Source organism: Struthio camelus, chromosome 11 (assembly GCF_040807025.1).
Source record: "Struthio camelus isolate bStrCam1 chromosome 11, bStrCam1.hap1, whole genome shotgun sequence".
NCBI classification, from domain to species: Eukaryota; Metazoa; Chordata; class Aves; order Struthioniformes; family Struthionidae; genus Struthio; species Struthio camelus.
In genome coordinates, this window is record NC_090952.1 from 26,833,056 (window position 1) to 26,959,099 (window position 126,044).

General features: G+C 43.0%; 3 protein-coding genes and 1 long non-coding RNA gene across 5 annotated transcripts in view; 3 read left to right on the forward strand and 1 right to left on the reverse strand.

Moving 5' to 3' along the window:
* Window positions 1-4,571, forward strand: part of HMGN5 (high mobility group nucleosome binding domain 5) — a 9,424-nt gene extending 4,853 nt beyond the window's left edge. The window contains exons 5-6 of the mRNA XM_068956692.1: window positions 2,554-2,697; window positions 4,001-4,571. Coding sequence (XP_068812793.1) covers window positions 2,554-2,697; window positions 4,001-4,048 — 192 coding nt within the window. The 3' untranslated portion in view covers window positions 4,049-4,571. The remainder of the gene's footprint in view (window positions 1-2,553; window positions 2,698-4,000) is intronic.
* Window positions 4,572-25,234: 20,663 nt separating this feature from the next.
* LOC138068704 (uncharacterized) lies at window positions 25,235-40,348 on the reverse strand. The gene is made up of 2 exons (XR_011143398.1): window positions 39,774-40,348; window positions 25,235-26,167 (listed from the first exon to the last, which is right to left on the reverse strand). It is a non-coding gene; the product is annotated as an uncharacterized lncRNA (long non-coding RNA).
* BRWD3 (bromodomain and WD repeat domain containing 3) lies at window positions 39,340-104,560 on the forward strand. Of its 2 annotated transcripts, none has more exons than XM_068956688.1 (40): window positions 39,340-39,626; window positions 39,763-39,821; window positions 39,979-40,008; window positions 40,403-40,462; window positions 49,591-49,741; window positions 52,228-52,326; window positions 59,560-59,720; window positions 60,875-61,096; window positions 62,732-62,832; window positions 63,538-63,608; window positions 65,024-65,124; window positions 66,898-66,938; window positions 70,104-70,208; window positions 71,726-71,879; window positions 72,411-72,545; window positions 73,392-73,520; window positions 73,933-74,158; window positions 74,827-74,997; window positions 77,501-77,684; window positions 78,210-78,303; window positions 78,951-79,100; window positions 79,937-80,013; window positions 81,050-81,227; window positions 81,813-81,929; window positions 82,381-82,488; window positions 84,033-84,157; window positions 84,395-84,477; window positions 85,269-85,380; window positions 85,789-85,850; window positions 85,940-86,095; window positions 86,830-86,950; window positions 87,456-87,581; window positions 87,673-87,754; window positions 90,751-90,807; window positions 91,327-91,467; window positions 91,748-91,900; window positions 94,444-94,607; window positions 95,186-95,283; window positions 95,787-95,945; window positions 97,060-104,560. In XM_068956688.1, the coding sequence occupies exons 1-40, from the start codon at window positions 39,590-39,592 to the stop codon at window positions 97,836-97,838; spliced, it is 5,379 nt and encodes a 1,792-aa protein (XP_068812789.1). In that variant the 5' UTR covers window positions 39,340-39,589; the 3' UTR covers window positions 97,839-104,560. The 2 variants fall into 2 exon arrangements, with proteins under 2 accessions (XP_068812789.1, XP_068812790.1); XM_068956689.1 differs by having other exon boundaries at window positions 95,793-95,945.
* A 4,056-nt stretch (window positions 104,561-108,616) lies between these two features.
* Window positions 108,617-112,326, forward strand: LOC104152374 (syntaxin-3-like). The gene is made up of 2 exons (XM_009687686.2): window positions 108,617-109,414; window positions 109,982-112,326. Exons 1-2 carry the CDS (start codon window positions 109,272-109,274, stop codon window positions 110,898-110,900), a joined length of 1,062 nt encoding a protein of 353 aa, XP_009685981.2. The 5' UTR covers window positions 108,617-109,271; the 3' UTR covers window positions 110,901-112,326.
* The last annotated feature ends 13,718 nt before the right edge of the window (window positions 112,327-126,044 follow it).

Consider the following 126,044-nt stretch of genomic DNA (forward strand, 5'->3'; position numbering starts at 1 on the left):
AGCAAAAAAGTCATGAGAGATGGGCAAGAAGGAGAACCCAGCTTTCCATTCTGGGGACCCCGCATCTCAGCTATGTAATCGCAGTGGTGTTCGGATGCAAGTTTTTCACATCTGTGTCTTAGCTGCACAGCCTAATTGCTAGAGCCCACTCCAGAGCGGTAGGGGAACCTAGGAATCCTGCTGCTCAGCATTCTTGTGGTGTAAGCTGCTGGCAAAGTGTGTATTGTATCTCCCTCTAGTGGCTGGTCCCCCTAGAAGATGGGAGCCTGCTGCTGATAGTTGCTCTTTTAGCCCAAGTGGTAGAGAGCTGGCTTGGGGATCAAAAAGTCCTGAGTTCAACCTCTGCTGATGACCCATGCAGAGGTCAGTGCAGTTGCATATGATGCACTTTGTTGGATTTTTTTTTTTTCAAGTTTGCTTTTTTTATTTTTATGGGACCATCTCAGGGATTGTGCACGAAACCTATGTTAAGAGAATTTTAAAGTTGCAAAAGTAAGCGTTCAAAAGTTAAGGACTGTAAGTAACTGTCAAAACTTAGTTCGGTCCCTTACTGCAGAAGCTGTATGATGCAGTCTCCCTCTGGGATCCTATGCTATTTAGTTCTCCTGGAATGATGCCTTGCTCATTGCACAGCACAGGGGGGAGTGGGGCCTGGAAGGAATTTCTTCTCATGTATTTCAGGTGCTAATTTGAAGCCAGGATACGTGAGCTGCAGTTTTGGCTCCCTGAAACTCCTGTCTGATACTGGATCAATATCTGTGCAAAAGGGGATGTAATAGGAACTGTGAAGGCATCTTTAATTGTTATTTCCCCCAAATGCTTAACTTTGCAACCTTCAGGTTCTTTGAATGTTTCTTCTGTATAACAGTAGATTTCATCCTCTTAAACTTATCTGTATTGAAAAAAAACAGAGTTGGAAAAAATGAAATACTGTATAAAATGCATGACGTTATTGCTGAATTGATGTTGCCCTCTGTATGGAAAAATTGTTCTCGAAAAATTAATCAAACGGTATTGGCTTGGTGAGATCTCTCAGAACTAGGTAAGAGGAGGGAAGAAGCTTGAGAATTGAAAAATAACAGTATCTCCTTGGGTATGTTTTACCTGGGCTCATTTGGTTTTGGAAGGAGGCTTCATCCCTTACAGAACAGCCATTAGGTTTGTCCCCAAAAGCCAGGGATTGTGCAGAACGGAGCAGAGATCCTGGAGTCCTCCCTGCCAGCTGTGTGTTGCAGGAAGCCTTCTCTCCGTTCAGTCCTCTCAGGGAAGCCACTTTCTGTCAGCTCTTCTGGAATCCTTTGTAAAGAGGGGCTCTACCAGCCAAGAGTGAGCTACAGAAAATGACAATTTTATTTCTATGAATACTTTGTTGTCTTTTTTAATGAGATGAGGGAAAAGATACCCTTCTTGAAGCAGTCCCAAGTCTTTAGAACTCCTTTATTGGTTGTGTTGGAAGAGCAAGTGACTAACACACCAGTGCTCGTCAATCTGGAGCATACCGGTGCTGCTAGAGGAACTCTTCGCAGTGGACAACTTGGGTGTGCTTGTTGAGGTTCTGTTCAGGTGACAGAGCAAGCCAGTACCATAGCAGCATCGCAACTCCGGGTCTTCACGCTGCCGAACAGTACCAGGATAGGTACTGTTAGGTGCCAGTATTACTGTGATATCTATCTTTCCGGGCCTTTTACTTTTTTTAAGTGTTTTCATAACTTCTAGTCGTTAGGGCAACTCCATCTCCAGAGAATATGTATATAATTTAGTAACTACCTGTTATCTTTGCTTACTTGTGAGTAGTACTTGCAGATATTTATGGTTCCTTTATTGGGGCTAGGTTAACCGTGCAAGGAGGTGAGCTAGTTTGCTTAGTGCAGTCACTGGCAGCAAGAAGCAGCTCCTCAGAAGTAAAACTAATGAGAGTTTTGATTGTTGCTGTAGTGGGATCAGGATTTGACCCCCACCATATAGAAAACAAAAGCTGCAGCATCAAGTTTTGTTTTGATTTAGCCTGATCAGCCATAAAAGAAACTGCACTTAAATAATAACTGCAAAGTTTCCTTTGTTATTGAAGTGATGCTGTTGAGCCCCAACTTGTGTACCATGCACATCGTTTATTATTGTAAGGAATATTTCTGGCAGGGGAGGGGAAAGTCCTTCAGCTTTGTTACGGTATTCTAAATCGGCATTAATAGCACATCTGAAGTGTTCTGGCATTTTCACTGGTTGTACACGGTCTTTTTGTTCTGTGGTATGCCTTTCAGCAGCACAGCAGAAATACAGGCCAGTTCAACTCTGACATTTTTTAGCTCATTTAATTGAAAGCCTATTTAAAATGGAAATGCTTTTAACCCTAGTCATGACTGCTATTATGTACTTCCTAGTAACACATTCAGGACAGAATAGAAGGGAAAGTACTTCTCCATAGAAACTCTCATCTCATCTCTGTCAGTGGGAAGTTCAGCGAGTAGACAGACAACTTTAGAGTTGCGAATGTGCATATGCAGATGTAAAAGGTGGAAATCATATTTACCGTGTCATGGTCTGTTTTCTTAACAGAAAGAAAAGGCAGCAAATGATAAAAAGGAGGACAAAAAAGCAGCAACAAAAGGGAAGAAAGGAGCCAAAGGCAAAGATGAAACTAAACAGGAGGATGCTAAAGAAGAAAACCACTCTGAAAATGGAGATACCAAAACTAATGAGGTACTTTAGCTACAGTAAACGTGGGAGTAAACACAGATGTGTAATACATCTGCAGGAACTAATGATTGGGCCTCCTGTCAGAAGGTGGTGTGTTTCACTGCCTTCCTGTAAAGACAGATCAGCTGCAGTATCTGCGCAGGGCAACTCTCAAAGGGAGCCTGAAAGAATAGCATTCTCCTTCAAACACATCCCTGCTATGTGGTAGAGCCCTTCCACAGGTGGTCTGTGATATCCTAGTGTCCTTGTCTGGGTTGGCACAAGAGCAAAGCAGGATATTTGGGGAACAATAGAGCTCAGTAAGATTGCTATCCAGCCCTGAGCTGACTTTGCATATCCTCTCTGGACTGCTGGATTGCCTCTTCTGCTCAGCACGGGCTGGTACTGTGCCAGAAATCTGGTTTTAAGTTTTACACAATTCTTTAAAACAATTCTTCGCATCAGAACAATTCAACAAAAGTTCTGCAAAATAAAACTTGGTCTTGTCTCTTCATCTACAAGCCTCTTTCTTACAGGTTCTCACTACATCAGCTACTTACCTAAGAGCTACTGTTTTCTAGGACTAGCCACAAACTTCAGTCATCTGCTTATGGCCATTTCCTAGCAGATTTCTTGCTAATGGTAGAAGTGTAATGTTTGCTCCAGGCCCTCATTGCTGTTTTGAGCGATAGACTAGCCTGTTGCATTCTCTGTTGCTTTTGATTAAGAGTGATCTGTCCTCATGTGTTGAGTATCATTATACGTTAATGGGTAATTTTTTCTTTCATTCTTAAAACTAATTCAAAAGTTTCTCTGCTGAAAAAGTAATATGGGGCTAAGGTACTTCAAAGTATCTTTGACAGGAGCTTTGCAGTTTTGATGAGTTGACTTAAAAGCTAATACCAGATGGTCTTATAGAAAACGGAGGTGAGAACCGTTTTCCTTGAAGTTTGGACAATAGACAAGTATCACAGTTTTACATGTAGTTCTTATACATCCCTGTGACTTATGGAGATAAGGACTTCAACTTTGCCTAGCATATGATTGGTCTGAATCTAATCTATGTTCCAAACTTCTGCCTCTTTGTTTTTTAACATTCCAGTATTAACTTGATCATCGATTAATACTCTTTTGTGTTTAATTTCAAGAATTGTCAGCCAGCATTTTGTTTTACTAGTATTTTCTATAGTAGATGTGCGTTCTTGTCTATCTACATAAAATGTTTGTCCGTGTGTGCTTACAAACTAGTCTCTCTTTGATGACTGTTAGAATGGAATCCGATTAGAATTAGAAATAATATATCTATTCTTCCCAAACACTTTTGTAGGCACCAGCTGCTGAAGCATCTGATGATAAGGAAGCCAAGTCCGAGTAATGTTAACCCTGCCCTATATCTCCATCATTTGGTATCCGTACCTCCATGCTGTATTGTTAACAGAGAGGAATATTTTTATCAACTATTTTATAAATGCAGGTTTTTTTAGCATGAATTTAATTATGGAACATCTTCATCTCGGTTACTTGGGAATTAAATCCCTAACAAACAAAACAAAACAAAAAAAAATCATTGTTTTTAAATTTTGTGATTGTAATAGTTTGTATGGTACATGGAAAGAATAAGTGGTGGTAGCTTTTGACTTCTGTCAGTGTGTCCCTTTTTGTGTAAGTCATGCTTACAGACTTCAGATTTTAATTTTACCCTTGTATGTGTTGTATGGTTTCTTAAAGTGGGGAGGTCTCAAAACAAATAACTGTGTTAAACATTCCAGTGGTTCTGTGGGTTGCTTTTATAAAGAAGGTGAGATATTTTCATGAAAAACCTAAGAGCTGGAAATCTGTTGTTTCCCAAATGTAATTTTATTTTGTCAGTTTTGAAAAATAAATAAATAAAAGTGTAATCATGTTTTTAAATGAAATACAAACATTTCTTTTAAAAGGGCAGGTTGGTTGTATGTACCCACTGTTAGGAATTTTGCTGGATTTATCTTAATAAAAAAGACTCCTCAAAAGCTGATTGTGGTTTGTTGCTTGTGCTGCAAACATGTACTGCTGGAAAGCTGTCAAATTCCCGAAGAGTAGTACAGGGCTTCAGGTTGAGAGAACCGGTGCAGCTAGAAAGCTTTGAGGCCATAGCATGTGCTTGAGCCTCTGCTTTCTTCAGTTATGTAAACAAATACCACTGTATGGCTAGCCTCCCTGCAGATGAAATGGGAATAGGTTGACTTCAGGGGAAATGTGCTAACTTACACCAGCTGGGAATTTCAGCCAGTGTTTTCAGACAAAGGCTTAACTGGTAAAATGTGTTACTTACTCGAGTAAAGGTGGGATACGTGGTATTGTCAAATATGTCGTTTAAGCATTACCGATGTTATTATAAATTATAGATGGTATGGTCTAGTTTTCTTTCATGTGCCTATTAATTGAATAGGACGTGGGTGGGAGTTCCTCTTAGAAATATTGCACAAGCTACCTCGCAGAAGCTTAGAGGCTATCGTGCTTGCATCAAACCCTTAACAGTGTAAGCTAGTTTCCTGGTATGCTGTGGGAATGCTCATAGGACTGGTTAAAGTGCATGCTTCCGTAACTTCCACAACTAGTTTATAGTTTTCTTATTTGAAAATGTGTTACTTAGCAAATGATTTCTTGGACTCATTTAGCATCCCCTAGCGAGATGCAAGTAGGTGTACAGAAGTGCTTTACATTAATGCAATGAGCTTCCCAATTAGTGAAAGCTTCATTATTTTGGGAAATGACAGCTACGCTCAGAGACAGTATTTAAGTGGAGTTTTAATAGTGCTTTTTACCTAATCTTATTTTGGCACTACAGCTATTCCATGTAACTTTGTCAAGGATGCTTCAGATCTTCCTCTGAAAGCCTACCTTTATATAAAGTCTCTTCACATTGATGACCAAATACATCACATATTTAATAGGAAGAAAAATGTCTGCAATGCAGAAGCCTTATCTTTTGCATAAGATTGTTTCACAACCCAGAAATGTGAAATACCAAGAGCTTGCATGTTTTATCTCAAACCCAAAATCTCACTCAGCGTCTTGGTGCATAGTGTCTTACTCTGAGTGTATCAAATGTGTGCTCCAGGGTCAGTACCCCAGGGCACTGGCTACTGCATGATGTTTAATGTGCATTTAATCTTCAAGGCCTAAAGCACTGGGGATTTTTATTGCTGCTGTGTCTTTCATTCTGTAGAGCTGCTGTATAAATTCATCAGGGTTAACTGAAGTAGATCTTCCTCAGCAGAAAAGGTGAGAGAGCATTTAGGGGCCTTTTCCTGTGCAGTGTATTCCCTTCATCCACTGCAACCTAGATACAGTGACTTTCAGGCATACCCTGTAGTGTCTCTCCTGGAGTGAGAACTGATGGAGAGACGTAGCTAGAATCCCGGTCCGATGGCAACGTGGGCGTTTCACATGCTGTGGAGCTGAGAGCTGGTGATGAGGTGCGAGGAGGTGAACGGGGAAGCTGAATGTTGCTACCTCTTGTCAATGTATGTGGTTGCTGTGGTACTAGGATTTTTAATATGTGTCACGGACGTCTTTCTGTAGCTTTTTGCTGGAAATGTGATAAAATAGTATTGTAGGGCGTAGGGCAGGTGGGCTAAGGTACATGTGTTTTGTTGTCTCTCTTCCCTCCTAGGGTTGTCTCCTGTGCCATGCATAGATCAGACAGAGTCTGAAAAATGTAGGATAACAGTAAAACCAGGGAGCTTCTCAATGTTCCCAGTCTGGAGAGGATCTAGGGGTACTTCAGATGTCATCCCGAAATTCTTATACACAAAAAATTCTTTACTGAGTTTAGCCAGCTTTTGAATGCTAAAAGATCACTAGCGAGCACAGCAGTGTCCTTTGGACGCATCATGCAGTCAGTTGGGAGGTCTGACTGAATGCTGCTTGAAGGCGGTAAGAAATACCAGTGGGCCTATACTTCTTCAAGGAGAAAATGCATAATGGAACAATATGTTTTATACATGCAATATCCACCTCCCACCCTGCCCAATGGTTTCTCTAAAAGGGCTTTAAAATAGCAAATCTGGTTCAGTAAGGAAGGTGAGCTCATTCTCCAAACCTCAGTAACAGTGAACCATTTCTCTTCACTTTTAGCCTCTAGTCACTTAGTGTTTCAAGCGTTGTAATTTAAATACTAGCAGACACTATGAATATGACAGACATTTTCTTCTTAGCAAAGGGCTCGTCCATATACCAAGGTATAATCAGCCCGTCATACCCTAATCTAGGTTGTTCTGTATGTCAGGTCATGTTTCTCCATTTTCGTATCCAGATTGTTAAACAGAAACATATAATTGAGCGGTTGGTTTTGTTCATTTCTTCCTCTTTTAGTGCCAATGTGAGAGTTGTTCTTAATTCTTTAACTATAGTTACAATCAGATAGCTCTTTCAAGTAAGTACAGAGAGGATTGTTTGATAACTTTCAGACAAACCTACTTGCTCCTGTTCAGAACTTTTCTGAGCAGTGGGTGAGCTGCACAACTGAAGAGGTTACCTTCCTTCTACCGAATCCTCCTCATCCGTTGGTCCTGATGTCTGGACACTGAATCAAAAGCTGACTTTGCTTCCGCTCGCAGGCTTTGGTCAGCTTGTGGTTAATTGGAAGGGGGAGGTTTCAAAGAGAAAAAAGTCTTCCAATGGCCAGTCAGTTGGGTGTAGCTGATTTTCTGGTTCATTTGGAGTACACGAAGAAACTCTACCTTCCTGGAGATCCCCGGCAGCCTGATCAGCAGTGCTCGAGGCACAAGAATGATACATTTGCCTGTTTTGATGCTGGTTTTGAAAGTTTCATTGAATTGCTAGAAGAAATTGACTGTGGCAGTTTGGTTATCAATAATAGCGATTAAAACCTTAGAAAATACGCTGTGGTGAACGGATTCAGGAGTCTAAAGACAGTGATGGCTCTGAAGTGGTGCACCAATGTTTTTAGCTAGGGGAATAGATTTGAAGTGGGTTGGCAACAACTTGCAATGGTAAAATGTCAGTATAGCTCATGACTTAATGGACAGGATATATGTAGAAGTATGGACTTGCATTTTAAATCGAAACCTGGTGCGAACAGGCAGTGTAGCTGGTTGGAATATTTTAGATACTTGTTGTAGTTTGAGGTACTATCTGATAAACCTTACTTCCTGCTCAACAAGCAGGCTGTGAGTACTCCTGATGCTGTTAACAAACAGGAAACCTGCAAATCATTGAATCTCACATGCGAAGAAGAGCTCTGCGTTAGATAGTGCCGGCGTGTGCGGCACATCTTGCCAAGTTTGGTGCATTAATATGATTCTTGACATAACTTCTGCTGTAGTCTCCTTGCGCAGCATGGGCTTGAGTTTGCTTCAGGATATCTATCGAGTTTCAGCGAAAGTACTGAGAATTCCCATTCCTCGTAATAATGGGAATGGCATGTTCCTGCACTGTCTTCAACAGAAGGTGGAAAAGTGTTTGCTTTATTGCTTTGTCAGAAAAATGAAAGGCCTAGAACAATGCTCCTCAGCATCCTGGAAAGTGGGGGCTTGAAAGCAAGAGGAAGAGCCTTTCCACTTCTTCTGGTGTCCATCAGGGCAACGTGTTGGAGCAGCATGAAGGGAATAACGGGAGAGAAGTGTCAAGGCTGCCATAAACAAGCAGAAAATGAAATCCACAGTGAAGTCCTTGTGATAAGAAAGAGGGTAAATAACCTGTTAAAATGGGGAAAAGAAGCAGAAAGAAAATGGAATCCCCTGGCTAGAAACTGATGGCTCTTCTTTCTGGTTGCCCCAGTGGTGCCGTTCCTGCCCCCCGCTGCTGGCCTGGGAGACTCTGCTTGAAACCTGATCCATGGGACGGACCCGGAGAGCTGAGAACAGCCCTCGGGCCACCGCGATACGGCTGCCAAGGAGCCACTCTCAGTTGGAGAGAACAACATTGAAGTGGCCAGAGGCTGCCCCAGTGCCCTGAGCAGAGGGGAGCTGGTCCCAAGAGGGTGTGAAGGCAGGTGGCAGAGTCCCCGGCTCTGCCACAGTCCCCTGCTCTTTGTGGTGAGGGTGGGTGGCAGCCGGGCTTGCGACATCTCAAGGAAGGAGGCAGGAGAGGGGCAAGGTGCTGCTCCCGCCACCTCTGCCGGCCCCTCTCCAGCCCCCTCTGCCGATGCGGGTGGGAGAGGGCAGCGAGGGGCCCGTGGGGCGGGATCGCGCAGAAGCAAAACGCCACTGCTTTCATGTATGCCGCAAGTGAAGGAATTGCTGGAAACGGGTCCTGTGGAAATGCATGAGGGATGCCTAAATGCATTAGAATGGACTTAAGATGCAGGCAACACCTGAAATAAGTGAAATGAAGTAAACGTTTTTGTGATTTAAAATGAATAAAATCACAAATTAGAAAGCTCTGTTTCTAAAAGAGAAGAAATCAAACTGGCATCGTAAAGCTCTCAAAGGCACTTCTAACTCAACTGGACACATCTTAAACATTTCCAGACGTTCCTAAAGAAGGGGGTGGGGGCAGTGTAAACCCAGACAAAAATGCAGTATTGAAGCCTAAAAATAGAGCGGTAAGGCAAGATTTAAACCAGGTGCGTCTCACTGGAAGTGGTGACATGTCTTACATGATGCTCCTCAGGAGCGGGAAGAAGGGTTTGGCCCCAGCGGTCGTTGCTGGAGAACGGAAACGGCGCTGGTGGGCGAGCTCCCGGCTGCCAATGCCGAGGGCTTCTCCCAGCGGCTGCTTTCCCGGGCGCCCTTGGAGCACCTGCCCCAGCGCACAGGAGAGGGCTTCCTCAAGTCGCAGCCCCTGCTAGGCCAGCGCCCTTTAGTCCTCGCGATCACTGGAGTCAAATGTACATGGGGCAAGGAAATGTTTCCCCCCAGCCAGCTCGTCCTTCCTGCCTCTGGTAGACCAGGATTTGAGTCCCTGCTTTTTATCAGAGCTTCGTTTGGCTCCTTGCCTTGGGGACAGGCCAGGTTCAGTCTTGTTGGCGTGGAGTTATCGCTTGCATTTGCCAATTGGCTTTAATAAATCAGGTGATATGAGTGTGGGTGGGTGGGTGGGTGGGTGTTGGTGTGTGTGTGTGTTGGTGCGTGTGTGCGCATAACGTGTGTGCCATCCCTGCACCTCAGTGCGGTGGTGAGCACCAAGAGCTGGACTTGAAATACTTCTCAACCTTGGACTCCACCAAGCAGAGCGGATGATGGCGACGCTGGTCGTCCTCCCCGAGAGAGCGGTGCTTTGCTTGCTCCTTGGTGAGGCTCCCCCGGAAGCAGAATTTCCTCTTGGACAGATGCAACGACTGTACCACCACGGCAAGGGCGCGCTCAGGCAGAGCATGTCTGGAGGAAAATTCCCGAAGAAGCCTCAGAATCGCCCCCAGGTCTGAAACATGTCCCAGGTATGGGCACAAACCGCCTCTTCCTCCTAGTGCCCGTGTATCCAGGCTGCTTGATGCGGGTACCTCACACCTATCCTGAGGGCAGGACTTCTTATTTACCCTTTCAAAACATCTCCTTCCAGCGAGGGGTGGAGGGCGGTGTTCATTAGGGAAGAAGGTTAGTGCCTGCCTGGGATGCTGGGTGAAAGCTGCTTGTCGGTTGTCAACGCACTGAACCCCAGAAAGTCGCTGGGCTTTTTGTTTGTTTGGGGTGGAGGGTGGGGGGGTGGAAGTACATACCTTGGAGCTAAAGCCAGATGTGAAACATCTTGGCCACAAAGCTTCCTGGTCTCTTCTGCTTGTTTTCCCCCGGTCGGATGAAAGAGACGGCAGTGAAGGTTTAGGTTGCAACAACAGTCAGATTTCACCCTTACTGCAAGGTTTGGCAGAGGCTTCTCTGCGAGAGCACACCAGCCTCTTTAGACAAATGACCCTTCTGGCTTTACTAATATGGAGGCTGCTGGTCCCCTCGGCACAGGTCTTGTTATAGTTAGTTAAGAGTAGGTCCTAGCTAATCCTAGGACTAAGTTATGTCTTTCCAGCCAGGGCTGAATGTTTGCTTGAATTGATTTCTTCCTTAGGACAACCTTATTCACCTTCCCAGAGGTGCTGGCCACAACTCCACAGTCGAGGCTCGCTTCCCTTTTGCACAGAAAGCGGCATCTTTGCTAGCTGGAGAAAGCAGAGCTGAGCTTCTTGGCGCCTCCGTAGGCCTGTTGCTGGGAAATCCTGCGAGAGCTGCCTTTCCCCGAGCCCCCTCTCATCCATCTTTCCCTGCTGCAAACAGAAAATTGCAAATCCGGGCCAGGCTTTCCCTGCTCCGCTTTCCCCACCCCGGTGCCATAGCCTGGTTACGCTGCGAGCGGGGCGAACGCTAGCTCTTGGGAGTAGGCGCTGCCTTTTCTGCCTGCACGTAGCCCGCTGAGGTCCTCATGTATACCTGGGCCATTACCCTAGGAGTAATTAAAGCAATTAACAAGTGTAATTAACTCTTAAAGGGGAGAGTTATCAGCAGCAATTAAATAAATGACCCTTTTAGTCTTGGAAAGAATTGACTGACAAGGGGGAAGGGGAGGAGGGAGATGCAGGGCCTCATGCAGCCGCAAGGAGAAAGCGAATAGGGGCCGGTGGCTCTTGTGTGGGAAGACAAAGCAAACAAAGAGGTACCAAGTGAAACCACCAAGCGGCAGATGCAAAACGAATATATCTCACACAATGTGTAATTAAGCTGGGGAACTCATTGCCTAAATGGAGCCCAAAAATTGTAATGGTTTAATAAGTGATTAGGCAACTTCTTCTTGGAAGACAACTCTGTTGGACTATGGAATACAGAGACGCTCCCCCCCACCAGGGCAGGAAGTGCCAAAATCATAAACTGCTGGAGGCTGTGAGAGCATCTGGAGACATCCTCCGGCTCTGGCCTCCCACCTTTCTCTAGTTGTCCGCTGTTTGTAGCTGGACGAAACAGGAGACTGGGTTATATGGATGTTGGTTTGACCCAGACTGGCCACTCTTATGTCACCAAAGAGCAGAGAAAAACTTGGGAACTTCAAATGCTGCATGTTTCTCTGACCATCAGTGGGGACAGCTGCCCAGCGGTAACCGAACTGGCCCCAGACTGGCTAGCTCTAGGACAAGGTCCTGCTGATCCTCTGCTTGATTCCTCAGCAGCCTGGCAGGCACCTTCAGGCCAGGTCAAGGACTGCAGCAACTGCCCACATCCCTCAGCACCACCTTGGCCAACGTAGCCTTCGAGAGGGTTTCCTCTGGTACCCAGGACCCTGATACTCAACTGGAGTTGAATAATGTACTCCTCTTCACATCTCTCCATGCAAGGAAGGATGTCCAGGAGGAAAAGGACACCATGTTCTTGTGCCCTTTGCAGAACTCCTTCTCTAAATGCATACTTCTAGGCTGCTTGCTTTACTTAGTTTTGCCTTTGGCTGATATCGCATTAGCTGAAGGTAAGATGGGGGCCACCACTGGTTTGGAGAAAGGTGGTGCAGCTACTCAGCTCATATTCTCACTCTATGTGGGCTAAGGAAATATTTCTAACCCCCTGTTTGGCCCACCTTGACTTTGACTATACATCTTTGTAGCTTCATTTAGTGGTCTTGCCTCTAGGTGGTGTTCATGTCTGAATATTCTTGTATAACTGCCTTGCAAACATAACTTGATAATCAAGGAGGACCCCTGAGTACAAGGTTAATTGTGGGGGCTGACAACGCAGCTTGGTCAGCCTTGGCTTGAAGCTCTTCGGCACTAAATGGCAATGGTTATTATTCATAACAACAACCATGGAAAAAAAGGGGCCAATTTATGTGAAATACCGTACTAACAGAATCGTTCTTACCAGAACTAATTTAAAACAATGAACTGGATGCAGAAGCTGTATGTCTGTCTGTATCAGGTGTATGGAAGGTCTTTTCACCGTAGTTTGCACCTCTGCCCAGACTGTGCGCTGTTGCTGTTGTCACCCATGGATGATACTGAAATTAAAGGATAGCAAAGCCCTTCTGGGGCCCTTCTCTTCTTCCAGAGGTTTTAAACTCAGCACCTATAACTTGCTATAACTTGAAATTTAAGTAGCATCATATAAGATCATCCTATATCTACCATTTCTGCTTCAAACACATCAGTCTGGTTCAGCTGCCTTTTTTAGACTAAAATCCAATAGCTCGTATATGGCCCATGTCTCATAAATGGATTTTTTTAAAATATCTTTCGTGGACTTTTCAGTGCATGAGCAGCTGGAATTGACAGCGTCAGGGCAGAAAACCTGCTCCTGCCCTGAAGACCTTTGGCTGATTCAGCTTCTGTAACGTCATGGCTTCTGCTGTTGCTGGGGCTCTGGCTACAGAGCCATCGAGTCACGCATTATCATACGGCCATTATAACACTTCCTGACTTATATTTATTTAGTGTTTCTCACTGTTATCTTCTAGAACTTGCGTAAAAGAAATTTCCCATCCACAGCATGGCCGTGGCTGTAGGGTGGGCGCCTTGTGGATGTAGGTGGCCCCGTCCCGGTCCAGTGGCAGCCAACTTTTGGGAAGTTTTGGGGCAACTGTACCCTGCTTTTTACTGTGTGTTTGGCACATTGTGAGCCAAACAGGGCAGCTTTAGGCCTCCTAGTGCAGAGCTGGGACGCCTCGGCTGCCGGGGCTGCTCTCCCGGAGAGGCTGGCGGGGCGGACGAGCAGCGGCTCTCGCTGCTCCTCCTGGTGCTAAAGCCCAGCAGTTTCCATCCCCTAAGTGTTGCATAAACATTAAGCAACAAATTCCCCCGGGGAGCCCTTGCAGCTGAGCGTCATTGTCCCGATTTCACAGAGGACGACCCGTGGACAAGACACAGTTTTTCAGAAGAACCAGCTGAAAGGTCGCGGTTCCTGCTGCTGTTGGTGAACGAGGCCGAAGGTGCCCTTTGCCGGGGGCAGCACTCGTGGGAGAGGATGTCCTCAGCATGCCCCAAACCCCCGGGCGTCTCCTTGGTGTAGATCCTGGGTCCAGAGCAGGGAGCGGGTATAAAACGCCCACATTAGGTCCACAACCAACAACTGGGCTCTTCTGAGCCAACAAAAGGACCCAAGAGCCGGCCTGGAGCGGCAGCGCGGCACGCACGATGCCTATGCAACCTCACCGCGGCGTGTGTCACCGGCAAGTCCACGTTACCAAGCGCAAACGGTGTCATGATCATCAAAAGAAGAGAATAGGATAGTTTGGAATAGCTTTTCCTTAGGGGTTTTAAGATCCTTAACTTGGCCTTAAATGAACTGCAGGTGCAAAATCAGGGAGCTGTGCTTTGATCTTGCGGGTCAACTTTGTCCTATTTTCTCCAGAAGTGGCCTCTGGTTTCGAGTCCACAGTTAACAGTAGGTGCACGCAAAGGCCTTTGGGCACTCAGCGACGTAATTCGAGATGTGCAGTCTGGGATCTGAGCATTTAAGGCTGTAATTAACGGGGATAAGGGAGCCGCGTCTTGCATCGAGAAGAGCCGGGTGTTATGTAAAACGGGCTGGAAATGATCTGTACTGGAAAACCGTGAGAAAAAGGTCCTGCAAGAATAGCCTAATGCAACCCAGACCAGGCAGCGCTGGGACTTCCAGTGCTGCTGGCCACGAGAAACCGAACTAAAACAGCCGTCTGTCTTTCATAACTACAGCCTGGCATGCAGCAGCGAGCAACGGCTTCGGGAGGGAGGGCACGGCGCCGGCGCGCCGCAGGCAGCGAGGCCCGGCGGGGCTGCCCTTCCGCTGCGCTCGGGAAGCCGCGGCTGCGCGAGCTGCCTCACGGCGGAGCAACCCTTTCCAAGGCGCGTGGACGGCCGCGTCGTTCTCCGTGCTCGCCGAACGGGCCGCGGCGGGAGTCCCCGAGAAGCGTTCGCGTGCCGGGCTCGACGCCCGCGGACGCCCGGGATGCGAGCGGTACCCATCGGGCCGCTGAGGACTCTCTGACAAATTAAGATGGGTCTAAGCAGGCATCGGACCAGCACGTTCTCTGAAAGCCAAACACATTTTGCGTAGTAGATGGTAAGCGCTTACAACCCACGGGGTGAGCTACGGTCCAAACACGTGCTTGGACAGCCAGCGGTGCAGCTCGGCCTCCAGGCACCCCCGTGCGCAGGGTACTGCCCGCACCGAGGAACAAATCTAGCGGTGAGAAGCACCAGGTTTTGCCTTGACGATACCTGAGCTGCTGCAGCGCAGCGGTCGCGCGCGGGCTCCGCCGGCGCCCGGCTCCCCGCTGGCCTCCGCCAACGGGGACGCGCAGCAAATGCCTGCCGTCGATAACGTTTACGGCTCCTCCGACCACACCGTCCCGGCCAGCCGCTCCGTCGCCTCTTGGGAGAGGCGGCTTCAAACCGCGGCGGGCGCCCGCGAGGCTCGCGCCTCCTCCCGGGCGGCTGCTCGACTCGGGGCGGGCGGGCAACTCTCCATAGAACTTGTTTGGGCAGAAAACTGGATTTTTTTTTTTTCTTTTTCTTGTTTTTTCCCCCCCTCTACTGAACATTTTTTTGGGGGGGAAAAAAAGCAAATCTTGCCAACGAACCACTTTCTGGATGTTTTGTCGGGGGAGGCGGTGGCACCTTGCGGCCCCGCTCTGCGGCGGCGGAGACGCTCCCGACGGGAGGCGGCCGGACCGGGCACCGCCGCCGGGGCGCTTCGGGCCGTCCCCGGCCGTTTCCGCCCGGAGGGAGGAAACAGATTTCTGTCGCTTTCTTCCAATTGCTGGAAAACCGTTCGCTCCAAGGCTTGAGCGGCGCGCTGCTGTTCCCATCACGCCTTCCTTTTTTTTTTTCCCCCCTAAAAATTTCCTTCCCCAAGACCTCGGCGGGGTGGGGGGAACCAGCGCGCCCGGTTGCAGCGGCCCGGTGCCCCCGTCGCTCCTCCGCGGCGCTTTCTGCGCCTCGGGGGCTTTTTCCATCCGGCTCCCTCGTTTCGCCGGGAAGGAAGCGCTTGGCTTTCCCGGCTGCGGAAGGGAGCGCGGCGCTCCCGCAAAGCGAGCTTCTTCTAAAGCGTGACCGTAGCGCTGCGAAAAAGATACCTCCAGCTCGTCGTAAAAGCGCACGCGAGGAGAAACCCTGGCTGTTACCGACCGCGATTCTCGCGCCTCGTCTCCAGGCCAGCGCTCGAGGCGCTGCGCGAATACACGGGAAGACAGAGGCAGCCGGCCGGGGCTGGCCTAAACCCTTATATCCCCGTGGGTGGATAGTGAAAGCACCCGCAGCCGCCAGCGGACGCGGGAAGCGGGGCCGCCCCGGGGTGGTGCGCTCCGGCGACGGCTGAAGACCATCTCCCCCCGCTGGTCCAATACTCGGGCGTCACTGGTAGCCTGTGGGATGAGGAAGGATGCTTTCTGCCGGGCTGCGAGAGGTGGCCCAAACCGCTGACCCGGCCCAGGGATCCCAGCAGATTTGATTTTTCTTCTTCTCGCTGCTCGTCCCCTCCGCCTGAACGGTGCCTGACCCCTGCCCGGGCCGGCATGAGACGGTAGAGACGGCCAACGCGGGGACGTTCCCGTGTCGCACCAGCGGCCGCGGTTCCGGCCCTCTCGCCTCGCCGCAGCGTTTCGGCCCTTAGACAGCCCGCGGTGCCGGCTCGCCGACGCCTGCCAAAGCCGGGGGAACGCTGCCGGGTTCCCGCTCCCGTTCGGAAGAGACCAAATGCGTATAGACCTCTTGGCTCCAGTGGCAACTCTGACAACGGAGCACACCCCAAGCTCGGGAAGCAAATAAACAAGGGAATCTGCCATTGATTATTTTTTCAAAGTAGGGCTTAACATTCCTGGTGGGAGTGAAATCATAATTTGCAATTTGGATGAGGTCGGCAATGCTTAGATGCATACAAACACACACGCCGTGGGCGCTCAGCCGTCTCCCCGTGCCGTAGAAACACAGCTTGCTTTCTCATTTCAAACAACCCCAAGAAAACGTTGAGACTTAGCAGTCGTGGTGCTTGGCTTTTAACCCCAGGGCATTCTGGTGGAGGGGAAATTCAGCAGTTAAGCAAGTGCAGTTTGCGGGGCGCACTTATTTCTGCTGCTTGGACCTGGGGGGGTCATGCACCCAGGCATGGCCAGCAGCAGCGCCGCCGCGCAACGACAATTCCTCCCTAACTGCTGCCGTCCATCTTCCTTTTGGGAGTCCTCAAGCCTGGAAAAAGATTCCTTCGCTACAGAAATTATTACTATGCTTTGAAAATGGAGTAGTTACTGGGGAATAGAGTCTTTTCTATCCCAGAATAAAAGCGAGACTTGCAGTAGAAGAGTCAAAGAAGAAGTTATTTCGCAGCAGCTCGGCAGCCCCTATCTCTGGTGCCAGCGACCATACCATCAGTCGGACCAGTTCAGAGAGCTGGGTCTGCCCTATAAGTCACATAAGCTTTTTTTGAAAATGCCTTTCACGGGCCTATGCCACGCGTGGCCAAGGAAGCAGGGAGCCAGCGCGGGGCGATGCTGGTGACCCACCAGCACCTCAACCTCAAGGTGCACCTCAACCTCGTACCCCGCGGCGGACCAGAGCTCGCCCTGAAACGCCTGAGCGCAGCCACACAGATGTCTCTAAGCTATAAGAGAGTTAATTTTTCTTGACCTGGAGGGAAAGGGAAAAGAGGCAACTGCCTATTTGTCCTGAGGATAGACTGAAGGAACAGAACTTGTTTTTGCCGTGTAAAAATTTCTACATATCCTTGGTTAACAGACCTGGTCTTTGAACATGCTATAAAAAACCAGCTTGAAAGAAGGAAAAAAAAAGAAAAAAACCCATAGCTTTAAATGTAAACAAATGGCCACAACTGAGAGATTCCAGCTGAAGCAGCCAGGTTTTGCAGGCAGCCCTCTGGGCGGGTGCTCTGCAGAGCATCCTTCCCACATTTTTATGGTAGCTAGCTTTGAAGTACCACAAAGCTGCATCAGATCATTCGTCTTTGTGACCTTTCCCTAGCTTTGGCACTGAACTTAACGGAGGAGAAAAACCAAAGAACTTGCTTCATCGACCTAAATCCTGAATGCTGAAGTTGCAACCAACTGTTAGAAAGGCCAATGTCCCCGGGGATGAACCTCAGCCAGTCCTGGGAGCCGTCGCTGGCCGCCGGCCCTCTGGCTCTCTGCAGGGCGGGCAGAGCACCCTCGCTGCAGGGCTTTGAGGAGCGTCTACAGGATCTCAGCTCCTGCCACGCGAGGAGACAGTCCTGCCACCACGACTGCCTCTCCAGCCTCAACACGGAAAGGCCGAGCCGGGAAAAAGCCTGCAGCTCTGTTTTCTCTTGGTTTAGTCCTGGTTCCCCCACTGTTGCTACCTGAAAAATATGATATGAATTCCTCAGGCATCCCTTCTCCAGGTTTCAAAGTGTTTGGCCGCACGAGCTTTTTGGCCTGAAATATGCTCGTCAGGACTCCAGCAGGAGAGATTTTAAGGAGAGCAGAAAAGCTCATGGGTGTTAACGGTACTCGCGCCTCGGCCGAGGCAGAGGGCTAAGCCCTGCTGACCCCGCTTTCATCCAAAGCAGCCATTCCCTTCGACACGTTGCTTGAGAAATGGCTGTCAGGTAGAGGAGCTGCAAGGACACATTTCCACACAGGTGGGAAAGGAGGAAATTCAGGTGACTGCAATGAATTCGGAGGATCGCGTCAAGGTCTGCAAAAAGAGATGGATTTACTGTAGCGGATGGGGAGGAGAGGGATAGAAAAGGGTAAGATCAATCTCTCTTTGGGAAGGGAAGAATGATTGCAGGAATCCCTTCTCTAATCTCCTCCGGGGATTGCTGAGCAAAGCAGCAGAACGTGGAGGAAGCACTTCATTATTTTTTAAACGTATTTATTTTTGCAGCAGCATGTCACTGCAGAAAATAGAAGTCCAGACTTACATAACTACATCTGCTGGAAATTCCTGCTGGGGTTTACTGTGGCTTCCTTGGCGTGACGGCGCAGTTTTTACGAGGCACTGAACGGGCTGAACTTTTGCAAGCAAATGGGAAAAATCGTGGGTCTCTGGAGCCTCCGGCACCTATTTATGCTTTTGCGCTCTGACGTTCTATATCCAACAAACACAAAATGGTTGTTTTTTACATAACACTGCCTGGCCTTTCGCTTGGCTTAAATTCATTCTGGCTCTGGATCTCTTTACATCCACTACTGCACTATGTGCATGTCTCGATCTTAATCGTTATCAAAGTCTCCGAGGATAAATATTTTCAGAACAATTTAGGGCGTCTTGCAGCATATCAGTGCGATGATCACAAAATCGAACAGGAGCAGTTCTCTCCTTCCCGGCTGAAACACCTGGCAATTTTGGTTTCTCTTCTGAAAGCACGAGCCGCCCCGATGCGCGGAGGACCCAAGGTTGACTGCGGAGCAGCAGCGGGAATGCTGTGCTTTCCCATTTCCACACCGCGTCCCTCTCCTCATATTTCACCCCAGGGATGCTGTTGCTCTTGCGAATTAGGAGAGTAGGCAGGCAGGAGAACTGCTCTTCTTGCAACGGTTTTAGCCCGTGCTGCTGCCGGCTGCGTCCGTCGGGCCGGGGACGGAGCGGTCTGGACGCCGGGCACGCGGCCGCGTTCGAGCAAAAACCGGCAACGCTTTGGTGAGGCCGAGTCGCGCGCTCCAGATGTGCAAGGGGATCAGAGAAACGTCTCCTACATCAGGTCTCTAATGTAAAGATCACGGTTACATGCTCCAACCTAGAACACGGCCAGGACTATGATAAACCATAGGAGCTTCTACCTGGCAGTTCCCGGAGGAACCGCTGTGGCCCCAGCGCGGCTGAGGGGTTCGCTGCCTTTCGATGACCCCCAGAGAGTCCAGCGCTTCGCGGCTGAGTCACGGGGGTTTTGCCCACCAGTCCTGCCCATCTCTTTCAGGCAGAAAGAGCAGCAAAGGGAAGGTGGCTGGGGAGAGCAAACAGGGAGCAGCAAGGGTCCGGGACCTTCTGCAAAAGCGGCACATTCTGCCCATCTGCAATATTTAGCAATACTTACGCCCCTCTTATGAGCCTGAACTTCAGATGTCAGGCTGCCTTGTCTGTCAGAAATACTCTGGTTTTTAGTTATCAGTAACCGTAGAACGTTCCTGTTCTCCTGTAACAAATGCATATTAAATCCTGTCTTGAGCGGTATTTATAAGTTCTTCTTAAAAGAGAATAAAGACAAAACGGACAAGAGGTAAGAGGCGCCTATGCTAGTATAGCGGCAGGGAGTGAATGCAGCACGGCAGATGGAAAGGGAGTGAGTGGTTGGTATCGGTAAAGCAGCCTGCATCTGCTGCTAATGATGTTTTTAATAGCCTGGTTTATTTCAGTTGCTAAAGTAGGGAATCTTAGTAAATTATGTCAGATGAGTGGACTCTTTCTTTTTCTGAAAAATAAGACCTAAAAAAGAGGTGGGGGGGGGGAGAGAAGGGGGGCTGATTGGCACCACAGCACTAAGCCTATTTAGTACACAAAAGGGATTTAGCTCAAGATTTCGAGTGCAATTTAAGGCTAATGCTAAACACGAAAATGGGAAAATGGTGCTAACATCACGCTACTAAGGAACGGCTGTAAAATGTATTGGAAGTCTAAGTTGCTGATTTCTTTTCCCTTCTTACACAAAAAACCAGCCTGTAATTGTAATGTGTGTGAGGTTATTGTTTTTAATCCAAACAAATAAAACCCCAGAAAACGGAGGTACAGCTCCAGCTGTCAGCCGTCAGCATTGTCCTCGGAGATCAGATTAGGTATACTCCACGATGAAGACAGGCAGAATCCATTACATGAAATATCCATTAAAGAGAAAAAAATTTAAGTGACCACCCGCCTGGGAGGCCTGGTACGCTGCTGTACGGCGAGGACAGCCCAAGTTAGTAACTAGCATGAAGCATGCTAGTGCTTCATGTTTCCTTGGTGTTGCATCAGTGAAGCTGTGATAGGACCACTATCTTACTTGTTCCATGTTGGGGTCTGGAGTTCAGAGTTAGTTCCCCAGCACGTTTCTCGACCATGATACTTCTACCACTCTTCTTTCCTTTAGGAAAAGCATAAAACTGCAATTGAATTTTTCTGGAACCAGATAGCCACGTTAATGAGCGCTGCACCGCGTTCAGGCTCCCTCAGGGAGAGCCCCTCTCTGCCTCTCCAGAAAGCTGCAGAAGAAAGACAGAGCTGCAGAACTGCACGTAGAAATGCCTTTAAAGAAAGCATTGGCTAGAAAAGAGAGTTTTAGCAGAGAAACTATCCACTGCTATTCATCTCTTACCAAGGACTTCAAATACATGACCTCATGCAATCCTGCTAACTGACAGTGCAACATCTGGCTCTAGTCCCACTTTCTCCCTTTAATGAAAAAGCCTTCAAGACTTGATTGCTCACATCAAAAAGGGGATAAAACTGGTGGCTGTGCAAGAATGCAGTTCCCAAGGGAGAACTGTTGATCTGCTTGTCCTACAGAGGCAACCCGGAGCGCTTGCAGGCATAAAAATGACCTGAAGGATTGAAGTAATATAGGAGAAAAAAAAAAAAAGCACTGGCTACTTTTCAAGAGGAATGAAGAGGGAGTTTTCCCAAGAAGAGAAGGGAGATGTCCTGCAAGGGAGATTGAAATCTCAGCTGCAGTTGAAACTGTTAAAGATCAGGGTACATTGGTAAGCCCATCTGCAACACCTCCAACTTAAATGGCAAGGTGGCTGGACGAAGTGCCCAGCAACCTAGCTAAATGCAGAAAGTTTTCGACAAAATAGAGGAGGCCAAGAAACTTGTACAGGACTTGGCACTTGCTAAGAAAGAAGAGCTGCTGACATGACCTCAGGAGCAGGTAGGGAGCAGGTGGGAAGGAAACCAAAGGGCTTGCAGACCACAGCACAAGCACGGCAGGGAGCCAGCCAGGAAACGCGACGTGTCCAGCAATTTCTAACCTGTTTCCAACTCCCAGAGGCCCAGAGGAAAAAGATGGGGCTGCTTTCACTTACCAGCCTTTAGGAGAAAACTCCTATGGAGCCACAACTGGCTCTTCTCACCTTGGCCCCATAGCATGAAAATGAGGAATAAAAACCAGAGGAAGAATTTTAGGGCTTAAGTGCTGGCCAAAAGGAAACAGCCCTTTCCTGGTAGATACCAGGTGTGGCCCAGGAAACAGGTTGTGAAATAAGCAGGTAGGATCATTGCAGAGAAACAGCTGACCATCATCAGAGGATCAAAGCGAGTGGTGACACAGGTTAAACAGCGTCTTTTTCAGATCACCTCCAGTCTGTGTCCAGGAGCAGGGCAAAGATGGGTTACTATGTGGAATAATAGCTAGCTGTAAACTAGAAGAGGGGCAGTACCCGAGCCTGACCCGTAGCCTGCCATCAGATTAGCAATCACAACCCTAGAGACCTGTCAGCCTGTTATATTCACACTTATATATCCCCAAACCTGTTCTCTCGTCGCTCTTAAGGCCCAAGTATCCCTTGCGTGCATGACCTCCCTCCAAAGTCAGCTGCTTCAAAGGCGCGTGAAACAGCTATATCGGCATGAATCATCTTCTGCCTGTATGTATAGCTATATCCGTAATAGCCTCTGAACTATGGGTGATTATCCTTGCTAACCCGTAGACGATAGGGCAGGTCCCAGAGGCCTGAGAAGGGTGAGCACAGTACCTGTTTTTAAGGAGGAGGGGTAGGGAATCACAGAGCAGTCAGCCTAACTCTGATATCTGGAAAGATAGTGGAACAAATTACTAAACAGCCAACTTACAGAGAACCTGGAGATTAATAAGATGATAAAAAACCCAGCCAATATGGATTTGTCAAGAACAAATAATGTCAAACCAAACTAATCTATTTTTGACAGGGTAGTTGGCCAAGTAGTTAAGGGAGAAGCAGTAAACATACAACATCTTTGGAAAGGTTTCTGAGAGTGTTATACACAGCATTGTTATGGGCAAACTAAGGAGACAGTCTGGATGAAAGAGCTGTAAGAACATTTTAAGTGACGTCCCACAAAGGTATTTTCACTAATGATCTGGACAATGAAATATAAAGTGCTGGGAAGTCAAGAAGGTAAATTCACCCAATAATGCAACGTGCTCCTCTGTGGGAAGAGAAATGAGATGCTCAAATACTAAAAATGGACTAGCCTGACCCGCTGCAGCAATATTGGAACAGAGGAGCACAAAGTGCAAGAATTGGGGAGACAATGTTTAGGCAAATGTGGAAAATCTGGTCCCATGACGTACCTGCAGCAGCAGGTAAGTCAGACGGGAGAGGTCAGGAGCCTCGTGCTTGCGAGGTCTGAGCTGAGCCATTACAGTTTCATCTAGTTTTGCACATCAGACTTGAGCTGGAGAAGGTCCATGGAGAACAACTAGAAAAGGAAGAGATTTGGAAAACGTTATGGAGAAGGAAAAGTTCAAGAGATAGGACTTGTTCCTACTAGGAAAGAAAAGGCAGAAGTGAGACAGGATATTCTTCCAGTGCATTGAACAGGGGAATTTAAAAGGGTCAAGAAGTAATTGGATTAATTTACAGCAAAGAAGATTTAGATACGAAGAAAATTCCCAACTAGAAAGATAGATAAGCATTGGTAGAGGCTTTGCTGGGGCTGAGGAATTTCCTTTTGGTTTTTAATACAGGGTAGATCAATGTCTGCCACTGACTGCGCAAATGTTTTCCTCCTGTCTGGGGGGGGGCAAAGCCCTGAGACTCTTGCCAAGTTGGCATGTCTGTGGTTTCTAGAAAATGAAGATATCTGTTCTCGGTATGGCTACAGAGGGAAAAAACATACCTCTTGGTCATATTCTGGGTCGAGAAACCCTGCTTTTGCAGTGCACTCACAAAAAACCTCACATCTGTTCTTTTTTATTCCCGTGCTTATCATGTACCTTTGGCAAGTTGGCTTTGTACAACATGCTTTATACAAGCAAAATCAGCCTGTTCCAAGCCATCCCCGTACCAAATCACTACCATATGCTGAAAACTGCAACACATGGGAACAAAAGCAAGCCGTCCCTCCTTGAACGTGACAGGCTGTGCTGCGTGAGGCACAGCCCCAGCCGAGGAAGAGCAAAACCACGGGCACAGGCGCGAGGGAGGCTCTAGCCGGAGCCCTTTGCGCGCACAGCTAACATTAAAATATCCACATCTGAAGGGTGCAACGCACTGCCGGGAAATAAACGCTAGCATAATCCTTGCCTCCTCTGCGAGGGGTGACTCAGGACGACAAATCCGAACTAGGCACAAAAGCAGAGAGAAACACTCCTGTCCACTTCAGAGTCGAGGTAACATAATGAGGTGACAAAGCTAAGCAAGGCCGTGAGTTTGTGCATCTACTAAATAAAGGGAAAAGTGATTTCTCACTGTGCAAAATGTCCATCTCCCAGTCTCATCCTCCTTTTTAATTATGGCTCTCACTGTGAATGCTCAGATACTCACATTTTGGGTCGCTGCCTACAATAATTATAGCCGTTGCACTTAGCGTATGTGTCCGTATTTCCTCTCTTCCTTTATGAAAATCTCCTCTCCTCTTGAGAAGCGGGTCTTGTGGACAGACAGCGCTTAACTCAGAAGGGTAGTCCCAGCAGCACAAGCTCTCTACTGCGCAATGATCTCTAAAGATCCAGCACTTCTTAAAGGCAGGGTCCGTTTCTGCTCTAAGGATAGTCAAACTGGCCCCAGAATGCTAAAGATAAATGATTTTTACATTTTAATTGGGGAAATACTACGGAAGGCTTGAGAGAAAGTTGCACTAGCTTTACGGATGTTACAATTCATTAACATTAGCATTAGGTACTACTTAGCTTAAACACCGAGCAGACATGTAAATTGCAACTTAATCATTTGGAAAAGTTGTGGTTTGAGCTAGGAGGTGGCATATGCCGCTGTTCTGCTGGCAAAAATGCAAATACAGCAGCAGATTGCAGCAAAGAGAGAAACGGGCATGACGTGGACATTAGGATTTTTTCTCCTTGGCTGTCTAGGCACCCACTTTTTTTGAATTAACTTACAACTTGCTCAGCTGGTGAAAAGGAGGCGAGGAACAATGGCAGTTCTGCTGTCATCCCCGAGCTGAACACCAGCCACGTTTCCTTACTGGGTGTACGGCACTGTTGTGTTGATGAGTCTTGGTATCGTGTGAGTGATAGGGATGGTTTTGAGACGTTTTAACTCTACTGAGGAAAAGATGGGCCTTAACTGCGTTGCACATGCCATTATTAAAATTGTCCTTGGCAGTAACGGGATTGTTTCATGACTTTCCATATGCTACATTGAATCTACTGAAATTAAATGCTAAACGATAGAAACTTCATTTGATTTTGGCTTTCTTCCTAATTGGAGAAGTTTATTGCAAAATGCAAGCTTGCTTTGTCTATCTGATGCTCTTCTAAGTCAAACACTTTCTGCAGACGATCAGTGGGAGACTACGGTTCAGTACATATACACCACCAGCACAAGGACGTTTCTGAGAGTGGGCTCGTGCCTTTTCTCTCCCACCCCTTGCAGGACCTCGGGGTCAGCTCGGCTCCACAAAGGAGACATGCAGGGGACACGGCCAATACTCCGCAGGAGATTTCTTCCACTGCAGGTGTGACACAGGTGGCCACTTTCTTATCTCCTTAAAATCTCAGGTGAGGAATGTGCAGTGGTCCTTCATGACCATCTTTACTAGACAGATGTTACGCTTCCCCATATGCAAACAAACGGGTTTTCATTTATTTAAGGACAACAGAGGAAGAGAAGGAAAACACAGATATGAAATAGCCATGAAAGAGAGAAGGAAATGGTCTCATCTTGCACATAATGACCGCTGTTTCATTCTAGATCAACTCATGGCAAGGGTCGCTGCTCCTCTTTTCTCGGGTCCTGGCCTTCACAGTCTCTAGTTAAGAGGAGTGGCCTTCTCTAGGTAAACCCACCCACACCTCTCCCTGCAGGCAAGAGCCTTTCAGCAATAACGGTCCGGGGAGTGGCAAGGAGCCTTGGAAAAGCCTCGTGCAGACGAGTAGCCTCTCTCACGCACAAAGATCCATACTGAGCAACAAGCGATGGTTTGGGGAAGGGCCTTCGCACTGAACATTTGGAGCGAAACAATATCATGCCAATCAAGGGTCCCATTTCCAGACCTCCTTCGTGCCTGCTGGGTATGTCCCCAACTCCCGCGGGTGCGGAGCGAGCCCCGGTGTGTTACAGCAGTCCTGACGGGTGACACGGCCGGCGCGTGCGGAGAGCCAGCGCGGGACGCTGCCGGGAACAGCCGCGGCAGAAGAGGCTGCAAAGAGCCGCCGACGCCACGCTGCAGGGGCCCGGGAACCGGCCACGCTGCCAAGACGTAGGAGCCCCGCACGGTTCGCCGAAGCTGCTGTCCTGCATTCAAATCCACCGCTTTGCCCAGCTGCTGGAGAAATAAAGATTTCCTTCGTTTCGTCTCAGTTGAAAACCATCAGCTTCAGGAAGTGAGCGAATCATCTAGGCCGACTTGTCCTTTGCTCGTTCTTACCCTCGCCTTTCCAGCCTTCCCTTCGAGCCTCTTTGTTTCGCTGACGCCTGAGGATTTTGGCACGTGACCATCCTTTTTGAGAATTTGTCCTACTGGTGCAGATTTGCTTGTGTTCAGTTTATGCTTCATCTGTGATAGAAATCGAAATTTTTTTTATCAGCATTAGCATCTCGTAATAGTTTAAGTGTTTATGACTCTTAGGAAAAGAGAGGTTTTATTTATTTATGTATTTGTGGTTCCCTGAACATGTAGCGTTGCTTTCTAAAGCACGTTTCATTTGGAAGTAAGTTATTTTGTTGCCATAGTAATATTTTTCAGGTTTGGAAATGTTGCCGCTTTGGTTTTCTTTTAGGCTACACTTGTCATAAACGGTCAGTATCCCAAGTCACTCCTGGAGAGCGGTTTTAAATAGCGTTGCAAAATACCTAGAAACTTCAGTCTGAATCTGCATGACAAAGTGTCATGTATCTCTGATGCAGCGCAGAGGAAACGAGATCCTCACAGCCAGACAGTGTTAGAGGGACGAGCCGCGGTGATGCTTGGGGAGAAGGCAAAATCCAGAATAAAAAAGTGTTTTGCTGCGCTCTTACACGTCTGCGGAGCAATGCTGCTCCAGCAGCCGAGCCAGGATCTCTGCTCTGCTGCACCTTTGCTTTCCGAAAGGATGATTTTTATCAATGGTTCCGAGCACTTAAAAATGTCCTGTCGTACCCTTTCTCCCCAGACTTTGCAATAAGACTTTGAAACAGCTCAAGGTCAAAGATAACCCAGTGGCTTTCCTAATTAACACTTATTAACAACAATTATCTTTGTCTCGGAGCTGCGCTCAGAGGTCTTCCCCCGGGCGCCGACGTGGTATGCAGTCTGCACGCGTACAATAGCCAAAAGGGTGTTTGCCCCAAAGAGCTTAAAATCTCTAGAAATCCTATTTGCTACCACACAGGTGTCTCAGTTCTGTATCCCCGTGACTCCTAAGCTTAATGAATTTATTTTATCATGAAGAAAACTGTACTCAGATAAAGACTTTTGAATACTTCAGGACGGGTTTTAGAAGGGAGGGTCTGTAACAGGGTTGTGAAAGATGCAAGGAAAAAGGATTCCCTGGGAAGGAAATATCTCTGTAGTCATTTAGGTGAAAAGTGTTCTGTAAACACATCGGACATTAATATTTAATTTTATATATTTATATAATAAATATTTAAACTAATCATGTAATTAAAATATTTACATTTAAGTTTGAAAGAGTTTTTTGCTATAATTCATCTAATTAATTAAAGGAGCCACAGTATGCCACACATTAACCTAAAACCTATTACATGGATGCCCTACCATATATATGACTGTGTGCTTGGGCTGCCGTTCCGCTGCCCGCTCAGAATCAATTCAAGTAAATCGGTTTTAAAGGTTTTTTTTTTCTTTTTTTCTTTTAATTTTGAATAAACCATCTTCAGATTAACAAATCATGGCTATGTGCACGCAGAAGACCTGAGATCCCCGTAAGCCTTCCAGATATGCGGGCATCTGGATAAAGCCGGCATAGATTAAGCAAGTCTGACTGCAAAGCTTTCATTACACAAACTCTCGCTGCAATGAGCAGGATGCTGGCGACACGGCTGTCACCGGAAAATTACGTGGTCGGCAATACCAGACAGCAAATAATGAGCACCAAAATAACGCACAGCAATCCGGTGGTGGATATCAATTCGGTGTCAAGGTAATGGTGCTGGGCTGTAAACAGTTACATTACGTTTCTTTTTATGCTGGGGGAATTACACAGCCATAGCCATTACGTTAACATTAAAGCCACTGCAGTTTACGTGGTACATAAGATTACCCACAGTTCTTGAGCTCCCTGATAGAAAGCTGTATAAAACAAAACGCTGTGCCTAAACACAGCAGAAGTCTAGAATAAAGCAGCAGCCTTAACAATGCGTTTCTTTGTCTTTACAGTTTTTTTGTGAAAGCCATTGTATTATTTTAACAGCCTTTTTTGTATTTAGATTTTGAATATCTTTGATTGGGGGAAGGGTGGAAGGGGCAACCAATTTAATTCTATAATCCCCCTAAGCCTTGCTTAATGCAGTCATTCTATTTTGTGTCTGTGAATTTTATAATGGTATTTTGGGTGGTTGCAGCATTGCACTGGAAAACGTCCCATCATTTATTTTGCAGCCATTCGAGGGAAATGGTTTAGAGCGCTAAGCAGCCTATTCATTAAATTCATATTGTCAAACTAAACAAACTCTGTCGCCCCAGATGTGGCTGGATCTCAGGGCTGCAGTAACGATTTGTGGCTAAGGTAGCTCAGAATCTGTACAAATCTGTACAAATTGTCAGAATGAATATTATATCATATGCAGGGGACTTTCTCAGCATGAAAAAATCCCATGTTTTGCTGAGGAACCTTGGTGAGGATACTGGTGCGTAACAAGGAACAAAGAAAACTACCCAGCTCTGGGAAGACTTCGTTACCTCCAAGAGCTTACTTCCTCATTGTGATGGTGCTGAAGCTACAGGATTTATCCTGGTGGGTCACCAAAGATGAAGGCAGATCAAGCTGTTTGCCCTCAGGATGGATGGGGTGAAATTGCTACAAGAAGAAAGCTCCAACAAGAGGTTTTTTCCATTGCTCTCTTCTCCTGGCAGGCAGAGTGGCTTTTCACATGCTCGTAAGCAACAGAAGATGAAATTCTTAAAAAGCATCCAAGGAACTGAGGAGAACTTGTCCTGCAGGAAAATGAATATAAATGTGTTTTCTCCGAATCATAGAGCAGCTTCAGTTGGAAAGGACCTCTGGATCCCTGCAGTTCTGCTGAGACTTTCTTGTTTAAGTAAGGAAACAATTCCCCAGTTAGCAAACTACTTTGCAGATAATCCTGATTAACTCAAAGCATTGTCTATTGGACAGCTTGGACACTGCATCAAAGTAAGAAGATGCAGCATGCCATAAATACTGCAGCCTGTTTTACACCACGCAGAGCTTCTACTGTGCTTCAGTTCCATGGCCAGAGCCCAGCTCCCGGCACCTCTGATCTTCACATGGACCTGGTGCAGTGATCCAGCCGCGTTCAGCCACCACTGAATGAAAACGTCTGCTAAGAGCTAGTGTCACTATTGATGGGACTTCCTGATGTCCCTCTGAGGGCACTGTATCGCACATGGAAGTATTACTTAGCCATTTTAGAAGCACTCCAGAAAAAGTTGTAGCAAAGACAAAAAATGCAAATATAAGGGCATGGAGGACTGACAAAGTTGATAAGCAGTAGCAACAAAGTCCAGATGGAAGGAAGAGTTTGGAAGAAAGGTCGAGGGCTGGGAGATGCAACAAATTAATTCACTTGAAAAGGAGGAAGGAACAAAAAATGGAAACAATTAAGAGACTGAGATCTGCCAGGCTGCCACAGAATTGGAAGAAAGAAGGGTAGCCTAAGAGACATGGAAAATCACACAGAAGTAAGAAGAGAACCCCAAGAGGAAAATGGCAGGAAAATAAGTGAAAAAAAGAAAAAAAGACTGACTGCATTGCAGGTGGAAGAGAAGAACAGAAGACAGGAAAGAGGTACTGAGATCCAGCTAGGAAGACAGTATATGAAGTCTCGGTAAGAGAGGTTCAGGGAGCGATGGGGGAAGAGGCCAGACTGGAATTCAACAGCAAAATGGGCCTGGACAAAAGGACCTTGAGTTCCTGGCTTTGGAGGGGATTCCTTGAGACTTCGTGAACTGCCTGAGAATGTGCAGATTAAAAAGGAGATGCTTTTTTCACCTATACAGTTTGTGCAATTGCCTTCCACATTTATCTTATTATAATCTAGCAATAGGAAGGCAATGCCTTGTGAAAGCAAGACCCCTGCCTAGAATTCTGTCTTTAAGGTCACCATTTACCTTTCACATCTTAACCTCACATATATTGGCCTCCTGTGTTATTTTTCATTAAATACCAGACTAGTACTCAGCCATACAGGACTCTTGTATCTCATAAACTCTGAAGAAAAGCTGTCTTTATTGGTGTAAAAGAAAAGGAACAGTCAAAAGGCCAAAGTAGTTGCAGGTGTTGGAAAATACTTTGCCAGAGATTAAATTAAATTATACCTTCTATCAAAAAAAGGCCTTAAGGGACCCTCCCTTCCCCCCTATATTAGCAGAGTTATGTAGCAGATTAAAAGAGACTGTATAAAAGTAAAGAATAAAGTAAAAGCAAAGTGAGAGTAAAGACTATAAGAAAAGTGAAGGGGACTATATAAAAGTAAAGCCATCCTTTAAAAAATGTGAAACCTATCCAAATGAAGATGACAGACAAAACATATTCTGGCAAGCTGTATCTAAAGCCCTAACAAGTTAAATTTTTTGTTGAAAAGCAAACTTCTGAGGATATTAAAAAAATAACTTTCCCAAATACAGGAAACTGGATGGCTATAGAAGAATGTATATGGACACTAAATGAAAGAAGTACAAAACCAAAACTAATTATGTGGGTCACTATTCACTACAGAGGAATTCAGGGAGGTTATCACATTAAAGTCTTTCTTTATGGGAAATGAGTTGGAGAAATCACCCCAAACTGCAGATCAGTGGAAGAGGCTATAAACTGAATAAAATTAATACCAGCAAAATTCCCGCATAGGACAGCTTCTACCAAGGGTTCAATGACAGTAATCAAATATGAAATTACCTGATTATTGAACTCTGATTCGTAACCTATTGTCTAAATCAGACCTGCTATTAAAGGAATAGACTGACAAATGAAATTTATACTGATAAACGCAAAATGATGCAAATGGGGGGGGGGGGAGGAGCAAGGGATAGGGGAACAATCCTGAACTACACATATAGAGGGATGGTCTCTGGTCACCCAGTAAGGAGATCTTGGCATCACTGAGCTGACATTTTCATAGAGCTATGCACAATGCTCAAAGGCAGTCAAAAGGCAAACAGACCGTGAAGAATTATTAGGGAGGAAACGGAAAACCCATAAAAAAGAAGCGTTATTATGCCACTATACAAGTCCATGGTGTACCCGCTTGAACACTTTTGTGCATTTTCAGGCCTCTCATCTCGCAGTTGGTACAGCAGAACTAGAAAAGGTACAGAAAAGACAACGGGAAGGATTAGTAGTATGCAAAAGTTTCCGTATGAGGTTGGATTAGATAGGGTAGGACTCTTATTTGGAAGAGATGACTGAAAGAGAATATAATACAGGTATACATCAATAGCATAGTGAAGAGGGAATGACTGTTCCTCATAGCATAGACTCTAGGGGGCATTGAATGAAATTATCAGGGAACGGATTTAAAATGCCCAAAGGAAGTACTTCATGATGCCAGCTATAATTAACTTTGGGAACTTGCTGATGTGGGTTCAAAAAGCATTTAGAAATGGAAGATTGATCTGCTGAAGGCTTTTAAACCTAGAGGTGAGCATGCAGCCTCTGGCCTGGGAAATCCTGACAGCGGCTCTTTGCTGCAGGCTGCAAGGGGGAACCCCGGGATGATCGCTCACATACGCTTGGCCTCTGTAAGAAGCAGAACTGAGGGTTGGAGGGATTTTTGAGCTGCCCTGGCTCAGCGCTGTTACATGTTAGAGAAAGCACTGTTTAGTTTATGTAACTCCTTCCCTGCTGGAAGTATCTGGAATAGAAGCGGACCTACTTGGTGTGACCGCACTGACGCACGGCTGGGATGAACAGGGCCTCCAGGGTAGAGAAGCCACCGCTCAGAGTTCCCTTTCATTTTATTCACATTTTAGGGAGTGTGGATTACTCTCCTCGCCTTCCCTCTTCCCCACCTTCCAGGACAACCAACATATGTAATTTGTTTTGGTTTCATCATGCTGGTGCTGTTGAGTGACCCATAGAACCCATTTGTTTTTCCAGCTATCAAACTGGAGCATTAGGTCTTTAGCGACTTGGAAAAGTGATTATAAACTCATATTCCTTTGGGCAAGCTTATATGACAGTCTTCTAGTCCACGAATTCATGTAGTAATATATTTACTTTCTATTTTTTACAAGACCATATCTCCCCAAAGTATTAGAGCTTATTTACCACAATTACATGATATGGATATCAATAAATAGAATAAACACTCCAAAATACTTTTATACTCATTTTTATTTCAATAAATAAAGGTAACACTTCTAAAAACTGTTATGAGGCCTGTGGGCACCTTAACAAAAGTAGCTAGCATTTTTGAAAAACTGACATACAAAATTAAACCATTCAAAATCCTCACAACTTAGCAGAGAAAATGTATAGAATACATTCTATTTAAATTACTTATTTAGCTGATAGAGTTGCAGTAAAATTCGGGTACCCAGCTATGCTGTGACAAACGTGATGAATTCCAAGTCACATAGTCAGACACAGCACGCCCAGGTAGGGAAGCTACGCTCCTGTGCGCTCGTACAAGTTGAAAATGCAGGACTGAGCCCTACAGAAAAAAATATTCCTTTAAAAAATTTAGTAAGATTTGAAGTTGCTGAATTAGCTCATCCAGCAAATATCAGGTACTATTTCTAGCGGAGAGAGCCCTTTTGTGCCTCATTAAACCCTCAGAATGGGAACTGGAACGAAAGCAGTAGCTATTTGCATGAGAGCGAATGTATGAAGCAGCTGGGGAGTACTGGACACAGAGGGCTTGATCCAAGCACGGAGACTCCTGATGACTTCAGGTGACAGAGGATCAGAATTAGGCCCTTAGACATGGATGTAGAGGAGTGCCATTGTAATACCAACAATAGTGAAAACTGCCTTGTCACTCACAACTACTATTAATTTTCCTACTTAGGAAACTTGATGAGTTACACACTATTATTTCAGGTATAGCGTTGAGATTCAGGGATGTCATGACAGATTTTACCAGAATAGTAACGTTACTTACCTGGTTATTCCATTTATAGACCTATGAGTATACAGGTACACAGATTACTGTTGCCTGTTTTTATATACATTTCATTCATATTTGAAAATTTGCATTTAGCTATATGGAAAATAAATACATACCTAAATGCTTATGTAATATTCACAGAGAATTAATCTGAGAACTATGCAAATAAAAGTTACCGCAACTGCATCATTGACGTACATACCGTCTAGCAGATCAACAGCTAACACCAGTTAATGGCTGCCATAAGAAATATGAGATATGGATCGGTCCACAGAGTAACAGATGATACTATTCCAGACGGGTGGCATTTTATGTCCTAGTGAATGGATTTTAAGACTTGCAAAGGAGGAAACACTACATTCACATTATACAGAACAAGCAATCTATGCACTTAGATGAACTACTATAAGATAGAATTTGGAAACAAAGGAGAGTGTCGTCCTGACTGTTTCTCAATAGCCTTTCATATGGGATAGTGTTACGCGCAACTCTTGATAATGGAGCACCATCTAGAGGAAAGATTGCTATGATGCAGCAGTGAAATTAAATTGTATCAAAAATTTAAAAATAGCAAAAAAGCTAGACCAGATCATGTATAATATCTAATAGCTATTTGACTATTATTTAACAGCTGTTAACAGGGGAAAAAAAAAACTGTTAAAAGGTGGGGAAATTTTGAAATTTCTCCCACAAGACAGGATGTTGACCTACATATGGGACCTCTGCACTCATCAAAACCCATGACCTTGACTATTTTGTTAATTATTTTGCACCTCACATTTACTTACAGTAAATGAGCTATGCTATCAAAATTGAATTTGGAGATCATCTTAAAGTAAACTTTGACTTTTCAGTATCCATATCTGGCTAGAACTGTATGGCACAAAGCACCAACAGCATTTGGCTGAAAACAAATTAACAAATTCTGCTTTCATTTAGCTCACAGAAAACTCAGAACTACTTTATTGAATTTTGTGAAGATACTTTGGATCTGTGTTTAAGTGAAATGTAGCAGCCTCCTGGCTATAAACCATATTAAATCAATCTAAACTATCCCTCACACTACTCCTTCCTGTCCAACACCAACACTATCCACCAGCCTACTAACAACCAACCCTGCATACTGGATCCTCGAGTCCTCCTTTCTTCCCGTCTTCTCTACCAGAAACACGCTCAAGAGGCTGTATGTCTCCACACGGTTTCTGCAAAAGTAGGTCTTTCCAAATGTAAAAGAATCTATACCATTTACCAAGCCCCGCTTCCTCCATGACTACACCTCCTCCACTGTGCATGCTTTCTGCTTTCCAAGAGGAGCACTGACTCATCTGTCTCTGATAGCACTGACTTTTTGTGAAAAAAATACTGCAGCCAGGAACCTAAGCAACTTTAAAGAATAAAATATAATGAGGTTGAGTCAGTGTAGCTCTGTCCATCAGAGTGCTGTAGTAACATGGCATGGTCTATAATGCTGCAAAGAAGTGCCGTTTGTCACAGGTGTACCTCTAATAGTGTCTTTCTGTTGGCTGCTCACACAACATATTCCAGTGGAACAGAGAAGAGATTTTCTCATTTTCTGTTCACTGCCACTTTTGCTTGTCCCAACTTTTTCCAGCTCCTATCCCTTCTCCTTGCAGTGTTCTCTCATATTCTATCACAGCCCTCTGGCTCTAGCAACTTTTGTTTGTTGGTTTGTATGGTAGAGAACTTGTGTCACTGCCTTTTCTGATTTTTTCAGGTGTGTGTTTTCACGCTCAGCTGTGAAAACTGGATGGGTATGGAATACACATCTAAATATACCTTTTACGGCCTTAAATTCTCACTTTCGACTCCAGATAGAGCACTAAGTAACATACCACCTCACCGAAGAGGTAGAGACTGCTAACAGTTAAAGTATGAAAAGGACCCTGAATGCAAGCACAAGCACTGGCTACATCAAAAAGAGGCTAAAAGCTGAGAAATGGCTCACTGTTAAGTGCGGAGAGGCTTCCAGTGTACAAAATGGGTAGAAGAGATGGGCATTTGAATATTACTGGAGAGAGCTGTCAGAACTGAGTTTTTCAGATGGATAAGGTGCATTAGGTTAATCACAAGGGAGTTTCTTAAAGTCAAAAATGGTTTAAATAAGTAAATGGTGCAATGACATAATTATGAGGCAGTTTTTCTGGGGGCTTTTTCCATGCAAGTTTTTACTTGGATCAACATTTACATACAGAAATGTTTGTTGGGGAACCATGCATAATCATCAGAGACCAGAGATATCAATATGAAGGTAGAAAAGCATGCAGAATTAAATAAGCCCATGGAGATATGAAAAGACGCATATAAATGCATCAAATGACGTCTCGTAAATCAACCTCATATAATCATGACCTGTATCAATAACCTCAACAAGATCTCCTTAACAGTGATATTCTCCCAGTACCTGTTCAGCATTTGCTACCCACCCTTTCAAGCTTTCTACGGATCAGGGAGGTTTTTGATAAAGAGTCTGCACTCTGCCTTGCCAGGAGGTGTAGGGAAGAGGCAGGTGTTTCTGCCGTGCTTCAAACGTTTGGCTGTGGTAGAACGGGATTGGTCCTACTTTGTGGGACAGTGTGTGAACATGTAGGCAAGAGAGAACAATCACGTGTGAATGGAAAATACTCTTTAAATACTGTGCAGGGAATTTGTAAAGGGAGATAGGGATACTGGGTAGACCTCAGAGCTTTCATAGTTAAGGTATAGAGAGATGCAAATATTCAAAAGATATATATTAATATATAATAATTATATGATATAATTATAAATATATATATTAAATATATATTAATATATAATATATATTAATATATGAATATATGAATATATTCATATATGAATATATGAAAGTATTTTATCTAAATATTTCCACTCCTAAAATCCTTCAAAGGCTTTCCTTTTATTGGCTTTTTTTTTTTTTTTTAAAGAAAAAGGAAGTATGGAAAGGAACTGCTGCAATCCAGCTTCTTCCTTAAAGCATCTCTGCTTCTGAATATCTCTGTTGTTCACTAGCAAACATTATCATGTCACTTGATGTGTTTTTCTTCACTATTCATTATCACTGCTTCTGTTAGCATTTACATAACAGAATTCTGCTTTGGGGAGATACGAATAAGCACTAACATCAAATGTTGCTTTCACAAGATTTACTATCATTCCCCAAAATGCTGCTTCTTGGATGCGGAGGATCCAGAAAGAGATGAGTCATGGAGCTGCAAGTAAGATCTGTGAGTGGCTGCAGTGCGCTCTGGAAATGAGTTCTTGGGGAACGAAAGCTAAACTTGAAGATGGGCATTACTCACCAGAGAAAGATTACTCCTCAAGGGGAGAACCCTGGAGAAGCCTGAAGACATATCGATCACAGCCCTTCTAGAAAACTTAGGGGAGAACAGGACAACTGACAGAACGTTAACACTATGAAGGTGTGCTGCCACAGAACCAGCGACATGGAAAAAGGACCGGAGGACACTGCAGAGTAGTAAACCACAGCCGTCATCTCGGAAGAGTTATGCAACAGCTGTTACGGGCATGACTAATACTCTGTATTTGATCTGAATGCAGAAAGCCATATCCTGTATACCTGTATTCTGCAACGAATACATAATGAATAGTTATATGATTATTAACGTGCTACTTTTATGCTGATGCATCATGCAATGTGAGCTATAATGAGGCTGTAGCATTTGCAAGGTGGAGTGCTTCTGAGTTTTAAGTTAGGGGGTCCTGTATTTATATGAACCTAAGAAAAGAGCATTTGGCAAGACTTCCATTCTGAATGGTGTAGGAAGGACACAAGCCAAGGGCAAATGAGCTTACTTTACGAATATTTTCTATCACAGGCTTTCAATCTGAGAGCCCATTGAAATTACTGTAGAATTCCCCTTGGCTCTGGATGGGCCCTAAAAGAACAATCCTGCCTACTGTGGTGGTACAGCCTCCTGTGGTGCTACCTCCAAGCTCAAATAAAAGGAAGTCAGGAGCAGAGATGTACTATAAGACACCAACCAAAAGGTGCCAAGGAAACATGTCATATTAAGAAGAAATGTATCAGGTAACTGTTACCACAGGACTATGCCAAGATATGATGCTATATAATATTAATAGTGCAGTGTTTCACTTGACACAGAATTATATTTATCTCAGAAAAACTGATAGGTACTTTCAATAATATAAAATACCATCTATGTTTTTTGTTTGTATTCCTGGCATGCATAAAAAGATGAGCTTTCAATGAGCAGTCTGAGGACAGGAGGGAGAAATATTACCTCTCTAAGGATTGAGAATATCACAACGTTCTTTTACCAACCGGAAATTTGTTCTCAGAACTTCAGTTGTACACCGGATCTCTCACAGGAAGTGCCAGTACTGTAACTCCACAGGCTCCTGTGTAATTCTGGGAAGGCAGAAGTGTTGTTACAATTGGAAAGCCACTAGAGCTGAGGCTTACACCTTGACAAGGTGGCACCTTGCATCTCTCTTGACTGAAGATCCTGTCTTAAAAAAAGATTCTGAGCATCAAGACGGTAAGCTGTTTTTTTGGCTATTTAAATTCTCATTAATAGAGTGAGAACTTGAGAAGACAAAGAAGTAGTGAAATCTAGCAGTCAGTAAATCGGAGCTCCTGCCACAAAACAAACAACTGCTACACCAATATTAAAATACCGGTGAATTGTGCAGATCAACTGAATGTCATATATCTGACTCCTCCTCAAGAGACTAATGAAACTTGGTCTTGGTATCTTGAAGCATCCTGAAAACAGGTGACAGTAGGAAGGACTGTATCCTCACAGTAATAGCAGGAAGAACTCCGAAACTGCACTTCACAAAAAGTCTAGTCATGCATATATGCTATAAAACTACACTAAAAATGAATCTAGTCTTAATGTTCCAACTGCATCGATTTACTGTGATTCAGCATTCGGTATGCAAAGCATGAAGACGAGTTGTCTTGTTTTATTTTCCAGTGATGACAGCACTTGCGACACTGCCAAGGCCAACTCACAGAACATTTTTCAAGAAATTCTAATATGGAATGCCAGATATTTATGGTGGCAAAATAGAGTTTTACATTAAAGAACACTGTCAACTCACTTAACACATTTTAGCGACCTATTGCTGAAGTAAAATAAATTTCTCGCGCTCTAACAAGGTACTTCCTGTGGAAAAATTACGTGTTACCCTTAAGAGTATCTACAGTGATTGATAGCGCACCCTTTTTTTTCTTTGAAGGGAACAGGTGCCTATCAATCACATTTTTCATTTCCTGGACACTGGGGCAAACAAATTTAATTTGGGTCCTAAAGCCATCCTACGTTGTACATTCTGGAGCCTTAACGGGACTGTGCCCTTTGGGGTGTATCATTGACTTTTATGCGCTGGGGCAATGACACACACACTGGTAGCAACAGGTATCAGATATTGATTACTGAGCACTGGCAGTTCCCATTCACTTTAACGCGAGATGCAGGTGCTTAGTACCTCTAAATAGCAGGACACTCGTTAAGTCGCCAAAGACCAGGCATCCACATTCTGACATTGTGTCTTGAGCCTACTACCTACATTCATAGGGGATTAAAAAGATTCTTTTTCTTATAAAACAGTTTCATGAGCAGAACTCAAGAACATTATTTTCCGGAACCTTTTGTCCTACCACCATAAAAATGCTCCGTACCTAATAAAATGCCACTTTGACTTTTTCCCTACAGTTAGGTCTTCCGTAACGGACGTCAGCACGGGCTGACAGGTATCTAACTTCAGCTTTCCATCAGCACTCACTCAGTCTTCTACTGCCTGCCTACCTTCGGAAACGGCCCGAGAACTTAACGTGTTTTTAGGCTGTGGTCATATTTGACTGCAATGAATCTGCAGAGTCTAAAATTCCTGCAGTTTCTTTGGAAAGAAAAAATAAAAAAAGAAGAAGGCTGATTCTGAACGTCTGAATCGATTTTAAGTCCTGAATACAGGTATGGGACGAACGGCTGCGCCGGGGCTCTGCTGCCGTGACAGAGGAGCGGCACGGCGGGGCCAAGCGCTGCGGCCTCGCCCGGCCCCGCCGGCCGGGGCTGCTGAACAGCGCTCCCGCCTCCCACAGCGGACGACGCTGGAGCTTCGCAAACTCTCGACTCACCGGGCGAGGCCCCGAGGCCTCCCGGCCACCACGGCAAACGGCGGCGGCGGCGGCCGCCCCCGCCCGCCGCGTCATGGCGGCCCCGGCCGGGAGGGGAGGGGAGGGCGCGCGAGCCGCCTGCCGGGCCGCCCGCCACCGCCGCCGCCGCACCACCGAGCTCCCGGCCGGAAGTGGCAAGTGGCGCTAGAGCGTCGCCGCCGCGTCACCCTCCTTCCCTTCCGCTCCGGCGTTTCCTTTCCCTCGGCGGCCCGGGGCGCCGCTTCCCGCTGGCGCCAGCCCGCGCATCGCCCCCGCGCGGCGGGCGGCGCGCGCTGCACCGCGCTCGGCTCCTGCCTCTCGGGCCGGGATATCTATGGGGCGAACGGCGATGCCATGAAACCGGGCGGGCGCCGGAGCGGGGCCAGCGCCGCGCACACGTACCGCGGCGGCGGCGGCTCTTCCAGGGGGGCTCGGCCGCAGTAAGGGCGGCTTCGCCCCGGGGCGCCATCCGCCACCTCCCCCTCCCCCTCGGGCCTCCTGAGGAGGATGGCGACAGCGGCCGCCCCGACCCAGCTCGAAGCCGGTGGGTATGGCTGGCGGCGGGGGCTGCCCCCCTCCCCTCCCTCCCTCCTTCCTTCGCTCCCTCCCTCGCCGCCGGGCCGCCCCTCTTGTAACCGTGTGCCCTTCTCCCCCCCCCCCCCCCACCGCCCTCCCCGCAGAGCTCTACTACCTGATCGCCAGGTTCCTGCAGTCCGGACCGTGCAAGAAATCCGCCCAGGTGAGCCGGGGGCTCCGGCCGGGCCGAGCCGACAGGCAGACGGGCGGGCGGGCGGCGAAGGGACGGGGCAGGACGGCGGAGGGTGGGGGAAGGAGGCAGCTGCGCTGCGGGAGCCGGGCTCACGTCCTTTGTGTGCGCGCTGTGCCTCTCTCCCCAGGTGCTGGTGGAGGAGCTGGAGGAGCACCAGGTAAGGCGCTGCCCGGGCACGGCTGGGGAAGCCCTTAGGGACGGGGGGGAGTCGCGGCGGCGGCGAGCCGAGGGGACCGGGGATGGGGTGCTGGTGGTGGGGAGGGGGGGGGGATATCACCCTGCCCCGTTTAACCCAACCGCGGGTCCCGCCGCTCTGGGGAGACCCCGCGGATGCCCCGAGTGCGGGAGGCGGGCGGAGGGGCCGGCGGCGGCTCGGGCCGGGGGTGCTCTGGCTGGGGGGGGGGTAGGGGGCGAGCGACCGGGTGTCCGGTGTGCCCCCCCCCCGCCGGGCAGGGCTCGGTGCGCACGGAGCCGGCCGGGGTCTGAGCGTTGTCTCCAACCCCCCCCCCCCCCCCGCTCCCTCCTCTCCCCTCCCCGTCTGCCTCCCGCAGCTGATCCCCCGGCGCCTGGACTGGCAGGGCAAGGAGCACCGCCGCAGCTTCGAGGACCTGGTGAGCCGCCTCTCGCTCCCGACTCCCTCACCGAGTCGTGTGTGTGTGTCTCCCCCCCCCCCCCCCACGGCCCCGGTTGCACCCCACTCCGTCCCCGTCCCTCCTTCCCTCACAGGGCCGCGGACTGCGCCCCGCCGAGGCCGCGTCTAGCGGGGTGGTGAGAGGGGTAATAGCAGGGGGGGGGATAATGGCGGGGGGGGGGGGGACGCGGCCCGGCCGCTGAGGCGGTGGGTGGGGGGGGCGCTGCTTGGTGCCGACTGCGCCGCGCCTATTGTGGGGGAGCGGGAGGGTTATCTGAGGGCACGTACCGGGGGCTGGAGCCCCAGCGAATGGCGCCGCGCCTAACAAGCGGCCGAGCGGCGGGCGGCGATAGAAGGCGGCGGCTGATTGGCTGCCGCTGCAGCACAGGAACTGGCGCCGCGGCCGCGCCGGGAGCGCTGCGCTGAGGCAGCCGCGGGCGCCGCCCGCGCCGCCGCCGCTCCTCGGCCGGGCTGGCGGCCGCTCTCCCGCAGCCCCGGGGGTGCTGACAGCGCTTCGGCAGGCGCTTAGCGAAATCGGGGCCCGTGGAAATGTCTCCTCTTTTCCTCCTCCCCCCCCCCCCCCGTGGAAGTGTCCCCTCTGTCCCTGCCGGGAACTGTCAGTAAACAAAACCGACGCAGGCTCCGTGTTTCCTGCTCTCCCCGCTGAGAGGAAACGCCAGCGCCGCCTGAACGCAGCGGTTCTCGGGCGTTAATAGGCCGCAGGAAGCAGTTCGGCATGTGGGGAGTCATTTGCCTTTTTCTTTTTTCCTTTTTTTCCTGTCTCCCCCCGCTCCCGGGGGTCTGCGGGACGTGTGGCGGCCCTGTCCCCTGGCTGCAGACGGGGAAGCGGGGCAGGAGGGCGAAGCGTTTACGTGCCACCCGGCAAGTCCCTGGGCAGAGCCGGTGGTATGATTCAGGGATTCCTGGCTTGCGGTCACAGCCTGTGCCGAACCCATTGCACCACACTGGCCTCTCTTTAAGGGGGTCGGAGGGAAGGGATTTTTAAAATTTAATGTTAAAAGGCTATGAAATATACGGACGCTGCTTGGAACAGTTGGTTACCTGTCATTGAGAAAGGTCGGCTTTCTGCTGCACTGAGGCAACGCGCAGCCAGGACAACTCCTGATCCCGCGTGTCTTGTTTTTTTGGGGAACAGTCATTTCCCATTTCTGCTAGGAAAATCAGTGCCCACGGCTGTGAGATGCACCTATTCTTAGTGACGTCTACGTGAAAGCAGCAAAGCTGAAAAGTGATTTTCGTTGTTTCTGAAGGATACAGATTGTTTTTATTACTAGAAGCCATGGGTGACAATGTAGGACTCTGATATAACGCTTGCAATGCTGTAAGCTCACTAAGAGTTTTTACAATACTGATATAATATACTGCATCCATGTGATCATCACCTTCTCCGCACCTGGAAGGAATTGAAAATACCCCACTCTCTTTCCTCTCCCATCTCGCGGTGAAATGGTGACGTGGGATTTTGACACGGCTGTTGCTCAAACTTCTGTGTAGCTTGCTCAATAGTTTGTTTTCCATTTTAGCAGTGTTTTAGAAGTTCAGATGCAATGGGAGAGCTGCTTGTGTTGAGTCGAGATATTTCTAGCCAATGAGACGTTTGTAACCCTTTCCTAAGTGTATTAAGAATTGAACACTGTGCTTCATCTTACCTTTTTCTGGATAATTCCAGGACTGTATATTGAATAGACAGAAGTGGAATAACTACAGCTTTCAATAAATTTTAACGCTGTGTGGCTTTCCTAGCGAACCTAAAATTGAAATTTGAGCTACTTCGCATTTAGCTTTTGACTGCGCCTGGTACCTGGGAGGAATGTTAACAGTGGGAATAATGGAGTTTGATTTCAGACATACAATTTTTGCTTTATCAGTTACATTGATGTCTGCATTTTTTTCCTTTCATACTACGGAGCCTGACTAGGAAAGCCTTAAAAACGTTTTTGGATATTAGGTGGCAGTGTTGAAGCTATGTACTTTTCTTTAAAAATTCAGAAGCAAGAAACAACTGGCAGGAAGTGAGACTTGGAATTAGCTGGAAATTGCTCTTGGTTTGTAGAATTATCAAAATTAATTATAAGATTATTTTCTCCTATCTTGAAGTAATTAACATTAATTTATAGTAAGGAACAGGACTGTACCTGAATCATTACGGCGAGATGGGTTGACGCTAGATTAGATGAAGTGAGCTTCTTTCTATTAATCCTCAAAATGATGCTTTCATTGTTTAGCACGTTGAAGGAAAATCTTTCTTCCTGATGTTGCTCAGGTTTTGATGTAGTTGGAATTTGGACCTTTAAATGCATATGACTGTATATTACTTGGACTACTTATCTGACTTCAGATGCTACAGAGAGCTAGCTAGATGTTTGAATGTAATGTTTAGACCAAAGCCGGGGCTGTAAAGTACACAAATAACTCTGAACTTGTTTGTGATTAACTCGATCACGTAATAAAGCAAAAATAATTACAGATGCTAGTAACTGGGGATGAAGTTTTTCCTACCCAGTCCTCCTTTTTGACTGCTTAGAAGCAGAAAAACAAATTCAGCTAAAATCTTTGCCAAATTTTGCAACTACCCTGGTCAGACAGGCCTGAGGATAATTGAACTGAGTAGGAATTCACAAATTCAGAGAAGTCAGATTTTTTGTTTTGTTTTGTTTCTTTGCCCAGTGTTCTGCTCCTGCAAATCTGACTAAATATTTCTTGTTCTAAGTGCTGAAGTTTCAACTTTTCTTTCTTTGCTTTCTATTCTGAATGTGACTGTTTAGTGTCTATATTTTTCAGAAAATATGCAGATGCTCATGCCACTGAGTACATTGCTATTAGTCTTAGAGCATTTGGAAACTGATAAAGATATAACAGCATATTTGTCAACGAATCTGCTTTTGTCAGGTAACGTTTATTCCCACTTTACTGAGATTGAAAAATCTGAAATCTATCCGCTGAGATTTCTTTTTTATTTTACCTTGATCTTTTATTTTAGATGTTGTGTACCACAAGGCATAGAAGTTATTTAAGATACACTAATAAGAATTGTATCTAGTGAGCGAAACCACACAGAGAATATTGGCTTAATAAGCATTTGTGTTCCCTTTGTCTTTTCTGCCCACTTTTGAGTACTTTTTATGTGCAACATATGGCTGCCTGTAATCATGCAGGTGTACTCTAAAGGTCTGTATTCTTGAAGCTTTTTTACTTCGTAATTGACTGCTGGTGGTCTTGAGTTGTAAAACATTTGTCAAGGAGAAGGTCCTCGCTATCCTTTTGAAGGTCTTAAATAAAACTGCACTCAATTAGTAATCCTATTTTTATTTAGCCTTAGCAGTCTAACGTAGAGTCAGCTGTTGTACAGACAAGTCAAACTGAATTAATTTACACTATCAGCACAGTCTTCAGTGGAGTGTTAGAAATTAGCTTTGTTTTTTCCTGATAGAAATGACTGGCTGTGGTCTGGTTTTCAAGAACTTTTTGATGGGCTCTCTCTTCTGGCTAACTCTGTTTTAGTCTTTGTGCTGAAATTGCGTGTAAATTTAGAAAAAATGGAAAACCAGCCATTGTTGGACAGTGATCCTCAGTGTATTCAAGTAGAGAATTTGTATCCATGAACAGCCGTGCTAGCATGGAACAGCTTATAGGATTTGGCTTTGAGTTTCTGCCTTGTCCGTCTGCACTGATTTAAAACTAGCTTTGAGGCGGAGGTGCTGTTATTTATAGATATTGCCAATCCCAGTATTAGCAGCAGAAAGATATTACAGTTTTGTCACTTTGGGAAAATGTGATCCGGTAGTATGCTAGATCCAACCCTGGAGAAACTGAGTGGATAACAGCTTTTAAAATTCATATACTTTTGCAAATCACTGATGTCTTGTGCAAGTCTAATATTTGGGCTTCCTTTTGTGCTGAGATTCCATATTTAAGGTCTCGAGTAATTTCCTGCTTGCTCAGCCATTTTGGGCCTCTTGGTCTTCTCTGTTACTTTTTGAGACAGTTGTCGATTGACTGCTGTTTTGGCAACTGAAGGCAGTGTCATCAGGCTGCCTAGAGGTTAGAAATCTGCTGCTGGTGCACAACTAACTGCCTGTCCGCAGAGAACTTGGTGTGAAGGATTCTTCGAAAATCCGTGCTGCTGTCTGCATTACTTCCATTACGTAGCTCTTGCAGCAAACTTCATCTGTGCTCTGCAGGAATGTTTGACTGGCTTTCCCAAAAGGGATTTTTCAGAGCTATCTGCTTATAATCCATGGCAAAACAAACGTTTTGTGATAAGTAATAATCACAAAGAGTTGGTTTGTTTGTTTCCTGTTTATTGAAACATTCCTTGGAGGAGAATTTGTCAGCAATAATACCGGGGGGGGGGGGGGGGGTGGGTTGGTTTGCTACAGGGACCTGTTGGTTCCTTGCCATTCTTAGATGTATAGTGATGACCCCTTGCTTTACTAGTCTTTCCAGTCGTACTGTAACGCTTCCAACGACAGAAACAAACAGGTCTAGGGGTATAGCTTTCTTCTAGCACTGACTTCAGAAACAGTTCCTCATTACTAGCAGCTGCTTATTGGTGTAGCAACTTATTTGCATACTAGTTAATGCAGGCATGGTTGTGTTACGTTCACCCGTGATTCTTTATGTAGATTTTTAAAAGGATACATTTACTTTACCTAATTCTTGGTAAGTTTTAGACACGTAAAGCTCTGTGCAATTTCTATATTACAAAAGTAATAAGCATCTGAAGTATCTTTAAGTATCTGAAGGGGGAGTGTCAAGAGGATGAGGCCAGCCTCTTCTCCGTGGTGCCCAGCAACAGGGCAAGAGGCAACGGGCAGAAACTGAACCACAGGAAGTTCCGTCTGAACCTGAGAAAAAACTTCTTCACTGTGAGGGTGACAGAGCACTGGAACAGGTTGCCCAGAGAGGTGGTGGAGTCTCCTTCGCTGGAGATATTCAAAACCCGTCTGGGTGTGATCCTGGGCAATATGCTCTAGAGGACCCTGCTGGAGCAGGGAGGTTGGACTAGATGATCTCCAGAGGTCCCTTCCAACCTAAACGACTCTGTGATTCTGTGAAAAACTCTTCCGTGGTACTGTGGGATTCTTGTTCTCTGACTTTTTCAACCTTCACAGGGGTCTTTGACCTCTTGAGGCAAAAGAACATTTTTCTCTTTGTAATTTATCCCAGTATGGAGACCTTGCTCTCACTTAGTGTGTTTTCAGCTCATCTATGTTAACTTAAAATACCTTTGGAAATGGCATTCTCTTTCAAAACTTCTTTACTGAGCATATTTTGTGCCTGTATTACCGTTTTCTAATATATTTGAGGAGGTGATAATGTTTTTACTGTTGTTTATTTTTGCAATAAAGGATTTGGACTAAAACAGAGTAGCAGAGGTGGTTGTAACTGATTGTAGGCTTCGCCTTTTTCCATCTTTCTTTTAATGAAAATTGGATTAGTGAGACTTTGTTGCCCTTGGCTGCATGTTTGTAGCTTCATGTTTTGGAGAGATTCTTAAAAAACCCATATACAGCTGTGCCATGCAAATGTGAAAGGAATGATTTTTGTTTCAAGTCCTTTTGGGGACCTGAGAAGACAACCTGGTTTGTTTTGCTCTGGGCTTCACTTTAAGCATTTTATCTGGAAGTTATTATGGAAAAACTCTAGGACAATTTGCTTCTATTCCTGTCTGCCTATGCAGCTGTTTGGTAATAAGAAGCATGTTAATATTCAGATTAAGGGCCACTTATTTGGACTGTTTGGCTTGTAGAAACATGTAAATGTACAGGGAAAGATGAATCATACAGCTTTACTTCAGTATGATACGGTTCTAACTGCAGGTGTCAAATCTGATGAGTAGGGTATATTAAGTAAGTGGTCACTTCAGTATGTGCCTAGTCTGTGCAACATGCTCCATATTAAGTGTCATTTAGACAAATTTACATGTATGCCAGTAAAACGGAGCGCTAAAATCTAGATGCTGCAGCAGCTCACTTGTGCTGATTAACTTTGGCTGCATGATGGATTTGCCAACTTTCCTGGTCTGGGCAGTGATTGACCAGATGTCTGGTATTCTGAGCTGCTTAATGTCTGGATATCCTAGACGAATTACCACCAGGCACGTATAGATAACCGTCACATGCTCAGCGAGCCTGACATATCCCGCTTTCATCTTTGAATGTTGGCAGGTCTGCGTATGTGTAGATGTTCACTCCCTTTACTGTTCTGTGTAAAGCTGTGGCCTAATCCGCAAATACCTATGCAACAAGGTACCGTCCCATGTCAGAAGAACATACTGAATTAATGTATTGAGGACTCCTTTTTGAATAGCTTGTGCTTTTGTGTAAGTAGACCCGTGCCCTGTCTCCATAGGAGGATACTGCTTCCAGGCTTAATTCAGCACTTCTCTTTAGAGATTAGAATAGCAGTGATACTTAAAAAAAAACCAGTGTGTTCCTGAGTGAAAAGGGAAGTGTTTTATTGCATTATACTAGAAGAATGACCTTGATTTTCTGTGAAATTTTGTATTTCCGGAGAGTATATGTTTTTCCCGTGCTAAAAGTAAAATGGGAAATTACACCATTTCTGGAGTGGCTACTCTTTTAATTTTAAGCTTAGCAAATTGCTAGAACTGGCAATTGTTGACCAAGAAGCATGTTACTAATTATCAGAGAGGTGAAAGAGAATTTCATATCCTGATTTTATTATTAAACTGCAGATTCTCTCTTTAGCATTGCCTTTGTTTGTTTCAGATGCTCCCTTCGGTAATGAAAAGAGCCTAGCTCAGGATAACAAAATATGTTGTGATGTTAGCACATGTATAATATTTCAGGAATGAGGTAAGAATGACAGGCAACTGCAGAAGTTCACATAACCCTTGTGTCTCGTTTTGACTTCTGTTATATCATGTAATTTACAATTAAAGAAAATTCATACTTAGAGTCAGTTAAGTGTACAACTGGGAAGGTAATAATGTAAGTTTAGAACTGTATGTTTTTGAAAAAAGTGAGTTAGAAGAATGGCACCTATTTCAGTTGGAGAAACCAGGCAGCATAAGGGAGCATTTGTTAGACAGGGTTGGTCGTTCCTCAGTGCTTACAGTATGAAATTCATGGAATAGGGCAGTGTGGTAATGCGGTCAGCACACTTATCTTGCCTGCAAAGGTGCAGTTCTTCCATTTCCATCCAAAGCCCGGCACTTTGGAAGAGCTCAGCATTCATGTCGTTTGCTGTTACTTATCTACCTTTAGCAGGTAGGGTAGAGAATTCTGACTCTCTTCTGTGGTTTCCACTCAGTGTGGAAGAGTTCTGGTTGCTTTTAGTTAAATGATAACTTGTGTGTGTCTTTAGAAAAGCCTTTGTTTTCACTGGTTAAAATCTTATTTGTGGATTTGTGGGACAGTGTCGATTCTGCTTGTGATGCAGGTTGCTGTATTATAAAAAATGATTCACTCCATTGAGCCACAGTAGCACCACTGCTATTTCCCAATTGGAATGAATGATTTCTCAATTACATAGTGTAATAATCTGTTTGATGACATAGTTTAATGAACAATTTTTTGGCAGCACTTCTGGATTAGGTAGGTACCTTCTCTTCCTTGCTGCTGCTTCCCTTCCTCCCAGCTTTGTGCTGCTGCCTTAGATAGACTTGTGCAAGAACTAGATGTATCCCTGGGAGCCTGGGTAGACAATATAGCTGGACCAATCTGATGGCACTCTGCTGTTAAAAGAGATGGTCCTGTTCCTTCCTCTGTACCAGCTCTGACAGTTCTCTGAATACACAGTCAGCTTTGCTAAACCTAGGAGAAACCCTTTTCCTCTTTTTGTCGGGTTACTGCTCTCTCGGACGGAAGAGCTGAAATGGCTCGCTCTGCAGTAGATGAACACCAGAGCTGGTGCAGAGGGAAACTTGGTCATGTTTTCAGTCAGATTGGGCAATCAGTCTGGCTCGCTGCAGCCACACACAAACTGGTACTACTCTGACAGACGGTAAGCACTTATAGCCCTGTCATCCATACTGGTGTGTGACCGGACGCACTCCAAGTGGTTATACAGGAGAGAGAGAGGTGTGAACCGGCGCAAGCCTGCAATTGTTTCTTTACGATGAACACAGTTCTGACCCTTGCAGATCTTTAGTATTAGCTGGCATTAGTTTATAGCTTGTAAAAAACAAAAAACTGTTTTATGATCATCTGTTTATTCATAATATTGCAACAGACAGGCAGTAGTTGTAAATAGTTCTAATACAAGTATTTTTTCTGTCATCAGTCACAGATATGTAAGAACGGAATGACCTGTGTTGTTGATCTTTAAAAAGGAGATGAATGTGGCCATATGCGCTGTGTTGAAGGATCTGTATAAGCTAAATGTTTAATGTGGAGTTTCTGCTGCCAGCTAGTAGATACGTTAGACGTCAGGCAGGTGCAGGACGTTCTGCCTAATCAGACACAACTTATTTGCCATTTGAACAGCCTAACGGAGAAACTATTGTTCTCTTAGTAGAAAACAAGCAGTCTCTGTCCAAAGAGGAAAAGAAAGAATGTTTTCTTGGCGTGACAAATTAGCATCCTATGCATGTGAGTCTTAAAAAATACCTATTCCTAGTAGCTAAACACTGGACACTGGGCTCTGCTCTTAGGAGCAGATGCTTAGATTTTTTTAGGTTTTTGCACATGTGCTTCTTGCAATAATATGAATGTCTGGCCAGCGTGTCTCAGCTGAACAAGAAATACTGTATGTTAAAAGAATGAATTGAAGGATAAAACAGATTTTTGGAAAAGGTCCCCAGGCAGTACTTTGTTTGCTCAGAGCATTGCACTGAGAACTCTAGGTTTCAGGGGTTTTTGTTTGTTCTTAAAGGGTAGCCTACTACAATTGTAGCTGTTGCAGCCTTGAATTACTGGTCTGGCTCTTTCAGTGCACTATGACACTTGAAAAGACATCTTAGGTATATCTAATTTTGAGGGTTTTTCCCCCACCTTTGTTTTAGACTTTACTTCAGTAACTTCATTGAACTCTCCTATTTTGATATGTACCAAACAAATAAATACCAGCAGAAGCAAGAGTAAAACAATTTTTGAACATGTATGTTCTTTGTATGTTTAGGTGGCTGTCAATGCACACATCCCTCCGGATTATCTTCTTAGGATCTGTGAAAGACTTGGACCCCTTTTAGACAAGGAAATCCCGCAGAGTGTTCTAGGTGTCCAGACATTGCTAGGGGTTGGGCGGCAGTCTCTATTAAGGGCAGCAAAAGGTAAGATTGTGTGCGATTACATTTTCTTTTAAGAAGCAAAAATTTTTTCTTTTGATTTGTATTGTGATATCTGTGTGAAACCCAGTTTATCTCATATGCTTGTCAGTTCCTGCTTTCTTGTTGCAGTCTTGCTAAAATACTGCTGCTGTTGACCCTGTCACATATACGTTTTTCTTGTTAAAGTGCCATCTTAAGCAGCTCTGGTCTACAATTGCCTGTTTTTTCTGCTTCCTCCCAGTGCCCAGCATGTTGGATTGGTATTTGTGTGAGCAATGTGATGAACTGGATTAGCGATCTGATCCAGCAGAAAAATAGCTATTTTTTTCATGTATGTGAAAAATATATGTACATGTGTATATGTCTAAAATAACCGAGCAGTGTCTGTGTTTGGCTGGGCTATTTTTCAGGCTGATTTGTTCCATTATTTGATTCACTGGCCATGCAGACAGGTGTGTCAGCTTGAAGAACAGGGTAGCATTTAGAGGGTGGGAGAACGTGGGACTGCTTCTTCAGTGATAATTCTTACTATTCTTTGCTTAAAAGTTAATTTGATGACTCCCCCAGTTCCTTTCATCCTTTCATGAATAGAATAGCAGTCATAGTCCTTTTGAAAAATTGCCCTGCTTGAGATAATGATCCTGAAAGCACAGTTTTTGTGTTAACAGCTGAATGGATCTGAGGGCCATCTGGTATTGAGAGTGGTTCCTCACCTCTCTCCTTACTGTGTGCCCCTGCTCCTCTCCCTCTGCAGCAACCAGAGCTTATTTGATCCTATGATGAGCTGATTTAGAGAGCTAAACTATTGCAAAATTTGTTATTGCTGTTTTAGTGAATTAAGTTAGCTCATGGAAGGTTCAGAGTGCTGGAGGTTACGCCAATAGCAGAAGCATCGTTCTGAGAGCGGAGCAGGGATCGGGGAGCAGGACCTTCCTGTTTCAGTGGCAGCAGAGCACTTAATTTACTGCATCCTATGAGGTGACGCTGATGCTAAAAAGGGCAGTAGTGTTCTGCTGATCCACTGGATATCACCTGAAGGACGTGCTGATTGCAAACCTTTTTCCTTACCTAAGGTTTTGGGGCTCAGTCTTGTTTTGCCTATGCTTTATTGTAGTTGGGTGGAACCTTTCCAGCTTGTAGGGAGACCTCAACCTTCAAGAGAAACTCTTCTTCATTTACACTCAGCTTCTGTCTTGGAAGAAAATAAAAACAGAAGTGCAAAAAGAAAATAAACATGATTATGCAGGGAAACGAAAATTTCTTGGGTGAATTAGGGGACAGAGGTTAGATGAGTCACCGAAAGGTGTGGCACTCAGTAAGCCATGTGACAAACTTATCGCAAAGAGATTTCTACTAGATTTATGGGTATTTTTTTTCTGCGGGAAATGTGGCCTTGTGCTGTTTACTGTGTAAACAACACTTGCTGATATGGAGTAGCAGACCTTTTTCAAAGTTGATGTACATGGATAATTTTCCCCCAAGTTGTGCTTTAATATGAAGCTTCCATTTCCTGTTAGTATTTACACCTATTTTGGTCTGTTTTAGAAAGCATGAGTGCAGTTTTTAATGTATTTCATTTTAATACTCTGTGGTACAGCTTGGGTTTTAGTAAGAAGGCGCTCCCAGGAATCTGCCTTTGAGTCACAAAAACTTGTGCACTTCATGCGCGCAGATCTAAATGGTGATATACAGGTCCACCGATCTGTGGCGCCGTCCTTCTGTTCCAGCTCTCATTCATCCTACAAGTTCGTTTCTCTCCTTCCAGATGGCCAGAAATGGAAGTAGTCCAGGTCTATTTTCTGAGGCTCTCTGAACAGTCTCAGAAAAATCACTATTGTTCTAGAAAGAAGGCTCTTGGAGGCCAGTTGGCAGCAGATAGCTGGAGAGCCTTTAAATAAAACAGTCTTCATTTTAAAAACAATGTTTTTTTGGGGTGGGGGGGTGCAGACGAGAATCTGAAGGGAGGGCATATTGCCACCAATTGCACAGAAACAGATTTACTGAAAAAAAACTTCCCTTCTCCCCGTTTCAGGGAGAAATATTCATATATGTGTGTATATATATTCTCAAGTGTACAGTTCCTGAGGAAGGGTCTTGTATGTATTGGGACTGCAGGAGGACTAAAACCATACCAAAGTTCAGTGTTGCCTGAACTCCAAGCCTGCCTACTTTTTTCATTCTCTTTCAATTTGATTTAAACTCCTTACTCACCAAAAACAAAGCAAAAATAAGCTGAAAACATTTACAGTCATACTGCACAGGAACTAGAAATCAGAGCATCAACCTCCTTTAAGCATTAAATTTACAAAAACTATTTGAAATGGCAAATCTTAATTTTTCCAAGAGAACAGTTGCACCTGGAGGCCGAGGCATGACACGCAAGGATATTGGGAGTGGTTCTTGATGCTATTTGTTCTAGGAAGAATAGGTCAGTTGGACCCAGTTTGGCTGATAGTTTCACTAACCAGCTGTTTATCTTGCCAATACAGACTTCAGACATACACTATGGAAAGGATCTGCATTTGCAGCTCTTCACAGAGGCCGGCCTCCAGAACTGCCTGTAAATTATGGGAAACCACCAAACGTGGGTGAGTTTGGAAACATAAATAAAATGTATTTTTCTTCCGTGTGTCTTTGTCAATGTTCCAGCCGAAAGTTACTCTTACTGACTGAAAGACTACTGTGAATTTTCATTAATGACTTTTTGATGTTTCACCATGAGCTAATTGAAGAAGATTCTCACTGGCAATAGAATAACCGTTTTTTGCATTATATGAACTTAAAACTTCCGTAGTGTTTGTACGCATGGTAAACTGCTGTGGCCACTTTGAAAAGCTTTGCATGTCAACTTTCTTTTTGCAGAGCAATAAGCTTAAATATTTTTTTTATGATACACCTACATATTATGAGCATATACGATTGAGTAGGAATGGTTGCAGGAGCATGTAGACAGTGTTTTCCTGCAGGAATCTTATCCAAAACAGTGCCTGGCTCCCAGAGAACTTTTTGTGTCTCAAGAATTCTGTTTAGTGTGATTATGACAGAAAGCAGACTGCTTGCAGCATCCTTCTCCAAAAAGGAAATAATCACCAACCTAGCATTTGTATTACTTCTGTTTCAGTAGTCTACACAGTTAGAAAAAGAACTTGTGTAAAACAAATATATATGTAGGCATTTAGCTGTCTAAGAGCTTCTGTATTTTGCTTAAACTGAAACGCGTTTCCCTTGTAAAGTCCGAACTTCCATTAGCCATTGTTACGGCAAGCAAATTTAATTCTTTCAGGAGTAACTGTAAGTCCAATCTATCATGATGTGTGTGTGGTGTTTTTTTTTTTTTTTTGTTAGGTCATTTTAGCTTTATTTACTGCATAGACATTTGGGCAAATGCACAGGCTTTTCCTGTTTTGTTAGGGCATCCTTTCAGTTGTGTTTCTTTATTAAATGGAAAGATTTCAGAATGTAATGAGAAGTCTTTCTCTTGAACTCCATCCAACTGTCATTATTAATTTAACTTAAAAATCAGAATGTTGAAAATAATTAGGATAATTTTCTTACAGACTGCAATCCTTGCCTTATCATTTCTGGAAATAGTTTCTCTTAAGTAAATTCCATACTCCCAACTAGGAGCTTCTCCTTTGAAGATGCAAGGATCGTGATGACCATCTTCTACCATATATATTCCACTGTTTGTGTTTCTGTGCTCTTTCTCTCTCTTTTACTAAAAATTAATCTTTGTCAAAAATGAAAGTGGCAAAGCCTAGTGTGCTTGTGGTTGAAAATAGTATCACACTTTGCATAAGGTCTGCGGTGTATGACAGAAAAACAATATTAATGTGGGTCTTCTGTGTGGAAAAAAATGGATGTTTGCATAGAACTAGTGCATATGCAACTATTACATTAGTAATTTTTCTGCTTTTGTCAGTTTGAGTTATAATGTAAATACTAAAAAAGAAAGAACTATTCCCTTGTATTAGTTTGGCTTCCTCTTTGTATTTCTGTGTATTCTTTTAGGCTGGTTCTGAAGTTACTTTAGTATTAGCAGTTGGGTTGATGGATTGTTAAGAGGCTAGATTATAGAGTTATTGCACACATTCAACTCCTACAGAAGTTGTATTTCTGAAAGGGCTCCTGGATCAAATCTTTCGTAAGAAGAGATTTAGACCATACGTTTTTGGAAGTGGTTTTATTGATATTATTAATGAACCATCGTAGCAGATCAGACTTCAGCATTTGTCATGCTGTCGTGACTGAGGTCTGTGCTGTTAGCACAGTATTCGTGTTTATAATGACTTAGAGAGCAGAATGAATTGTTGCTATTTTCCCATTAATTGCTATTTAAGACATACAAAACTCTTATATGGAAACTTGTCTTTTACACTCAGGAATTTATTTTCGTAAATATCAATTCCTGGAGGAAGACAGGTCCCCTAAGTGCATGTATGTAAATTATTAGTAAGAGAGAAAATATATGTAAAGATTAAAATACTGAAAATTGACTATACACAAGCTATACATGTGGAAGGGGCTTATTTTTGGAATTCCCAACTGTTTTTCCTGAACTGGAAGTCAAAAAATCTTTTCTGCACATTTGTGTTATGTATAGTAGGTTATAAAGCTAAAGCGTGTGCTAGATAATGGTAAAGTCATAAAGTAGCATCTAAATGTGCAGTACTATAATGAGGGCATCTGTTATTACATGACACAGTTAACTATGTTGCTGGTAAAGGGTAAGCTTGTATCAGGCTTTCGTACTTTGCTTTACAGAATTGCTTGAATTCTATGAGCATGCTGAACTGGTGCTTTTTCTGGTGAGCAGGGACAGCCACAGATGCAGCAGTGTATGTGCTTCTTTTTAAAATACAAAATGAAGAAGTATGCCCCATCTCCTTAAGAGTCCAGTATGACTGTGAATTGCCATAGTGTGCTGGCTTAGTCAGGCTGAGACAGCTGTGAGTTTTCTGGAATAACTTGCTCAAGTAGTTGATCTCAGGTAACGTACACCCATAATAATGTGTAGTCATGAGTGAAATGAAATGATTGCATAATTTCCTGTGTAGTCAGGTAAATAAGGTGCAGGAATAGCAGGCAAAAATGTTCTCATATCATTTCCCTTTGAGCGATAATGATTTAAGCTTGCCGCCATGTGTGTTTTTTCTGCTGTGAAAGATGAGATTGCTTATGGTTACCCCCTCAGCTCTAAGAGTCTGCAGCTGCAGTGTCTTGCCTTTCCATCTGCGCTAGCTGATTTTATGTCTGCATGGGGGTGGGATGGGACTTTGAGAGTAGTGATCTTGTATCCCTCCATACTCCAAAATAAAATGTGAGGCACGGTGGAATTGGACGGGGGGAAAGAAATGTTCCCTCTTCCCAGCATACTTAGGCAGAGTAGGAGAATATCTGAGATAGCACCACCCCATGAAAGTAATTTGCAGGAGCATGTCATCTGTGTGCAGAGTCTGAGAGATCTCTGCTGATCTGTTGGGAAAAAGAAAGAGGAAATGCTGTCATAACTTTCTGCTGTATGTATGTAACAGGTAACATGGTGAATATCTGTGAGGACAGTCTGTTAGCCTATTTCTTTGACTTTTGCATACTGAAATGTTTTAATTCTTTCTAAAGTTGTAACTTAACTTTGAAAATCCTGGTGTCTGATCCCCCCCCCCCCCCCGTGGATTTTTTTGTTTTATTCTTCCTACATCAGTGTTCTTATAAGTGTTTTTATATGGGAGTTATCATCTCTAGTAGCATGGATGCCAATTTAAGAATTACTGTTGTACAATGTATGTGACTCCCCTGCGCAACCACGCACCTACTTGCGCTAAGAACTCTAATTTTTCAGAAAGTGTATATGTTTGAGGAACAAGGGCTGTGAGAAAGAAACCGAAAAATGAATGTATTTTACCATGTCACCCTAAGTTAGTACTACTACTCGGTAGCTTGAGGAGGCATTAATGTGAGCCGGAGTTTTTTCAGCACGTTGGCACATTGGGGACCTGGTGATGCTGATGCTCGGGGAGAGGCCAAGGTGCTTATTGCAGATCCTGAGGAAGAGAAAACCCAACTCTCACCCCATGAAGCCAGGAGTCTGGGTTCCCCAGAGCTTATTATAAGAAAAATCCAACACCCTAGAATCTTTTTTGAGGTCAGAAGTCTCCCCTTCCTGAAGGGAGAATAAGACAAGTTATATGTGGCAGTAGTTGATATTTTGGAGACCACGAGGCTTATGAGTAAAGAATATCTTGGCTGGTAGAGGCCCTTAATAGGAACAAGATTCTCTGGCATCTCTGCATCTACGTAGTAATCCTTTAAGCAGCTAGTAGTGAAGAACTCTTTATCTGAGAAGACCCTTCTGTTTACAGACAAAACTTGCTTGTTTTAAAAAAAAAAAAAAAAAAAAAAAAAAAAAGAAGAGGTTACTGGATATGCTCTCTTTCTGGGTTAAATAATGTCAGTACAGTTGGAAAAAGGTTTTCATAGCAGAAAATAGTGAGGAGGGTAGACTTGGAGGCTTTTATGCCTAGTGTAGTATGAAGTAGAGCAACTAATTAGATAGGTTGCTAGAAGTTTTTAGGGCTACTATGTTGCTAATTCTCTGTGTGGGAACAGGAATTTTCCTTTCAGAAGGCTTTTAGGCTTTGTGAGTACAATAACATCATTGTACTAAAGAAAGCAAACTTTTAATCTTGTGTGTGTGTATGTAATTCTCTATTTAGATATTCTGTGTGTTAATCTTCTACCAAATGATGTAAGAACTGAAATTGTATAGTTTTTTGTTTTGAAGGCACTGATAAACTGATAGTTTATAAAGTATGAGAAGACAAAAAGCCACACACACACACAGCTGTGTGGGTAAGGCATAGGGTTTTGGTAAACCCTGTGTATTTTTACGATGGGAATGTGATACATTGAATACTTACTGTTTGTTCACAGATGCTATTGCTTTGGTAAAGACAATACTCCCCATGGCCCAACAGTAGTCCTGTATTTCTCTGAAAGCTCTCGATCAAAGCATTTCGTAAGCAGCGTGCTTTATTTCTTGATTCTCCATTGGAGATTGAGAAGTCTTGCCTCCATTGCACAAACAGGGAAGCAGGTGCAGAAAAAATGGAAGTAGCTTTCATTTTCTCTGAGGCTGAATCGATGACAAATCTAGGAATCAACTGGAAAAGATAGGTGCTGAGCGCCAATTGGATGGCTGAGTCTGTAGGGACCTGACTGTTCTTCATACCTTCTAGGATTTCCTTCATGTGATTTATGACAAATAGTGGTGGAAGGATCACAATGATTTGTGCTCCAGAATCATAGAAGCACTCTTCAAAAATACCTCTTCCTTCGATTTTTATAAAATATGGTGTGGATATGGTGTTTTTTTTTTTTTTTTTTTTTTTTAAGTAATAGTGATCTTGAGAAAGGGCATGGGAGCACCGTAGTATGGGGAGGTACTGCGGTTATTGAGAGTATTTTGAAAGGTGAGTATACCTTTTGGTTCACACAACTCTTTGTGTAGTTTAACAAAAAAGATTCAAAGCCATTTGAAATTGTTTAAAGGCAGACACACTGTTGTTATGTATTTAAATGATTTAAGCACTAAAAGGCACAGCAGAATTACCCTATTTTGAAATGACTAAATCCCTTGTGCTGGCATGACAGTGTCCACAGTGTGATGGAAAGGCAGATGTAATATTTTTAAAAAGTTAGCTTCTAAACTGCTACAATTAAAGCAAGCCAAAACTAACGTATAAGCTAACCTGGAGGTACTGGATCTAACGCAACAGGATCTGTGTGGTCTCCAGTAAGAGGTGGACAAGAGGGTTAAAGATTTCATTTTTGTGTTGCTAGGGGAGGCAATTTCGATTTAACAGCAATCGGTTGAATAGCAGGTAGATAGTAGATTAAGTTGGTTCGGTGCATTTTGCTTCTTTAGTGCTGCTGAATATGTATTTTTACATGAGAAAACAAATATTGACTGAAGATAAGGTCATGGTATGAGTCTGTCTGTCTGTCTGTCTACTTGTGTGCAAGTGCCTCAGTCTCATAGATGAGACAGAAATGCCTTGCCAGTTAGGAACCATTTGAAATGACACTTCTTGACTTTGTAGTTTTTTAAACATCTTCTGACATCTCTTTTGTGTAGACAGGCAATGATATGATGATTCAATTAAGAAAAGGGGTCAAATATTTCTCTGTAATATTAAACTGAAGGATTGCAAGGCGTGAAGGAGTTTAAGAGCAGCCCCTGTGAAGCTCAGATAAGGCATATCTTCAGGGAGCCTGCTATTGCCGGTACTCACCAAAACCCACCTATAGGCGGATGCTAGGTCTTGAACTATTATTAAAAACAAATTCTCAAAACTTTGAAATCCAAAGTTCTAGTGCCATAAATTAGGGCAGATAAAACTAAATACCTAAAGCAATTATCAAATTATGCCTCAAATCAGAGATTAGAATCAGGATATGAATCTTTCTACTAGACAAGAAAAGGAGATTCATAGTTATCTTCATTGAATTGGCTAATAGTGCTTTTTCACTTGATGTCTTTGTGTATTTAGGTTATAGGCCGTTTTTGAAGTAATTTTTATTTTTTTGCAATTTTGTTTTGTGGCTGCCACTCCTGATCAGGGGTCTTTCCCTTGGTGCCACAAGCTTCTTATTCCTCAATTCCACCGTCATAAATATGAAATGATGTTGGAGCTACTGCTTATAGTGATAGAGGTTTTGTGGGGAACATACGTGGAGGGCCATTGGCACTTACATATGATCTGGAACCCACTCTGAAGAAAGATTTTTATCATAACAAAAAGAGCACGCAAAATTTTACTTTTATCATTCAAAAATAAAAATATCTTAATAGGTACAAAGAAATTATACATTACTAATATCAGGTTTTAATAATTATCTGCTACTAAAAATTATTGTATTCCCTATGAGACAAATACATCTATTGGCAGTTTATGGCCAAGCAGACTCCCTGAGCATGGCTTATGGAAATCACTGATCGATGCTTATGAATCTTCTTATTTCTATCATTTTCTGGTCGTCTTATTTCCTAATAGTGCAAATAAAGCTGAGTTGAGCTTCAGCCTGTTATATGTTTAAATAGTATTTATTGAAAATACTCCTTAAAATCTTCCTTAGTTTTGTAGCAAGTTTCTCTATGTATCAGAGTCCATTCCTTGAGTTACTTTCGTGAGATGTGCAGTAAGTGTACTTCAGTGCAAATGCATGTTTGCAGATACATTTAAATGTATATAAATGTATATAAAAGCATATAGTATTTGCATATGTATAACATTGTGTGTGTGTGTATATATGTTTATGCTACATACATTTTTTTTTTAACCAGGACAAAAGTTCTTGTAGCTAAAGAATGGGTAATAATTATATTTATGTATAAAATTCATATGTATTTGTGTGTGTGTGTGTGTATATGTATGTATGTATGTATATGTAAAAGTTAAAGTTGAAAAACCCTCTCTCTGAGTTCTGAGGTTTTTTAGCTTTAGGATTACTCATCCTGCTCCTGAATTGAGCACTTGTGGCAGGAAATCTTTATGTTTGTCCTTTACTCCTTTTGTCTTAATTTTTGTCAAGAAGGTAGCTGTTTTGTGATAGGTATTGAAAGCCGTCGTCCGGATTGGGCTTACCTCTTACAAGAGAGCATACCAAGTGGTCTAAGAAGACTAAGGAGGTTCAGATTTATGAATTAAAATAATAAAGCTGTTAAATGACATTATCAAATATTATGTTTGATTTAATGGTAATTTACTTTGAGTTCTGGAGAAAATCAACATCTTCGTTTTCTTTTCATTTTGTTTTGGCAGTAAATATCATTTCTGCCAGGCAATTAACTGGATGTGGACGTTTCAGCCACTTGTTCCCAACATCCACCTATCAACACATGAAGATGCACAAGAGGATTTTGGGGCATCTATCATCTGTTTACTGTATAGCCTTTGATCGCAGTGGAAGAAGAATTTTTACAGTAAGTTTAAAAATCATTGTGCTTTTCTAGGAAGATTGGTTTGCTTGGTTTGGCTTCTTTCTCCAAGACCTTCAATAGCCTTTTAATTGCTCATGAGATGCAGACGCAGCCTCCAGAAAAGAAGGGAAGAAAAATTTTGAAATGTTAGGGGAAAATAGTCTCTTTCCGGATGAGTTTTCACTTTTCAATTGACTTATTTTTTTTTAAATTGCTCATGACTCCAGTAAACTGTGTCTTAGCTAGCTATTTGCTTCCGCATTTAGAACCTTACAAAAAGGTTGTTTCAATCCAGAGCTTGTCACCTTCCCTTGAAACGTGTGCTCATTTTTCTATATTTATTGACTTTCTTACTGAATGGCAGTGCGATAGTCCGGGATTTGGAATTGTCTTGATTGCTGAGTTAAGTCCAATACTTTGATTTAAAACTAAATTTTACCTTTTGTAACTTTGGAATTGCTGGCAACCCTTCCCTTGCATTTCAGTAAATACTTGATGACAAATAAAAGACCTCATTACTTCATCTGTTATTTACAACTCTACAAAATTTACCTGATATAATTTGTAATACGTTAGTGAATAAATGAATGTTATTTTAAGTTTTTCTCTAGAATATATTACATACATTTCAGTGATACTACCCTTGCTTTTTATTAAGTGTCTTTGTTATTTGTGAACCTTGTGGTACAGCTGACTTGCGACTAGATCGTGGCTGAGGTTCTGAAATGCCTGATGATTAAATGCTCTTTTGCTTAGAGCTTAAGTCTTATGATCAGTCTGATTTTACTACTGAATGGAGATTGCTTACACAGATAAATGCGTCTTTTGTAGTGTGTGATGAAACTTTTTATCTTCTTAAATTTGCCTTACTTATTACTGAACCATACTGGGAGGAGTTTTATTTGCGGCAGTAATTTTATCTTAGCATGAAATATAAAACTGATTTTTGCTGTGTGGATATCTAAATCCTGGACCCCACAAAACAAGCCCCAAACTCAGATAGTTGTGCCTCTCAGGAATCCCGCCAAAGTTGTCCTTCTGGCAGGTTCATGGCCCGGTGGTGCTTTAGCTACTTACGTGTCTACAGTGTGTATTCTGCACACAGAACATCTGTATGTTATTTTATATAATCTTTGGAAATTTCTGTGTGGCATTAGGGGTCAGATGATTGTTTGGTCAAAATCTGGGCTACAGATGATGGGCGCCTGCTTTCAACGTTGCGAGGACACTCGGCCGAGATTTCTGACATGGCTGTTAACTACGAGAACACGCTGCTTGCTGCAGGCAGCTGTGATAAAGTAGTCAGAGTCTGGTGTCTTCGAACCTGTGCCCCACTTGCAGTGCTGCAGGGCCATTCAGCTTCCATTACTTCCATACAGGTAAGCAATAACATTTTCCTAGATCTGTGAATTAAAATGGTACTAAGAGATGTGGATTAGCAATAGGGGCTGAACTTTTTGTCTGTGTTTGGCAGTGTAGATTTGCCTCAGCTTGAGGGTGGTGTTTGCTAGTGAACTCCGCAGCGGCCAACTGCTGCCTGAATGAGTGATCCTTCTTCCAGCTACATTTAACTGTGTGGTCGCACTGCTTCCTTCTTTTCAGAGCTAGCAAAAGCACAGTCGCTGAGTGTGTCGAATCAGCTAGCTGATCCAGTGAAAAAAGGCTGGCGTCTTTGATAGTAGTCCTTGCACAGAGACCTAACGAATGTTTCTGCAGTCCCGCAAACGGTTTATTTTTCAGAGAAATGCTGCCTGCTGAGAACCCTCATTGCACGTAGCTTCTTCGCTTGGAATGTATCTTAGTCTGTACTGTAAGGAACCGTCCTGGATATTGCAGCATACAAAGATGTTGAAGCTGCCACAGTACAGCACAGCTCGGGGTTTGTTGAGAATCTGCACTTGTGCCTGTGCAGTTTCAGTTGTTACGTGGCAACTGCCCAGTGAGCAGCGGCAGAGCAGTAAAAAATAACTGAACTGCCAATATTAGCTTCTCTAGAGATGGAGCAGTCTGTGATGGCTGGTAATTTGCAGTTTATTAGTTAAAACAAAACAAAAACCCAGCTAGATGAGAACATCCAACAAAATAAAATTCCAGAATAAAGACAAGACAATCTTTGCATTTTGGCAGGTTGTGCACATAGGGGGGAGATGTGCAGGGATGTTTGTCTCAGAATCTCTCCTTCAGCAGTTTTTATGCTTTGGATTCGTCAGTCTTCTCCAGCATCCCTATAGTCTCTGTGATTTCTCTTCCTCTTGCCTGCACTTCCGATTTTGTCTGATCTTAATAAGCTGCAGCTTATTTACTTTACGGTGATGTTTTGGACGTTTATATTTTACAACCTGCTTTTGCATTCTGTGTATTTTTTGTTTATATATCCTCCCCACGTTTTTACAGAACTCCGGTATTATAGAAAATAATCAAAATCGGAACAAAACACCAGAACTAGTCATTGCTTTTAATGTAAACATTGCTCGATTCATTTATCCAGTAGCCAGAAGATTAAAGTTACTGCTGCAATTATGAAATCAAAGTGAAAGACTTTAGCTTCAGGATGAAAAGCTTCCCAACCCAGAAGGAGGCAGAGAAGAGTTTCTGGAAGAAGGAGGGAGCAGTGATCTTATGGTGCAGCTGCTCTTTGTTGGGCTCGAATATAGGAATCATTTTTGTCTATGTTACCGAGTTTGATCCAGTTCTGCTCCTAAGCAATAAACTGAGCGAATACTTCCTCTTAAGTAAGAGGATCTAGGCTTCTGTGGCATTTCTCCATTTCACTAAGTTTTGTGTGGTAAAAACAAAGACTTGCTCATCAAAATGTAGGTATCTTCCATTTTCACATCTTTATTTTTATGGAAGTTCAGATTCTGCAGTTATTCCTGGTACAGGTCCTTGCTTCTGGGGGGAAACTAATATGTTCATCATGAAACATTAAACTCCTGTTCGATCCACTTACAAGTTTCCAGCATGTAAAGGAGGAAGGAAGTTCGCTGATTTAACTGTTACAATTTTATTTTTAGTTCTCTCCAGCAAGAAAAGGAACAACACGATACCTCACTTCTACTGGTGCTGACGGAACAATCTGTTTCTGGCAGTGGCATGCTAACACAGTGAAGTTTAAGTAAGCCTGTTTAGATAATTATAATTATTTTAAATAAAAGGCCAACTTCTTTGGAGTTTTAGAGTGGAGGGGAGTATTAGGATAGTTAAATAAGGGCATGTTCCTTTTCAATGAGCAAATATCCTGAGGATATATTCTCCTATAGGATGTGCTGGTGGACCACTGTGCAATGATTGCCATAGCAGTGTGGGGAGAGGTCTACTCTCGTGTGTTGCAAAGTCTGTACTGTTCCATCCCAGAAGGGAGACAGAGGTCTGGCTTGCAAAGGACAGAAATAAGAGCCCAGTGCTGTGGAAGAACTTTCGGCTTTTATGTTTAGGACCACATTCTTCTCTAAAACATGCAGGCAAAGAAGTTTGACTGCTTTCAGTCAGAAGAACACCCATCTGCAGCTGTCATCAAACCCACACTTATTACAGAGTCAATGGTAGTAGACCAGTGGCTCCCCAGCTCCTATTCTAAATAAATTTGAATTGGTGAGTGTAATGATAAATAAGTTAAATAGTCTTTTCAATTTAGAAAATGGTGGTTTTCTTATTTAATAAGTTAATAAGTGATAGATAGCACACTTGGGTATGAATTCTGAAATAAAGGATTTTAGGATGGACATGTTGACCTTGCTGACTAAGTTGCTGTGCACTATTCTGGTGGTATGGTATTGGATTGAACTAACGAAAAGTGAAAATGTTGTGTTTTTGCAAATAGGGATCGCCCTGTAAAATTTGCAGAGAGGTCCAGGCCTGGTGTTCAGATATCTTGTTCATCTTTCAGTTCTGGTATGTATGCATTATAAAGTAGTGGAAAGTATTTTATGAAAAATAATTCATTTGATGACAGGACTTTTGGGTTGTTTTAAATACAAATGGCATTAAACTCCTCTTCAGTTAATTGCAACATTGTCAAATTGTGATTGTTTGAACTGAAATTTTCCATGCTAAGTATCTGCTTCATGCTGATTAATTTATTCTTTTTTAATGTAAGCTAAAATATCTTGACCATTTCAGAGGAAGGCTAAAGCCTTCAATCTGTTATTTTGCCTGTTAGAGCTTTCTCTTTGTGAAGTTCTAGTCTCTTGGAATGAAAAGCTCTTGAAATCTGGCAGACAGGTGGCCTCTGCTTAGAAGATTACACTTCTGCTAATCTTCCAGAATTTGGCTAAATTCTAGGAGGATCAATTCTCCTTTGACGTCTTTGGCCTTCAGTAATTCTCGGTGTTTCCCACTGAGCAGTCTCTGTCTCCCCTCTCTCCTCTTGCTAACTAGGCTGCACGTGGAGCTTCTTGACAGAATAATCGAGCCTGTACCTGCCTGGGAGCGTAGAGGCGAGACTGGAGTATCTCTTTAGTAAACAGCTATTCAGTAACCTATTTAGTGCTTTTTGTTTTATAATTTCTTGTTCAGTGTAAAGAATCTATTGAATGACCAGTAAATAACCAAGTTCTTACTGTGAATTGGATGTTTTTGAAAATGTCAGCTTCACTGGCATCTTTTGTTCCAGTTTGAATTCAAAGAAATAGAGTGATGTTACAGGGCCAAATTACATGACTTCCTATTAATTTTTGTTTTCTGAAATAGAGAGCTGTTGTATAGCCATATGATCCTTATCCACATTCGTTTTTTTAAAACGAGGATTTCTGAACTTGCGAAAACCGTGTCAGTGGTTTTACACAATAGAGCCCCTTTTGTGCAATATTATAAACAGAAAACAAATGAAAAATTAACGGAAAACAGTTTAATCTTTGACTCCTGATTAAGCAATTCTTCTTTTGATGCACTTCAAATAAGTATTGAAAATTCATTTAAATATTTTGCCTGATATTGACCAGTGAGGATTTTAAACTATTTCCTGTCTACTTTCTGCACAGGCTGAAAGCACCACGGTAGTTTGAGGAAAAGCAGAATAATTTGTTGGATGAATGTTGTAACTTGGAATAATATCTTTCTATGGTCACAAAGGTTTATTCTTGGAAAATACTGTAGAGCTCATATTCGTGTTAAAGCTAATATGGTCTGAGAAAGTACAGATCAAAGAAAAATTGTCCATGTTAACTTCTTTCAGGATATACATATTTTTTATTCTACGGAAATTTTCCGTTTCAAACTTAATGTGCTGCTTTGACAATTACGCAGTGATTAAAATTTGTAGTTCCTTGAGTGGCTTTTCCTCTCATAGAAAACACTGTCTTTCTTAGGTGGCATGTTCATTGCAACAGGTAGTACTGACCACGTGATAAGAATATATTATTTGGGCTCGGAATCTCCAGAGAAAATTGCTGAGTTGGAATCTCATACGGTAAGAGAAGAATCAGAAAGCAGATCTCTTCTTTCTCCCCTTCACCTTATTTCAAGAAGTTAGGTTGGATTTGTACATGCACATTGAACTTGTTTTCTGTCTTTAGAATTCAGCTGGCTCTCAACACTGTGGTATTTAAGCGCCTTGAAATTTGTAGTATGTTTATTTTTAAATTCCTTTGAGGCAGATGTCTGCAAAGTGTGTGTTTTATGTAGTTTACCCTCCCAGGGAAACCTTTATTCCCCCAGGAAGTCACAGGAGTAAGTGATTTTGTCGTATTCTTGAAGAAAGTCTGTGATGCAATGAGGGACTGAAGTAGGTCTTCAGGATTAGCAGTTTTCATGCAAGACATCATTTTTCCTATGAAATTTAATGTTGAGTCTTGACTTTAGTCTTGACCAAAAGTCTTTGTAATGAGAAAAAACAAAGTTCTTCTGATTTTAGAATATGCAGTCAAATTTGGAACGTGAGAGTTTTGGAAAATAAAAAGAAACTTAAGCATAGCCTTTTGCATGGAGTGCAGAAGGATTCTTGTAAAATTCTATTTTAAATGTGTATGATGACCTTAAGTGCTAATTTTTTAGGTTTTTGAGTCTTGATAGCTTTTGTTGAAACTACTGAATGTCTAAAAATAATTTAAATAAAACCTGATAATAAGAAAGTGTCACTAACATAGTATCAAATCTTTCTTCATGTCTTAGTTGATACTGAGAGCAGGTCATGATCATACTATTTATTAAGTTTACCATGGTAAACAATACATCTGACAACTCGCTTATAGCAATACTGATAGGGCTGTCACTTGTGAGGAGTTTGGAGCATTTATCTTTGAACCTTAATAGCCCTGCTGCCCACTTCAACAATAGGCTGAAGCCTAAATTAATTCAGTGAACTTCAATGGGAGTGGCGGGTCTGGCATTTAAGTCTTTTAGAGCTCTGAGCCAACAAATCTAAGAGGTATTTAACCCATAACAAAGCTTCTGTTTTCTGTATTTGGCAGTTTAAGTGTGGAATAATTCCACACTTAAGTGTAATTCCTTTAATTTTTGAAAGTCTGCTCTTCCTAATAGCACAGATTGCAGTCAGCCCACCCTTGAAGGAAATCTAAAATTGGACACTTAGTTTTCAGAAGCTAGAAACATCAGTGGTAGTAAAGAATAGCAAATGCGTACGGTCAACACAAGTATGCAGCAAAAAAAAAAAAAAAGCAGCAAAACTATATCTAAAACTTAATACTTGTTTCTGAGCAATTAATGTAGAAATAAAGCCAAAGTTTACAAATTGTTTTTTCCAACAAAATATTTCAATATGATTTCATGCTATATGGGTTTAAAGGTTGCCAGTCTGTTGTGATTGCCTTTTTAGCCGAGTCACTCATTTTCTCTCTTGCTGGGTGTACCTGCTAGGTACTCTTGCTAGCTCAGAGCGCGTCTTACTCCTGTTAACTGTGTGGAGTGTAAGAGAGAGAGTTTCCCAGGTAGAGCTTACACTGGGTTGTAAATGGTGCGGTGACTGACTCAAAAATCACTTGTGCCTCAGGAGCAACACAAATTCACTGCCTTTCTGGATTTTCTATTTTAATGACTATCACCATATGACTGTTTGGGGAAATTTTGACTTCAAATGTGACCTTTCTAGTCATAAATTTCTAAGACAGTATGTTGTAAGAGATGTGTGGGAAGATGTGATCTGCTTGTTTGAAATTCATCATTAAGATCTTTCTGCATGAGCTTTTCAGCTTACAAAGCACTCTACTTTTTTTCCTCCACTTAGGACAAAGTAGTTGCAGTCCAGTTCTGTAACAATGGGGACAGGTAAGTGGGCGTCCTGGGATTTTTTTCATGTGAAGTGTGGTATTTATTTTTCCAAATAACTTTTCAGAGAAAATCTGGTATAGCAGCAAAAGTGTTCTGTGACCGCACATTTACTTTGGTTGTTTTTTGTTTTTTTTGTTTTTTTGTTTTTTTTTTAAGACTGAGCAAATTGCGAACAGATTCTGTAGCGTTTCTCTGTAAGTGTATTGCTTCACAGGTAGCCTTGTTAAGTACAGAGAGGGCTACTTCTGGAGTAAGACGCTGTATGACACAAGTGAGCATTATAATAAATATAGTTCTAGGCAAAAGTTAGAACTTCTTTGAGTGCACAGATGGGGACTAAAAAGCAACCATGACTAGCATAATTTTAAAACATTTTCCTCAGAATATGACATTGCTGATCTGTTGCTGAAAAACAAGGTCGTCCACCATTCGCTCTTTGTCTGATCTAATTCCTTGGTGACTGATTTCTTCTGTCTGCTGCCTTTGAACAATGGTTTGAGTAAGAAAGTTGTCCTTCCTAATGCTCAGAGTTCCAAGAAACGTGGGGAAAAAAATTTTTTTTTTTTAATGAACACACTCTTAATTCAGAAGATCGCAGCTTTTGTGAGGTTCTATAGAGAGAAACATGGTATAAGGAGCAGCCAGGCCCTCTTCTTATATTTTTAACTCTAAAATTACAAAAAAACCCAAGATTTATTCCTAAAGGGGAGTACGCACAGAACAACACTCTTCAAAGGGACATAAAGGTACAGTTGATTCTCACATCCCAAATTTGGATCCAGCCTCGTTAGTAGATGAAAATGCCTTGTTAAATGCATTGGCGTTAAATACGTTAAAACTTTTGTTTGCATGCATTCTTCGCATTACAGTTCATTTTTTTTCACAAGGATTTAGATGCTTTGCGTAATACTTCCGTAGTGCCTTACCATATTTTTGTGCTGTCCTCACTGAGTCACCTGTGTGTCTAGATAGTACATCGCTAGATGTGATATTAAACGTGGTAATCTTAACATTTCGTGAACTGAAGATTGTGTGAGTCTGTGGTTTTTTTTTTTTTTAATGTGGCTAATGATGAGCTAGAGTACTTACTTTCACCTGTTTCTGGATCCATGGGGTAACGTATGGGGCAGATACACAATACATGCATGCCACACTCTCTAAATTCCCGTGCTCCTTTTGGTTCCCCTTCTGCAGAACCAGCTGCAGAAGCACATAGTCCTAAGGCCTTTGGGTCTTGATGATCATGTTGTTGATCTGCTTTATTATTCATATTAATTTATTTACCTCCGGCAACATGCCTGGCTAATATATGATTTTCTAGGCCAATATGTGAATTTCCAATTAATTAGCTTAGATGATAACGGCAATCCTGTGGTCTTAAAATTTATAAATGAACTATTCATACTTGCAGAGCTTTCAATTTTTAAAATACTGTTAAGACGAGATGTTGTTTCCAAACATAGGGATTAAAATCAAAATGTTCATGATGAATTTTGTAGAGGTGCCTATAGGCAGGTGCGTGTGTTGAACGCAGCTGTATTGGACAGTAGTAGGATGAGCCACAGTTAGTGATCAGCAATGTTGTGTGCAGTGATCAGCATCATAATATAGGTATAACTGTGCCAGCTTTTGCTTGAATTCCTTATTTTGTGTGGTAGAAGGTGTAAGGGATATGTGCAAGAAGGAGCGATCCAAGCAAAACTGTAGGTCAGCCAGCATATCTGCGCTGGTAGTAAAACTTCTTTGTCGTGTAAAACTATATGGGAATAAACTTGAGTATATTGATATAATTACACTAACAGTTCCTTCCAAATGATGTGAAAACACAAGTCACACTGGAAGTTTTAAATCATATAGTCACTGAAAATTATACTCATCTGCTACTGTCATGCTTTTAAAGAAGTGACAACTTCCTATTTATTTTAATATAACGAAACAGAGAGTTGAAAGTAAATAAAACAGGAACTTAGCACAAGCATTTGTTTTTTTAACGCTTCGTCATGTTGGAAGAATTCAGATCGGGGAAAATGTGAAGCAATCGCTTATTAATATAAAATTGTGTAAACTTGCATTTTTTTCATGTAATGTTATATATGTGTAATATATTTCTAAAGGCATATATTTCACAGGGCCGTCCTGTGAACGCACATTACTTGAGAAGCTTTTTTGTAAATTCTCAACAAAAAATAATTTCTGTAACATCAATAGTCAAAGCAGTATGATGTAATTATAAGTATTTGCTAGATGCTTAATTTCTTAAACAAGAAGGACTTTTAAAAGGAAAATGCTTGTATTCAGCTTCACATACAGGGCTACATACTTTTGTTCCACTGGGGTGTTTCCCTTCTCTCTCTTCACCCACTCCCTAAGTAAATGTATTATAATTTATGCCAGACTTCTGGCACGTATTTTCTTTTTCTTTTCTGCCACTATGAACTTCTCAAGGGATTTGCTGATGTCATTAAAAAGGGAATGTGCAGCTTGTATGAATTACAACATTGAAGTCATTCCAAGGCCATCTGCTAGCTGTAACCGAACATAATTAATGTTGTGGGATATGAACTGCTTTGTGCTGTACCATATCTGATATGAAAATTGTAACCTCACTGTCTTTTAATTACACTCTCTAGATCAGAGATGTACAAACAATGTAAAGAATAAGTGTTGAGAAAAGATTAAATATTTTCTAGCTTCTGTGCTTTTTCGAGTGGGTATGCTCTTGGCTCGCCAAAATTTTCTAGCTGCCTGTTTCCTGTAGCAGTAAATCATGAATATTTTATGACTGCTTAAATACACCTCTGTTTGGGCATATAGGGTAAAACAAGTGTGCGTGTGTATACATATATGTACACATATACATATATATGTACATGTGTATATATGTATGCACGTGTGCGTGTATGTTTGCTGCAGAGTAACCTAAAAACTTGTAGAGACCTTCTATGAGGTGAATGACAGTCCTCTGCCAAGCTCTTAAATATTCTTGCCATAGCATTTAGCGTGTCCCAAAATAGTGCATTCTTGCTGAGGACAGAAAACTACATAGGGAAGCTACTGAACAGTGGGAAAATAAGATCATAAGTTGGGCATATGGGTGTTTGACCAAAAGCAGCAATGATTTATCCTTCAGAGTTTCATAACTTTTTTTTTTTTTTTCCGTAGCTTAAGATTTGTCAGTGGAAGCAGAGATGGAACAGCAAGAATATGGCAGTATGAGCAGCAGGAATGGAAGAGCATAGTCCTGGATATGGCTACAAAAATGACAGGGTAAAACAAAACATAACACAGTTTGTAGCATCACTTACGTGCAAGACAAAATCTTCAATCGTATTTAAACCTATTTATTTGCTTCCATTTTGAGTTAATTTTAGTGCACGTTTTGTGTGAAAATGCAATGTCTCTGTGTGTTAAGCGATACAATTAATTAGTCTTGACAAGCAAATATTAATAGCTCAGTATGTCCTTACTCTAATGGTTGGTGAATACTTGATTTTTTTACATAGGAAGTAAAAAAGTCAAAGAGTTCATATTGCCAAGAAGTTTTAGTAGTGCCTCATTGATCATATGCTGACCTGCACATTTTTTAAAATGTGCAAAACAATTATTGTTTTATGTCAACTCTCAGCAAAATTATAGTAGGCAACTACCAGAATCAGTCTCCTCAGGTTATCAGTATTTCTTTATTTGATTTTATAACATATGCTGTGCTATATTAATTTTTGTGCTGTGGAATACAGTTAAAGTGATAACGAATAATAAAATTAAAATAGAGAAAAATCTTGAGCAAAATATATGATGTGAATGCAAATATGAACAAATTCAAGAGTTTCTAAAGTGTTAAACAGTCACTGGTATAGGTATATATGCCCCTTCATGTGCCTTCTATAATTTCAGATACTATTCCAGTGAGTAAGTTTAGTAAAAAAGCATATGTTGCCCATTAAAGGTAATTTTACACATCCCGAAGACAAATAGCAGTAACCAGAAAGTTACTGAGAGATGTAAAATGGATTCCTTTCTCTAACAGTGTTCTTTCCAAAATACTTTTTTGGGTTTCTTATTTCACTCCAAGGCGTGGCTTGCTTGGTGGAATTTCTTGTAAATGTATATCCAGAAAGTTTCTTGGCATTGTATTTTGTCCTTAAATTTTCAGATAAGAAGTGAGATATGTTGGTTCGGTTCTCAGTTCACTTAGGATTTTGGCTTTGGGGTTTTTCTTTTTGTGGTCCTCGAGTGGCTTCTGTAAGTGGGCTTGTAATTGAATTTGCACAGTCTCAAAAAGCAGAGATCGAGAAATCCATTAGAAAGTTTTTGTCATTTTACTTATGCTTTTGCAGAATGTGTATTTCATGTGGTTACATTTTTAATAAGCTAGTGGGCAAAGTATGATTTGGATTTATTTAGCAAATTTTTACTCATTACAGAGTTTACTTTAGGACGTCATATTGATGACTGATGAGAAAAATGCCCTTAGGAAAAAGACTTAATAGAACTGACTAGTTTGAAAGAAAGAATTTGGATGGGCTAGGATGATCCTTTAAGAAGAACAGAAGAAAAACTGTTTTTAAGGAAATAAAACTCTCTACATGCATCTTAGTGACACAGAATGTTTTCTGTACCTGTTTTTATCACTGCAGTACCCATGCTCAGTTCTCCTTCATTAGCCGGTAGTCACAGCAGTGGCGGCCATACTCTCACTAATTTCAAACTGATTTGCTGCTGTTAAATGTTACTGTATACATAGTTGCTGATTTATTTATTTTTTAAATTTTGAATTTCCTTAGAAACAATGTAGCATCTGGGGAGGACAAGGTTACTAAACTGAAGGTTACTATGGTGGCTTGGGATAGACACGATGCCTCCGTCATCACTGCAGTCAACAATTTCCTTCTGAAAGTGTGGAACTCGTCCACAGGGCAGCTTCTTCATAGCTTATCTGTGAGTAAAATTCCAGTAAATAATCCCAAGTTGTTATACCTGAACTCCAAAAATGATTTGAGGCTAAACTGCATCCTCATTCCTCTTGGTGAGGAGTGTTTTGTTCTGAAGTACACCAGCTGCCTTGTGCTTGCTGGGAGGAGTATGTCTCATGGGGAAAGGAGCTGATGACCACAGCGCTGCTAGACCCTGAAGATTGCTGTCTGACAAGGGAGCCCTTTGGAGGCCACTGCCTGTGCCCAGATTAGAGGGCTGCAGCTGTCCTCCCCACTGATTTCTCCTTCCTCCCCCTCCCACTGCATCTCGACTGTGCTGAGCCACGGTTTGAGGTATTTATAAAGCAGGCAGTAATAAGGCCAAGCCTCTGACAGAAAAGTGGACTGAGTACAGACATGGTTCTAGTCTAAGATCCAGGAGACTGAGCTGCTGTAGAAGGCTACCTGTCCTAAGACATCCTCACACTAAATGCTAGCATGTTTGGTGATATTACATGAAGAAACATTTTCCTTTTTCATGCTGTTTTCATTGCAGGGTCATGATGATGAAGTTTTTGTTCTGGAAGCCCATCCGTTTGACCAAAGGATCATACTTTCAGCAGGTCATGATGGAAATATTTTTATCTGGGATATAGACAAAGGAACAAAAATTCGCAATTACTTTAACATGGTAAGAATGATCAGGGAAACATTTTTTTCCACGTTTGTGCAGAACTGGACACAAGGCACAAGCAGATTTCCCGATATGCCCGTAGTGACCAATGTTGCGACAGGATTAGGGAGAACTCCCGCATGTTACAATGAAACTCCTATACTGCTCAATGAGCAACGCCAAAGTATGTTTTTGCATCCTGTGAGTGTAATAATAGGTCTTTTATAGCGTGTGTTACATATGAAAATTATTCACCTGTATTGGTATGGTTGCATCATGCAAAAGATGGAGCAATGTAAACCAGTAAGTCTATATGTTATAACACAAAGCTGTGGTCTGGGAACTTGGTTCCTAAAGCCAGCTTGGTTGGCTTTGTGCTGCATCTGTCTTAATATGCCCAGTGTCAGATTTGTTGCTTTGATCCTAGTGTTTAGCAAATGCAGCTGCACTGCTTCTGGACCTGAGCTAGCTTAAGTTTTCTTAGCTGAAATTCCTAGCACTTGGGTTTGTGAAACCTGCTTGTATGGAGCTAATAAGTCTCTTATGATTTTTGGTGTGGGCTTGCCCTATATCTTTCGCTAACATAAAATGGAGACTTCTCAGTGGTTTTTTTTTTCAGAACTTACCTTAAAAGTTGTACTGAAACTTCAGAAAATGAGAAAATGCAAGGTTTTCAACTTTTATTGTTCAGTGAAGCTTTAATAGTCAAGCGGAAAAAATATAAGTGTAAATCAGTCTTGGGTAAGATGAGAATTTATACTGAATTAGGATTTAATATTTGAGGGAGCGCAGGTGAAGTTTTCTTACTAATGCTTGTATAGAGATTGCATGATTTTAAAAGAGATGCTTTATGCTTGGATACAGATTGAGGGCCAAGGCCATGGAGCTGTTTTTGATTGCAAGTTCTCACCAGATGGACAGCATTTTGCCTGCACAGACTCTCATGGACATCTGCTATTATTTGGTTTTGGATGCAATAAATATTATGAAAAGGTGGGTTGAATGAAGTTTAAAATCATCCATGTCTTGACTTGATTTTGTGGTAGAAGTATTTGTGTTACAGTTTATTCCCCCACCCTGCCCCAGACTAAGTGGTAATTAGATAATGGAACAGTTGCTATTTATCTAAGTCAAAAAGATTCAGGTAAGAGTCCTTTTAGTCAGGGAAGCAAAGCATTAACTTTAGTCTTCACCTCCGCTGCTGTATTATACTACTGAATTCTGATCTTTGCTTCAGGCTTAGGTAATAAAGCACATTTGCGGTACGTATCTGTTCTCTGCCATGACATTTCTTCTGCTGATCTTAAGTGTATGAGTTGTGGTATGTGGGTATGGGAGCCATTCCAAAGCAGCGAGACAGCTGCAACTGGCCATTTATTTATTTACTAAATTGCTTTTCTTGCAGATTCCAGATCAGATGTTCTTCCATACGGATTACCGACCACTGATCCGTGATGCAAATAACTATGTTCTGGATGAACAGACTCAACAGGCTCCACATCTTATGCCTCCCCCATTCCTGGTGGATGTTGATGGAAATCCTCATCCCACAAGATACCAGAGGCTCGTACCAGGGAGAGAAAACTGCAAGGATGAACAACTTATCCCTCAACTGGGATATGTGGCTAATGGTATGCTATCTGAAATTCATATGTAATACGTATATTGCACCATATCGAGTACCAATTCAGTAGGCTGTTACTATAAGGATTTGTTTATTTCAGTTCTTCTGAAACTGGTGGTTTAAATTCAGTATAGAGGTAGAAGACAAGATGGGGTGGCTTTATGGCATAAAGGAAGTTTATGGAATCAACTTCTCTGGAGATATAATGAAGGGGCTGTGTTATTCCCTTATCTGTGGACTTCTCTCAGGTATACAGCAACAGTGACATTAACCTCAACGTAACCATACATGTGACTAAGGAATGAGAAAGGTAATACATTGAAAAGATAGCTTTTGTCTTTTAAAACAGGCATTTTTTATAAACTTTGTATAAACTTTGTAACTTGCTGATCTCCATAGGAGATATTCCACCTACTGAAGCACCTTTTCTTTTTGCTCCTTCTAAGGAATCATGTTTGTAGTTTTTATGCATAGTCTGAAATTTTAGGTTTTTATTGTGACTTCCCTTTTAAACTTTGTCTCCTTTTATTACATGAGAGCAGAAGGATAGTTGGTGATCAGATGTTGTTCAGATCAGATGAATAAATTGTGCACAATTTTGAATTTGTTTCTACGGTGTTTAGTTAAACGGAAATTAATCATTTTATAAGCAGTTATGACTGTGTTCTTGTCAAGGTGATGGCGAAGTTGTTGAACAAGTCATTGGGCAGCAAACTAATGACCAGGATGAGAGTATTCTTGATGGAATGATTAGAGAGCTGCAGAGGGAACAGGATCTCAGGCTAATTAATGAGGGAGAAACTCTTCCAAACCCTCCGCTCAATAGATCCCACTCTATTAATGGAGGTAAGTGGACCTTCTTTACCTCTATTAGTCATTTGTTTTGGTAAAGCATGGTAAAGTACTAAAGCGAGTTAAATTTACTGCATGTTCCAGGACTATGTCATTGAGAATGGTTTCTTCTGTGGTTCGGATAAATGTTGACCTGTATGGAGCACTTGAGCATTCTGCTAGCGCTAGCAGAGGAATTAAAAGTTTAGGGTGCAGCTGAGGATACACAGTGGTCTTAACTGGGCTGTATCTGATTACTTAGAATTATTAGAGTGTAATTAATTGTATTATAAACCTTTTCTAAAAATAAATATAAATTTTACTGTATTATCTTGGTGTCACTTAATCACTGCAGAGATGATGCTTTCCAATTTAATAATGTCAAGAAAACAGTACATAATTAGAGAATGTCAATGGAATACAATATTGTGACAGACTAACGGCTTCCTGTTGCAGCATAAATGCTAAAGCTGAGCCACCAGCATTTATAAAATAAACCTATCTGCTTCATCTTAGTGTTTCCGTACAAAGTGTGAGATTATTCTGCTATTAGTGTTCAGCTATTGTGACTTTATTTTTAAAGTGCACAGTGATTAAAAATTAAAAGCAAACTCAGTCAGATATGAGCCACTGCCTGTGAAGCAGCTGACTGTCTGCCCTTTGTGTAACAGAACAGTTGCTGTGGACTTGCGCTGCACGTCATCCTGAGCTTTTAAAAAATTTACATCTGCTAGTAAGTTAGTTCTAGGTTAAATGACTGATTACACACATCTGAATTAGATCTCCATGGCAAAACTTACTAGGATTACTAGATTTGGAGTTGCTTGCCTTTAAATTGAACAAGGAGGCAGTAAAATATTAGCAAAAAATGCCAAAAATACACTTTTACTTTCATCTAAATTGTTAGTGTCATGTAGGTGGTCTAGCAGCCAGCTTCAGTTTACAGGAAGTCCTTTCTGCTTCTTATGACTGGTTAATCTATTACTCAATCCCAATCTTCAATGGGATTCAAATATATTTGTATGCCCTGTGTTTTTATGTGAAAGAGCATTTTTAAATGAGTGGTATATAAGTTAATGTGCTGTTATGTTCCAGAACTGGCTTTCAGTGGCTTTTCCACAGAAACTACCTCCATTTATGACAGTTAGGTACTTTATACATAGTCTGATTGATATTTTAATAGCTAAAAATTTTTGTCTATTTGTACAGCTGTGAATGTAGTTTATGCATGCCGAAATTGTGTTGTTGTGTTCCCAAATGACAAGAGAAATTGAGGCAACAATTAGGCCCTGATCCTAATATTTATTAGCCTTTTTGTCTCACTTTGTTACCTGAAGACTCAGTCTCTGTATTTTCTCCTAAGTATGTAGCATCATTTTATGGTGCCACCTGAGGAAAAGTCTAGAGAAGGAGCATTGCCTCTTGCACATTACAAATACAGAACAAATTGAGTTGCTACAGAAATGTCAAAACTTGCAGCAATCTATTACTTTAGGTGGCAGTCTCATCTCTTGTTGTAATATAGTATTTCAACAACAATCAACAGGACTGTGGTTTGTAGGCCACCTTAAAACTTTCCTCATAGATTATATTCTTTGCTTGCACAGACATCTCAAAGATAACAAGTCACAGTATTTATGAACCCGTGAAGTGGTATGTCATGTTACAGTACCATACACATCTCCAGTAGGCCAAACACCAGTACATAAAAATCTGCTTCATCAGAAGTGAATGGCAAAACCACTTAATGCAGAATAAGTGTTGTGCATCCAATGGGTTTGATGACATAGGAGGTTGTGCTCCTTTTATGATGGTTGTCAATGAATGTCTTTTGCTAGAAAAAGAGAGCTGGATTTTGTTCTTTGGTATCAGCTACTTTCATGTCCCATCCATTTTCCCTCAAGCTAAATAAATCCGTATAATCTTCCAGCATTTCTTCTCTTGATAAACGGGAGGAAAAGTGAGCCCTAATATGTGGATATTTTAGATCCATGATAGAAGTAGCCCTAAACTGGAACTTCACCTTTAATCTTTGTTCAATACTTAGACAGAGATGTGTAAGGGAGATTTTTTCCAAGACATATAAGGGGAAATAAGGGAGAAGACAAGACTGAGAGGTGATCTGATCAACGTGTATAAGTATCTGAAGGGGGAGTGTCAAGAGGATGAGGCCAGCCTCTTCTCCAGAAACTGAACCACAGGAAGTTCCGTCTGAACCTGAGAAAAAACTTCTTGACTGTGAGGGTGACAGAGCATTGGAACAGGTTGCCCAGAGAGGTGGTGGAGTCTCCTTCGCTGGAGATATTCAAAACCCGTCTGGATGTGATCCTGGGCAGTGTGCTCTAGAGGACCCTGCTTGAACAGGGAGGTTGGACTAGATGATCTCCAGAGGTCCCTTCCAACCTCAACCATTCTGTGATTCTGTATCAAAAGGAAACTCTGCACAACGCTTAAGTGCTAAATTTTGGTTTCTATTGATGGCTCACAGAAAATGAAGAAAAATCTTTTTCTTCTGTAGCTCTTCGAAGCCCAGGTTTGGATGTAACATCTCCACCAAACGTTGGTCTCCGGAGAAGCGGTCAGATTGAAGGGGTCCGGCAAATGCATCACAACGCTCCTCGAAGCCAAATGGCAACCGAGAGAGATCTTATGGCATGGAGCAGAAGAGTTGTGGTGAATGAGCTCTCTCCAGGCGTCAGCAAGTAAGATGCTACTTGCGCTGGGAAAAAAAGATTAAATTGTGTAATATTTAATGTTTCTTTCATACAGCTCGTTCTACAAAATGATTTTTCAGAAATGGATTGAGTTTTCTTTGAGATTCAGGTTGTAGAATTAGAGTGCTAGTCCGTTCTGGAGGTTTAAGAATAGTAATTCCTTATCTTCACAACTGAATTGTTCTTCTTCAGTGTTTCAGTTACTACATTTTTCTTTTTCTTTTTAATGTGAGGTTTTTGATTCTGCACTCTTCCCAAAGCTTTATTTTTTTTTTAAATTTGATTTTTAATACATTTTAATTTCCTTAAAAATAGTGTGCTCAACTAACAGGTCTGTTCGTTTAACTTGGGACTGAATTCTAGGAGTGAAGTATGTGTGAATGCTTCTAGGAGGACTTTTATGCAGGTTTCTATAGCAAGGGAATGAGCAGTATTTTAATGTGTGTTTTACTGAGAGTGTCAGTTAATGTGATGATGTAGTGAATAAAATGGATGTTTCCTATGTGTAATTAGGGTACAGGAAGAATGTCGAGCTGCCAAAGGTGAAATAGAAATTAATCTATACACTGTTGAAAAGAAGAGAAAGCCATCCCACACCTTACAACGGGTGAGTTAATTCAGCAGAAGAGGGAACCTCGATGTGAAGCAATTCTGAGCACTAAGTAAAAAAACAAAAACCAAAAAACCCCAGAAAACTAACTTCAAGAAATGATTCAGAAGATAAATAGTACTGTTATTCTGTCTCTCTAACTTTCATCTGTAATTGTAATTTTTCTGTTTTTATATTGTAATATGCAAATAGCAGTGATAAATCACTATCCCTAAGGCTTCAACGGTAGGAAAATACTGGAGAATGGGGAGAGCAGAGCCACAGTTGGACGTTCAGTTCACGGAAACTAGGAGAAATATTAGAGGTGCCGCACTTCTTTAAATGGCTAGTTTTTAATCTTATCCAGAGACTACAGATATTTGTTAGAAAAAAGGGATTTCTCCATAATTTACTTTCCAAGAAGGATTGCTACTTAAAAAAGTAGAGCGGATATTGAATCAAAATGCATATGCATGCGCACCCATACAAACACTCACAAGTATGTATAAATGATATCTTTTCAATTCTAATTCTAAATTTCCTAGTTGTCATTTATAACTGGGATATAATGTACAGTCATTCTAATGAGTCATCTTTTACGCAACATGGCTCGTTATTAAATATCTAATCTTTTTCTTTTTGCTCCTGCTGTCCTGTGACAAAAGAATGATTATCAGCCAGGCAGTGGAAGGTCCTTGAGAAGAAACCAGCGCAAACGCCAGCATGCCTACCAGACACGCTCCACGATAGAACACAATCATCAAGGAGCAAGTCAAAATGCACGTGCACGGGAAGAATCAGACAGCTCCTCTGAGGTCTGTGATACTAAGTGATTATTTTAATGTGTACCCTGTTCACAAAACATGCAGTTGACAACAGATGCGCTCAGAGTACTGTTGCCATTAAGCCTCCAAGTTTCTTCCTCCATCTTGGAAGGAACACGCAGTTTACTGAGTCTCTTAGATTTGTGATTTTATTGTAGTATGTTTATCTTGGAGAGAGAAGTATCGTTTATGTCAATGCCAGCACAGTTTTCAAAACTAGCTTAGAACAGGTGTGTATTTTTGGAAATCTGAAACATTTTCAATTAAACTTAGCTGGGTTGTGTTAAACCACTTGCTATTTTGAGCATTCAAACATAATAGACTTCATGCTACTTGTATTAGAGGTCACATTCAGCACTTTGATTTCACCTACATTTTAGACAACTGTTGAAAGACGTTGAGTATTGCCATTAGCCATTGATATTGGCAATGGAAGAACTTAAAATATCCTAGCTTAAATATAACTTGCTGTCATTAAGGAAGCATGCCAAGTAAAAAGAGACCAAATCTTGTCACTTTGTAAATGTGTTGAATAGACAGCATGGGTGGTAACTTCACACTAAAATATTTTGATCAAATACTGAAATAAGAACTCATACTATGGTTCTAATACCGTTAAAATTCACTTCTCTTTCTGTAGAAATTGTAAAAGCCTATAGTTTAATATTAATTAGGATACAGAAAGAAATTGCGGATTTATTTAAAGCTGAAATAGTCCTTAAATACAAAGCTTTCTTCAGGTGAGACAAGTCGTGTAACTTGTTTGCAAATAAAGCTGATCTATTTTAAAGCTTGACCAAAAGTGAAACCTTTTATTTTTAATACAGGAAGATGAGACAGTTGGCACAAGTGACGCATCTTTGGATGATCCTGTGGCAGCATGGCAAAGTGAAAGCAGTTCCAGGTAGCTTTTTTAGTCTCATAATTATTACATTTGGTGTTTATATAATTCAAGTAAGACCAGTTGAGATTGTGATAATATGACTACAAATTCAGGGAGAAGTGTTACTGCCTGATCTCATGAACCATGCAAATTCATTGCACCTTATGAATGATTGAAGCAAAGTGATAAATCACACCATGCTTAGTATACTTAGATATTTTAAAATGGTAACCAGCTAACAAAATTCAAGGTGAATACTTGTATGTATTAACATATCAGTGCAATTGTAGAGGTTTTTATAACAATACTTAAATATGAAATGCAGCGTGGAAAAACTCTTTAATATTAAAGACTGACTTTTTTGCAATTCTTCAGGAAGCGTTTTTTATATATGTATGTGCGTATATGTACATTATTTTTGCAAGATTAAGAATTGTTTTGAAGGACCATATGTAACAAAATGTCTTTTTTAACTGAGAATGGCTTGCAAAACAGGTGCCAGTTTGTTGTTTCTACTAGAAATATTGATAGAAGTACATACAATTCTTCCGTTCACACTTTAGTATATACTAATTTGTTCTATTGTCAGTACATGTTTATGTAGAAGTTCTACAGTCTCATTCTTAATGCTGTGCTTTTTTGGCTAGAAGCAACATGAGCTAATATAAATACAGTATGTGTGTCATTTGGATATTACAGAAGTCAGCAGAGTATTTTTAAAAGACTATGCCCTTGTTATCTAAGTTTTTCATGCATTCTATGCAGTTCAGTCGGTTCTTATAGCTGTCTATGAATTAGTGAGATAAGTAGTATGAGAATAGGTATAAGCTATAACTCTAGTTTTACATGAGTTTGCAGCTGATAAAATAACCTGACAAAACATATAAATTTGATAGCAATCAGATTTTCTTTAAATTCACGTGAGAATAAAATTTTTCCCTGATCCTACTGTCTGTTCCACATAACGAGGAGAGCAGGTTGAAGGATTGGGCCTCTCACTCCATTGTGTGAAAACTGAAGTGCTATTTTCTTTCTTACGACTTTATATTATTTACAGTGATTCATCAAGTGAATATTCTGACTGGACAGCAGATGCCGGAATTAATCTCCAACCTCCAAAGAGACAAACTAGGCAGGCAGCTCGGAAAATCTGTAGTAGTTCTGAAGATGAAAATCCGAAGGGAACAAAAGGACTGGAGGAAAAAAGAAGGAAACTTAAGCAGCCTAGAAAAAAGGTTAGCATTTTTAATTTTTAAGGGTCTTTTTGACTTTATGAGTTTAAATTTTTTGGTAAGCGACTCTGTTTTCAAAGTAAAATTTTTCAAAAACAAGTATACAGCAAGAAAGATCCTACAGAGAACACACAGTAATTCCAATATTAGAGCAGTTTGGTTTATTTTTTGTGTTGTGTTACATAGATGTGCTTCCTTTTTCAAGCAGGCAGCTCTGTATTACTGGTGGGAGGTTTGCCCATAGATTTATGCTCTTTACTGCAGTCAGGTTTACTCCAAGGTTGTTCTGTTGAAAGAGTGTAATGCGTCTGTATTACATCTAAATTTTCAGATTTTTTTTTTCCTTTTCCTATTTTTAAAGCAGACATTTAGAATGTTTCTAAGGAAAGAAATGAGATTATTTATGAACATCATATTCTTCTGTTATATTGATTATAGGTGATTTCTTATCACCTAAAGTCAGGATTTTTGGAAGACTGGCATTCCAGCATTTGCTCAGCCCTTATATTTAGCTGTACGATCAGTTGTTTGTCTACTCTGCCATAGTAATTAAGGCTTGCACCTAAAATTTAATGTAATATATTTAAGAAACCAAGTGGACTACTTTCGATGGAAGGTGAACCAAGCGAAGAATGGCTTGCCCCCCAGTGGATCTTGGATACTATACCACGTCGCTCACCTTTTGTTCCGCAAATGGGAGATGAGGTAATGAGTGTAGCCAGTATGATTCCAGTGAATCTGGAAATTCCCGTCTAGGCTGATGAACTTGTTTCAGGTAGGGCTGTTAAATCAAGGAAGATTTTCAATGAATCATGCTCAAAGTAGTCCGAGTTCTGATTTTTCAGAAAACCAGTTCTTTGCAGCTGGCTTTTCTGCATCTGTTTCTGTACACATGTAACTTATTAATAGCGTGGGAATTGATCGTGCCTCGTCAAACAAACATATGCTTCTTAATAGCCCAGTTTTGGAAGCCCATACTGGTTGCTACTTTCGTGGCTGAGATAAATATTTTTAGGGAGAAAAGTGCTTTGCAACAAAATAAGGGAACATGCAGTAGGTTTTGAAAAGAATGATGCTTGAAGTGTTTGTAGGAATTTTTGAATAAATGGGACTAGAATTATCAATAAATAAACTTTTTTTTTTTTTTTTTTTTAAGATCATATACTTTAGGCAAGGCCACGAAGCTTATGTGCGGGCCGTAAGGAAAGCCAAAATTTACAGTATTAACATGCAAAAACAGCCATGGAACAAAATGGAACTCAGGGTAAGTTAAATAGATACTTCAAAGAGCTGGACATCAGTATGTTTCTGTAATGTTAAACTGACATTAAAAAATAGTGTGAAAAATATGATGAAAACATTAGTTTTAAATGTTAATGTCAAAATTAAATCTTAAAATTGAGATTTTCACTAATAGGTTCCAAAGGTTCCAAAACCTTTACGTCTCCTCGGTTCTGATAACAGAATGCCGGAAGAATGTTAAAGAAAGTGAAAGTTTATCTAGTGTGGTATTCTTTCCTATTAGATGTGAAATGTTTAGAAAATTAAAAGAAATAAAGTTCAAAATGAAAGTAGTTAAGCACTGAAAAGGGTTGCCTGGAGAGACAGCAGAATCTCCTTGAAGGTTTTCAAAACTCAGCTGCGCGAGGCCCTGAATATCTTGACGTAACTTAGATGTTAGCCCTGCTATGAGCAGGATGGTGGACAAGATATCTACCAGAGGTCCCTTTCAACCGAAGTTATTTCATGATTCCATGATTTCTCCCCTCCTTAACGCTCACTCGTACAGAATCAATCACTCAAGTGTTTTATATTTCTATTGACGCTCGACAATGACTTTTTTTTATTGTTCTCAGCGTAATGGGAATAAGCTCAGTATCATCATGCAAAGATCTAAATGTATACACAAGCTCCATTAAACAGTGAATCTATTCAAGGGTGTAATTGTGCATGTTCTTCTCTTGGCCGAGCAATACAGTATCTTACTGTTGCTTTTCATATTTTGAATTGTTTGGTAGATGCTAGGTTTGTATAGTTTAGCTAATTTTTCTTTTGCTTTGAATCACTCTAAGGAGTCCCCTAATACTTAATCCCTGGTGTTGTCTTATTTTATTTCTGCTTACTCAGAATTCATATTGAGAGAAAAAAAAATGCAGAGCTGAGTGTTTTATATGCTAATATTCATATTTATTTATGGCCACTGGTCCTGTTAATGAAAATAATTGCTTTAGTGGAAAAATACCCAGTTACTTGTCTTAGGTATCCAGTGATTCCAGCTGTAGTGTAAGTAGTAACATACAGTACACCCTCGAAGGCATCACAATTCTGTAAGGAAAAGGAAATGGTACTTCATGTAGGAAAGAAGTCTTACCACTTACTGACATTTGACAGGATATGATCATACCAGGTTGTTGTGTCGTCTTTAAAAGGAAGTATTTCCTTTATTTTCCCTGTATGTTGCTATGCAAAGGTGAGTCGAGTATAAACTTTGGTGCCATCATTGTGGTTAAAACCAGAAAATGATACGTTCCTTAGAACCTTCCTACAACAGTTAAATAAAATGTGGGTATCTTGTTCATAAATATGCCAAGGGAATGAGCATCTTGTATCTTTTTCATCTTTCTTTTTAAGGATGCTGTGCTTTGATTTTTAGTTTTTGATAATCAAATATTTTATGGGTGAAATTACTTGGGCCGTAGAGTGGAAACAAATTTGGTTTTTATTTATACGCATTTGGTACTTTAACATGAATATGTTTCTGTTCTTAGCAAGTTAAAAAAATACTGTTCCATGCTTATTAACAAATAGGAACAAGAATTTGTGAAGACTGTAGGAATTAAATATGAAGTCGGGCCTCCTACGCTCTGCTGCTTGAAGCTTGCATTCCTAGACCCAATCACAGGCAAAATGACAGGAGAATCATTTTCCATAAAGTGAGTAACTGAACTGCTGGTGACTTTCGTCAAGAAATTTTCTTGTAATTTCAGGCTTCCTCCCGCCGCCGCCTTTTTTCTTTCAAGGCATGGTGATGGTATTCATTTGTTACTACACCAAATTTGAAAATAAAATAAATGAAATTTTGTATGTGGAGACTGAAAAGCTTGTCTGTATTCTACATGTAGATCTACGCTTTTAGGAAATAGAAGCATTATTTTTTCTGTTTCTTGAAGGTACCATGATATGCCAGATGTTATTGACTTCCTTGTGCTGCATCAGTTTTATAATGAAGCCAAAGAAAGGAACTGGCAGATAGGTAACTATTGTTTTACCACATGCATGTATTTGGCACCGTTTTTGCAAGTTATTTGAAATGATACAATTCAGTGTGTGTTTGGTGTGGTTGTGTGGTGTTGTTGTTGGGTTTTTTTTTTTTTTTGAGATTGGGTGAGTAGTGTATGTTTTAGACTTACTTAAAAGCAGTATTTGCAACAAGCGTCAACATTTTAAGTATACAGATTTTATACTATGTTGTTTTATGTCACGTTAAAGAACTTGAAAGATTATACATTTCTTTTCATTGCATATTTAATTTGAGAATCTTACCATATTTTATTACTGATGTTTCTGTAACGCTGCTGCAGAATACTACTTTGGCTTTGTGGAGTCGGACTGGGTATTTGTGATTTGTGGTGATTTGTTCATCAGATGGTGTGCAGCGTCTCTAACATGATGTGAAGGACTGTACCACGCATGATATAGCAATCATTGGAAACTATTTGATGATTGCTACAGTTGCTGTAGTAAAGGAAAAAAGAAATGAGAGAAACTGTTGGTAGGTCTATGATGGCAGAAGAATCTATGTCGTATTGTGATTTGAGGTGCGGAGGCATTTGTGATTAACTACCAGAAATCTAAAAGTTGTCCCTTTTGGAGAGCTTGATCCCTGTAGTGCAAAATGTAAGAATCCAAGTAGTGCATTTAAGAAAGGTAAAGTTGATTCTATAACAAGAAGTATTTAGCAGTTACTTGCATTGTACATGCATTGAACATGCTGGGACAACAGCATTGTTCTTTTCCTAAATGCAATTTTTTTTTTCCTTTCAGGGGATAGATTTCGCAGTATAATAGATGACGCTTGGTGGTTTGGAACTGTGGAGAGTCAGCAGCCTTTCCAGACGGAATATCCTGATAGTTCCTTCCAGTGCTACTGTGTCCAGTAAGAACTTACATGGTTGTAATATATCAAAGATGTTTATACCCTCCCAGGTCTCTTAGGTGTTTATATAGAACTTAAATGTGTACATCCAGGGAGAAGAGTCCCTTTTTCCTTTTAAATAAATAATCAGCCACTTTGTTTTTATTTATTTATTTACAACTTTACTCCTGAAACAACATTATTAGTATGGACAGCAGTGCAGTGAATGTATAGGAGATACAAGGGAAAAATAAGGAGGTAGGTCTAGCTAGTAACACAGGCCCATTTCTGATACACGTGACCTTTTTTTTTTTTTTTTTTTTTAAAAAAAAAAAAGCCTTTTAGAGAAAGGGCATATCATTATATTCAGCTACATGAAGAATAAAATGCTTTAATATATGCATTTGAATGTAATCTTTTTTTTGATAGCTGGGACAATAATGAAAGAGAGAGGATGAGTCCATGGGACATGGAACCAATTCCAGAAGGAAGTAAGCCTGTTTTGAATTCATGTCCAGATATCATTATATAGCCTTGTGACACTACTAGTACTTACTGTTGTTGAATTCTTCATATTTAGCTGCTTATCCGGAGGAGGTTGGTGCTGGAGTTCCTGTGACTCCAGATGAACTGACAGCTCTTTTGTACAAACCCCAGGAAGGAGAATGGGGGGCCCATTCCAGAGATGAAGAATGTGAACGAGTAATTCGGGGGATTGAGCAACTTCTTTCCCTTGGTATGTTTGGAGAGAGGGCTGAAGTTTTAAGAATATTGGCGTGACGACACGTAACTGTAGGGTGGATGGAATGAATTGTTGGGAGTTGGAATGGAGTATTTGGAATGTGCTTAACTAAATAAATAAAAAGAGCCTTTTTAATTTCATGCAGTGCCTTTCTCAGTTACGCTTCCCTGTTTGTGATGCTTGACCTGCTTCCTTTCAAGTTAATGAGGATTTTTAGTGGCTCGTATCTAAAAACAAAGCATTGACTTAATCTCCACCCCCAAACCAACTAACAAATCCTCATCAAACATCCTCACCAACAAAGACCTTGGAACTAGTTTTGTAATGTAACTGTTTGATAGCATGATATTATTTAAATTCTGTCCTATATTTATACACAGGACACTTCTGTATTCTTACTTTATGTTACTTGTTGTATTAGTGCTGTTACAAGTACGTATACCATGTTGCTTTTCAGCAGTACTACAATTGGCTGCTGCCTGGAAATCTCAAATGTGACTCTTAAACAAATAATGCTTTTTCAAATATAATTAACAGGTCATGAAAGAAGATGACTCCTGTCCTTTGGGTAGTGATTTGTCCAGCTGTAGATCTGTAATGCTTTTCCTGAATTGTTTTAAAAAAAAAAAAAAAGACCCAGAAACTATTATAAGGAATCTAGTTATCATATTACTTCCATTCTGATATCTTCTGTGGTATCTAAATTATTTTGATCTTTTGTCTTTTAGACATTTCTAATCCCTTTGCTGTTCCTGTGGACCTTAGTGCCTATCCCATGTATTGCACTGTAGTTGCTTATCCAACTGACCTCACCACAATCAGGAGGAGACTTGAAAACAGATTTTATAGGTCAGTTTAATTTATTTGTTCTTAATCTACATTTTTTAGAGCCTAACCTAGGACAATATGTTTAGCTGAATACCAAGTAATGCCACCTTGGTAGTGTATTTCTTTGGTGAGCCAGCAGCCGAACATCTGGTTCTATTTGGTCTTGTACAAAGCAAACCTGAGTGATAGTTTCTTTTGGCCACATTATTAAGGCGAAAGCTGATATCTTGATCTGGAGTGGGTGGTTTTTTTTGTGTGAAATACTGGACCTTATTCTCTGTATGCATTGTTGGCAGAGCGTATTTGCTTCATCTGTATCTCTGCTGCCTTTAAGTCAGATGCTTTGCTTGTGCTGCAGTTGCCAGAAATGCACTAAATAGTGCTATAAGCTGAGTGGAAGTCTCAGCTTTTCCAGTTAATTTGAGGCAGTCAGCGCTATCAGAACAGAAGAACTTACCTGTTCTGAGCTCAGAAGGAAAATGATGTACATCATCCCCTCCATCCCTTTTCTCTCTCTCTCTTTTAGGAGAATCTCAGCACTGATGTGGGAGGTACGTTACATTGAACATAATGCCAGGACTTTCAATGAGCCAGACAGTCCTATAGTCAAAGCAGCCAAAATTGTAACAGATGTCTTACTTCGCTTCATTGGGTAGGCATGGTTTTTGTTACTTTATAGAACTGACAGTTTGGGTTTCTGAGATATTTTGCTGTGTATTTTGACTTTTGTTATTGCCCCGCAGGGATCAGAGTTGTACCGATATATTAGAAATATATAACAAGGTGAAAGCAGAAGACCTGAGCAGTACTGATGAAGAAGAAGAGGTAGGAGCATTAAGCATGATCATCAGAATTTTTTACCTTTTTAAATTTAGTATCTGGAAGAAGCTTGAGCAAGAATTTTTGTAGAGCCTTTGTTTTATGGGTAGTTACCTTAAGTTCTTGAGATAAGTCTATTTAGGCCATTTGCGTAACTCACTTGGAACCATAAGCTCCCTCCAGGTCATAAAATTGATTCATGGAACTGCCTATCTTAATCTTCTCTAAATGAAGTGTTTTGTTGCCCAATGAAATATTAGCAAGCAGGGGGAATATGAATTACTGCTATTACTCTGTGTAGAGAACCAGATGGACAGTAGCTCTTTTATTGTCAGGGAGGCAGCAGAACTGGTTTTCTTTTGTAATTCGTTGTCATTTCCTGTCAGTTGTACAATGAAGGGAATGACAGGTAGAAACCAATTGAGATATTGCTTCCTTTACCTTTCCCTCTCTCCTTCTACCTTCTCCCCCTGAATGCAGTCTGCAAACGTTTTGAAATGTGCTGTAGTTTCCGTTTTAAAGCTGTGACCGAAAAAAAAAAAAAAGGGAAGAAAAAGAAGAAAACGAACTCACTCATTTTTGTTTTATTTTTTCAGTATGGCTTTCTAATACATGAGTGAGTTTGAGTAAAATACAGCTAAGAGATTCTCTCTCTCCTCCTTTCCCCCAGATGTCTTCCATTGTTGCAGTTTTCAGTTATTTAAGTTAAACTTGATCGCTGGTAGAACACCTGTATGCTTATGGCTGTTGCAGAACCATTATGTGTCGTTTGTAACTCTTTATTATAAACTACTGTGGAACAATAGTTGTTTCTAAGGGCAGCGGATAACTGCCACTTTTGTTGTCTTTAGTACAGAGTCACTAAATCTGTTAGTTAGAGATTTTGAGGTGCTATTGCCTTAGATTTGTATATGAATCTTAAAATATATACTACAATGCAATTATTTTATTGCTTTTATAAAACTAAATATATAATAACTACACTTATTATCACAGACTCTTGAAAGAGTATTTTGAAGAAAATTAAGGGTTCCCATGACCTAAAATAGCAGATCCTCCTTTCCTAACTCCACTTATTTGGGAGGACTGTACCCTCTAGTGCCTGTTTTGAATCTTACGTCTTCCATATCATTCCGTATCAAACAATGATCAGAAGTGTCCCACATTGTTACCAACTCTGCTTCCTTTCTCCCTGGCTCTTCAAAGAGCGTGTCTTGGTTTTTGAGAGGCCCTAATCCCCAGTCTCTTCCTTGGCACCACAGAGTTGAGCCAGAGCAGAAGTATTTTCCATGGAGTCTTCTCTGCAGTAAGTGTCTCTTGAGGGGTATCCCTGTTGCGTGTGAAGCTCAGCTGAGCCCCTGGTAATAGTGCGGGAGTGGAACTGGGGGGTCTGATCCCTCCTGCTCCATACACAGTCTTTTCAGATACTGTAGGATCCACAGAGCAGATCAAGTCGGTAGGACAAATGGCCTGTCCTAGGGCTAATGTGCCACAAAGTCTTTCTGCTCCCCAAACAGAGGCTGACTGTGCTGCTAGCACGCCGGTCGGCTGTTGTGTTCAGCATTGCTGGGCCCTGTGTGAACAAGAGATGGAGGCTCCAGGAGGATGTGGGGTCACTTGCTGGCCCAAAGAAAAGAGACTGTTTTGCCATGGTGCCTTCTCTCCTTCAGTTCTGATGTTTTTCTTACTGTGTACCGCTCAGACCTGTGCCCTCCCTAGTATGCCCGCTGCACGTTGCTGACCCCAAACTTGCCCCTTCAGATCGTAGTCTTTCCTTCTTACTCAGTTGAATGTGGCTTGCTACAGGGAATCATCATGGAGCTTTTCACTTCTTGATCCTTCTTGTTCTGATTTCTTTATAGAAAAAAACATGGTTTAACTTCAATTAGAAATCCCAGTGTAAAGATGCAGTGCTAGGATGTGCATGGAAAATTTACGTGCTGCACGTTTCCTCTGGATCTCAAATCTAGTCAATTTTAACCCCAGTCAGATTGGCTGAGACCACTGAAAAATTTGTTTCCCCTCTAGTAAGAAGCCTTATCTGTCAGTCTTTGGGAGATTAAGCTATTAAATAAGCAGATATGCAAAGGCAGATTAGCAGTGCCTTCAGTATCTTCTGCTGTCTTTCTGAGATATGTTATCGTTGTAGCTTTTGCTTTTTACACAAGTATTAAATGTGCTACAAAGTACTGCAAACGGTTTGTGACGGTTTAGGCAGCAGAGCAGCTCCTGCGTGTAAAGTAAGCATGTATAGCCTAATGTCCGCATTTTGGGGATGCGCAGATTTGATGCTCGTTTTGGGATCTAATGTACTTACATGGTTTTTTTCTTCCTTCTGAACTATTATGAGAGAAGTGTGGATTTCCCTCCCTCTTCCCCCCCGCCCCCCATGTATGCTTCTTTTTCTTGGTTCTGTTAACAAAAGTTATCCTGTATGTAGCCAAATGAAAGGAAATGTATTTTAAAATAAAGAAATTACTTTCAGATTCTCTGTAGGAGCTTTCAAGGAGCCACTTCTCCCCTCAAAGTTATTTATTTTTAATTAGTGATAGAAAGTTGTTACAAAGGAATTCTTCTTGTTCTCTCTAGATCCAGATTGTGAAAAGAATATTGTTCACACTTAATCCTAGTAGGCACTATGTAAACTCAGTACAGCTGCTCAGGGTGTAAACATTTAGGCAGAGGAATATATCTCTGAAAGACGGGGGCTTACCTAAGACTTAAGAACTGAAAATAAGCTATTTATATTTCTCAGATGTTTATGTGTAGTCTCTATGGAAGCAAACTTAGAAAAGAAATGAAGCTTTTTATCCACCTATTTTTTATCTGAAGTTATGTAAGTTGTAGTTTGAAACTAGTTTCCGTTTTACTGGAATCATTCATTGCATTTGAATACTTTAAAATAGTGTCTATTGTTAACTTTTGGGTTTTAGCCCTGTTTGTTTTCCTTGTTGTGTGCGCATACAAGCATGCATGTGTGTAATCATTACCTTTTCCTTCAGGTGGCAGAAGTAGACGTAGATTCAGATGCTCCAGGAACTTCCTCTGGAAAAAGACGAGTGAGTAAACACTTCTGGTTGATCTACCTTGTGAAAGGAGATAGACTGGGTACAGAATCACACCCATTTAGGTCTGGAGCAGTTTAAATTTGTCACAGGCTATAGTCTGTAAGATTAACTGCAAATTCAGTTGAGCATATATGAGAGTGCTGGCAGCTAAGGATGTTATTTTACAGGAAAATTGATTCAATTGCTGAAGAATCGATTTTTATTTGATTTGAAAGATATCTAGAACAAAGTCTATTTTCAGTCAGAATTGGGTGAAAACTGACAAAAAATAGCAAGTTTGGATCTGAAATATTGCATACCTCTCCTGGGTTTGAGCTTTTATATATTACTGAGAACAACCTATATCTACAAACTGCAAATTGTGCTATGAACTATGTTTTAATCTTACTGCAAGTCTGTTTTTAATTGTGGACTTCTGCTTTGAATCAGATCCCTAGTAAATTAACAGGAACTTAAAGTGAAAAATCTGCATATTCTGAAAAATGAAGAAGTATATCTGTTTCCCTGCAGATAAGACGACCAATAAAAAGACAGCCCGTGAAAGCAAGCCCTGATGCTTGGAAAGAGCAATGCAAGCAGTTATTAAACCTGATTTATGAAAGAGAGGACTCTGAGCCTTTTAGGCAGCCAGTTGATCTCTTTTCCTATCCTGTAAGTACAGCTTACATACTCAAAATTAAAAAAAACTAATATTCAGTCTTGGGCAAAGTTACATGCCGGGCATATGGCTAAGCTCTGCCTTTCCGAGTTGCAATGGCCCATGTTGTGTGTGCTGGTGTTTTCAGAGAATTATCTGCAGTAACTCTAAAATCTCTTGTCGAAGTGGTAATAATTACTTTAGAGCTACTGTTGTGGGTAAATACTTAGGTGATTTTATTGACATAGAATTCACCTATGTTGACCTTTCTTATGTACTTGTATGTTCTTACAGGATTATCGAGACATTGTAGACACTCCTATGGACTTCAGCACTGTGAAAGAAACCTTGGAAGCAGGAAACTACACCAGTCCCTTGGAATTCTACAAGGATATTCGTTTAATATTCTGCAACTCTAAAGCTTACACTCCTAATAAAAAGTCTCGCGTAAGTAATAAGTCTTAATGCCTTCCCTAGAAAAATCCTGCCCCGACATAAATTCGGTCCACGAAATATAGTCTCTATCTGGAGAGCAAACTGCTGCATTTTAAAATAAAAAGGAGTACATGTCACTGGGACCCGTGTTTATAAATTTGCTTTGTTTTGCTCACCCAGATCGCTTTTGAGCTGAATGCATTTTTTCTGAACTTAAAGCTTCTGAGAAATGCTGTGGTTACAGTTGCTGTTGTTTCTTTGAACATTTGTAGCAGAAAACTGATCACCAGTTGCTTTTATTTTTTCAGTGATTTTTTTTTCCTGGAATAGGGGCTATCAGTTTCATAACGGTGTGTATATAGTACAAACTTTTTAATTTACTGTTAATGCAAGTGTTATGCAATTTTTCTATTACTGGAAGAGATGAGAAGCATTATGATACTTAATTTTTTCTAGTTTACTTCATATACTTGGCAACACTTCTGCATGGTATTGCCTGTGTTGTCTGCTAGGTGTGCAGTTTCCTCTGTGCAGGAATAGGAGTCTGCATAGGCAGGAAGAATATGCTGGATTGGAGCCCTAAACAGGATATGGCGAGAGGGAGAGGGGAGATTGAAATGTATATGGATATATTTTGTATGAGCTAGATAAAACTATTACTGAGTGTAATGGACGGATCAAGTAAACGTAGCTATACTTGGTATGTGTGTCTATGCAGTCTGTTGCCTCTCAGCTTATCCTAAGCTGCTGAATGATCAAAATATTCTACAGATTTGCAAAGGCTGTAGTAATATATTGTTTACACTCGTAAAATCACAAGTTGGCAGGAGGACACAGATGCGGTTATTACCACTGCTGATGTGAAATAGAAAATGCAAATTCCTGATGTCTTCATAATATAAAGGTAGAAAGAATTTCTACTATATTTCCAGACATTAAGCAGAATTGTGTTTTAATGACTTTATTATTATACGGAAAAGCTGCGTATTAAATAAAATGCTTAAGTTCTGACAAAGTCACATCTCCTACACACATCACTTAGCATATTTGAGAAGACTGCTTGCTACCGTACTGATTGATATTTCTGAAAGGAATAGGAACATTTATAAATTAAGAATAAAATGCACGCCATTTGGGACGAGACAGAGCTACCATTGTTTAGGGCACAATAAAACACAGAATTTAAAATTTGTGTGATGCCTGACATGTGGTTAAGCAGGATTTTATTATGCTAGGCGCTGTCAGGCAGAGGAAAGAGGAAAGTGTACTGTAAAGAGTTTGCAATCCAAGTGTACAAAATATATATATACACCATATATATCCATGGATATATTGCTGCTAACTGGGAGGAAACAGTGCAACGTTATTAATCAACTAAAGAGCACTGGTCTTGGCTCATCAGTGGAATAACAACTGCTGTGTTTTGTGTAAGCAGAGTGATGATAGGCAGCTTGAAGTAGGATCATGTTTTAAGGTAGGGCAACTCCTCCTGAGTGTTGGTCAGCTGGAGAGAAAGCAAAAAAGTTCCCCTAACTGAAGGTGGATTGAACTCTTGGAATTGGATAAGGGCTGAAGGATGGGCTGGGGTGAGCTCTACTTGCTTTAATAGAAAGGAAGTCAGTAAAGGATTGTAAAAAGACAGGTAGTCTGAGGGTGTTTTATGTACTTGATACCAGATTAAACTTGGTGAATGACTGACTTATTGCTACATGCTCCCTGGGAATTGCCAGTCCTGTATATTAATAACTGAACAACTTGTGAATCAACTAATAATTTAGTGGTCCATCAGTATCCATTTGCTTAAATCTTGTGAGGTGCCTCAGTGAGGTGATCGTTGTAGGAGAGCTGGGGCGTGCAGCTGGGCCTTCTGCCGCTGCAGGGTCATCGACTGCCAAATGTGTGTCAACATCCTGAGTTTTTCCTAGCTCATTGGACCGATTTTGCAAGAGCATCCTGAATGGAAGCCCCTGAGTGGGGCAAGATACCGTTTATTAGAGCTAAAGAAAGAGACATCGCTGTAATGTAAGGGTCTGGACAAGAATTAAATTCTGTGAAAGAAAAGTCTGTATCATGGAGGTTTTATTCAGAGAGACTGCAAGAAACAGGAAGAGTTCTGAATATAAGATGATGATGAAGTCCTCTTGATGGTGTTCATGCAGTTTTCAGAAAAGTAAATATGGAAGACAGGTATGGGTGTGAGGAGGCAATTAAGAGCTTTGCTTTATTTATGCTGATTTTAAGTATTAGTATGTCATAACTGAAAAAACATCCAAAAAGAGGCAGTGTTTCAGTATTCCAGGTAGCCATTTTTCTTTAATCTTGTAAGTATTTTGTACTGTAAATACTTAAATACACGTTATGAAAACAGTTTCTCTCATGAGAATAAACATATACCATTAATGGAAATTATCTGTAAAGATCCTTGTAGTTGAATGTCAGCATGACTTTTCCTTTTGGACAACTAAGAATGAAGTCTGAGCATCTTTATGATGAATTTTTGCTAATCTTCCAGTTACTCAACTTTTAATAAATATGGCTATGACTTCTCACTCCAGATTTACAGCATGACACTTCGACTATCTGCCTTATTTGAAAATCATATGAAAAACATCATCTCTGAATACAAGTCAGCAATGCAGTGTCGGAAGAGGAAAAGGCCACGGTACAGGAAACGACTAAGAAGTAGTAGCAGTTCACCATCAACTAGCAGAGCATCTAGGTAATTACATAACAGTGAGACTTGCTGTCAGTACCATTTGAAATACTTCATGTCAGGAGCAGACAGACCCTTGTGAATAACCAGTCAATAGCAGTATTGCTCGTTTCCTGGCACAGTTGCTCTTTCAGGTGATAAAAGTGATAAAGTTTGGTCATGAGGACAAATCCCATGCTGTGTAGTTTGTACACAACTCTGGCAAGTGAAAGGCTACATAGTTAGAAGTATTCCTTCTGGGTAAAAAGGAAGAAAAGTTTCTTTCTGCCTCTCTTTAGAAACTGTCCAGAAAGAGTTGTATAAGACTTTACTGACTTCTATAGGATGTGTAATTAAAGTAAACTAAATATTGCGGTTTTAAAAGATGAGATAAAATCTTGTTTTTGCAAAACCACATGTGTTTATCAAACAGAACGACATTGTCGCTATTTTTAGTATTACTACAACTGTGCAGGTGCTGGAAAATGGAAGTCATTTGTGTTATACGCATACTGCAGAAAAAAGATACTTTAGGGGGGATTGTTTTTCATTTTAAAGTCTTTTTGTTAACAGTTTTCTCTCTTTGGGATGTTTTGTGTCTTCAGCCCAAAAGGGAAACAGAAGCAAATGAAGATGCAGCCTAAAACCAACCAGAATACCTCACTGCCTTTGACTAGAACTAGTTCTTCAGTTTCATCTCATGGTAGGTGGAAATTTTTTTGGAGAAATTTTAAGAAAAATAGTGTCTAGAATGTGTACTTTCCCTGGTAACAATTTGTGCATGCAGAATGATGAAAAAGCTGAAAGACGCTTAATATTCAGTTTATATCTTATGCTCATGAGACACATGTAGAACCTGCCTGTTGGATAAGCAAGTAGCAAGGGCGTGTAAATATGTTATCCAGAGATTGTGTTAGCTAAACTTGGCCCTCCATCTGTTATTAAGTTATTGGTAAGTATCAGGGAGTCGGGAGACTTGGTCTCTCCTTGGTAAGAATTAATCGAGTGACAAGAGCCTAGACTTTCTGTACCACCTGGAGGAATCTACATCTCTTCATGATTGGAGAGGCAGCCTGGGGAGACTAACCTCCTGACATAGGCAGCTAACTCAGGTGATGCAAAACCTCTCGAAAATGCCTTTGCATTTCAGCTCTGTAAATAGAGGACAGAAGGTACTCTGTCGAGTTGGTGGTGACCTGTCTTAAGTTTCAGATACAACAGAGGAACCTTTGGGTTCAGCCACTGGTGAAGAGATGGAAGGCCAGCCATCTTCGTCAGGCTCAAATACACAGAACCGAAGTGGAAACACCATTGATCCAGGGAAAAGTAGACCAATTAGAAGTAAATCAACACCAGTGAAACAAGGTGGGCAAAAATAAGTATTGTTCTCTGAGTGACTGGTTTCACTAGAAATGAAAGATATTGCTTCTGTGTGATGCTTCTGATCATTTTGCCTGAGTCTAACATTATGATATGGCCCTGAACCATGCTGAAGGAATTTATTTAACTTACTTTTTACAGTTCTGAGGTCTGTTATCTGAACTGCAGCACACAAATGATACCACACACACTTCAGTAAAGGCTTTTAAAACTTCTCCAGATGAAAGAACTTAAATTCTCAATAGATTTAAGAGCAATCAAAAAAAAAAAAACAAGGCAAACCAAATCAACACAATCCCCTCCCCAAGCCCTGTCCTTTTATTAATCAAGTTGAAACTAAAGAGAAAGAAAAGTTACAAATTTTGAAATACTTCTGTCGTAATCAAGACTAAGTGCAAGTCCCTCTCCTGTGTTGTAACAGTGCTGTTTGCTGCAGGAAAGCTTTTGGCCTCCTGTGTTAGAGAAGGTTTTTAACCTTCATGGTCAGTTTCGCAGCTCTAAAAACATACACTATGTTAGGTCCTAAGCCAGCAAAGTACTTTACTGTACTTTTAACTTAAGGTGTTCAGCAATTCTGTTGAGTTTTTAAAAATTATTTACTGTCTTGAAATTGTGCTTTAAGTATGCTCTGGACTGAGATTTTGAGAACATGTATTTGAGAGCAAATAAATACTACTTGCAGAGTGTTATATTAATGCGTATTATTAGATTTTAAATGAATTTTGGAGGAGATTTTTTTTGTCTATGTACTTTAGGCAAAAATACCTTTCATATGAGTAAATTTGGATGTTTGTGTCTGAGCTAGTCACTCTTGGCTCATTTTCTTGACTGAATCTTCATTAAATACTTTGTCAACAGAGTTTGTGGTGCTTGCTACAGGGTAAGATGAACTGTCTTTGAATGTAATCTGATTAAATTTTTCTCTTAGAGCATAGCTGTTTGTCCCCATGGAATATGGGAGTCATTTACCTCAATGAGCTCAGAGTTAGATCTCTCCTGTATGCACCCCAAAGGCAGATGAGATGAATCCCACTTTTTTGACCCGATTTGGCTCAGTGACAACGATTATAAGTGATCGAATTATTTCGTGTTTGTTTAGATCGCTCTCCCGATGGACCACTTACGAACGGTGATGGCAGAGAACCTCGGACAGGAGTCAAGAGGAAGTTAGTAAGTGCATCAGAAGATGACGAGCATCTGGAGGAGGCAGAGGAAAAGAAGAGAGAATTAAAAGAAAAATCTGGTTTATCTTCATCAGAAAGTGGGGAATCAGGATCAAGTTCAAGTTCTGAAAGCAGAAGTGGCTCTGATTCAGACTCTGAATCAACATCTAGAACAGATCAGGATTACATTGATGGAGACCACGACTACAGCAAAGTTGTGCAATCCAAAAAACCCAAAAGAAAAATCAAAAGAAAAATTACCGGTGGGAAAAGAAATTGGCAGGGCAGAGGGACAGGGAGGAGAGGTAGATGGGGGAGGTGGGGGAGATGGAGTAGAGGGGGAAGAGGTGGTAGAGGTGGAAGAGGCTGTGGCAGAGGAAGAGGTGGTGGCAGGGGAGGAAGAAGAGGCCGAGGAGGTAGAGGAGCCTCACGAGGAGCCACCAGGGCCAAACGTGCCCGAATTACAGATGATGAATTTGAAAATCTGTTTGGAGGACAGTTTGGTGAAAACATGTTTGGAGGGCGATTCAGTAGGCCACCTCGAATCAAAACAAGGAATGAAGGCAGGAGAACTGTCTTGTATAATGACGATTCGGATAATGACAATTTTGTGCACACCGAGGATCCTTTGAACCTTGGTACTTCCAGGTCAGGCAGGGTGCGGAAAATGACAGAAAAAGCCAGGGTGAGCCATCTCATGGGATGGAATTATTGACAGATGAAAAACTTTTGGAACAATTTTAAAAGAACTTCAATGGCCTTCTACTGCAGGGATTTTACCAGAAAATCTACCAAGCAAGATGTGCGGGGACTCCACTCACTTTTCACAGTGGTGCTTTTCCATTATGTCAGTATGCATTTGTTTTAAAACTTCAGATCGCCACACTTCATTGGTCAAAATAAGCCTTATTCATTAGGCCTTAAATTACAGAAATTCTTCCCCACACACTACAAGCTCATCACGTTAAAGAGGCTTCCAGCTTCTCAATAAGAACATGACATTTTGAATCATGATTATGAATTTCTTCCCTTGTTTTGTGTTTGTATTATAGAAATAGCACCTTCTTACAGAGTTTTTATGTGGTTTCTGCCATAAATCCTTATACACAGTAATAATTATAACTTTTGCACAGTACACCAATCCTAAAGGCAGCTATAAAATGTTTACAGTTTCTATATTGTAAGAAGGATCTGGATTATTTTAATCTTCCCAGGCCAAACATTCATGAATTGTGCTGAACTGAAGTATGTCTATACTACAGTTATGGGGGTCCTGATGTGCTTTCTATCGGTTCTTTATTCATGTAAAAAGTGACAAAGGGTTGGTGCCTTGTAAATATGTAGCAAACCTTTGATGTGGTGTGTCCTATGTGTGCATTAACTTTATTAAAAAGAGAATACTTGAGAAGTATGAATATCTAGACAAAAGGTGCCAAATGCAGAAGTTACTTGCATCTATTTTCTTTTTGTCCTCTCATATTTTTATAGTATTAATAGAGATTGTGCAGCTAAGGGGTAACTTCAACATTTGAAAGGTTCCTCCTCTTCAAAGCATAACATGACTTTTAATAGTAGCTCAGCTACCTCTATTTACAACTACTGGAAACTTAAAAGAAAATAGATGCTATTACTCAGTATGTGTTGAAGAAGAGGCAAGAAGGAGCAGAGAGTGATGGAATTGCTTGCTAAGTTGTAAAGTAACTATATCTTCATTATATTGACACAATGAAAACAAACCAAGTAATTATCAAGAGTTTTTAGAAGCAAAATGCTTTCAGCAGATGGTAATTTGTTTGTGCGGATAGGCCAGCTGTCTCCCACACATTTCTGCTACCGCTTACTCAGTGCAAATTTGTATTTATTTTAATTTGCCCCTTGGAACTTATAAGGAAGCTGAACTGTGCTACAGTAATTCTGGTGGCTGCTCTTATTTTATAGCAGTACCAATAAGTTTCTCTTCACATCCTCCAGAAGGACTCTTGTATCTCAAGCTTCCACAAGAGAATTCATGTTGCACTGTACGCTTATTTTTTGTTATACTGAAAAATACGAACTTGAAAACAGAAATCATTTTGGTCGGAATTAGTACAGAATGTGATGATAGCTGGGAAATTTGTAGTCTTGCTCCTCGGTGAAAAACAGGCCATCTCCATGAACAGAAGCAGATGTTTCTCGGGGGTGAGCTGGATGAGGATTAGCAGCCTCTTTACCTAATAGGGTCTGGCTGGAATATATATGGGACTTACATTTAGATAAAGGGAGAAAATTTATCTGACACTTCTATCTTGGTGAGGAGAGTGAGTTAGATTACGCAGAACAAATGGAAAAAGAGACATTTTTGATGGAGTTTTTGAAGTTTTTTTTGCTCGGTTGGTTAGTTGTTTTTAAACCTTCATCCAATATCCTTAAGTTAGTTCTTCTGTGCACAGCTTGGTCAATAATTCTGGAAAACCTCAGGCAGGAAAGAGTGACCCATGTATATTCTCAGATGCAGAAGGAATTTAATTTTTGACTTTCTATATTAAGCACTAGCTATTTTATCTCGCTTTCCAAAAATTCTAGTTAGATGCAAAATGACTTGAAAAAATGCAGAGGTTTAGTTTTGTGATGGAGGAGACTATATCCTAAATTGTTAAGAGCATTAATATGAGTTTATGGTACAGTACAAAAATCATACCTTTTCCTTTAATAAGAATTGTTTTGAATTAGCCATAATCTGTTTCTGGATTTAATTCAGTTTTGTTTTTGATGGTGGGTGGGGGGGGGAAATCAGAGGCTCTCCTAGTTCTGTACTGGGCTTTTATCTCTCATATATATATATAAAAATATATATTTATATTTATAAGAAATATATTATTTCTTTGAATGATTGGTCCTCCTACATATGGTAACCAGGAAAAGCACGTATGCATAGTCAGAACCATACCCCTTTTAGATGAGTTGTATACAGCTAATATAAACACTATGGTTTCTGTTCTAAAGCCTGAAAATCTTGAAACGCAGAAGAAATGCTTTTCAGGTATTTCTGACTCGCTGAAGATCCACTTACTAATTTATTTTGTGTAGGGTTTGGGGAGAGATAAAACACATGAATTCCAGAGAAATCATTTTATAAGTTTGTGTATTTTAGCAACAATTAGAATAAGATTAAGTATGTTCTTAAATGTATCTTTTCTATGTAATGAAGTACTGTGAAGATAACAGTGAAGCATCACTTTGCTGTGGCGTAAGTATTAATCAAATGTGTTACATGATTAAGAGCTAGACAGCAGGGTGTGCTAGAACAACAGAGCTATTGCTTATTGTAAAAAAAAAAAATGCTTTTTTTGTGCATGAGAACCTTTTTATAAGCATGAAAGAAATAACTTGTTTTTAAAGATGTTATTTTTACTTGATTTTTGTATCTGATCCTTTCTCTGAGTTAGGCTTTTGATTTCTCATAGCCTCCTTCTGTGGATTAATTGTAGTTTTGCAATAACTCGGACACTGTCTCTCAAATCCCATACTGTACTAGGTGCCACTGACAGCTGCAGAAAACTTATTATCAACCCAAAAGGTGCAGCAGAAGCAGTGAAATGATTTAAACCTTGCACAAGCAGGATCACAAAACTGTCTCAGCCCTGATCCAAAGCCCAGGCGGCGCCTTGCGAAGTTGCCGAGGTCCTCGTGGCAGAGTCTCGATCTTTGCACTTCTAACCAAACCCCAAACGACCCAACTGGCAGTGGGCTCGCTACCTGGGAGAAGGATTTGAAGGTCTGAAAACATAGCAGTCCTAAGGTCAGCAAGGTGTCCGGGCAGGCCAGGGCTTCCTCTGCTGAGGCAGAATTAATTCTCAAGCATCAATGCGCCGCGGTTTCCTTTAGGCATGAAACGTCTCGTGGTCCCTCTCCTAGGCGCCAGAGACATTCAGAGACATCTTGAAATTAGGACTTGCACCCCACGTGGTTTTACTTGCAGCAGATTCAGCCCTGTTTGCTTCATCCTCTGTGGAGTAAGGGCTGGAAGTCTTGTGCGCATCTCTTATTTCCAGATTTGTTCTGGTTACAAATCTGCTCGCTCTCTTCCTGGACCAGGGCATGAACAACCAAGCTTATCTTTCAGTACTGATGTGCTGTTGCATCAGTTCAACCCAAAAATTGCCTGCTTTTAAGTTTCTTTGTCTTCTGTTTTTCTCTGCTTCCTTTCACCTCTTTTCTTTAGCTTCCCTTCATTTCTCCTTCCCCCCTCCTGATCTTTCCTACATGCTGCTTTTGCACAACCTGATTCTCTTCTAGTTATTCATCAGGGAATCACTATTTGATTATTTATGATATTCTTTTGGAAACTTATGGTATCTGGATGAATTATGTTTTAGCTAGACGACTAGAGTAGGAGACTTGATTCTTTCTCTGCTTTTTATTTATCTACAAAAGTAACTTTCCCATGATTTTGCATATTTTATCTGCTTTAATTTGCTTATTAGCAACATTCCAGACTTGCTGGGGGTGCATTTAATTAACATGGAAAGTTTGAAGGCTTGGTTCTCCACTGCTCTGCACCGCTGTGGTCATCTGTGCGGGGAGCGCACAAGTGCCATTCGGGCAGCACGCGCTTGCCCTTGGCTTTGACGGAAGCGGTTGTGCAAGCGGCGCGGCAGCTGGCTTGGCCTCCTTGCGCCGTCGTATGCACAGCTCCCTGAAATAGCAACAGTTAGTTCCACCTCGTAGCCCTTAAAACATTTGTTTCATGAATTACTCTGAATTACTACTTTTTTTTTCCCCTTGTTATGTGAATTTCAGTTAATGTACAACTTGTAAAAGTCACGCGTTTCCTGCCTCCCGAGGTGTTTCCATTTGAAGTAACCCATGGAGCTTTTCTGTCGGTGCTTGAACTTAAAGTGGGTATGTGCAGTTTATCGCTCCTTTGCGTCTTTCTTTTTAAGCTCTGTCATAATGGTCGAGTGTGTGCTCAGCCTTCGCAGTGAGGTGATCATCTTCTTTCCTGCTGTCACTTCTTGCATGGGGTCATCTTCATCCCAACCTGTACTCTTCCCAAAACGGCTCCAAGCGCAACAGGATCCTGAATGACAAGTTTCTGGGATTTCTCACTCGTGCAACAGTTGCTGTATTTAGTTCCTGCAGGTCTCTGTGATAACATAGCGGTGGTTTCGCAGTCATTCGAGATGCTAACACCGAGATGTGCCGGAGGAAGCTGTTCTTTATGCTGCATGCACTTATATCTCATCCGGAGTCAGAACTAAATTCTTCGGTTTCAGACTTGCCTTCATTAATAGCAGATCAAAAGTTTGAAAGGAAGCCTGGCATCCTTTCTTCGTACAGCCTGGAAAAACCTGTCGGGATTACTTTTTCTAGTACTAGAAGTTCAATGCGTGAAAGTAAGCAGAGACCAACCCCTCAACCTCACCCTGGCGATAAACACACTAAAAATAATCCTTAGGAAATAATCTGTGGGTGATTTTTCGTTGCTTAAAACTTTGTATCCTGTTTCGTTATTTTATTTTCCCTTAAAATTTGTTTCAAACGTGCGCCTTAGCTGCTTCTACTGCACAAACCTGAAGACTGAATAGTTCATAAAGCACTGAAAAGAATTGGCATCATGTTGTATCGTGGACAGAGTTTCCAAGTGATTTAAAAATATGGCAAGACCAACTAAAATGTGTTGCTTTTGACAATGTGTTGAGGAGCTACCGACCACAAAAAGCAAGATGAATCCTGACAAACCTCTAACGTATTGCTCCGAGGTGTCTGGAGAATGTTTCCGACAACCATTCAAAATCGCACCCTGTTAGAATGAGAAAAAGAATGTAAATAACCACGTTCTGATGAGAACTCAAGATTAATACTTTGTGCTTAATCTGGGTGGTCAATGACAGGGAAAACGAAATCGCTGTAGGTGTGAGGATGTCTTGTCAGCCCTGACTCCAGGCGTCCCGCTATCGTTTGTCTGTATCATGAATTTAACGTTTTAAAAATGTAAGTGTGCGTTTACATTTCTTGATTTCGCTTTTTTGGTTTTTTGTTTCGTTGTTTTAACTGTCATGGGAAGTTTTATAAAATGCTAATTATTTACATGATAGACTGAAGGAGCAGTTAACAATCCAAGGATAAATCTCTATTTAGTGTTGTAGGGAGCTGTCATTGTGTTCTTACAAGTATGTATTATAGAAAATTACTGCGCATGTGCGATAGATAATTTTCAAATATTAGTATATCAGAAGTTTACACATTAAAAGAAAAAACTCCTTTATGTACAGTAAGTAACAGCCTGCAAAATTTAGTCTAAAAGTTGTCTTTTTTAGTAATAGAAGTGCAAAGACCTGTTGGAAGCTTCTACGTTGTTTTAATGTCACGTTTCAGCCCACAGCAAACTTACACAACTGTGCTATGAATCCCTGAAAAATTAGATTTCCAGTGGAATTGCTGTCACAGCCTTAACTCTAGTATTACAAAAAATGGTGCTTAAATACATGTATGTGCATGGATGTGGGTACCTGATAAGAGTTTGTGAGGATTTGAAGTAAAACCAAGTGGTTTGGTGCTGCGTTTGCAAACAAGCTAAATACTGCTGTTGAATAAGTACAGTCACGTTTGTGAATTTACAGATGCGTAAATATTTGCAAAACATTTAAACTCGTGGACAATTCAGAGCAGTGTTTCTGTTTTAGTTTTTGGTTTTTTTAATTGGCCAGTACTGCATATCGTCCCGATTTCTGTGTCCGGTAAGCGTGCGGGAAACGGAGAGGCTCGCGGGAGGCAGCGCGCAGGGGGCTGCGATGGAGAGGTGCCGCCGCCGGCTGGGGCTGCGTGCTGGCGCGCTGCCGCCGCTCCCCCGCCTTTGCAGACGAAAGGAAAATTAAAAATGCTCCACCTCTGTTCCAAAAAATGCCTCCTCGGAGAGCGGTGGGCTACTCAACTATATTCAGAAATCAGAGGCTGATTATTATTTTTCACTAGAAATAATATATAGGCTACTCATTCTTTACATAAGAGTCATTACAGCAGATTTAATTTAGAAATACCAGTTTTTACAGTTGATCTTGGAGCAAGGAAGTTGCATGATCTAGGCTCTACAGTTCATGTTCTGGATGATTTAAAATACTCCAAAAAATGCACAAAACCGATTAGAATTATGTCTACTTTCTATATTGTTTGTTTGTTTTTTTTCCAGATGATATTTATGCCCATATGTTCACATCCGCTATCTCAGGTCCCTTTAAATGAATACTTCAGGGATTTTTGATGCCACCAGTTGGCAGACCAAATGTAATATTTATATGCAATGAGCTGTTAGTTTTTGTATTGTACAAATGTAAATTTGTAAAGATTTTTTTCTAGAGTTTTTTTGAAGTCACTTATGTAATTTAGGATGTTTCATTTTCCAGCTGTGGGATTGTCTTAATAAAAAAAAAAAAAAAAAAAAAAGATGATAAACTCTTACTTTGGTTTTGCGTTGCTTCCCAAAGAGCTTAGCCATTGGTTAATGCGAGCTTTCACCATCAAAAGAAAATCCCCTTTTGATTTAAGGGGATGCTTTTATGTTTGTAAAAAGGAGACCCTTGCAACCTTGATCTACGTGGGTCGTTTAGGCAGATCAGAGTGCTTGCTCAGCGGAAAACTCGCGCGCAGCTGCGAGGACGGAGAGGCTGCGCCGGTGGGCGAGCGCAGGGGCCGGCGTGGGGCCGGGGACCCTGCTCGTCCCGTGGGCGCCGCAGCGCTGGGGGGCTCGGGCCGCGCAAGAAGGGTCCGTCGCCCGCGTCGTCATCTGGCTCCAAAATACCTTTTCCCCGGGAGGAAGGACCAATGTCGTCTTGGGAATCTTGCGCGAGAAGCGCTCTGCCGGGCGAGCGGGTTCGTGCACGGCCGCGGCGCGGGGTTCGCGGCGCCCCGTTAACGTCGGAGCGGGAACTTCCGTCGACGCCGATGACTCTCAGCTGCTGCTCGTCCCTCGGAAACGGCCCGAGCGGCCCCTTGGGAGCCGCTCGACTGGCTTCTCCGGGCGTTTGGGGAACGTGCGGCTCGCAGGGTGACAGTGGAGCGCTTGGCTTTTGGCACTGGAAGGGAAAAAAGGAGGTTTGGGCAAGACCGTTGGGTGTTTGGGAAGGATTTGGGCATGGGGAGAGAGCGGAAGAATGCTTGGAACGGGCGAAAGCAAAGAAATGTGTGTGTGTGACCAGAGAAGGAAGCAGGGCAGCAAGGAAAGGAGATCCCTGAGCCTTCGCCTGTCGTCTTCTGGTTTGATGCGCTTGAGGAGAAAAAACGGTGAAGTTTGCCAGAGGAGTCTCTTCTTCTCCTCCTTCCTCTTCTTTCTCCTCCTTCCTCTTCTCCTCCTCCTTCTCCGGAGCCGGGCTCCGGAGCAGCCGCGTGGAAACCTCTGCGAGTGCAGACGTGGAGAGCTGCCGCCGTCCCCAGCGGGTGCCGCCGTCCCTGAGCGCCCATCAAAAACCGCCGTCGCCTCCCTGGGAGCAGTGCGGCTTAATGCGCTCCGGCATGTCCTTCGCGGGGCAGGTCCGCGCCTGGGAGCTGGGGGCCGTGGCGCCCCCAGCCCCGAACCCTCTCCTGCCACCGGGCTTCACCGAGCGAAGGTCCCGAAGCGCCCGCGGCCTCCGTGGAGACCTGCCGCTCGCCGGCTCGGCCCGAGGAACGCTTTTCTCGCGCGTTTTCCACGTCGGACTGTTCTGTCGCTCGACAAAACCCGGGGGCACAGGAGAGGCTGCGGGGGAGCCATTCGCAGCTCGGAAGGAGAAGGAAACGCAGGGCGGTGTTGCGGCAGCGCAGAAGCGGGCTCGTCCCCGGCACGCGGTATCGGCGGGGCAGAGACCAACCGAAGGGCCCCCGGGCACCGAGGCCTCCCCTGGAGCTGCATGGTCGCGCCGGGCCGGCGGCAGCGGGGCCGCGGGCCGGGCGCCGGCGCTCCCTTGCAGCCAAGCGCGAGGGCCCGAGTTTGCAAAATGCCCTAAACTACCGGGAAAGAAAGCAAGAAGTCTTAACGCGTCTTATCCTTGCTGTCTGCTGCTGCCTGTTCTGGGGCTGTTTGTTGTCATTTAGAAATTACACTTAAAAGAAGAATCGAGCTGTTTCGTTCCTCGAGGGGGAACAAGTCCAGCTTCCGATGAGCTGTCGGCGCTCCGCGCTTTGCTCCCGGACCAGCACCTGACGCTGCCGTTGGGCCAGCGCGTAATTAGGGCGCGCGGCACGAAAGCCTTTGGACGCGAGTCCCTTGCGCTGCCGCGGGCCGAGAGCTTTCCGCAGCTTCTGGCAGCCAAGTGCAAGGCAGGACGCTGCAGCTCCCACTGGTTCCAGATTTGTCACAAACCCAAATCCCATAACCCCAAAGCCAGACCCGCCTGGACGGAGACTGTGAGATATAAAGGAAATAAATAGCTACCTGGGGAAAGAAAACAAGATGCGCAGAGAGACACCCCCTCTTCTCACCTTCCACATAAACGCTGGGTGACCCTTGCAGTAAAGCTCGTCTACGTTTCTGAGCCGACGGCAAGAGAAGTCGCGGTGGAGCACAAAGCCACAGTCTGGCTGAGAAGAGCTTTTTGCTCATTAAACTACAGCCCAGTAGATGACGTATAGAAATGGGGGGGTTAGCTGTGCACAGGTGATAATTAGATGTTTTTAGAAAGTCAGTGTTAGCACTACGCATCGGGGGAAGAAGTAGAGAAGAGTAAAGAACAGCAGAAAATGAAATGCAAACACCCCGTAAGGGCAAGGGAAGCCGGATGCGAAGGGAGCTGGCGGTAGCGGTCTGCTCCGAGCGGGGCGAGGAAGCACGAGAGCAGGAGCGGGCCGCGGGCGCCGCGGCAGGGAGCACTTTTAAGAAATCATAATTAAAAAAGGTTTTTTTTAAAAAAAAAAAAAAAAACATATCCCTGCCTGGTGAGTTTTGTTCTAACAGAAACATATCCGGTGTCTCCAAACACGGTGCCGAGATCCGCTGCCGGCGGGCGCGGAGCGGCTGCCTGGGGTCCGGGGGCCGAGGGGTTTATCCAGCGCTCGCGGCCCTGCAGCCGGCAGCAGAGCTTGGACCGCTGGCCCCGGCGGCACGGCTTGCGGGTCTCTTCCCCTCGAGGCGCTCGCCCGCGGCAGGGAAGCGCCCCACGGCACCCGCCTGGCCCAGCGGCGGGCCTCCCCTTGCGGCGCGCGCAGCCCCGCGGCCGGCGGAGGAGAGGCGAGAGCCGCGCCGGCCCGCGCGGTGCCCGGAGCCTGCGGGCTGCGCCGCGCGTGGGCTGCGCCGCGCGCCGTCCGAGGCTGGTGCTCCTCGGGACAGCGACGGAGGTTTCCCGCTCTCTGTGTGCTGATGGGCTATCGGCCAACAAAACAGTCGCTTGTGAGCTCGTGCTTCTATCGGCGCTCATCTGCTGGGCGACTGGCCCGGCTCCGGGATCGCGGGTCCGGTGCGAGTCCCTGCCCCGGCCAACGCTGAGGATGGACTTGCGTCTCCGGGTTTGCCGATGGTTTACTGTTGGCCTCATTAAAAATGTTTACTTTTGGGGCATTCAACGTATGAATTCTCTCACTGAAGCTTGGGGTTATTTGTACATTCAAAAGTAGATGAATGATGAAGCAGATGGTTAAACGAAAATGTTCATCACCTCCAGCACATCGTTCAGGGCTTGGTTCTGCTAAATGCAGTGTGATTTGTTCTACTATGGCGAAACAAACCATCCTAGGACTGAATATAGGCTTGAGGTCAAGGACATGCTAAAAGCAGCAGCTGCTGCTGCTAAAATATTCAGCATCTTGTAGGTGTTGGCTACTAACCTCAGTATGGATGCGTTTGCGTTTTGCCTGCTCGTACTCAGACACGGCCAGCGATGGGTCTGTCACCATCAGCACTTCTGCTCTTTGAGTCTTTCAGACCTTCACAGAGGTGGAAGTACTAAAATTTTGCCTCCGCCCAGTGTTTTTAATTCAAAAATGCAATTGTTATAGCATTATGGAGAGCTGCTTTTCAACGCACGCTGAGTCCCGAGATGGTCAGCAGTACATGTTTGCATGAATGTCACTGAGTAACAGCCCTCTCGTACGATCTGCCCCATCCGGTTCCTCTCTCTGCACACCCAGGCTTTTATCTTCACTTACACCTTTCGGTGCCTGCTTATAACCACGGGATCTTTCAGATGTTTCACTAGTGCTTTCCTCGCTTTCTATCACCAGTTTTGGTGGATGGGATGGGAGTTTTGTTAGATATCCTGATGCACGTTACAGGAAGTATAAAGGTCTCTTTTCAGTACGAATTAAAAATATACAAACCCCACAGGCAAAACGGGAGCTTTCAGCCCGTTTCGGCCGGGCGGAGCGGGAAACAAGGACACCGATCCTAGGGAAGCTGCCAGAGTTGTACAAATAGGAGATAAAAGTCGTCTGATTTTACTGTTCCCTTTGGCCTGCTCGATTTATAGCAGGTCAGATTGCGTTCTCGGCTGCACTAGCGTGAAACGCGTATCGGTGGAGTTAAAACAGGCTTCTGCAGCGGTAAAGGGCAGGGGCGCGGGATGGAGCAGCGGGGAGAGACGGCCGAGGCGGGAGAGCAGGAGGACTCAGTTGCCCGCGGTTAAGCAGGGGAGCTCGGAGCCTGGCTTTTCTGCAGTTCCTCCGTAAGATGTTAGCTCCGCAGCCTCGATCACCTTCCTGAAGAAGAAAAGATCCTTTGGATCAGCCCTCAAACCGACAAATGTCGGTGAAGTGAGCCAAGCCTCTGCCGACAGGCGACAAGGGAGAGGTGAGAGCCGGTGATTTTTCATTTTGCGCACTGTTACCCTGCTAACCAGCTCCAAGGAAACCGCGGCAGGTTTATTGCTTCTTCGAAGCCTGGAGCGGTCTGTGCGGCATTGCTCTTCCCCTCGGAGAGGAGCAGAGAGGTCCCTGCGCGCCACGTCCCAGGCCGAGATCCGGCGCCTGGCGCGCCGCCCGCCTCCCGGACCGGGCTTCTGCGAGCTCTGCAACGCATGACTGTTCCTCGTTGGTGCTGTTACGTACACCGAAGGGCTTCACCCGGGGGAAGTAAAGCACTGTTTAAAGACTATTTACGGGATAAGGGAATGAATTGCTGTCACATGGCATCATAGCGAAAGGGAATGTAACAGGAGAAGTCAATAGGCAGTGAGGTCACGCACAGCGCCGGAGCTGAACAGCGAGCATGAGAGGCAGAGACGCGGGCTGGCAGGCTGCGAGTTCCCCTCGCGGGCGGGCAACGGCACGGTCGTCCCTTTCCAGTCCCGTCCCTCCGGCATCTAGCTGCTCACAGCTCTGCTCTGCACCTTTTCCCCTTTACTTCACCAGGTGAGTCTCCTCTCCCCTTTTTTTCTTGCCTCTTTTAAATGTGATCCCTTGGAATGGTGCAGCTTGGGCTTTCAGGGCTGCTTTGATTCACGGTAAACAAAAATTCTTTATATTAAGACCTGGCGATGAGGATTTTGAGGCAGAGGAATCTCTTCCTTTATTCAAACGTGTCCATGGAAAGCCTGGTGTACAGCAGCGACTGAGACGGCCTTCGCATGCGGTCCAAACAGCGGGGGTGCGGTTGCTTCTCCCATTCCTACCACTTTGCCTTTTTGTGAAATCTCTTTTTCTTTACCTGTTCCCCCACTGTCATTATAACCCGCCCCTCCCTGCTGCAATCTTGCCTCTGTGGGAAGTGTGCCACCCAATTTTGGCATGCAATCTAACCTGGCTGGTACCAGAAAGCCACGTGACACAGAGCAAACTTGGGGGAAGCTTGTTGCCTTAGTCAATATTTGCTCAAGCTCAGGGAGGAAAGATTTTAACAGCTTCCATTGACGCAAAAGATCTGACCTCACGTATTCCTTCACAAAGCTGATGTGTACATTTGGTGTCCCTCTGCCACAGATGTTGCCAGCAGCTGGTGCCCAGGATGAAGGACAGGCTGGAGGAGCTGCAGATGCGAGTTAAGGAAGCTGGGGACCCCTGTGATACGGATGATATCCTTGCCTTTGATAACCCTGTTTTCAGTGAAGATGAGGCCAGTCCCATGAGCAAGGTTTTCCAGGAAGGGTCTAACCTCTCCTTGGCCCTGGACAAGCTAGAGGAGTTATCTGAGAGTATTGACAAGAAGCAGCAGAAAGTGCTTTGCTGCACCACTGAGGAGAGCATCTATGAGGAGAAGAAGGGGCTCAGCAATATGAAAGCCTCCTTCACCAATGAAGCTAAGGTTATCCAGCCTCAGCTCAGTGCCATTCAAGACAGGCTGGTCCGAGACAGCAGGCCATGGTGCGCGGGGCACCGCATCCGCCAGAACCAGCTCTCCCTCCTGGTCGGGCGGTACCAGGACATCCTCAGCAGGCACTACGCCAAGGAGACCCTCTACGTGGGGAAGCTGAAAGAGCAGATCATGAGGCAGGCCGAGCTGGCAGGCTTGAGCCTGGGGGAGAAGGATGTTGATGAGCTGGTGGAGAGCCCTGTCGCTCCCCGCATTGTGGGCCAGGACCTGGAAGTGCTGAAGGCCAAGCAGCATCTGGCCATGGCTCAGGTGCGCCACCAGCAGCTGCTGGACTTGGAGGCTCAAATCACGGAGTTGCACTCTCTCTTCCTGCACCTGGAAGTGCTGGTGTCGGAGCAGCATGAAGTTATCAACAACGTGGAGCACTACGTGCTGCATACGCTCGACTACGTCTCCCACTCCAACGAGGAGGTGAAGAAAGCTCTGCAGTACAAGCGGCAGTCGCGGTTCTCAGCCGCGCTGACGGCCGTGCTGAGCCTCTGTGCCTGCTGCACGTGCCTGTCGTGCCTGACGGCGACGGTCCGGTGAGCCTGGCCGAGCACAGCCCGGCTGCGGGATGGACACGGCCACCTTATGTGGTGCACAGCTCCACCTGGATGCCTGGGTCAACGATGTGGGTATCGGCCCTGTGGGTACACCCAGGCGGGACTCTTCTGCACCGGGTGGATTTTACAGCAGCTTTTGCTGCTTTTCATCCCGTGCCCATGGCAGCAACTGAGCGGTGCCGCCGGGCTGCGGAGCCTGCTGCCTTGCACGGCAGCGCAGGGACCACGCTCACCGCTGCAGGACGTCTGCCAAGAGCGCTGCAGCACCAGGCAGAAAAGCACTTTGAGATTATGAAACGTAGCTTCAAAAACTTGCACAGTTAGACTTTTTGTGTTCTTTTTTAAAGCCTGCTGAAGTGCTTGGTGCGTTCTCTGTTACTGCGGCGCGTGCGAGGAAGCCTGCCAGCACAGTCGATCCGTACAGCAGCGCACAGGCTCCTCCAGCAGGTCTGAAGCTTTGTTCTCTGCACTTTGTCCAGATTCTACTTCCTGTTGAAGTAGATGTTTTTTTGCGTGGGTTAACGTAGCATTTTCATTGCCGCTGGTCTGTTAACGAGCGTTTAGGTTTCAGGACGCATGGTTAGGTTTCCGGCCTGGATTTCAGTGTCCCCAAGGCTGGCAGTTTGCGGGATGGGGCCCGGCGCTCGTGTTTACGCGAGCGTTGCTGTCTAACTCTTGGAGCGCTGGGCTTGCCTTGCGCTCTGTGCATTTTTTGGGTGACAGGATTACACGCAGTGTTTCTAATCCTTTCCGGTTTGTTTTTACAGCCAAAGGGAGTAACTGTCACAGAACTTGTCAGGCTCATTCTTTCAGCAAAGTCTGTTTCTATTTTTCAGACTCATTAACCAGCTTATTATTGTTCCCAGTAATCTTGCAAGTGGACACTTAGTTCTGACCAAGTGAGTGGGCGAGTGTCAGAGTTCAAACGCAACGGTTGTACGCCCATTGGTCTGGCACACTGCAAAGGTGACTTTGAGCGTATCAGCAAAATTTCTCCAGGCTGTTTTCTGAAGATTAATCTGCAGCCATTTTCCTGGGCATGCGAACCTAATGTTATAATACCGAGAGGGAGTTTTACGCAATCAATGTAGTTTTCAAGGAGTTAACAGAATTATGGGACTCTTATTTCAACATGTACATGGTCAAATCTGCTAAAACTGCATACATACTTGAAACTCCTTATGACTGTTTTCTGTTGTCACTGTACCACAATACAATCTGAATTTCCTGAAGACTCTCAAATTAGAGAAGAGCAAAACAGGGGCCTTATTAAGTTTCTCTGAAGCATTCAGAAGGCTTATTTATGTGTTGGACTGTATTGTGTGTTATGTCCTGCCTATTTTGGCCACCATTAGGTTTATTTTTGTCTTTTGTCTTAGCCTTAATAAAAGAGTTTCTTAATAAACTTTTGACTGTGGATGGGTGGATTATTTCTTTGCAAGCAATTAGCTCAAAGTTAAAGAAGAGAAACTGAGTTCTTAGTGTGCCTTTTGGGTTATGTTTTTATGAATCTAGAAAATTTAATTTTGACACAGGTGACTGTACCTCTTTTCACTATGAGGATATTTAATGTTTATCTAAAAAACTCCCCGTGTCAGGAAGGTCCACCTGAGAGAACTGGTGCCTCCTTGTGCTGCGACAGCCACATTGAACGTTCTCTGCTCCTGCCCACTTTCTAACAGGTTCAGTGTCCCTGGCTGTGCTGAGCGTGGGAGAAGGACGGGAGCGGATGGTCGGTGCAGGCACCGCTTGGTGCCCCAAGGACCCTTCTGTGATTTCTCTTTCTGCAAAACCCATTGGGTAGCTCGGTTTGGACATCGTCTGCCACTTTGTATGCCTGCCCTGTCCCTTTGCCACATGCACATACTTTTCGTTGTTAAAAGTTGTTCGTCTACCTTAGCAGTAAGGTCAGCCGGCCCACAGCGAGCTTTCTAGTTGACTGGGTGGTCTGAAACCAGGTAGTGGCTTTTCCTTTCTGAAGAGATTGCTGATGAAGTGTCAAGACGGTCGCAGTCACATTATGCTCGTTATTTGGGGCTATGGGAGGCAGCGAAGCAGTGGCACAGCAGCACACCACACAGCTCCCCGACTGACGTCTCTGCGGGGCCGGGAGCCAGGGCGGGTGACGTCTGGGCAGAGCCACCTGCGTGCCAGTGATGCGTGGCTGTACTGTTCCACTTGTTCTTTCAGCTGGCGTTCCCTGGATTGCCTGGCATCAAGGCGAGATAAATGTCTGGCTGGAGTCCAGCTGGCCCAGGCTTAGCGCCGATAAGAGCGAGGCGAAGGGGAGTACCTCCGTTTGCAGCTTGATGTGATGCTTGGGGCCCTTTTCAAACAAAAGGGTATTTCAGCAGATATTAATAAGAAACAAGAAGAAAAATCTTTACCAATAAGCAATAGCTGTGGGACAATCAAACACACATCTATTGTAGAAAAGGCTCCAGCCAGGAAGAAATGGGTGCAGTGGGGCACACTACTGCATAAGGATCACAGCAGGAGAAAAACATAACCAAATCTGTGAGCAAGGTGGACATAGCTGAATCCTGTGTATGTACCAAATGATACAGAGGACGCAAATCAGGTTACTTTTACATAAGATATGTATCTACATAAGATATGTAGAATTATACCAAAAACCACCTGGGCCAAAATATTTATGAGTCAAAATGAGCCAAATATTCATCTCAGGTTGAAGATTTAGACAAAATATATTAATCGTTTCAAAACAGTGGGAGAGACACTCACTTCTGTATAAAAGCATTTTGGTGATGTTTTCTATGGGCAGGCACAGTATTAGTGGGAAAACACAGGGGGCCAGCAGAGAGGTGGGAAGGCTCAAGGGGCAGTGCATCTGCCTGGGCGGGCAACTGGGTCTGGAAGGCATCTGAGGAGCTGAGAGGAGCAGTTGGAAATGTCACAGAAACCTCACAGAATAGCTGGGGTTCAAAGGGACCTCTGGAGATCACCCAGCGCAGGGTCGGGGTGCCCTGGAGGCAAGATCGCTCCGACTCGCTGCAAGGGCTGGAGTGTGTTCAGTGCGCAAGGTGAGGGCTGCGGGAAGGAAGAGATGCTTTCGCTCACCAGGCGGTTGAATGCTGCCCTGGAGAGCTGGATTCTTCCCCTTTCTCCGACGCTTTGTTCCTAGACAGTGCTAAGAAAGCCACTAAAACTAGCATTTCATGGCCAGGTAATAATCTCTGTGTGTCTTCTTTTCTTGGTGCTTGAGACTGGGGATGTGATTTGCTAAAGTGCTCAGCACTCATAACTGCAAGCTGAAGTTACTGTGAACTGTGCTTTGACCTTGAAAGTACTAAACAGTGGCAAAAACCCTGCAAAACGTAAGATTCTAGACTTTGAAAATTGGGCGCTCGCATTTGGTCAATCCTTTTACTTAATCTCACTATGTCTTTATTCCTCATCAGCATAAGGAAGAAATACACACTCCATTTCACACAGTTATTCAGACAAATTACCCCAATGCTTGTGAAGCACTTGATATAGTGATGAGTACTTTAGAAAAGTCTATGGGGAAATTAATGACATTATCTTCCGAGCATGCTTTGAATAGCACACACTAAGTAAGGAATGAGACCACACATTAAGTGAAAAAACCAAAATGTTGAGTAGCTGCTTATGAAGTGTGAGTGGTCTATATGGGCACTGAATGAGGCCCAAGATTGAGTTTGTTGCTAAAAACTAAAGGAAATCATGTAATTAAAGATGATATGATAAGGCATACCCACCAGGGGAGCAAACTAAACCTGTGCAGATGACCTGCGCAGTTCAGTGCTGTTTCACAACTACTGAACTTTGACTTGGCATCTCAAAGAGTACTGTCATTTTTATTCTGTGTGCAATATGCACAGGCCAAATCTTCAGGCCCACAGCTGGTGAGAAAGAGCATGTTTCCCGCTTGCCCTGGTGTCTGTTGCACCCGACTCGGGCAGAAACCATCCCATAAAAAGTCTACTCTCATGCATAGTTAATCCTATGGAGAAACCTTGGCAGGATAGGGCCTGGTAAATCTTTGTCCTGCCAAGCAGCTTTGGTAGCACTGACTGTCTCTGTGCATGGCTAAATTCCCTTCCTGCCGCAGCCAGCACTCTGTGCAACACAGATCCCCCGGTGCTCTCGGGACAGTGACTGTCTTTGCTCTTCCTCCTTGCCTAACGATGAATTATTTGCTATTACTGCACAGCCTTGGCACTGCCTTTCTCTCGAGTCTGCCGCCATGCTTTGGTAGTAACACATGGGGGTGAGCTCCGGTGCTTCCCCTGCAAACCGAGACACGTCCCCTGAGCAAGAGGCACCCGGGAGGCAGGGCTGCACATGGAGCAGGTGCTGGTGAGCGACGGGCCAGGTTTTGGGGCATTTCAGCCTCTGCACCCTCCTGCCTTACAGCCAGGGTGGAGGGAGAGATGAGAGGGGATTTTGGCCCTGTAACAGCCTGTAGTGGGCTCACAGACCTCATTGCATTTGCTGTGATATCTGTCCCGGTCTCTAGCCAGCAGAAAAGGGTGGTTTCTGGTTTTGCTTTCTGAACAGCACCGCATTGTCCTCTTGCTGTAATTGTGTTTGCAATCCCAAAGATGTTCCCTGACAGCGAAATGAGGTTTGGCTAACATGCAGCACCACGTTTCATTTCAGTTCAGTCTGCTTGATTGGATGAAGATGGGAATAACAGTTGGGTTTTGTCAATAAAACTTTATGAAGAAATGGCCTTTCCTCTGTTTTCACTGTCTCTCCTATTTGCCCAATCTCCTCAGAGGGATTTTCCCAAAGTGGAAATCAAGTAGACGATCAAACCTGTTTAGCATGAGCCGGACCTGTCTTTCTGTTTGGCGGCTGTGCGATGCCATGCACGGGCTGATTCCATCTCCATTTGCCAAGTGTTGTCCCAGGACTTGAAGGCTACCTTTCCTCAGCTAAACAAACATTAAAAAAAGAAATTGCACAATAATTATCTGTGGCTTACAAATACTGCTTATTAATTTCCATTTTCCAATATTTCCTTCTCTGTCCTCGTGTCTTTACTCACTATCAGCCATTGAGTGAATGATGTAAATGGAAAAGTATTACCGCAAGCCCTGATCCTGCTTCTCACCCCAGATATGGAATTATGCTATGTTGGTGTTACACTTATTATAACTGCTCTGAATTGTGCACAGGCCAGTTTGGGGAGGAGGGGCGCGGAGGATGGGGAGGGAGGTGGCAAATCCATCTGCAGCATAACTCATATTCAACAACATTTTATATAACTTCAGCATTACACAAAACATGTAACCTTTCTATAGAGCTAGCGCTGGCCATAGAAAAGATCTGGTTGAACTCTAGTTATGGGTTACTGGGCAGCATCTACTACAGGTAGACAAATCTTACTAGAGAACTGGCTGAACTGCTCAGTAAATGATTATCCATAAGGCACAGGAAGAAATCTGTGTTATCACAGATGGTTTCAGCCAGGGCATGTTTGCGAGGGTTTTCATTCAGCACAATTTCCTTTGATCCTCTAAAGCTTAACGCAGCGTACGTTGCCCTTCATGAGCTAACTCTCTAGGGGGACGTCTGCTCCTCCAGAGCTATTCACTGCGAATGGGAAGGTCAGACTGGGTCCCAGGGGCTGTAATTTTATGATGTTTCCCTTGAAAACAGAAGAGGGAGTGCAGGTATATTTGGACCTTAAGCGCAGCGAAGTTTCCTTGAAGAAACTGGGAGATAAATTCCAGTTAGTCAGTTTTGGCTCCCCTAAGCCTCCTTTAGGCATCGCTGTAGCTATTCCCTGCTCACGTACATGCTGTGGACCCGCAGATCTCTGCTGATGCCAGCAGCCAGTGGGACTCCAGGATATTTGCTGTCAGCCCTGGACACAGTGATTACAGAAGTTAATTGCACAGGGGAAAAACAACTAATGGTGTGAGTCAAGTGCAGGTGATCTGGATTTTCTGAAAGAGCTAAAGCAAAATCAAGTGGCTAGAAGCTGAAATTAAACCAATTAAGCCTTGGAATAATGTGCTGTATGATTGTGGGGCAGTCAAACATAGGAGAAGTTGACCTGGCTGGGATTCATCTTTCTCTGCACCATTTTGTACAAATTACCACATGGAGCGTATGTCATCTGCTGCCCTAGGGCTCAGACGTTGGTGTCACCTTTCTCTTTTTGCTCCTCCTGTGACATGCACTTGAAAATCCTGTAGACTAAATGCCTGAGTCCCAGTAAAAGTCCCCAAGAACTTCAAAGAGGGAATACCTGATGTGCTACAAAAGTGGGACAAAATGAATCTTTCTGTCCTTAATTCTGCAGAATTATGAAAATTTCCCCTCTGCTCCCAGGCTGCTCCTCCTCTTTCTGCCTTTGGAAAGGGGGGACCACAGGCACCTGGCTCTTTTGGTGGTGGAAAGATCCCCGACCTGTACACAGCCACCAGTAAATGATGCCCTGAGGTCTTATGCTTTCTTCCAGCTGAGGCTGAGCTACGTTTGCCACTCAGAGACAAGTATAACGGAGATAAGTTCAGTAGTGGAGGGAGCAACATATCCAGAGACCTTAACATGTAACTTAAAAAGATCATCCCATTACCAGCTCTGTCCAGCAAAGTGAGATGAAAAGGTATTGAGAGGGTAGGACTCTGTCAGCCACTTGCAGTAAGCAGGAATATGGTGCAAAACCATCATAAGGGTGAAGGAGATGCCCAGAGGGTGCTTGCAGTGGGGTCATGCAGGAACAAGCACCTTAACAACAACATCACAGCTCTAGGCACACAGGAATTGCTAACCTTGAGCGTTACCCTAAGTCTCAGCTCTTTGAGGCAAAATTAGCTGGACTGACAAACGGTTGCTCTCAAGCTCTTTAATTTATGAAAACATCAAACCCTCTTCTGTGGTGATCAAAGGCTTCACTCTTAGCATGAGAGACTAAACAAGCACAGAGGTGCCTCCTGGAGTGCAAGGGCCTGCTCCTCTTTGGCAATATGAATTGTAAGACAAAAGCATTTCAAAGCTCAAAGAGTTTCCTTTCAAAAAGGTGAGCTGGCAAAGGAAAAGCTTGGAGGGATTGTGCTCTGCTGTGAAGTCTAAATTGCCTGTCGGACAGGCACCTGAGGAACAAAATGATCTCCAAGGAGGACAACCTTTACACTAGACAGAGCGGGACAGGCCATCCACTGCTTCTTCTATGCAGGAAAGTGCCAGCATTAACAAGAGAATATCCCTGGTTTATGTTATGATGATATGTTAGAAGTTAAAGAAGTAGAAAAAGAGTTGAGAAACTTTGCATCCTGGAGTAAATCTTTCTGATGATCACTTCAGCACTTCATGAAGCAAAGGTTCGTTCATCAGATTTATTTAATAAATTCACATTTATTCACATTTATTAAATATGAAGACTGGTTATTGTATGGCAACTTAATTATGGATTAAAGTTACTAATATTGTAATGTGGGGATGAACGTTTGACAGGATTGGAAAGTTTCCTTTCTCTTCTGCGTAAAGGTTAGGATTTCATTTGGAATATGCTAGCTTGATGAATATTCCCAGTCATGATGAAGCTAAGGTGGAAGACCTGTTTTAATGATTCAGAGCATATACTTGAGAAGGTTGTTTTAATTATTTCCCAAATGAGCATCATAAATTCAGGAAGTTCACATTTAAGGGGAGAATTAAGAGAAAGCCAAACACATTAAATTAAAATCAGGCTACTCAAAAACCTTAGCGCTGTGCTGTCATAATGTCATGCAAAGACTACAGCTATGCTTAAGACATTTTAATGTTTTGCATTGCAGATTAGATTATGCTGGTTTTGGTACTCTTTCTGTCTAGACATCATTAACTAAGGCGGGAGGGGACGCAGAGGAAAGCAGGCGCAGATCTGAGAAGAGCATGCAGAGCTCTGCCGCGCGTTCCTGCCTGCCACCCTACCTGGGTCACCAGTGATGTCATTAGAGAGAAGTACAGACAGCTTGTTCAAATAACATTTGATATGAGATGTCATTGAAAATGTGATTTTTTTTTTGGTCTCGAGTTAAGTTCAAGTACAAACGCAGCTCTCTACGACGCAAACGTTGCAAGAACGGAGATGGTTGCGGCAGCATTGCGTAACGCAGCCTGGCAGTGACGGCAGCGTCGCGAAACCAAAGTGCAGCGGGCAGAAAAACTACTCGGATTTGGCTTTCCGCTTTTAGCTTTTTTAACAAGAGGTAACGATAAAAGATAAACCCAGCTTTACAAGTGGAAAAAGACCATGGGTTTCGCATTCAGCTAGCATTTTGAAGGCTGTTCCTATGGAGATTTGCCCAGGGGCCTCTCTGGTATCAAGACCTTCAGGCTGCTTCCTTGTGGGCACCTCGGTTTCCCTAAGGTGCTCAGAGCTGGCCCAGGCTGGTGGCTCAGCGAGCGCCGGGCGGGTTTTGCTCCCAGTCTGACTCCTGCTGAACCGGTTACATGAATCCACGTGGGTGTGAAGGGGCTGTGATCGCCCGCGAGTGGGCAGCAAGCAAAGGGCTTTGCGGGGAGTTTTCAACATGATAGCTTTTACGAAAGGGCCTAAGAAGGAAAAGGGGAGAATGGGAACGGCCCTTGTGGCCCGGAGGGGAAAGGCGCCTGCTGGAGCGAGGGCAGGGACGGGGCCCGGGCGCAGCCCGCGAGGGGAGGCACCCGGCCGAGGAAAGGACAGGTCCGATCTGTCTGGGATGGCTGCTGTTCCTCGGAGAGCGCTGCAACGGGCTCTTGGGGACGAGCGCGGGCCGGGCCTTCCCTCGCGGCCCGCTCCGCCCACGGGAGAAGCTGTCGGCCTCAGCTGAGGCGGTTTGTGTCCCTTGAGCTGGGCATCATGTCTGGCCTGTCGCTGAGGGGATGCGGGAGGTGAGGCGACCGCCCTTGGCGGCGTCTCCCCAGCCAGGAGACCGGCCCTCCTCGGACTCGCCGCTGCCGCCTCAGGGCGCCAGGGCTGGCATGCGAGGAAGCCATCATGCTTCCCCGGCTTCCCCCTCCGAGCTCCTGAGGTTACTGCTTTTCTGCAGCTGGTTAGGGTGCTATCTCGTTTTTTTTTTTTTTTTTTTTTTTTTTAATATATAGCTGTCCGTGTTATCTTAGGAGAGGCCTGAGGCTGCTGGCAGCGTTGAAGTTTTCCTCTGCTGGCTGACTAGACCTGTGCCGCTGCTGGTGGCGGCGCTCGCGTCGCCGCTCATGGAATTAAGCCGTCTCCGTGTGTTAGACACCTACCTACGCGCAGTCCTGAATCGGGGCCTTTCTCACGGGCGCGGACGGAAACGTCTCCATCCACCTTCATCCACTGCCCGGCGAGGCCTTTCTAGGCTAAAGGAATAATTTAATGTGGTATTTGGAAGAAAAGTTACCTCCCTTCCAAAACGCTTGTCAGTTAGGTGTGAGGCTTTAGATTTTGACGCCATTTTAGACTGCCTCACCAGCACTTCCCTTCTGGCAGATATTAAACCAGCTGTACTGTAAAACCTTCTTGTGTTTAAGACACACTTTATCCTTTTTTTTTTTATCTTTTTTTAACTGAAAGGAAGCTCAAGTAATATAAAAGGGAATTTCCTAATGGGAGGGCAACTGCTAGGCCCTGTCAATCCGTGGCTTGCAACACATGTTTTTTTTAATCGCGCAGGTGACTAATGCCAACAAAATATTTCACTCTTGGTAACTTTTGTGAGAAATCGTATCACCTCTCCTTGAAAAACAGGAGCAGTTTGCCTTCGGCTGGAGCTTAAAAAGACATTTCGAAAGGAAAAAGCGGTGCTACGCTGCCTTATTTATCCGGCAACGCCACAGCGGCGGGGAGCGCGGCGGCACGACGCGCCTCCGCAGAGCGGCAGCTGGGGCGCCGCGGCCGGCGCCGAGGCGAAATCCTCAGCTGAGCACTAGGTGCCGAGCGATCTTCAAAAGACGTCCTCTCTTCCCATCCCAAAGCGGCTTTTGCTTACAGCCAGCTCCACCGGCGCCGAGGTTGTTTAGCCTGTCCCCGCGCTGACCGCTGTGTCCCGCCGTTTGTTTCCGCCGCGTTGAACGTCTGTTGACGATTCCCCTCGATCATGCTGGAGGGTGGAGAAGAGTCTCCACGTACCGGGGCAATTTCGGGGGATTTCACCCATGTGTGTCTCTGCCACGATCCTGTAAGTAAACAGGGGGTCCCCCTCACAACTATACAGAAAACAGCAGCGAGTGTTTCAGCCGCGCGGCGGTTGCGTTTCTTCATCTCTAAAGTTTGGAAAGTATTCTTAAGTATGTCTCAGCGTTGTTGGAGCTGGGAGCATCAGGTCAACGTTTTCTCCCCCAATATTAGCTTCACTGAGCAGGAAGCGCTTGTGGCCGTGCTGGTGACGCGCTCGAACCCCCGGTACGTCAAGGCTCTGTTAGTGCTCCGAAATCAGGCATTTATCTTGTCTTTTCCGGCGTAAAGAAAGAGCGCTGCCGCAAGCTTTCTTGTCCCCTGTGACGCCCACAGCAGGCTTCACATGCGTTGCTGCCAGGAAAGCCGGACTCGGTGCGGACGTCCTGCCCAGGGCCTGCAAGGGTTGTTTTGTGCGTTAACCGGCCTGCAAGCGGCTGCTTGAAAAGCCCTTCATTAGAAAAAGGAACCTTTTAGTAAAACGTGTTAAAGGCTGCTGACTTAAAAATGCGAAGGACTTGCAACCGCGCTGGCCCCGTGAACTGCTCTTCATTTACGAAGTCTTTCCGTTGAAGAAATGTCACCGAAAAAAAACATTTTTTGAGGATTATAAAATCTTTTCGTGACATTTAGACGAGCAAGTAATTCCACGACAATTTAATCACCCTCTAGGACTTTTTTCAAGGCAAGGTAGATTGTAGCACTTTAACGGTTTATAGTTTCTATTCAGAGGGCCTCCCCCCCCCCCCCCCCCATGAAAATTGATGCTTTTTCATTCAAATACTGAATTTTTAAATCTTTCTACATCGTTTGTTGTGACATGAAAAAAATCGAGAGTCCCTGAACAGATTAATTTATTGTAAATGCAGCTTTTAAAAAGCCTCTTGAACACTGTGTAGGAACTAATTTACCTGAGGGTTTTTCTCAATTTACAGTATCTGTTTGGTCACACCTCCTGACATGCACACTTTTTGGCAAAATTGGAGGTGAAATTTACATTCATATTTAAAATTGTAATTCCACTTTACTCACCTACAGCTGCCCTCTTCTATCCAACACACCCCGATACTAGACCAAGGTAAAATTCCCAATCCAAATGTATATTTCTTTTAATTCAAGATAAGAGATGTAATTAATTGTATCTCCATTTTCCTCAAACTCTTCCTATTGAACACCATCTCCCAAAATTTCAATTTCTAGAAGTCTTCCAAAAAATTTTGTTAGAAAAGACTTTTCATTAACAAATGACACTTGGTATTATTTTTATTCTGAATGCGCTAAGAAATTTATTATTTTGTATGGCCTAAGACATTATTGCGATACTTCAAAACATATTAGATTTTAGATCATGAACACACAAGAAAGGACCACCATCAGTTTAAATTGACTTGATTTTTTTTTCCCAATTGTCTTGGTATTTGCTGATTTGGCCATCTGTACGACCAAAGCCTCAGTTTATTTATAGAGCTCATCTAATATCGTACCATCTTTGAGAAATTTGCAATTATAAGCCTTTCTCCAAAAATTGGAGGTCACTTTTTTTTCTTTTTAAAAATGGATTGTAAATTTTATCCTTGTTTGCAGGACTACTGCCAAATTGGGCTACTTCCAGATTTCTTCTGGTGTTTGCTCCCCCTGGAAGCCAGTAAAAGGGTGGCAAAGCTCTAGCCTTTGTCGTAGTGAAAGCGTGACCAGGCATGATGGAGGGGCACAAGGAGGGCGCGAATGCCCAGGGTTCGGGTGCAGGCAGCTCTGCCCTTCTCTATGCTCCCGAAGCGCTGCGATTCCTCCTGCTACTAGGAAATTAGTTTCAGTCATCAGTTTTCACTCTTCGGAGAGACATGCTCTGTGATTTCAGCTGTGAGTGTTAAAGCAGAAAGTCCTCTAAGAATCAATATTAGAAGAGGAGAGTTATTTCTGGAGGATGTTAGCCCGTGCTGGATCAGCGTGCCATGAAGGCGGCAATCAAATCGTGCTGCCAGTAGAGGTTGCTGTGAGTACTGGAAAGAAAGTTTGAGGCATGGGGATGGGTTACTCTGCATGGGACCGGGAGAAGAACAGGGGTGTGCAACTTGGCCTGACACCCACCACTGTGCCTGCGTGGTTTGACAAATGGAGACCCCCTTTTCTCCCGCAGACAGCGTTTGCCCTGTCTGCCCAGACGAAATGACAGCTCAGCCGTGCTCACGCTCCTGCTCCATCTCCCTGCCCTGGCTGCGTCGTGCGTGCCGCCTCCGAGCGCAGGGCAGTAACCCCGGTGGCTGTTGGGTTAGGTCTGTATAGTAAATGCCACTGCTTTTGCAAAGCTCAGTGACAGGCTGCCTTTTTCCTTTACAGCACTTGCGGTTTTTAAAAGCACAAAGTGCGTGCAAGGTGGAGAAGGATTGCTGCAGCCTCCCACTCCTATCCAGAGACAGTGCGCTCGGGTCCTTTGGCATCTCGGAGTGGCGCTACGTAGCGTGCTGGTGGGCTTCTCTCCTTGGATGCATTTCTCACAGTTTAAGCAGTTGTTTTAGGGATCCCACAACAGAACCACCAGCTCCCGCTTTTGCACTGCCTTGGCTTTAATGGGCTCGAGTGTATTGGTTTTATTACTAAAGGCAGAAACCCATCTAGTTACTCATGGGGAAATACTTCTTGCAGCCCCTCTGTCCATGGCCTCTGACTCTTGGTATTTAAGTGGAAGCTACAAAATAGACTTCAGAGTGGCCTGAGAACAAAAATTCATAATTTGTGCATATTTTTAAAACTCTGAACTCAGAGGAAATATTCTTTTATTCTAAATTTTTTTCCCACTCTCTCCTTAGTGACATCCCTCTCTACTCCACAAATATCAGTTCTATTTTCTCTCGGATGGTCTAACAAATTAATATTCTTGGTTAAACTTGGAGCAATAGTTTTGAATTTGCTGTTTCAGTTTGCTGACAGGACTTTAAGAAGTGTCCAAAAGCTCACCAGTTCTCCTCACTGCTGCAGCTACTCAAATCAATATATTTTTCCCTGCAGTCCTTACCTTGTTCATTTGTGGCTTCATTCTGGATCTGTGTATGTTCTAGGGATTTAAAATTAGAGTGGCAGTTTTTTGCATCGTCATTAATAAAATTGCCATATATTTTCACAAATTCTTTAGCAGAATATTTTCAATTGTAGCTCCTCACTTTAGCTTTTCCTTTAGCTTCTCACTTGGCTTTCATTTTTACTTTATCGGAACGAATGTACTGGCATAAACTGGTACAGGCTATCCAGCCTGACTGTTCTACAAAGCTAATTATTGATATTCCAAAAAGCTTAATTTTAGGGTATTCTAGTTCCTTCATTCACTTAAGTAATGCTGCCTTTGTGAATGCCAGCATAAATGCTGGTTATAGAAATGATGCCTGCTCTTATTCCCCCTGTGTACGTATCCTACGTATCCTATATGCAGGTGGCCATCCCGAAACTTTCATTCCACAAGGGGAAGACGCTGCTTTAATAACGTCAGGAAATAGCGATGCATTAATCATCACCATGAGAAAGAGCAGTGTGCTTTGTCCCACTCGAACAAAATGAATGCATCCTCCAACTCTGAAAGCCTGGACTTATTTAGCTTAGCAAAGGGAATTATAAAAAGCTTCCTGAATAACATGAGAGACTGCTGGCTCTTTCTGCAGAAAGCATCCCCTTATCCTTTCCTCCTAAGTGAAATAAACAGGTAGAACTGAGATGGGAATGCGGATGTTGGAATAGTCTCTGTAGGATGCTCTGCTCTGCCTGCTTATAACTTTGTGACCTTGTCATATCTCCATTTTGGATCCTTTTTAAGGCCTTTCTCCAAAAGGCATGAAATAAATTATATTACCAGTGTTAAAACATTTCTATTAGATTTCCCTGATAGTGACAAAGTTTGATCTCCCTGTCTCTTTGTACTGTGAATGAGTGAGTGCAAAATCAAAAAAAAAAAATCTAGGACGAAGCAGTTCATGTTTATTACAAGAGTTTCTGTCGTATAAAATCCATTAATTTGGCCTGTTGCTGGTGACTTTTGGAATAACGTGCGTAAGAAATTTTCTCCTACACCGCCTTCTAGTGAACCTCCGTAAAACTGTTGCTAGAGCACCTCTGATAGGAGAGAAAGGCTGGAGGGGGGAGCATCGTGCACGCCAACGTTTTGGATCTAAGCCCTGTGGGAAATATGCCAGGCCTTGCCCACAATTGCTTAGATTCATCAAAGAGCCAGAGTTTAACAGAATGAATACAACAGGTAGTCTTCTCACAGTTAAGAGCAAATTTAAAAAGACAGTGGAAGGGAAATACCAAATACCTGCTTAGGTAGTGTTTGACCAGGAGCTATGTCCTTGCTGGGAAATAAGGGAAGTAAAAATAAATAACAATCAATAATATTACTAAGATATTCCATCTGTGGGATTTTGCACAAAAGGTCAAATTTTAAATGGGATTTGTGGGGAAAATGGAGAATTCTGCAAAGCCCTGAATAAAAAATACTTTGCAAGTGGAAATAGGAACACAGCTCATGTCACCTAGGGCAATGTACTGTGTTGTGTCTATGCCTGTGAAAATCATGAGCTGAGAAACCCAGCTGAAAGTAAGCACAACTCCCGTTTCTTCTGAGGATATGGACCAAGTAGAAAAAGTGCCTAGGGGAGTGCCCTAAAAGCATGAACACTGGATATTTCTCCTTTCAGGTTATTGCAGCTGGTTCCCAGGCATTGCTTGTGGGTCGGGATGTTATGGTGACATATGGGGCAGGATGAGACCTGAGGAATTGCTGTTGCCAGACAGGACTCTGCAGCTGATACAGTCTTGGGGATGGGACCGTAGGGAGCAATGCCCTGGTGCTGCAGTGCCATTTGGTCTCGCGTGTGGTTGTGGCTGACTTCAGAGCAGGCAAGGCAGCTTCTTGGCTGGCAAGGAAGGCTTCTGGTATACTTCTCCTCTCCCCTGAGTCTCAGAGCTCCAGGAGAGTAATTTATGCCCAAGTTTATAAATGAAATGCAGGAGAGGGGT

Excerpts from the sequence above, each read along its gene's own strand:
- LOC104152374 (XM_009687686.2), top strand. The coding sequence starts at position 109,272 with ATGAGAGGCAGAGACGCGGGCTGGCAGGCTGCGAGTTCCCCTCGCGGG. Across the intron at positions 109,415-109,981 it reads TTTCCCCTTTACTTCACCAG|ATGTTGCCAGCAGCTGGTGC; the intron begins GTGAGTCTCCTC and ends CCTCTGCCACAG.
- BRWD3 (XM_068956688.1), top strand. The coding sequence starts at position 39,590 with ATGGCGACAGCGGCCGCCCCGACCCAGCTCGAAGCCG. Across the intron at positions 39,627-39,762 it reads CCCGACCCAGCTCGAAGCCG|AGCTCTACTACCTGATCGCC; the intron begins GTGGGTATGGCT and ends CCCTCCCCGCAG. Across the intron at positions 81,228-81,812 it reads TTAAGCAGCCTAGAAAAAAG|AAACCAAGTGGACTACTTTC; the intron begins GTTAGCATTTTT and ends AATATATTTAAG.